Genomic DNA, 140,769 nt, shown 5'->3' with positions numbered 1-140,769 from the left:
CACAATGTGCACATCCACAGCGGACAAGACGACACCAGGTTACAGAACAGGCAACCCCAGGACTCCCCGCCTGGACCCCTCTCACTGAGCCGCAGGGGCCAGCATGGTGAGGGGGACTCTGTGGCATGCAATCCCACGTGGCCATGACTGAGACCCTCTGGACCCCTCAGAGCACTGCGCACAAATTTGGCCTGACATGCTGAGCTCCCCAGGGGCCGCAGTGGGGTTTGCTGGGGAAAGAAGCTTCCCGCCCAGAGTTGAGTCACCTCTGGGGAACACAATCCCCTTCCCATCTGAGCATCATCGGGAGGCACCCAGGCCCGGGCTGGGGCCACATCCTCCGGCAGCCCAGGGCCCATGCTCCCTGCACAGCCCTGCACATTACCGCTCCTGTCCTCACACCACCCTGCGGCTCAGAGAGGGCAGGGGCCTGGCCCAAGGCCACCCTGGTGGGACCAGCTGACCCACACCCAGGCTGCCCTGAAGCTCCCCTAAGCACTGGGCCCAGAGGGCAAGGACCTAAGGGGACCCCTTCTGCCCAGAGGGGGCGGCCAGTCCAGGGGGCCAGGCTTGACCAGGGCAGGCCAGTGTCATGTCACAGGCAGAAGCGACCCCGCCCTGGCCAGAGGTCGGAGTGGAATAACACCGCTGAGCCAGGCCCTCCTGGAGAGGCCCACCGGCTCCCCTAGGACTCCCCGGCCCAAGAGGTGCGCTCTGGCTCAAGGCGTCCGACACACCAGGTGTCTCAACTTCCTCGGTACCACAGTCCCTGTCCCTGGCATGCCCCACTCCTTCCACAGGCTCACCGGACCCCTGCGTTCGCTGCGTCAGGTCGGCCAGGAAGTGCAGGCTAGGACAGCACAGTTCCCAGCTCTCTCGCAGAGCCGGCAGATGGCTACTCCGGCGGGAGGGCACGGCTGCACCTCGCAGGCTCCAAGAAGCCCACGGCAAGGGGCGCGCCTCTTGCCGCCAGGTCCCCGCTGGGAATTCTGCGGAGTTTCGAGAAGGGTGGGGCCCTCTGGGCGCAGGAGGGCGGCGGTGGCGCCTCCAGACCGGCAGTTCGCCAGGAGCGTGGGGGTGGGGATGGCCACCCGCACCAGGCGGTTCCCAGCGGTCCCCTCCGAGCCCCTGCGGTCCCCAGCGCTCCCCAGCGCTCCGCACCGCCAAGTCCGACCACCTCTGGGCAGCGCGCGCTCCTCGACCCCGGGGCCGGGTCCGCCGGCGCCACCACAGAGCCCGGGGGACCGAGGTGCGCGGACCCGGGTCAGTGGGCTCCTCCCAGGCGGACCCCGGCGCGGCCCGGACCCTGACCCTGAGCGGGGGCCGCGCGTGGGCCGCCCCGTCGGTGTCGCTGACGCTGTCCCGCCGCTGTCAGGCCCGCCGGGTCTAGTGGTCCTAAACATTTCACAATTGCGCTACAGAACTGTTGAACTGTTAAGAACCACTGGACCCGGCGCGCGAGCCCTCGGTCCGCCGCGCTGTGGAGAGAGGCCCGCCGCCCGGTGGCCCCGCCTGGCGCCCCGCCGCCCGCCGCAGGCCGCGCGCCCCCCGACGGCCCCGGACGCCGCGACCCGGAGCCGCGCCCGCCGAGCCCCGTGATCCCCGACGTCCCGCCGCGCGTCTCCATGCCCGCCGTCCGCGTGGCCAGCGGTGCGTCGGCTCGGCTGCGGCCAGCGCCGCGGCGCCTTTTAAAGCCAGAGGCCGCCTCCCCCGCCGCCGGAATGCGCCAGCGCAGCGCCGGCCCGACCGGTTCTTCCGGGCCGGGCGGCTCCGGGCCGGTGGGTCGTGCGGCGGGTCGTCCGCGGCCGGGTACCTGCCGGGCGCGCCCGTGCGGGGGTGGTCCTGACTCACAAGCTCGTGCCCCGCCCGGCGCACCTGGCGTCCCCAGGGTCTCGCTCCTGGTCTGGGGGCCACGCCCGGACTGTCTGTCCTGGGACCTGGGCGCCCAGGCTCGCTGCGGGGGGTGGGGGCGTGGCACAGGCCGAGCTGGTGCCCAGGGAGGCCCGGGCTGGGGAACACTCCGTCTGTGGCCGGGGTGAGGGCCTGGGCGGCACTGCCGGTCCCTGCCCCGCTCACTTCAGAGGAAACTTCGTGGGAGGGAGGGAGGGGGGACAAAGAGAAAGTGAAACTAGAGGCTGGGAGAGAACGTGCCCAGCAGGTTCCAGGTCTCCCACCCACTGGCTTCCCAGGGGGTAGGGCGGCCAGCCGGGCCCCCAACTCAGGACCCACACTGGGAGCCCCATCCTGCCCCCTTAACCCCTATGGGGGCCCCAGCCCTGACCCCCCCCCCACACACACACACTGGGCAATAGCCCACTCCCTGCCCCATGCCCTCTGACCTGGCCACCGGGAGATGTTGGGGCTAAGGGGGGAGTAGAGCCCCCCGGAACTGTCCCGGAGCAGGCACATGGGGCCAGTGGGGGTTGGGGGTTCAAACATCAGGAGAGAGAAAGTTTGGAGGGAGGTGGTCCCTGAAGTCCTCAGCCCACCTCTTGAACCACTGGTTGGCTGCATGGGATGGGGTGGCCTGGAGGGTCATCATTATTCACCTAAGTCCAGGGCCTACACATTGGGGAAACTGAGGCTCTGAGAGGGGCAGTGACTTCCTGGAGGTTTCCCAGGGCCGGTGGTGGAGCGGTGCCTCCATACCCTGGTCCACTGGCCTGAGCAGCTAGCTGTGTGTGGGGTCCGGTGCTGGGGCAGGGGCGGGAGTGTGTGATGGTCACAGAGCTGTGTGACCAAGAGGAGCTTGGAAAATTCTCCTCACCACCACCTCACGGGCCAGAAGAACCCCTTCTTCTGTCCCCAATTCTTAGCCCCGGTACAGCGCAGTCCAAGGCAGATCCCTCCCTAGGCACTATCCCCAGCACCAGAGGGGCCTGGTGAGAGGGAAGTGTGACAACTACTTGCAGCAGGAGGTATTGAGGTGTGACCAGAGAGGGAACTACCTGGTGTGAAGGAGACATCTGTAGCTGGGGTGGGGTGGCCCTGGGGGCAGGGCCTGACTGAGAAGCCTGATTTTATGATGGAAAACACTGGGTAAACGTAATAACGGCCTAGGTGAGAGAGAGATTTCCCAGAGATAACCCTGGGATCTCAGTGATTCAAGATGAACCAAAGCCCTACCCAGAGCGAAATTACTGGGTGTGAGCCTGTGGGGGAGTCGGGTCCCTCGGAGACCCTGAGGGGCCTAGGCTGCCTCCCACGTTTGCCCGGCGCTCCCCTGCCAAGCCTCGCCCCCTTGTCTCACGCCACCATGTCTTCTGGGGACACCGCCTTCAAGAGGTGAGGAGGCTGCCCGACCGGTGCCAGGTGCTCATCGCCAGGCCCGCCATGTGCAGCGTGGAATCCTGGGCTCAGACTGGCCTTCCTCTCCTCTGCTGTCAAGGGGGATGAGCCAGGGACCCCCAGGGGCACACGGGACACAATAAGCTACACGTGGCATTGTCATCTGTGGGGCTCTTCCGCCTGACATAGTGTCCTCAGAGCCGAGTGCCAGCCTCGTCCCCTGTGGCTACTCCGTGACTCAGAAAAGCTGCCCTCACCCCAGGCACACAAAATGGCCCTGAGGGACTTCCCAGAGCTTTCTGAGACCTGTGCCCCGTGCAGGAGCTGCTCGCCCGCAGGGCTCCGCACCCCTGTGTGGAAGGGCTCGAGAACAGGGGTCGGCTGCCCAGCCCCGGTGAGAGCACCCTGAATCTGCCCACTGGCAGGAGCCGCCCCTGCCGTCAGTGACCCACTTGGAGTAAGTCCAGCTCAGCACTATTTCCTCCGTGGGACACGCAGGGTGCAGTGGGCGTCTCTCGGCTGGCAGGGTACCATCCCAGGATACAGGGCTCTGTGCTGGCAAGCTGGCACCTGCTCGGGGAGGGCAGTGCCTTGTGGGGTGATAGGAGCGGCTTTCACAACCCAGGCTCCGGGGGACTGGGAGCCCAGCTAACTGCAGAGTGAGCGGTGGTGTCCCCGTCCCTCCAGGGGCACAGGGTGAGCTGCTGTGTGTGAGCCCCAGCGAGGACATGGGGTGCTCCGCGGTGGGCCTCCACTGGGCATTTGTCAGACTGTCCCCGCACCCCTCCTGGCTCTCGAGCCCCTCCTGCCTCCCACCATGCCCCACCCCACTCCTCAGGTGTGGGGCGAAGGCTCCCGAGACCCACCATGCCACACAGTGTCTCTGGCTGTGCAAGGCCGCAGCACACCCGAGACTGGGTGCGAATCTGGAAGGCTGCCAGCCAGGCCTGGGAACCAAGCTGAGAAGCCTCGAGGGGTGGGTGGTCCCGCCCCCCCACCCAGCCCACTTGGGAGAGAGGCCCCAGCTGCGTGGTGGGTGCTGAGGGCAAGGTCTGGGTTCACGCTTTTGCCCAAAATCTACAGGGCACAGGCCCTCAGCCCAAGGGGCAGATGGACAGATGGACAGACAGATGAGAATCTTCATATGGGCAGTTAAAGAGGTGCCAAAGTTCTGGGGGACCTGGAAGGAGGCAGCCCCCACAAAAATGGTTCAGGGGAGGTGGGGGCAGGGAGGCCAAGCGTCACGTGGTGGGTCCTAGCCGGGGGTATGCCCTTGCCACCCTGGACTGCTTGCAGTTGGCAGAGAACTGGCTAGGGGAACAAACACCTGACTTCAGTCCCAGCTGGGGCTCTGACAGCCTGGAGCCGCCCACTGGCCTTGGAGACCACACCCACCTCCAGGCCGGCCTGCCCCGCCCATCTCACACCGCCCAGGCAGGGCCCGCCCCCAGCCTCCCACGCACACGGCACTGGGCAGGTGGCCTGGACCCGCCTGGCTGGAAATGGAGAGTGGGTCAGGGCGTCCGGGCAGACTGGGGCCAGAAGGAACCCTGCTGAAGGGGGGCATGCTGCAGAGACCCCTGTGAAAACCAGGCAGCAGCCGGGAGAGCCCGTGAGGACCTGAGAGAGGGTCCTTGCCAGGAGCGCTACACCAGAGCCGGTGTGGGTGGGGGGCTGCCTGGAGGAGGTGACTTCAAGCTTTAAGAATGAGAAGGATTCGGACAGAGGAGATGGGGCAGAGGTTGTGTGGAGGAGGGACCAGCCCAAGCAGGCAGGGAGACAGGGCGGTGGGGGAAGGGGGACATCTTGGCTTCCCTCGTAGGGTCTGGCTCACACACTCATGCTGCCTGGGGACAGGGTGGCTGGGTGTCCTTCACCCCCAGGGTGCTGAGGTCACCGCCCTTTCAAGCAGAGCCTGGGCCAGACTCCCCACACACATGCCCACAGCGCTGGGACCCCGCAGACCCACTGGAGCAAGGCTTTGGGGACCAAGGGAGGGAGAGTTCCCTGAGAGATTTTATTGTCACTCTGCCCGACAATGGCATTGAGGCTGCATCTTGGAAACAGAAGGAAAGCAGTCCCCACAGCAGGGACACATCTCAGTCAGAGCCATGGGGGTGGGGTGCCTGCGATCCCTCTAGCTGAGTCTAGCAGGTCACAAGCAGGAAGAAATGGCTGATGTCGCAGCAAGACAGCTTCAGGTTAGACAACAGGCAGCACTTCCTGAAACAAGAGGTCTCCTGAGGCCCAAGGTGGACCGACAAGCCCAGGCACTGAAGTGGGACCCAGCCTTTCACTGGTGAGGAACCCAGAGACCTAACACATCCAGCCAGCCTCGAGAACCCTCCAGAGGGCCGGAGGGTGGAGTGAGGGTGGGGCTGTCAGCTGCGGTCTGGCCAGCACAGCCTGGGAAGCAGAAGGGGCACCCAGCCTGGTGAGTCCTGGGGTAGGTGGGTCAGGGTGGGCAGGTTGCACAGGCATCTGAGCACCCTCCAGGCTCAAGGACCTTTTGCCTGTGGCTGGAGCCTTCCAGTACTGTGGTAGGGTGTGTCAAGGGGCAGCTGACAGGACAGAATCCAGTAAGTCTGAGGTGGCCCTTCCTTCAGGAAGCCCTCCCTGACTGCTCCATCTCCCTCCAGCACCTTCACAGTGTGCGCCCGCCCACAGTGGGGGATCTGACCCAAGCTGGGGTCTAGCCATAGGACTGGGAGCAGCCAGCCCTGCCTGGGGGCACCTACCGGACATGGGGCCAGGACATCAGCCCTGCCTGGGGGCACTTACCGGACCTGGGGCCAGGACATCAGCCCCACCCTGGAGACTCTGCAGAAGAGTCACCACTTCTAGGTCCCCAGCCGCTTCTGCCTGCGGGAGGCGTCGGGAAGTTACTGACCAGCAACCTGGCCACTACCCAAACTTCCTCAACCCAGGAGACCCTCCTGGCTCCTCCCGCCCAAACACACAGAACCCCATGTCTCCACTCGCATCCCCACATCTCTGGGGACTAGAAGAACATTACCCCCACCTCGGCCCCAAACGTGAAGTGTGTTCACCAGAGGAGTACGGGCATTTGCCGGAGGGGCAGAGGCTGTCAGGGAGGCCTTCCTGGAGGAGGGGGCAGTGGCCTTGGAGCACTAGTGGCACTCACAACGAGCAGGGCACTGCGCCCGTCATAGCCCGGCTGCCCCAGGTCGGCCCCCGCCTGCCACCACGCCCGCAGACCTTCGCCGTCCGCCTTGGAGGCCAGCCTGGGAGGGGAGCCAAGGAGGGGAGCCATCAGCCTGCTGCGCGCTGGCCCAGGCCCGCTGCCCACCTGCCTGCCGGGGTGCCCGCTGTGTCTCTACAAAGCCAGCCACAAACAGCTGACCCAGCAGCGCTGGGCCCTGGGGCAGGAGTCAGGAGTGGGGCAGCCCAGATCTGGCTCACCCAGTGGGGGTGACCGACTCGGGTCCAGGGTGCGCACACACACACGCACAAGCATGCACACATGGGCGTGCACAGGCGCTCGCACACGCCCGCCTGCGGAGAGCTGCGTGCCAGTTTCACATTTCACAACAGGCTCTCCCTGGGCGGGGCCCCAGAGGCCCATGAAAGTCTGAGGCAGGCCCCAGGTTCAAAGAGGGCGGGGGTGGGGAGAGCCCAGCCAGCGGCATGGGGGGGTCCTGGCCGGGAGAGGGGTCTGGGCCCTCATGCCCTGGACAAGAAGTTTGCAGCGGGCAAAGAGCCCCTCCCGGGCACTTACCAGGGTCCTCCTCCCCCCCGTCGGAGGAGCCCGCCCTGGCTCTGGGAACTGGCAGGGGAGGGGCCCACGCTAGGTGTGCTGGCTGGGGGAGAGAAGCTGCCCCCAAAGCGGCCCTAGTGACCCCATTCCTTGTCAGGAACAGCAGTCCCCAAGGTGGCACTGGCTAATTTCTGGGGTACATCGCACTGAAAGGCACCACCCGTCCCTGAAGGACCCCCCAGACTCCTGCCTCCCCACTAGACCCTGGGAAGGGTTGGCCCAGGGCCCCCCAAATCCAACCAAAAAGCTCCCATGGGACCCAGCTGACCCAGTTTCCCCACCTGTCAGTGAAGCCAACAAGGCCCACCTGGGGTGAAGCCCTGAACCAGTGGCTGTGGGCAGGCCCCAGGTTCAGCCCCAGCCCCTCCCTCCCGGGCCCCACCCCCTCACATCTGCAAGCCCACCTCACCCTGAGAACAGTGGGCAGGGGGCAGGTTAGTCGCAGGATTTGACCCCCAGGGACTGAAGACCAGGGCTGGGGGAGAGGCGGGGCCGGTGGGGTCTCTCTGACCCACCCCACGCGGGCCCCAGGGAGCCCAGGGAGGCTTTGCTGGCACGAGCCGTGGGTGGGGGGCGAGGGGCAGAGCTCGCTCTTCCTGTGAGCGGGTAGCTCAGCCTCCTCGCTCCCAGCCAGCCAGCCACGCTGAGATCCCTGTCCTCACCTGCTCCCCGGGCCTGGGGGCTCTGAGTTTCAGGGACGCACACCCCAGCCACTCCCAGCACCCCAACCCCGCTGCACCGCACAGGCCTCTGCCTCCCGCCTTCTCCACGGCCACCTCCGCTCCTTCCTCCGCCCTCCACCCTGCACCGCCTCAGACCCGCCTGCGGCAGCCCAGGTGGACACAGGAGCTGCTGGTGGGCGTCAGCGGCCCCAAGGGAAGGGGTCCCAGGGGATGCTCTCCACCCAGCCCAATAGGGCCCACACCTCCCTGTGCCTGTCTCCCTAGGCCGGCCGTGGTGGTCACTCAGGGCAACTGTGAGGTCCGTCGTGCTGGGACAGGCTGCCACGCCTTTGAAGCCCCACCCCAGCCAACCACCCCTCCCTGCAGGCCTGGCGTCCCCTCCTGGAGCCCCAGCCCGTGTCCCCAGAAAGGAGACATGCTGTGGTCTCACCTGCACAGCTCCGTCCCAGCATCCTCCAGCTCCTGGGCCGACAGGCAGGCCCCGGCTGCCCGCAGGAGCCCAATGACACTCCGATGCCTGCCGTGGGGAAGGGCACACTGACCGTCGGCCTGGCAGCCTCTGCTCAGACCCTGCAGGGCCTCAGAGCCTGTGCCCGGGGCCAGGAGCCCGCCTGCCCAGACCAGGCCCATGCCCCCCTGTCCAGGGCATCCTGGTTCCACAGGGCTGGGCTGTCAGTCAGCCCTGGCTGAGAGGCTCTCCGTCCGCCCCCCAGGTGTCCCCGGCCTATCATGGGGGCTGCAGCACTTCTGTGAGTAGCTGGGGACAGCCCGCTTTAGAGGACAGCCTCCACACCGAGCTGCCCAGTCCCCCTGCACACCCACCCTGGTGGGTGGGCCTGGGGAGCCCAAGTCAACTGGGCCCAGCTCTGCCCGTGGGGGTGGGGAGGGGATGAGACACGGGGGACAGGGGCCAGGCTGGCACAGAGCGGGGCCCGGAAGTCTGCAGGGGTCCGGAGACCGCACCACCTGAGCCAGCTGGGGCGAGTGGGCCGTTGGGGAGGTGAGGTGGGGGTGGGGTTCAGCAAGGCCAAGTCCGAACTGCCAGCTGCAGTGGGGGACGAAGACACTGGCCACATGCCCACTAACCAACCGCATCCCACACAGTGTCAGGGTAGACCATAAATCCCATGGTCACCTCACCTTTCGGGAGGCTGGGGAGGCGGGTGGGGCCCCAGGCCTTGCTCCCCACCCCACTGCACGAGAGCCCTTCTGGTGGGTGGCCCCTCCCGCGCCATTCCAGGGCACAGCAGGCTGGGTAGGGGATGAGGCTGGGAGACCGGTTTGGGGGGTGTTGAGACAGCCGGGCGGGGGTGAGGGGTGGGACGCGGTGGGGTGAGCTCATGGTGCTACCAGCCCACGCCCCAGGACGCACAGCCTGCAATCTCCAGCCAGATCCCCCGGAGGCGGGGTACACCCAAATAGCCCCTCACCCTCCACCCACCGCTAGGCCTGTTCTGAGGACCCCTGTGCTCACAGGAGCCTGGGAAGGAGGGTGTGACTCCATCACCCTTTCACCAAGGACGATGCTCCCCACCCCGGGGTTCACAGCAGAGGAGGGCACCTAGGGCTTGACCCTGACAGTCAGGTGGTCCAGGCACAAACATCTGCGCCCCTCACCAGGTCACTGGTGAGCACCCCCCAAGCTAACCCGGATCCCGCAGCCTGGTTCCCACCCCACCGCCCAGGGAACTGCTGAGGGGAGGGCGGGGGCTGCTGCAGACCCTGTGCAGGACTGGCTGCCTGTGGGGGCAGGAGGACTTCCCGAGCACGAGGAGCCAAGCGTGGGCCCCGCCCCCGACGCACGTGTCCACACGTGCACGCACACACGCACAGGCCATGGGGCGGGGCCCCGCCCCACCCAGAAGCCTTCTCAGCAAGTTCCGAGCCGGGAGCGACTAGAGCGTGGGCCCCAGTCCACAAACGCTCTGTCCACCTTGTGGCCACTCCCTCCCCAAGTTTGGACTGTCCGTCAGAGATGCCAGGGCCTGGGGGGGCCAAGGAGATGGGCACACCGGCCTCAGGTCCCCACGCCCAGGTCCCCGGCCCCCTCCCGCCGGCCAACCGCAGGGGAGAGTCAGAGCTGGGCAGCTCCGGTTGGTGACCACCAGCTTGTGCATGTTCTATTTCAGCACTGATCCTCACAGCCCCCCGCAAGGTGCAGCCCCCCGACATCTGCATGCGCATCAAGAAGCCCCAGCAGAGGCCTCTGAGTGACCACAGCCTCCAGCCCGGCTGCAGGGCAGGACACACCTTGACCCAGTGTCCTCTGCCCCTCCCTCAGGAGACCTCAGCTCGGCAGACCCCACTGGACACCCCCAAACACACCTCAGGCTGAGACCTTGCCTTTAAGAAGCAGAAGGTGGAGGCAACTTGGAGGACCTCCTCCCACTATTGTGCAGGCTGGGCTGTCCCCCAGGCACCCGTGCCCAGCCCAGGTCTGCACTGTGCAGCCTGCTTGACCCCTGCCCAGCCGAGCGGAGCGAGGGCTCCCTCTCCCCACCCCAGCCCACAGGTGTCCAAGACGATTTGGGAGCAAACATGAGATCCCTTAGACATGTTTGTTTGTTTCTTCTCTTTTTCCCTGGGATCTTTCTGGGCCCAGCTGGAAGGTCGCCCCCTCCAGACAGCCCTCCCCAGGCGGGGGTGGGCAAGGTGCTAGGAGGCAGGTGTCCGAGGCCCCACCCAGCTTTGCCCCGGAAGCTGTGTGACCACAGACGGCAAACCCACCGCCCTCCGGGCAGCTCCATCAGGCCCACCCCGCGTTGCCCCTGCCCAAATGTCCACCACAGCGCCCCGTACCTGCCCCTCACGGCCAGCAGCAGTGAGCTGAGGCCGTCCTCGTCTCGGGAGTTCACGTCCACCCCTCTCTGCAGGAGCAGGGTGACCACCCCAGCGTGGCCCCTCCGAGCGGCCACGTGCAGCGGAGTTTGACCACTGAAGTCCTGCAGGCTCAGGTCCCCGCCCTGGTGTGACACAGGGACACGTCCCCCACTGAGGAAGGGCTGGGCAGGGTCAGGTGGACCACAGGGAAGGGACAGAGAGGGTGGGGTGCACCCTGAGGTGGGGCTCGGCACGGCCACTGTGCCCCCTTAGCTGCAGTGAGGCCCCAAGCTGGCTGCCCAGCCTGGTGGACCAAGGCACGGGGGCATTAGGCCCCAGGGAAAGACCTTCCTGTCCCCCCATGAGCCTGGAATAGCTGAGGCTGGTCCCCAAGGGGTCTAGGGGACTCACCAGCTCTGCAAGGGTCTGCAGGGCCTCCAGGTCCCCGGCATGGGCCGCGGCACAGGCCAGGCTGGGTGTCAGGGCGTCTCGAACAGCATCCGTCTCCTGGGTGGGGGTGGCAGCACCTCAGACCATGCCTTTCTCGGGGGTTCACAGCACACCCTCGGGAGCAAAGCCCAGGTCATGAGGCCACCATCTGGCTGTCCTCACGAGCTGTGATCAGGGCTTGCCACCTGCCTCTGAGACCCATTTCTTGGTGCCTGTACCACCTCCAAGGGTGCAGGGACATAACTGCCACAAGGCACTGGCTTGGGGAGCATGGAGTGTCAGACCCCTCCCTGGGAAGAAGCCTACCCCACACGTTTCCAAAGTCCCCCCAGCGCCGGGAACGTGAGGGCCCTCTAGGAGCTCCCATGAAGGCCAGGGGTCCCAGCAGAGGCCCCGTGGCAGCCCCACACCCACGACCGGGCCGGATTACAAAGCTGCCGCCCACAGTCACCCTAATAACAGGCCACGCACATCCTGGTCTCTCATCTGACCCCCGCCCCAGCGAGCCGTAGCTAACATCACAAAGCTCCCCACGACAGGTCTGTCCCACGGCGGCGGTGCCGAGGGGAAACTGAGGCACGGGGTGTGACCCAGGGCAGCCCTGGGCACAGTGCTGTCTGTCACCTGTCGGCTCCCGTGCCGGGCTGGACACCTCATCCAGAGGCCAGTTGGGTGTGTGATGGGGTGCTGGGGTGCTGGGGGACTAATCTCCCCTGCAGGCCTCATCCCGCCTGAACCCCCACCCTAGACCCCGCGGCACGGCCTGGACTCCTCTGCCCTCCTGGGTCCAGCGGCCTGACGGAGAAGGGGAGCAGGAGCTCGAGGCTGGCGAGGCCGAGGGGCCGGGGCGCTCACCCCATGCAACCCCCGTGCTCAGAGATGGGAGACCCCTGAACAGGTGGCCCTTCCTTCCAGCACCAAGACCCGGGTGCTCCCCCCCTCATGAGGCAGCCTGCAGCCAGGGCCAGGGCCAGTGCTAATGGCCAGCCTGGCACGGCCCCTGGTGCCCCTCTGCGTGACCAGCCATGTTCGGGCCACCACTGACGGGCTTCAAAGGCTCCCCTAGACTGCCCTGGCCCCTCCTCACACCCTGCTCCATGAACCCCCACAAACCCTCCCAGTGAGGCCCTGAACCCAGAACCAGGTGGACCAGCCCGGAACCCAGCCACACCCGGTGGTTTCCTGCTGGTGCCCTGGAATGACAATGGCCGTGGTGGGCACCTGGCACACCCTCGGGACCCGCCCACTGGGAAGTACCTGGCGCAGGCTGAGGAGCTGGGCCACCCGGAGTCCCAGAGTGCCGCTCTGACGGGAGGGCCGGCGCTCCTCGGCCCGGGGCAGCGTCATCTCGCCCCGAAGGTCCCTGACCAGCAGCTGGGGGAGGAGCACAGGAGAGCAGGGTCCTGACTGGCCGCCCAGACCTGCATCGGCCAGGCCACTGGGCGGAGGCTCCATCCTTCAGGCCTGAGCGTGGTCCAGACCAGGTCCCGCAGGCTAGCCCTACCCTGATCCCTACTGGCTCAGGGTCCCCAGGGTCCCCGTGGCCTCTGCCAACCAGAGGGCCTAGGACTGACTGTATCTGAGGCCTGCCTGGGATTGTGGGGAAAGAGAGGCAATCTGGGAGCAGATTGGGGAACCCAGGGAGTGCCAGACCTGAGGCTCCCCAAAAGGTAAAAGGACCAGGGTCAGCAAAGGGTGCCGGAGCCTGGGCCTGAGCGGACCTTTGAACCACAGGGAGGCCCGTATCCCTGCCCCCTTCCCAAACCCAGGCACCCACCCCGGACTGGCCCCACTGCCGGCCGGTGTCACACCCCCAGCGCGGCCCCCAGGATCCCACTGACACGTGGCCCGAGCCTGTGCCCACAGCCTGGGGGTCGCGCACCTCCTTCCTGTCATCCAGGCTCAGCCCAGGCTGGCCCAGCACAAAGGACAGCTTGGCCAGGGCAGCCTCGGACATCATGTCGAAGCCTGGGACGATGCCGGCTCCGGCTGTGGCCTGCGGGGAGGGGCACAGCCATAAATGGGGTGCGGGGTCTCAGCCTGGCTCGCCCTGTGCCCTCAGCCGTCCCCTCCCCGCCCAGGCGTCCCTTCCCCGCCCACCATGCTGGACGCGTAGTCCGAGGTCACAGTGCCCCGCAGACAGTGGGTGCAGTTGAGGATGAGGAGGCCTCGCTCTGCTGCCTCCTGCAGCTCCCGCAGCAGGTCAGCCTTGGTGGGCCCATTCCCAGAGCCGAAGGTCTCCATGACCACGCCCTTCAGGGGAGGCTGCAGGAAGGCCCGGACCTGGGGGGCCGGGAGGGGATGGTGAGGGCCCTTGCTCCCCGCCCCAGCAATGGACCAACGGGCTGTCCTGCCGCTCCCTGGGGGGCCGTGCGCAGGGCAGCGTGGGAGCCCTGAGAGGGACCCCCATCCCTTTCAAGTGTTCGAGGCCCTGGCTGGCGAGGAGAGAACAGAACACCGTGGAGACGGGTCAGAGGAGGCGTGGGGAGTGGGCTGCCCCCCATCCTTCCCGCTGGCATACAGGGGGTGCTCCAAGCAGCCAGTATTTGGGGAAAAGCCTTGCAGCTAAACACACGCAGAGGTCCAGTTCCAAAGCCCACATCACAGGAAAGGTGAGATTGGGCCCCAAAGCCTCGGGGAAGGAGGGGGAAGGGTGCAGGTCCCCCCACCCCATGACACACGCAGGTTACAGGCACAAAGGGTGCTACGCAGTTATTCTCCGTGTGCCTGGGCCTGAGGCCGGCCTCGGGGAGATAGGAAGGGGCGTGCAGAAGGGGACGGGATGGGGAGGCAGGCGGGGCAGAGCCAGGTGGTGCAGGCACTGGGGAGCCATGGGGGGCATGGGAGCTGCAGAGGGCCCACGGGTGGGGGGCCGGGAGGGGGCCCTACCAGGGTGGCCTGGATCCCAGGGTAGAGGCGCAGCAAGCCCACGTCATGCTCCATGCTGCGGTGCACCACCAGCGGGCCCTCCGCTCGGACCTTCCGCACCAGCTCCCGGTTGACTGAGGACAGAGGGGCCGTGCGGGACCGTGAGCCACCTCGGGCCCAGCCCCAGCCCAGCAGCCCTCCAGCCCCTCCATGCTGCCTGGCTCCCTCTGGTGTTCTCAGAGCTTGGACGAGCCTTCGCCCATGCGCCGGGCCCACGGATGCTCTGGCTGTGCCGGGCTCTATGGGCAGCAGGGCACTTGGGGGCCAGAAGGACCCCGGAGCTCACACCCTCGAGGCAGGGGGAGCAGCGCACACACAGGAAGCACACGAGATGGGGCGCAGCGGCAGGGTCCCACGCAGCTTGCGGTGCTGGACCCCAGGAGAAGTCGGGGTGCATTCTCAACACTCGGCCTCACCTGCCCCTTCCTGGGCACCTACCATGCTGCAGCCAAGTGGGTCAGTGAGTGAGTGAGTGAGTGAGTGAATGAGTCTCTGAACCCCCTCACCTTTGGGGAAAGAAAGTCTCCATCTGATTCACCCCAAAGTCTCAGAGGCCTAATGTGTGCCCTGTTCTCCACACCAGGGTGGGTAATGGTGGGTCCCAGCACTGTGGATGGAGGGGGTCAGTGCCCCTTGAGCTCGCTGTGCAGAGGGGCTCCCCAGTAGCTCAGTCTCTCCATAACTGGAAGGCTGCTGCACCTCCAGGACTCGGCTCGGGTGGAGCATGGGGGGCTGGGCAGCAGGTCTGGCCTGTGACCCACAGGAGCCCAGTGCCCAGCACCAGGCCCACCTCAGCCCCTGGGCAGCCTGGATGGGCAGAGGCAGAGATCGGCGACCCACCGGCACCGCCCACTGTCAGAGCCTATCCAAGGTGCCGTAGAGACCTGGTCCTGCCCAGGGAGACGGAGGCCTAGAGAGGGGAGGGGCTTGCCAGGGGTAGCCCAGAGAGTCAGGCCCAGAGGCAGGAGGGGCGGGTTCCTGGTCTCCACCCAGGCTGCCTCCACCCGCACCCTGGGGCGGGGAAGCCTGCTTGCCCCCTGCTGGACCTGCCAGAGCAGTTCACACGTGATAATAAACTGAGAAGCATCCCAGACAGGCTGCTCTCTCAGAGGAGTCGGAGGGGCGGGGCCCTGGGGTGGGCAGCAGGGAGGAGCTGGCCAGGCTGAGGCCAGGAGACCGGGGCTGGGGCATCCGTCAGGCCTCCTTTGACTTGGGTCCCTCTGCCCCAGCTGGGCAAGCAGAAAAGACAGCCCCGGCTGACCCCACGGGGGAGTTATGGCGACAGAAGGTTTACAGAAACGAAGAGGACCCACGCCCCCCACAGATGGCCCACCCCGAGAGCCATGGAACCCAGGACCTCCGCCCATCCAGGGGCTGGCTGTCCCATGACCAGAGGCCAAAGGGAGGAGGGACTGGAGCAGGAGCTTGAGGCCAGGGCTTTCCAAGAGAGGACGAGGGCTCCTGGAGGCCTGGGGTGGGGCGCAGGAGCCTGAGCCACGGGGCGGGTGGGGGGGTAGGGCCAGGCCCCGCCCGCACCAGCGCGGCCTCCTGCAGGGCTCAGTGCTGCATCCCCAGCCCCGTGCCCTTCCTCTGCGGAGGCCTCCAGAGGGCAGTGAGGACACAGAATCCCCCGAGAGGGAGCTCAGCTGGTGGTATCACCCTCCGGCTGCCTTGCTTACACCCTGATAGCCCAGGGGCCCAACAGCCACACCCTGGGTCTGGGCACAGCTCCTTGTTTCTCAGCACCAGCTGCCAAACCGGACAGGCCTGGGCGGGCGGGGCCGGGTTCTCACACCCGCGCGGCACCCCAGCCAGTGGGAAGCAGTCAGGGGATCAGGAGCCTAGGGGCCGAGGGGGCCTCTTCCCTCGGGCCAGCCTCAGCTCTGCACCAGCCAAGCTGCTGGGCCTGGCAGAGCAGGTGCCCGTGGCCTGCCCGGGCTTGGCGAGGCACAGCCAGGGGCCCCCGGATCCTGCAAACGCCTCCACACCTGCCAGCGGGCTTCAGCCCCGGAGGCCCCACTCCTGAGCTCCAGATAAGTCATGACTCTGTCATCACGGGGGAGGACCTTACCCCGAGCCTTCCTTCCTCAGGTGGCCTGGGGTGGCCCACACAGGGCAGGAGGGGCTGAGCCCCACCACCCAGCATGGGCAGGAGAGCACCAGCATATGTGCCGCCGCCTCCAGGAAGCCTCCTGGACTGCTCCAGTCCTCAGCAAGCAGGAGGACCCTCACCTGGCCCCCGAGACCTAGGCATGCTGCACACATAAGAGGTGCCCTGAAGTGTTCTGGGCCTCGCCCCTTGGAAGACACTCAGGGGAACAGGCTGGGTGGACTGGGGCTGGGAGTGTAGGGTCCGAGCACAGGAACGGGCATCAGTGCTCAGGGCCAAGCCAGTGCCTCCCTGTGTGGCCCTGCCCCCTCCACCTCGGTTTCCCACCATGGGGTCTCCTGCCCTGGCTTCCTGGGGCCCAGGACCGACTGCCTGGCAGAGGGACCCAGGCAGCCAGCAGGGCCTGCCCTTCCCTGTGCCTGATCCCACAGCCATGTCCTGACTTGAGACCCAAGGGCTCTGGGGACTTCCAGGGTCACGTGACCAGCCCACGCCTTCACCAGCTAAACCTGAGTCCTCCAGGGGTTCTTCCCTGGCCAGGCTCGGGGCGCTGCCCCTCCAGTCCCCTGCAGGCTCCCCTCGGCCCAGGCAGAGGCCCGTGTGGGCCAGCAGCGCCTCTGCCGTTCGGAGGGCTGGACCCTCCAGTCAGGAGTCCAGCCAGAGAGCCATCGGGGCCCTGTGCATCCCACACACGCAGTCCCCCCCGAGCCAGGGTCCAGGCCCCAAACTCCCCCACAAGAAGACTGGCTCAGCCAGGCCTGGCACCCCCTGCCCTGGGCCCTGCCCAGGGACCCACCGCTGGGGGAGGGTGGGGCTGGGGACAGGTGCTCCAGGGCCTCTGGCTCTGTCAGGAAGTGAAGGGACAGGTCAGGCTTAAGGTTGTTTTACACACCGGGGCCTGGTGGATGGCGAGGCCCCTGGAGAAACCCACGTGTCACAGAAGCATGCGGATGCTTCCGCCTGTCCCGGAGGGGCTGTCGGGGGCTGGGTGGGACTTGGAGCTGGCCATGCCCGCCTCGGGCCCCGAGGGAGTGGGAGACCCCACAGGAGGGCAGATATCGGGGACTCTCCCTGGACCATGAAGGTGGCCCTTAGTAGACAAGGACAGAGCTCGGGGCCCAGAAGCCTAGTTGGAAGCAGCTCCCACGCCCAAAGCAAGGGGTGGGGATACCCCCCTGGGAGAGTCTCAGGACCCATGAACTGCTCGAGACAAGGAGTTCTGGGCCTCCTGCCAGGCCCAGGGGACAGAGAGAGAGGTCCCAGGGACCAAGATGTCTGGCAGAGCCACAGTCACTGAGAAGGACCCCTGGGCTGGGGGCCACATGGCCCAAGAGGACCCACATGGCCCAAGAGGACCCACAAAGGGCAAATACCACAAACCTGCTCCTCCTCTGGATCAACCCTGGCCCGAGCTGGGGTTACTGCAGGAGCCCCCCACCCGACAGCCCAGGCAGCCCACCCTCTCCAAGCGGCCCCCTGGCTCCTCCAGGCCCGGGCAGAGCCGAGCTGTGCGCCCCCCACCCCCACCCGGCTCCCTGGAGGTGCCCCTTGCTGGCCCCATCACACCCGCTTACTTGTGACCTCAGCGCCCAGGACAGCCAAGGGCGGCAGGTTGGGGGAACAGAAGGCGGCGAACCTGCGTGTGTCCACCTTGGTCACCCGGGTACCCCGAAACAGCTGGTTCTGGAAGAACAGGCAGACCTGCAGGGGGGGGCAGCATGAGACGGCTGATCCCTTCTGGGAAGTCCCCTCCCCTGCCCTGTGGGGTGGGGGGGTCATAGCCGATCCCTGCGTCCTACGTGCGGAAAGATTCGGAGGGAAGCCGAGGGAACTACGCGGGATCCACCTGTTTTCGTGGAAACCTACACGTGTAACAGAACCACGTGTGACGGGGAGGAAACCTCGGGCTAGCACGGCCTCTCCGGGAGGGAAATGGGGGCGGCTGTTTCCTTCTGCTTTCTGGTTTTTCATTTCTTCTCTGTGGTGCGTGTGTCACTCACAAGGTGAAGGGCAGCTCTTTGAAACCCGACCCCGCCCACACGCTGGGGAGGGGTACCTCGGGGATCACGTACTGGCCGGCCATGAGCAGGGCCCCCAGCAGGTTCTCCCGGCCGTCGTTCCACAGCTCGTGGATGGGCACCTAGGAGAGGCCGCAGACAGGAGCTGAGGCCCAGCCCGGAGCCCCAGCCGGGTCTGGGAGGGAGGAGGGCTGAGGCAGGCTCGGGTTGGTGGGCACGGGGTCTGGGGGACCTGCTGCAGGAGAACAGCCCCTGCTGATGACACCAGCCCAGCCCCCCCATCCCCTCTGCTCCCCCTGCAGGTCCCCACACTGGGAGGAACTCACAATGGGCCTCCTGCCCACCCACCCAATGACTACACCCCTGCCAGGCCCAGCTCCTTGGTCCAAGGCAGGAGCTGCAGGACTGAGCAAGCAGTTGGGACCCGCCTGGGCCCCCAGCAGCCCCTGTGGCATCAGGAAGGCCTGAGCCTAGAGCCTTGGTCCTCAGCCGCCAGCCAGGGTTACCTGGGCACCGGTGAGGATGACGGTTTTCTGCAGGTTCTCCAGCACAAAGGACAGCACAGAGGCGGCGAAGGCCATGGTGTCGGTGCCGTGGATGACCACGAAGCCGTGGTACTGCTCGTAGTGTCTCTGCGGGAGGGGTGCGCTCAGGCAGGCGGCCCCTCGCCGCCGCTGGCCCCCTCCTGGAAACAGGGCCCGGGCCCCTCCACCACCAGGAAACGGAAAGGCCCAGATGCAGAGTGGGGTGGGGGTCGGCGCCAGCAGGACCCCGGTCATAGAAGGCCCTCTCTGGAGACCAGCGGCTGCCTGGAGTCCCTGCCGCAGGAGGGCCTCCTTCCCTGCCGCCAATGTGAGCCCACGGCGCCATGGGTCTCCCCTAGGCTTCCTGGTAGTATCACCCCCAGGCGATGCCCAGTTAGGACTCCCAAGGACACTGGTCAGTAGGGGATCAGCCAGAACCCAGCTCAGCTCTCCAGAGAGTCCCTCGCTGAGTGGCAGCTGCCCCGGGGCACAGGAGCAGCGTGGGGAGCGAGCTCTTGAGCCTGGAGGGCCAGGCGTAGACACAGCGATGGGCAGGAGGCACAGCCTGTGCTGAGAGCCGGCAGGTGACCTGGGCAGGTGGGCAGGAAGCTGACTGGCAGACTGAGAAAGGGTCCTCCCAGGCACAGCCCTCCCAGGCATGCTGGCCAGCTCTGCAGGAGTGAGGGTGGCTGCAGGGGCATCCTCCAGCCACCACCTCCTGGAGGGCACCACGCCTGAGCCTCGGGTGGTAGCAAGGGGCCCGGTTAGGGAGCCCAGGGGTCCATTATTAAAAGACCAGCAAGCTGGCCAGGGAACTGCAGAGCTGAGCCACAGAGCGGGCTGGGGCGCCATCTGCTGGCGACACAGGGTTCAGCCACAGACAGGGCCACCAGGCTCCAAAGGCCCTTTCTGGGTCCTGTGGGGGCTGGACCCTGCAGCCAGGACATCAGTCGTGCATGCTCAGCAAAGCGCTCAGACACCCCGTGGAGGGAGACTGCCCCCGACAATGGCCGCAGACATGCCCACTGGTAGCTGGTGGCCCCATTCAGGGACATAAGGACCAGGCCCAGTGCGACACACATTGTCCTAGACCCTGACAGTGAAGGGGAGGGGGGCCTGTATGATGAACCTCTGGGGAGCAGGTGAACAGTGGGCCTGGAGGATGGGAGGGCCCTACCCTGGAAAGCCAGGACCAGGGTCACTCAGGATGGGGGTGGGGCAGAGAGGACAGCTGGTGGGGGGCACTCTGGCCGCAGGAAAGGCTGCATGCATGCTCGATGCTGTAAGCCAGGACACCCGCCTCGCAGGGTTCTGCACCCATTTATAGGTCCTAAATCCACTAAGACCAGGGCTGCAGGGTGGGCGCAGGGTGGACAGAGGGGAAAGAGCCGGGTGTGGAGTTTGTCAGGCTGCTGGGAAGATCACACAGCCCGCCCAGGCTACCACCTGGGACAAACCAAGGGTATGAACAAACCAGATCCACTGTCCAGGCACTTTTCCTCTCCCCGGGAAGGACGCGAGCCTCACTGCGCACCCTCCCCGTGCTGGGGGAAAGGGCGGCAGAGCCCCGCAGCGGAGGTGTGACCCGAGGCTGCAGACCCCACCGCAGACCCCAGGCCAGACCCCAGGGCCCTGTGTGCAGGCCTTGCCCAGCCCACTAGCCCCACCTGACTCCACAGTCCCTCCCACACGCTGCAGCCCCAACCAGCTCCACAGCCCCGCCCAGTACTCACAGCCCCGCCCACACTGCAACCCCAACCATCTCCACAGCCCCGCCCAGTACTCACAGCCCCGCCCACACTCTGCAGCCCCCAACCAGCTCCACAGCCCCGCCCACACTCTGCAGCCCCCAACCAGCTCCACAGCCCCGCCCACAGCCCCAGCCGCATCCACATTCCCAGGCTACCTCAATGATCTGGGCAATCTGAACCCACTCAGTGATGGTCATGTCACAGGAGTCGAAGAGGGGTTGGCACTCCATCACGGTGTAGATGATCCTCTGGTCGGGACTGGCTGGCCTGCGGGACGCAGAAGGGCGGCTCCCACTCTGACCCCTCCACCCTCGGCCCCCTGTTCCCCTCTGCTCTGCAGGGCCCCTGCACCTGTGTCCTGGGCTCTGCACATCCACACACTCTCGGCATCCTGAGTACAGGGCCCAGCCTCCCCCGGACCAAGTCCCCAGGAACAGGAGCCCTAGTCTCTGAGAGGGACCCAGGAAGGGTCAGGAAGGGTTGCTCCAGGGCAGAGTGACCTTCCCACCAGCTCTGAGGGAGGCTGGGCCCAGCCTGGATGAGCCAAGGGACAACCTGGGAGGAGAGCAGCCGGCAGGAGGGAGGTCATTGACCAGGAGGGCGACTCCTCACCCTGCCAGCTGTGGAGGGCACCAGGCAGCCTGGACGGAGAGCTGAGAATAGGAACCATTCGGCTTCAGGGGAGAAGGGGCCAGCTGGCCAACCCACCCCACCCCAGCTGGTGGGGGTCTGAGGCTCTCTCAAGAGGGGACTTTGGTCAGTTTAAAGTCATGGAAATGGATATTGGTGATGACCTCTTACAAATGGCTGGCCTGGAATCCCTGAGACCACAGCCAGCTTGATGGCCCTCCCCCAGGACAGCGGGCTGTCGCCCCTGCCCGAGACCCCGAGCGAGCCCACACTCACGGCAGCACCAGGGTGTCCTCTGGAAGGCCACAGGCCCGCGCGTGCTCCTCATCATGGAACATGGGCAGTGTCCTCAAGACAGCGGCCAGGCCCCTCCCGGGGACCAGCACTGCAGGCAGAGGGGCGGGTGTCAGGGGCTGGCTGCCACCACCAGCTCCCACGGCCACTGGCCCTCTTCTGTGTGGGGGCCAGGCCTGGGCGGGGCAGGGACCAGGGCTGGCCCAGGTGAGCGCTGGCCCTCAGGGAAGTCAGAGGCCGGGCCTGCAGCTGCCACAGGACCCCCTCTCCAGGTGAGCCCAACTGAGGCTCAGGGCCTTGGCCATCTCGGTCTTTTTTTCACATGCCGCTCTTCTCCTCCCACACCCACAGACACACTGTTGGCTCTGCCAGGAAGTCCTCTGCCCCTGCCCTTTTCTGACCTCTCAGGTTCTTCGCCCCAGCTCAGGGCACCACCTCCAGGAAGCCCTCCTTGATGTCCAGGCCCTGGTGCCCTTCCCACATGCCCTCCAAAACCCTGGTTCTCTCGCTGGACTGTGTGTGACCCCTCTGGGGTCCAGGCCAGGCCCCATGTCCCAGAAGCATGCCTCTACGGAGGCCCTGGCAGACCTGGTGCTGTGTTCTAAGCAAACCCTCAAAAGTCACAGGTGTGTCTCCTGGAAACAAATGACTCCCCAACACCGGCCTTCTGTCCCACATTGCTCCCTACAAGCACATGACCTTGGGCAGGCGGCTGACTTCTCTGGGCAGTCACCCCTCACCGAGGTTCCGCCGGGCACCTCCCTTGGGCCTGGCTGTGCTGGGCACCCGGACACAGCAGTGAAGACAACGAGCCCCCCCAGCCTGGGCTGAAACACGTAAGACCTTCAGGACCGGGCCTGCTCCCAGCCTTGGGATCTGCGGGGTGTGTCAGTCCCCTCTGCTATGTGACCAAGTACCTAAATTGGGCAGCTTAAATCATCAGCACCGCCCTCTGGGGGCAGGGGGCAGCGTGGCCCGGCTCACGCAGCTATTGACAGAGGCAGTGCCCCTGGAGACCACTGTCCTTGCTGCCTGTGCACCTCCACCACTCTGGGCTTCTCCGGTCGTCCTCCAGGCCTGGCCCCTGGCTCTGTCTTCAAAGCCGGCAGCTCCGTCTGACCTCACTGCCTTTAGGAGCCTGAATGCGTCTGACCTCGCCCCGTCTTCCCCAGGCTAGGGGCCAGGCTCTCTCCTTCCCTGGGGCTCAGCAACTCAGCTCAGGCCCCCAGCCCTCAGCCCAGCGCTCAGGCCCTCGGTAGCCAGCCCCCAAGGCCCCCCTGCCCTGCAGCTCCCCTCGCCCACCAAAGGGTGCGTCAGTGTCCTCTTGGTATGGTCCTGACCGCTTGGCCGCAGGACAGGGCAGTGCCGCCACCTGGAAGGTGCACTCACCAGGGTGCACTGGTGGCCAGTGGAATAGACGGCGGATCCAGCCTGGCTCTGTCTGACCAGCTCCCAGGACACTGTGTGTCACGAGGGGCTGAAGCCCATAAGGGGCCTTTGTCATCTCAACCTTTGTTGATCCGTATTCCTGGAAACAAAGGCTTTGCTCTGTCCACTCTCTCGCTTCCCATAAAGGCACGTTGGTTTGCGTCGCAACAGAACCTACCGTCCAGGCCTGACAATGCACCCTTTTAACTGGAAAATCTTCTAAGTTGGAAACAAAGAAACGTTTCTCTTAGAAAGCTCTCCTGTGGCTACAATAGCTAGTCATTAAGATTCCCTCAGCAAGATCCAAGGACAGAAGTTGGAACAAAAATTAAAGTCTGCTCAGACCATGGCCTATTTCCTTCCCATATGTGAAAATCAGGACGTTGCACATTCAATTGTCGCTCACTGGAAAGGGTCAGTGATGTTTTAAAGGGTAAAGGTAAAAGTCCCCAAAAGGTGGAAACTGTGGAAATTGTGTTGCTTGCAGGACCTTTGCTCAGCCTTCTGTTGAGTGCGGATAAGGACTATCTGGATCGTCCGCAAGGCAATGGATCACCCGGCAGATACCAGACGAGATACCAGACCAGTCCTACTGCAAAGTGGACAATGGGCCAGACAAAGTACATCAGCAGGAACTGCCGGAAGCTAAAAGTAGGGTATATAACTGACACCCCAACCCTGATTCGAGGCTGACCCCTTCTCGGCTCAGCCCGCCTGCACCCGGGCGCATACAATAAAGCCCTTTTGCTCTGCATTGGCCTTGCATTGTGGATGTGACCTCCCGCCGGCTCAGACCTTTTATCTGGTCCCGAAACCCGGGATGTCTGTGAGGATCCCACGTAGGGGGCAACCGCGGGACCCCGAAGTCCTCCGGGCCTCCTGTCGGACTGGGATCGGTCACATCCTCAGCCGGATACCGGACCTCCTACTTTCCTGCCCATCCTGCACCAACACCGGACACTAACTCACGGGTGAGTGTTTTTTTGCCTACTGGTCTGGTTCTCCAGCTGTCCTGTTATCCCCCGTCTGGGACATGAGAGCCAGGTCTCTCGATCACGTCTGTGTGATCGTTCCTCTCGAAATCCAGCGCTGGTCGGGACACGCTCCTCGGGACAGGCTCCCTCAGTCACCATACACCTAGGGACGCCTGGCAGAGGTGAGTTGCACGTCTCTCTGCTCTAGGGGAGGAGCGGGGACGCCTCCTTCTTCCTCTAGTGTATCTGTCAGACCGCTAGGCCACCACATCTCACACCGCGGCATGGGACAACACCCCTAGGCTGTCTCCTAAAACACCTACAGACCCTAGGGCAGGCTCAGGACTTACGTCCCAAGCGACTCATTTTTTACTGCAACACTGAGCGACCGCAGTACAAATGAGACCATGGGTCCCCGGAGCCTGAGAACGGCACCTTCGACATTCTCCCCGACCTAGACAATTTCTGTCGAAGGCGAGGAAAATGGTCTGAGGATCCTCACATCCGGGCCCCTTTGCGCTCAGATCACACCCCTCTTTATGTGATTCTTGCTCCTCCTCCCAAATCTTCCTGCCGCACTCTAACCCTCCGGACCTCGGACCTCGCTCCTGTTTCCTGCTTCGACCCAGCGATCTCCCTCCACCACCTCCTCCCTCAGCCCCCTGGCAGGGCCTCCTCCTCCAGCCTCCTCTGTGGGCCCCCGCCCCACCCTACCGGCACCTCCTACTCCAGCTCCGTCTCTCACACGCGATCCCTATCGGTCCCCTACCTGAATGGCCCCCGAGGGAAGTGGCGGGAACTGAAGGGATTGTCAGAGGTCATGTCCCCTTCTCTCTCTCAGACTTGTCCCAAATAAATAAAAGACTAGGATCCTTTACTGAGGACCCCACCAATTATACTCGGGAATTTGAGTACCCTACCCAGTCCTATGATCTAACCTGGAAGGATATTCATGTTATTCTCTCTTCCACCCTTAATCCGGAAGATAAAAACCGAGTCTTGGGTTGGTGCCCAGGGCCATGCTGATAATCTGAGCCGACAGGCCCCCACTGCCCGGTAGGCCCGAAGCAGTCCCTGGCCAGGACCCCAGGTGGAACTATCAGGACAATGAGGCAGGTAGAAAAGTCAGAGACCACATGGTAATATGTCTCATTGAGGGACTTTAAAAAGCCTCACACAAGGCCGTTAACTATGAAAAGCTGTCTGAAATAATCCGTCCCCTCGAGGCGGTAGGGCGAGGCAGGGCATGGGCCGCGGCCTGCAGTGAAACACCACTACTTGGTGAGGGGGTGCGGAGGAGGGGGGAGCCCCAGGGGCTCTGGCGACCCACTCCCCTAGGGACGGTGCCAGGTGGGGAGCTTGACTGGAATAGCACACCTGTCACTCGGCAATGCAGGTGTCCTAAGGCGATCTCAGGGAGGACAGAAGCCTCCCCTGGAGCAGAAGGGCAAAGGCTCCCTTGATCTTGATTCTCAGTACGAATACAGACCGTGACAGTGGGCACCGCATATAATATCTCTCGCTGTAACCTCACGAGGGGTACCTGCAATCTAACTGCTCACGATGTGTCTAGCCCTGCAATGGGAGTTTGTACGTGCGAGAGCAGAGGGACTTGATGCAATACCCAAAAATCATACCAGGGAAATTGGTCACCATCCAGGGTACAGTTCTGCTGGTGGCACTAGCCCCCCCCCCCCATCATGGTTTAATCATTCAAGCCTTACTGTGGGTCTATCAAACACCTCCCTAGGCCCAAATGGGACTGGACTGCTTTGCGTACCAACAGGAATGATGTTTTTAGGCGCACTAGACATTTCTGCCCCTAGGAGAGGAATTGCTATTCAATGCCTAAACCCAGAAAAACAGGGTGGCTTATGGGCAGAAGGATATGTCACCCCCGCCAATACCTTAATCCACTCCTTCATCCCTAATTCAACCTCATCAAGCCCTGAGCCCAGAAGCCATCATAGGGCAAAAAGGGGAGCCGGACTCCTCACAGCAGAAGTCAGAGCTGCAATCACCACTGTGGCCTCGTGGGAGGAATTACTTATGATGCCATGACAGCAAAAAACGTACCCGCCACCATGGCAAATATAGGTAGAGATACAGGTGAAAATGTCAAGCTTCTTTCAAAATCCCTTGACTCTCTTGCCTGCATGGTAACAGATAATCACACTGCACTAGACTATTTACTGGTCAGAGAAGGAGGTCTATGCATGATAGCAAATACATCTTGTAGCTTCTATGTTAACTCAACTGGCCAGGTCGGGGAGAGGACACAATGAATTCTAGATAATTCCTAGTGGCTAAAGGAATTCAGTCAGGATCACCCAGCCCAGTCTACCTGGACAAGTATAGAGGCAGCCTTGCCTAACCTAACCTAACCTGGCTACTCCCCTTCATGGGGCCCCTAGTAGTAGCCTTCTTACTATTGATGGTTGGACCCTGCCTCTTGCGTCTGATTACTAGGTTTGTACAAATTCGACTGCAAAGTTTAGTCAGCCAGACAGTTGGACAGTTGTTCTAGCACAGGTAAAAGGACCCTGTCACCTCGTTCCTCAAGTTATCTAACAAATTCTTTTAAGGGGTCTATGACCACCCCACACCTGCAGGAAGTACACAAAGAGAAACTTCACCCCTTTTTCCGTTTTATCACCATTATCAGGTGGGAATAAAAGGGCTAGTGAGGTTTTAAAGGGTAAAGGTAAAAGTTCGCAAAAGGCAGAAACTGTGGAAATTGTGTTGCTTGCAGGACCTTTGCTCAGCCTTCTGTTGAGTGCGGATAAGGACTATCTGGATTGTCCGCAAGGCAATGGATCACCCGGCAGATACCAGACGAGATACCAGACCAGTCCTACTGCAAAGTGGACAATGGGCCAGACAAAGTACATCAGCAGGAACTGTCGGAAGCTAAAAGTAGGGTATATAACCGACACCCCAATCCTGATTCGAGGCTGACCCCTTCTCGGCTCAGCCCGCCTGCACCCAGGCGCATACGATAAAGCCATTTTGCTCTGCATTGGCCTTGCATTGTGGATGTGACCTCCCGCCTGCTCAGACCTTTTAGTGACCAATCGAAGTTCTCTCTCATCGATGTGTCTAATTCTCTCTCCCTCTCCGTTCCTCTCTTTCTCTCAAATCAATAAAGAATACATAAATTAATTAATCAATTAATTAATAATAAAAACCAAAGGAAAAAAATATCCTCGGGTGAGGATTAAACAAACAAAACAATTTTTTTTTTTTTCTGGGTGTTGTGATAGTCTTGGCTATATGTGATTTCCCTCATCATTCTAAATCAATACCCATTTTTCACACCTATGTCTGATTTTGTAAATTGTATTATTTTTCTTAACAAAGGCTGCCCAGGCATCAGGCCCTGCAAATCCAGAGCCCACCCTGCCTGGGCCTCGTCCCTGCAGGAACCCAAGTTCTCAGACACACTCCTCTGTAAGGGACAGTTAGCCTCTAGGACACCAGGTCCCCTGGAACCACTTGGAGCTGAGACCATAAACACGGGGACTGTGAGCATGCGGGACCATGTTCAAGAAGGTCTGGGCCCGGGACACAGACACCACATTTCGGTGACAACCGTTGGCTGCCAGGCCCTGCAGCTGCCTCCCAGGCCGCCTGGCACCTTGGGCTGCCTGGCCCAGAAGCTCTGCTCAGCCTGAGGCCGGTGGGGCTGAAGTCTGGGTTCCCTGGCCTCTGATGCTGCCAGCCTGCCGCTAGGGTACTGGCTGTTTTGGGATTCATGATGCCCCTTGACCTGTGACATCTTTGATGAACTCAGGAAAGGAGTAAGCCAAGGGGTGTCCCCAGCTGCCACCTTCCCTGCCCTCCCCTCGCTGTCCTGACCTTTGGCAGGGCTTGGACATGGGGCTGTGTGCCCTGCAGGCCACTGTTTACCAGCAGGCGCAGAAATGCTCTCAGTGGTGACAATCCAAACAGCTTTGCTGTGGCCAGGCCCACTTCCCTCACTGCCCCTCAACTGCCCACTTGAGGGCCCCGCACACGTCAGCGGTGCCAGGTCAGTTAATCATTGACATCGACACCATCCTGATGGGAACCCCAGGGCAGATGGGGCCTGCAGTCCCAAGTTCATCAACCCCCACCACTGAGCTCAAAGGGCAGGAGCTTCCCTGAGGCCCCCAGGCCTGGTCCTGAGTCCCCGCCTCGCTCCTTCCCTGGCCTAGGCGCTGCCCTCCTCTCCGAAGGCAAGAAAGGGTGAACACAGCCTGCGTGTCCCTGAAGACTGAGCACCAGACACACCTCAGCAGGCCTGAGGACCTCCCCAGTGTCCCTCAGGGTCAGGGGCCACACAGCCCTGCACCTGGGTTCCCAGCTGCTCCTCTTCCTGGGGGGCTCAGGGACCAGGTCTCTGGTGTCTTCCTCCTTCGTCCCTGGGTCTTAACCCCTGGGCTTCCTAAAGCCTTCCTGAGTGGGGATGGGTCCGACAGCGGGGTCAGGCGGAGTGGCTAGTTCCTTCTGGAAGGCGCTGCCGGATTCCAGAGGACAACGAGCCCTGCCCCAGGATGAGAGTGCCCTCTGAGACCCCAGGGCTCAGGAGACTGGCGTCCCCTCCGGTCCCCTGCCTCCCCAGGGTGAGGTTGGCTCCCGGGCCTGACAACCCAGCAGCCAGAGCAGGCTCTGAGGGGCCTGAAACTCTGCCCCATGGGCCCCATTTTCTTGTGCTAAGGCCTCTGGTTCACCTTCCAGATATGTGACCTTCGAAGCCTCTTAGGGAAACATAGAGCCACATGGTGTAGACGGGGCTGCGCGTACTGGGAGGGGCTGTGGAGATGATTGGGGCTGCAGTGTGGGCGGGGCTGCGCGTACTGGGCGGGGCTGTGGAGATGGTTGGGGCTGAGTGTGGGCGGGGCTGTGGAGTCAGGTGGGACTAGTGGGCGGCAAGATGGGGACACAACGCCAGCGTCCATCTTGTCCCTGTCACCTGGTCCCTGGGGATAATGTGCTGAGCTCAACAGAACTGCAGGGCAGACAGAATGGACCGAGCCCCAGACGGAGTGGGCAGGCCAGCCTAGAGGTAGCAGTTGCCCTCTGCCCCCAGCCCTCCCAGACCCAGGCTCAGGGCCAGCAAGTCAGGTGCTCACAGCCATGTGGCCCCCAGCAGGCTGCCTTGGTTCAAGGTTGGCAGCTGCTGGTTTAAGGTTGGCCCCCTACGAGATCCAAGCTGAGGGACCAGACCCCACCACAGACCCCAGGACAGACCACAGGCCCTGTGTGCATGCAGCAGCCAGCGAGCTGCCCAGATCGGAGACGTCTGTGGCTGCCCAGGGGGAGCCATCGGCCGGGGTGTGGACAACCCTGCTCCAGGTATCTGAGGTCTTCCAGGACAGGGCTCTACACAGGCCTGAGACCTGGGGCCCAGCACACTGCAGGCCTCAAGAGTGTCTGTGAACTGACCATTGGGTGTGGCTGATGGACTAACAGGGACCGAGGGCCAAGAAGCAGCTGTTGGAGGGCAGAGGGCATGTGAGTAGCTGCTCAGTGGTCAGGGGTTGGGAAGGAGGGAGGAAGGGGCAGGAAGTGGCCCAAGGACTGGCAAGGGCACAGGAGAGTGTCTGTTAGCTTCCGGAGTGGGGTGGGGGCAGGAGCTTAGTTCTGAGGCAGGGCGGAGGCTGTGGCAAAGCCCCTGGAAGGGCTGCTGGGAGCGGGTCCGAGTGGTCGGATGCCCCGGGTGTGACAGGCACCTGGGGTAGCTGGGAGGAACCCTGGGGAGGAAGAAGGTGGCGGAGAAGGACCAGTGCCCATGGGAACGGGACCCCTCAGGGACAGTCAATGTGTGGACAGCAGAAGAGTGGGAAAGAGGTTCAGGAAGGCGGCTGAGGGTTTGCCCTGGCCCGCCTGGGGAGGGGCACCCCCATCACAAAGCCCAGAGGAAGGAGCCTGAGACAGCCCGGCATTCTGGAGGCTCTGCCCACCCCTGCTGGGCTCCAGGCCACCCAGCCTGGGTCCCTCCCTGAAGGCAGCACCCCTGCCCCAGCGACCTATGGACTGGGTGCCCTGGCCTGTAGCCTCACTCCCATACCGAGTAGTCAGTCCTTGCTGACTCTAATCAGGCCAGTGCCACAGAGGCAGAGAAAACAAAATGTCACAAGTCCCAAAGCCACCTGTACATGTCTCGGCAGGTGTCAGAGCCCTCGGGGCCAGGGGCCCAGGCGCTTAGTCAGGCGGGGAATGGCTGGGGAGGTCCCATTACAGCCGCTCAGTGGTCCTAGGGAGGCTTCTCCTCGGGGAAGGGGTGCGACCGGTCTCCGGGAACCACATCCCAGGGATCTAGGGGCCGCCCCGAGGGCGTGCACCACTGATGCGCCCCTCATCCTTGCCCTCCGGTGCAGGCATCTGAGCAGAGAGGGCCCTTTCACGCCGGGGCCCCCGGGGAGGCCGAAAGGCACAGGACCACCGCATCCCACCCCGACCCCGGGGCCACCCTCCCGCGGGTCGCGCACTCACCGCCGTGCTGGCTCCGCATCCCGATGGTGCCCCCGGTGTAGATGGCCAGGAGCCGCCGCTCGGGCCCCACCGCGCGCGCCATGCCGGGCCAGGGGACCACGGGGTCACTGCGGGAGACCCCAGGGGACCTCGGGAACCGGACTGAGGGGAGGCGGAGGAGAGGGCCCAGGAAAGCCCGGGGCGGGCGGGGCCTGCTCGGAGAGGGGCGGGTCCTGTTGGGGGGCCGCGATGCACCCTCCTGGGGGCAGTGCCTCTGGGGACACGCGTGGAGCTGGGTCTGCCCTGAGGGTAAGGGGAGGTAGCAAGGCCGCTTCGGGGAGGGGAAATCTGGGGGCGGGGCCTGCCAAGGCGGGGCGGGGACTGAGCCTCCCTGTTTGACCCCAGTTCCGACTCTGGTAGTGGCCTTGGGTGTTTGCATATCTGTGACAAAGGCGCAAAGACAGTGGGTTGGAGGGCCGTGCGGTGCCCCAGCAGAACCAGCGCTGCTGACCACCCTCGGTGTCCCCTCCTTGGGGCAGCCAGGAGTGAACGAAGACCCCAGCCCGCCCCTGCACCCTGTCTAGAAGGGCCCGAGGGGACCTCCAGGGCGAGAGCCCACGAGGAAAGCGCAGCGCAGGCTCGGTGCGCACGGATTTGGACTCTGCCTCCCTCCCTGGGCGCCAGAACCCGAGGCCGCACCGGCACCCCCTGGGGATCCCCACCTGCTCCGGAGAGCAGTGTGCCTCTGGAGAGGGCCCTTCCGTGTCTGACTTTGAGTCCATGTAAATTACTCTGATACTGGTAATAAAGTAAGTCTCTTCCACACTCGAGCGAGGGAATTCCGTCCAGAGGGGCAGGAGATCTGGGTTAGTTTGCTTGGACATGGCAGGTGGGCGCCGCACCCCGGGCAGCGTCGGTCCTGGAGGCCGGATGTCGGAGGTCAGGGTGCCGCAGCTGTGTCTCCTCCCCGGGCCTCTGTCCTTGGTGCCTGCTCAGCTCTCCCTCTGCATGTGATCCCTGGCGTCTGTGTCCAAATCTCTTCTTATCCGGTCACCAGTGAGCCTGCATTAGGACCCTAGCTAACAGCCCCATTTTAACCTAACCACCTCTTCAAAGGCCTCAGCTCCGAATACAGTCGCACTCGGAGGTGCTGGGGTCAGGACTTCTACCCTGTGACTGTGAGGGGCACACCATCCGGCCCCTGGGAACCCAGTCTGCCCTCTCTGCCCCTCGGCTTCTCCCCAAGAGTCCTGACCTGAGCCTGGGCCCCGACCCCTGGCTGGGGGCAGGTAGCTCCTTCCCACGTGCCACAATCCCCCCTTTGGGGGGCCGTCCCTGAGCCCAGGAGACGGAGGACTCTGGTGCTGTCCTAACAGTGGCCTCCCTCCCAGGGCTGTGTGAGCCCTACCAGGTTTCGCTGTCAGACTGCAAGAGGCAGGCGGGGCATGACTGCCATCTCTGCAGATGCCGGCTGGTCTCCGGGAAGCTGCCACCCGATTCCTGCTCCCTTCCAACCGCATCTCCGCTCACAGCTGCCTGCGCCTTCAGTGTTCTCTGAACCACGTTTCCTGGCTTTGGGCTGGGCAATGATTTGTTGAATGTAGCACCAAAAGCACAGGCAAAATGAGCAAAAATAGGCAAATGGGACTCCATCCGCTTAAAATTCTGTGCGTCGAACACAATCAACTGCATGGAAGAGCAGCCTGTGGAGTCAGGAAACATTTGCAAATCACAGATCTGATAAAGGGGTTTTTTTGTTTGTTTTTGTTTTGTTTTTTTATCCTCACCTGAGGACATTTTTCCATTTTTTGTTCAGGTAGAGTGGGAGGGAGAGAGAGGAACAGGGAGAGAGAGAGAAACATCGATGTGAAAGGGACACATCGAGTGGCTGCCACCCGCACAACCGACCAGGGCCGGGGACAAACTGCAACCGAGGTACGTGCCCTTAGCCGGAACTGAACCCGGGTCTCTCAGGACCGCAGGCCGACGCTCTAACCGCTGAACCAAACCGGCCAGGGCTGATAAAGGGTTCTTACCCAAAATATGTAAGGAGCTCCTACCACTCAACAACAACAAAAAGGTGCAAATAACTAAAAAATTGGGAAAAGATTCAAGCGGGCATTTCTCCAAAGATTATACACAGATGTCCATAGAGGGCATGCAGGAGGCAGCCTGTTTATGTCTCTCTCTCTCTCTCTCTCTCTCTCTCTCTCTCCCTCTCCCTTCCTCTGTCTCTAAAAATCAATAAAAAATATTAAAAAAAAAAAAAAAATTCAGTCCGGCCAGTGTGGCTCAGTGGATTGAGCATCGTCCCATGGACTGAGAGGTCCCTGTTGGATTCCCCCGGCACATGCCCCTGTTGCAGGCTCCATCCCCAGTGAGGGGCGTGTAGGAGGCAGCCGATTGATGTTCCTGTCTCACAGTGATGTTTCTCTCCCTCTAAAAAATCAATAAAAACATTGTTTTAAAAAGTTCAATAAGCATATGAAAGGGTCCTCAATGTTGCTAACCATCAGAGAAATGCAAATCAAAAGCACCAAATAACGTCACCTCATACCTGTTAGGCTGGCTACTAGCAAAAGCCAAAGAAACAAAAACAAAACAGAAAACACCATGTTGAAGAGGGTGTGGAAAATTGGAACCCTGTGTACATAGTGGGCAGGATTATAAATTGGTGAGCCTCTGTGATAAAGAGTGGAGGTTCCTCGATAAAACTGAAGGTGGATCTACCCTACAACCAGCAACCCCACTCCCGGGATGCACCCTGAATAACCGGAAGAGGGTCCCAGGACGTGTTTGCGCACCGGGCTCGCAGCAGCCCTGTCCACGGCAGCCGGGGTGGACGCGCCCGCTGTCCTTGAAGGATGAATGCATAACAGACACGTGCTGCACGTCCACACAATGGAACATTGTTCAGCCTCAAAGAGCCTGTCACATGCTACGCAAGGATGAACCTTGAGGACACTGCTGAGTGAAATAGCAGTTGCAGAAAGACAGACAGACAGCTACTGTGTGATTCTATGTCTGTGAAGGACCTAGCATATTCAAAGTCAATGTGGGAGCCAGGGGCCGGGGAGGGGGAGAGGGAGGCGCTCTTTATTGGGACAGAGTTTCAGATGTGCAAGATGTTCTGGAGATTGTCCAACAACAATGTGAATATACATAACACTAAAGTGGCTACAGTGGCCCTGGCTGGTTTGACTCAGCAGAAGAGCGTTGGCCCAAGGACCGAAGAGTCCCAGGTTCAATTCTGGTCAAGGGCACGTACCTCGGTTGTAGGTTTGGTCCCCGACTGTGCAGGAGACAACCAATCAATGTCTCTCTCTCTCTCTCTCTCTCTCTCTCTCTCTCTCTCTCTCTCTCTCTCTCTCCCCTACCCTCTTTTCCTCCCTCCCATTCTATCTGAAGATACATGGAAAAATATCCTCAGGTGAGGATTAAAAAAAATGGTTAAGATGGTAAATTGTGTTTTTACCACAGTAAAATGAATAGGCAAGATAGACTATGAAAAAAAATGCTCACAAAACAGATCTGGCAGAGGACTTGTATCCTGAATGAACGAAGAACTATACCTCAAGGCTGACTGTGGAGGAGGAAGTGCAGAGGCTGGTGTTGGGGGTGCAGAGACAGGACACCGCCCCCTGCTGGCAGAAAAGCAGCAATAGCAGGAGAGGGCCCCTCCCTGTTGCAGTGTCCCTCCAGTGCCCTCTGCTGGCAGGGCTTGGCACTGCACCCCTGGGAAAGCAGCAAGGTTTGCAGGCTCAGCATGACCAGGGGCCACAGAGAGGGTGGCTTGGGAGAAGACAGGATAAGGCTCCACCTAGCAGGGAGCGAAAGTGGTACAGTCACTTTGGAACATGTGTTAGCCTCATCAAACCACCACTCGCTTGATGACCCGGTAATTCCACCTCTCGGGTATTTCCTCCAAGAGAAATGAAAACATCCGTCTACAAAGACTTGTTCATAGCAGCTTTATTCATATAATGGGCCCAAACTGGAAACAAGTCGAATGCCCATCAGTAGGGGAGAAAAGGCTCAGAAACCTGAGGCTGAGCCAAGGCTGCCTGACATGAAGGATTCCACATCCGTGCCTGTATTCCAGTGGGCCGGGTCCGCCAAGACGGGTCAGCACGTGGGCCCGTGTGTGGAACCCTCACAGAGGCCGCTGCACGGGCGAGTAGGGGCATCAGAATTCACCCAACTAGTACTCAGACCTGTACATACATTAGACCTTGAGCAACTTGAAAGGGAATAAAGAACCCCGGATTTAGAGCTACGTGAAGGAGGAGGACACCTGGGGAGTCATGCTGATGTCTCTTAGTTTTCTGTTTAACCAAAAGTTATTCTACAATTAACGTAATCAACCTGGCTGGTGTAGCTCACTGGTTGAGCTTCGATACATACACCAAAAGGTCACCAGTTCAATTCCCAGTCAGGGCACATGCACAGGTTGTGGGCAGATCCCCAGTGGGGGCATGCAGGAGGCGGCCAGTTGATGTTCTCTCTCATCGATGTTTCTCTCTCCCTCTCTCCCTTCCTCTCTAAAATCAATAAAAGAAAAATATTTTTAAAAAACTGATAACATACAAACCACACTTATGTAATGCTTCTCCAAATTGTTTATAAAAATGCTTCCGCAGCCCTGGCCAGTTTGCTAAGTGGTTAGAGCACCAGCCCACAGACAAGAGTGTCCCAGGTTCGGTTCCTGCTAAGGGCACGTACCTCGGTTGCAGCTTCTCCCCGGCCCCGGTTGGGGTTGTGTGGGTGACAACCAGCCGATGTGTCTCTCTCACATCGATGTTCCCCCCCACCCCAACCCCGCTCTATCTGAAGATAAATGGAAAAATGTCCTCAGGTGAGAATTAAAAAATAATAATAAAAAATAAAATAAAAATGCTTCCGCAAAGTTGGAAGTCCTGTTTTGTCAGTTTCTAACTTTTTCCCCCCACTTATAAAGTATTCCCTACTATTAATAGTTTGAGAGCTAACCCAGGAAAGCTTCCCGCCCTGCTGCAGAGGCAAACCCTGCAGTTCTCAGAGAAATGCGCTAGGTGGCAGCGTGCCCCTGCCAGTTTAAGAGGGAAAGACCACTTCCCAAACTGGAATTGGTTTGCTGAAACTCCAGTATAAGGAGCTCACGCTGAAAGGCGATTTAAGCAAGAAAACGTTATATATGAGATAATATGCAGTTTCTAAGCCCAGGTTTGCAAAAACACACCTCGTCTAAGGTTCCTCTGAAGAATGCCCATCATCTTCCAATACTGCATTACTTGTTTGTAAGGACATTTTTCTATTTTGCTTAAAAACATCTTCTCAAGTCAATGTTCTAATTCCTGCAATACAAAGCGAGTGCAGGGCAAAGCCGGGGCAGGCCGGGTGCTCTCTGCACCACGTCTGCCCACACAGGGAGTGCCACACACAGCCCGTGCTCTGGCTTCCCAGTCCTCCTGCTGCGGGGACTGGTCAGGGGCATCTGTGTTTAGAGCAGAGGGTACTTCACAGTGGGAAGGACAGGCTTGGGGATACTGACCTGAACGCTCGCTCACGACATGGAAACCGGCCAGGCTTCTATGAGGAAGCCTAGGTTTTCGGTGCTGAGCCGGTGCTGTAGTTACTCGGAGTTCAGGGAGATGCCCAGGACCATACCATCAGGCACAATTCCATCTGCCTAGGTCTCTTCTCAGCATTTTTCGTTTTGTTAATCCTCACTCGAGGATATTTTTTCCACTGATTTTTTTAGAGACACATCAATGTGAGAAACACACCAATTGGCTGCCTCCCGCATGACCCTAACTGGGGCTGGGAATCAAACCTGCAACACAGGTCCATGCCCTTGACCAGGAATCTAACCCGAGACCCTTCGGTGGCCAGGCTGGTGCTCTAACCCTGAGCCACGCTGGCCAGGGCTCTTCTCAGCATTTTTAATGCCCCTTCTGCAACCTAGCACTTTGCCAATTAAATATGTATTATTTTATTATTTTTTTAAATCCTCACCCAAGGATACTTTTCCATTTATCTTCAGATAGAGTGAAAGGGGGAGGGAGAGAGAGAAGTTGATGTGAGAGACACATCGACTGGTTGCCTCCTGCAGGACCCCAACCAGGACCGGGACTGAACCACTACTGAGGTAGCTGCCCTTGACCAGAATCAAACCTGCAAGTCTTTGGTCCGCGAGCCAACACTCTAACCATTGAGCAAACCCAGCCAGGGCTGTGTATTCTTTTATTTATTTATTTATTTATATTTTTTCTTGATGTTGGCTTCTCAGAGCTTTTGTATGCATATGTTTTTAAATAAAAAATGGGATCATATAGCATATTTTAGTTTGTGATTTGAAGACATTGTGAACATATTTGCATGCCATTAAATGTTCTTCTGTGCATGGGATTAATGGCTTCATAATACCCCATTGTCTAGCCAATTTATACCAAACTTTGTTTAATCATTTGCTGGTAGCATTTAGTTGACTCCAGTGTTTTATCTTTATAAACAATGTTGAGATGAATGTCCCTGTAATTAAGCCTGTGAATATATCATATTTTTCTTTTTTTCTTTTTAAAAAGTGTATACTGTATCAAACAGGAACTATGTTTGGCTGCTTGTTAACAGACCAAAATAACAGAGGCTTTAGCAAGTGAATTTCTCCCTCACATGGAAGTCTGGAGGTAGGCAGTCAGGACGGACTGGTGGGATGGCCCCATGGTAGAGAGGAACCCAGACTCGGCTACTGCGCGGTGGCTTCCACCTCGAGGTCCTCAGGGTTGGAGATGACTGCTGAAGCTCGTCATTGTGGGACTGGGGGGTTGGTAGATGGAAGATTTGTTACCTAGTGATAATGCATTCTCCCAACCTGGCCAGCCTAGGATCAAAGTGTGCGGGGACAGAGAGGTTTGACTGATAGGAAGACCGCCTTGCTTGCACTGAATGCTTCGTTTGCATGTGAATAAGATAAGGTTTGCATGACAAAGGCTGGAACATCGCCTGGAGTGGATAATGGACTGTAGGCCCAGGCGTGGTTGGGTTTCTTTTTTTTTCCTCATTCGAGGACATTTTTTGTTCAGATAGAGTGGGAGGGAGGGAGGGAGAGAGAGAAACACTGACGTGAAAGGGACACATCGGGTGGCTGCCTCCCACACCATCCACCAGGGCCGGAAAAAAACCGTAACCGAGGTACGTGCCCTTAGGGGGAACTGAACCCGGGTCTCTGTGGACCACAGGCCGATGCTCCAACGGCTGAACCAAACCGGCTAGGGCTGGGTTTGTTATTTTTTAGCTTTAAAGTCTCTTTCCACTGTAAAAAGCGAGAGACAAGGCTAGGCTGTATGGTTTGCAGAGACACCATCTCAAGGAAAATAATTTACATAAGTAAATTATAACCTGGGGAACCAATCTTCAAATAAATGGGACTGTGTCCAAAGATCTGGAGCTTTTGCTCCCTTGCAAAGCTCTTTCTCACTCCAACCAAGGTGCGCTTGTAGTTCATTGCATTGCACCAATCCCAGCAGGCCGAGAGACAGCAGTCATCACGTCTGTTCCAGGAGAGCAGCAGGAGGACGTCTAAAAGCAAAGGGCCCTTACCACATCTCTGTCCAGAAGGCAGAGGCCATCGACAGCGCACCCCCCACACCTTCCTCTGCTCTTACTCCCACCCAGCGGGCTAAAGCACATCAGATGTGTACATGTGTTGGGCAAGGGTTTGCTGATGTGAATGAGTTACCAGGCACATCTCTGCATCTCTTCGTCCCCAGCCGCACGCCTCGTGGAAAGCCCTCTGAGAGGACACCAGCCCCCACTCCTCCTCCAGCTGGCCGTCCTGCTCCTGGATGTCCGTGCCACTCCCAGTGCATCACTGCTCCCTGGACTTGGCACACACGGCACCACTGTCCTCACACAGCAGTCAGAAAGGAGGCCCATGTCCCGCTCTCAACGATGCTGACAGGCTGGTTTCCAAAGAAGCCGAAACACTTGGTTTCACCAGCAAAATAGAAGTACTTTCCCTGCTCCCCTCACCCAATCTGTAACACATGGCACAGCAGTTTCAGCCTCGCCTGTCGGTCTGGACGAGGCTCCAGGCTTCCAGTTCCCTTCCTGTGGAGGAGCTGGGACACTGAAGTGTTTCTCGGCCATCAGGATTTGGTCGTCTGCGGACCATCTAGGCACATTCATTGCCTGTTTTCCTGTTGCTCTTTCCTGAACAATTTTGAAAAGCTTTCTGTAGGGTCTATGTAACATGTTTGTCTTCTGCATCACAAGGACTTCTTCCAATCTACCTGTTGATCAGACACGGTGTCTTGCCAAACAAAGCTGCTAACACGGTCACAGACGCTTGTCTTTTCTCGGACAGCTTCTGCTTTCCCAGTCTACATGAACAGGGCCTCCAACAACTGCAGAATCCTACCCTGGGATTCCAGCTGGAATGGATTCATATGCATGTCACCTGTTTACAGTGGGAAGTCTCCCAAAGTGTACTTTTCTCGTCTCCGTCTCTCAGTGACATCTGTGGGTGGAGGTCCCACACCCTTATTCTCAAACATCCTCACCGCATGTGGAACACGTTCTAGGTTCTTACTGCTGCAGCAGAGAAAGTTCATGACTTCTGCATTTTAGCTTATATTCAGGAGCCTCACCAAGTACTGCTGACTCATGGGGCTTAGGGGCACTGACCAAGCACGCAGCCAGAAATCTGCATGTGGCTTTGACTCCCCCAAAATGTAGCTCAGTATGAGTGGGATGGGTTCTATGACCCCCCGCTCAGAACCTGAGACCTGCGGATGCTTCTACTGGACACAGCGACGTGCAGTACTTGCCAGCAACTGCTGGCTTCTGACCACAGGTGGGAACGAGCACAGGTACTTACTGAAGAAAGCCTGTGTGTCAGTGGACCTGTGTAGTTCAAGCCCATGAGGTTCTAGGTCCGCACGGCTGTGCAGACGAGTCCACATGCAGGCCCAGCCTGGGCCCTTTGAGGCCTGCTGGCAAGGCTGGCCCTTGGCTGGCACCTGGGAGCTCAGGTGTCAGGGCTCCTGCCGTCCTGATAAGGGGGCTCCTTGTGGCTTCCTGTTCATATAGACAACGTGGTCTGTGCCGAACTAGGAGCCCAGAATCTAGGTCCACGCTGGCAGAAGGTCCGATGTCACCAGCCTCCAACAACTCGCTGTGTGACCTCCAGCAAGTGCATGTTCCCCACTTTTGCCCCGAGTCGCTCCCGGCGCTCACTTCTGCACCGCAGCTTCAGGACACAGCTGGGAGGACACCTGCAGTCCGGCCAGTCCTTGTGGAGGGAGGCAGTCGGGTGCGACACTGGCACATGGAGCGGCAGAAAGAGCTCCTGGTCTGGTGTGACTTCCAGTCGCTGGGTAACGATGTGGACGTCCCCGGCCAGCCCGACAACTGACGTGGCTCTCACGTTTCGTTAATTGAGAGAACATTCCCTGTTGATTTCTGGTTTTACTGACTTCTAAGTAGCACGTCTCCCGACACCAAGGTCAGACGGGTCACCACATATGTTCACTGTGACTGCACAGATCTCCCGTGCGGCCTGCGCAGAGGCCCACGAGCCCCCGCCTGAATGACGGTGCATGGGGAACGGGACCAATGGCGTCACTCCTTTCCAAGTCCACCAGTCACAGGTGGCTGTGCGGCACTTGATCTCTGCCTCCAAGGTCACTGGGCCTTTTCCTCTCTCTCTTTGGCTTTGGGGCCAGCCCTAAATCCAGGATGGCGACCTCATCCCCAGATCCCTCATCATACCTGCAAAGCCCTTTCCCAAGCAAGGTCATGTTCACTAGGGCTCAGGGCTTAGGACGTGGGTAGAACTCTTGGGGGAGCACACTCAGCCCACTACACTGGTGCCCCCAAGAACTCTCTTGCTCTGACTTCAGACCTGACTCCCTCGTATCCTTCATTCTCTCTGGCACACACCCGTCTGGCCACCTGCCCCGAGCCCTAGCACCTGTGCAGGGTCCTGAAGGGCAGCCAGAATGGTCTCTGCAAGGGTGGGCCAAGGTATGAGGACCCTGCCCACACCCCTGCGAGCCTGCCAGCCTGCCTGCAGTACACGCCCGGGCCCGGCTTCCCTCGGACTCAGCTCCTGACAGTTCTCCATTCCTCAGGTCTCCTCGGCCATCTGCACCAGGAGGCCCTCCCTGGCTGCAAGAAAACAGTGCCATGCCCCTGCACAGTGCCGTCACAGGGTTGGTGGCCCAAGCATGGCTGACACGTTTCCATGGTTTCACTGGCATGTGGCCCCACTCCTCTGCTCACTCAGTGCTGGTGGTGGCTCTTGAGCTACAACTGCAGGTGGCCGCCAGGAGCAGGGACGCCACGTGGCCCTCACAGAGCGCCCCACTCCACCCTCCACCCCATGGCCAGACGCAGTCACGCGCTTGCGGCACCCATTCCAGCAGCAGTGCCAGGAACAAAGCACCATCCATGGACACCCAATGTGAACACAGAGCCCAAGGACAGGGCAGACTCTACCACACGCCCTCCCAGTCTGCAATGCATACCATGTGCATCTTTTACTAAGCACAGGAGTGACTTTTGAAAAGCACATGAATGAATCAGCCTGGCCAGTTTGGCTCAACGGTTAGAGCGTCGGCCTGCAAACCAGAGAGGCCCAGGTTTGGTTTCTGCTAAGGGCACGTACTTCGGTTGCAGTTTGTCCCCAGCCCCAGTTGGGGTCGTGTGGGTGGCAGCCACTCGATGTGTCTCTGTCACATTGATGTTTCTCTCTCTCTCTTCCTCCTTCTCTCCCTCCAGCTCTATCTGAAGATAAATGCAAAAATATCCTTGGGTGAGGATAAAAAAAAAAAAAAAGAAAAGCACGTGAATGAAGAATTATGCACCCTCCACACCAAAGTGCTACAAGGAAGGGGGTGGGCCAAGCACCCAGCTCGATGCTACAGGACATAACATCACCAGGTCGGGCAGCACGAGAACTGTCCTGGGGGAGAAGGGGCAGGACGACCTGAAGCCTCCAGCCAGGGTGGCAGAGTGAACAGGTGCGTGAGGGGGCGCCAGGCAGAAACACAGCTTAGTGGGAAACACTCAGCAAGACAGGGCAACCCTGAAACCACAGGTGAGAGCTGGGCTGGTTTCCTCGGAGGGCCGGAAGTGAGAACCTGCAGCTGGATCTACGGCCTTTGTTAAACCAGTACTTGGAACTACCTCATCTTTGCGACCATTCTGATTAAGAAATATACCTGGCCAGTTTAGTTCCCCGGTTGGAGCGTCAGCCCACACGGGTTCGATTCCGGTCAAGGGCACGTACCTCGGTTGTGGTTCATCCCTGGCCCTGGTCAGGGTTGTGTGGGAGGCAACCAGTCGATGTGTCTCTCTCACGTTGATGTTTCTCTCTCTCTCTCTCCCTTTCTCTCTCTCTCCCTCCCTCCCACTCTGTCTGAAGATAAATAGAAAAATATCTTCAGGTGAGGATTAAAAAAATAAAAAAGTAAAAAGTAAAAAAGAAATAAAGAAATAGCCCTGGCTGGTTTGGCTCAGTGATTTGAGTGTCAGCCTGTGGACCAAAAAGTCACAGGTTGATTCTAGTTAAGGAAATGTACCTCAGTTGTGGTTTGGTCCCTGGCCCTGGTTGAGATGTGTCTCTCTCACATTGATGTTTCTCTCTCTCTCTCCCACTCCCTCCCTCTCTCCCATCCTATCTGAAGATAAATGGAAAAATATCCTTGGGTAAGGATAAAAAATTTTTTTAAAAAGATGTCTCTAGCCCAGCAGGTGTGGCTCAGTGGACTGAGCATCATCCATGGACTGAGAGGTCCTGGTATGATTCCCCATCAGGGCACATGCCCAGGTTGCGGGCTCGATCCCCAGTTGGGGCGGTGTGCAGGAGGCAGATGACAGATGTTCTCTCTCACACATCAATGTTTCTCTCTCTCTCTGAAAAATAATCAATAAAAACACATTAAAAAGACATCTCTATTCCTTTACCAATTTTATAAATTTGGATTTTTTTAGAATAAAATACATTTCAGAGACCTGATTAAAAACTGTCAGAAACAGCCCTGGCCAGTTTGGCTCAGCGGTTGGAGCGTCGGCCTGCGGTCCAGAGAGACCCGGGTTTGGTTCCCGCTAAGGGCACGTACCTCGGTTGCAGTTTGTCCCCGGCCCTGGATGGTTGTGCAGGTGGCAACCACTCCATGTGTCCCTTTCACGTCAATGTTTCTTTCTCTCTCTCTTCCTCTCTCTCCCTCCCACTCTATCTGAACAAAAAATGGGAAAAAATGTCCTTGGGTGATGATAAAAAAAAACAACTGTCAGAAACAGAAACTTAGTCTAATGCCTTTATTGTCCTAACAGATAACTAGTTGCCAAGTAATCTCTCTGATTTCTGAAATGTGGACTAAGATTTATAACTTAAAACCTAAAATATACAAAACTGAAGTTACTGTTACCAAAATTAGATATGTTCCCTCATGGAAAAAGGAGAAAAGTCCACATTTTGTGGAAAAACCCTCCTGCCTTGTGGTTGGGGGAGGGGCTCGCGCACGGCAGGACAGAACAGAACACTTGGCTGCTGCACTTTACATAAGTTTAGAGCAAAAGAGGAACCTTGTTAAGAACCACCCCCCACCCGACACCTCGCACAGCGATTTTGTTTCTAGAAAAGACCCCGCTTCCCAGTCCTTCCCACAGGAACAGAAAGACCACCGTCCGCCACCACAGAAGAGAAGAGGCGCCCGGATGGAGGCACGCCAGTGCCGTGAGCGGGATCCTGGCACCGCTGGGAGCTGAGCACGATCAGTCTGTGCAGCTGGTACAGGAAGGTGTTCTTCCCCCTGCTGCCCTCTCGGTCCGCCTGCTCCATGACCAGCTTCGGGTCCACCTACAGGGCACAAAAGGACCTGTTACGCTCGGCACTGGGCGTAGAGTAAAACAAGATGAATAAAAAATTACATGCACACACACACATGCAAGGAAGCAGAAAGTATTGCGTTTTCCAGAAAATGTCTATAGAAGGAGTCTCCACTCTCACACACACCCATGGATCTGATCCTGCATCTGCAAATCCCCTTCAACAACATGCACTCCTGACCCAGGAATCCCCGCCCCGCCTCACGTGCAGGCGTGACAGTGACTTCGCTACCGGCACACAAAGGGCACACAAAGCACGTGTGTTTTCCAACACACTGATCAACCCCACATGAGATTCTGCTAAGAGCTGCGCATGCGGAGCCTGCAGGGAGGGGGCTGGGCTGCTGCCCCGGGGCCCTGGTGCTGACAAGGGAAGCGGGTCAAGGGCACACGGAGAAGGCTCATGGCAGACACCAGAAGGGAGAATACCTAACTTGCTGGAGGGCGAGGGACTAGTCAGCTTGCTTGATTTACAAAGACATCCCGGCTCTAGAATTAAAGCTTAAAATTCTTCCCTGGGTTCCTTTCCCTGAAATCACATTCCATTGAATTTTCTAAACCTCACATACAGGAGATGCCAAGGCCTGCCCTGGCCCACAGCTGCCATGGGCTGAAATGTGCCCCCAGGTTCATCTGCCAAGGCCCTGACGTCCGTGAGGCGATACCAGGAGGGCGAGCAGGGCTGGACGGCATCATGAGGGTGGGACCCTTGACAGGTGAGTACCCAGAGAAGAGGAAGGGACCACAGTTGTCCTTGCCACACAGAAGGGGGCCGTCTACAAGCCGAAACAGGTGCCTCACCAGACCCTGACCACGCTGGCACCCTGGTGTCCAACTTCCAGCCTCTCGAACTACAGGAAAGGAACCGTCTTCCGCGTGAGCCACCGTGGACGCAGTGCTGCTGTGACAGCGCGCAGACGGAGACGACAGCCGGTGGACCCTACACGCTGACCCAGACAGTCCTGCCTGTTCTACTCCAGGTCCCAGGGCCTGACCGGGGCCGGACTTCCCCGAGGCACCACCTGGAGTGTCCTCGTTGACCAAAGAAGCCCCTTGCCTGCAGTGCCCCTGCTCTCGGCACCCTCCAGAGGCCGTGCGGAGCCGCCCAGTCCCTCGAGCGGCCTGTCCCCCTGGCGCTGGTGGCCGGCGCTCACACCCGTCCCACTGCTCACTCGCCTGGTTCCACTCGTACGGCTTTTCAGGCCACTTAGGGACGATTCTCTCTCTTGGCTTCAACTGACAGAACAAGCTGAAATTCAAAGAAGAGAATGAAGTCATCCCAGTGTTACGTCATCACTGAAAACACCCCTGTGATTTCTCGAAGGAGAATCAACCCTCGTGCTTCCCCTCAGAACTGCAACCACAGTGAATTTAACAGGTCACAGTGTGCCGAGGTTTGACCAGAGGACATTCTAATCCCAACACTCGGACACAGGCCGCCAAGGCCGACCTACCTCTGCACCCCCTCAATGACGGTGCAGGCTGCCCACAAGTTAGCCCGGGCAATAGAGCTGGCACCTAAGGCCGTGGTGACAGTGGGGACACCACGGGCTCTGATCGGGCTCCGGTCACTCAGCCCCTTCACTTTGTGCACACACACAGACGTGACCTGTGTGCCTTACAGGTACCTTATCTGTGATGTATGCTAAACGTCAACACAAAGTTTATGCAGAAGTATTTTCATGAAGAAAAGTGAGGACAGAAAACTAAAATTAGCCTTTCTCACAACTGCTAAGACAGCTTTGTACACTGAATACCTCCCCTAAAGGGCTCACAGAACTGAGAAAAAGCCACCCAAAATGCGACCAGACCACACCTGCTCATGCATAACTCAAGTCCAGCAGCTCAGGAGCTCTCAGCAAGGAGGAGCCTGCCACCAGCCTGGGAGCCGCATGAGGCGGGAGTGCAGCCTGGGTGTGCTGGCAGCCGATGTACAGGCCTGGGTGTGCTGGCCTGGGAGTGCTGGCCTGGGTGTGCTGGCCTGGGTGTGCAGGCCTGGGAGTACTGGCAGCCGGTGTGCAGGCCTGGGTGTGCTGGCCTGTGTGTGCAGGCCTGGGTGTGCTGGCCTGTGTGTGCTGGCAGCCGGTGTGCAGGCCTGGGTGTGCTGGCCTGTGTGTGCAGGCCTGGGTGTGCTGGCCTGTTGTGTGCTGGCAGCCGGTGTGCAGGCCTGGGAGTACTGGCCTGGGTGTGCTGGCCTGGGTGTGCTGGCCTGGGTGTGCAGGCCTGCGAGTACTGGCAGCCGGTGTGCAGGCCTGGGTGTGCTGGCCTGTGTGTGCTGGCCTGGGTGTGCAGGCCTGGGAGTGTAGGCCTTGGTGTGCTGGCCTGGGTGTGCTGGCCTGGGAGTGCTGGCAGCCAGTATGAAGGCCTGGGTGTGCTGGTCTGTGTGTGCTGGCCTGTGTGTGCAGGCCTGGGAGTGCAGGCCTGGGAGTGCAGGCCTGGGTGTGCTGGCCTGTGTGTGCAGGCCTGGGAGTGCAGGCCTGGGAGTGCAGGCCTGGGAGTGCAGGCCTGGGAGTGCTGGCAGCCGGTGTGCAGGCCTGGGTGTGCTGGCCTGGGTGTGCTGGCCTGGGTGTGCAGGCCAGGGAGTGTTGGCAGCCGGTGTGCAGGCCTGGGAGTGCTGGCAGCCGGTGTGCAGGCCTGGGTGTGCTGGCCTGGGTGTGCTGGCAGCCTGTGTGCTGGCCTGGGTGTGCAGGCCTGGGTGTGCTGGCAGCCAGTGTACAGGCCTGGTTGTGTTGGCCTGGATGTGCTCACCTGGGTGTGCTGGCAGCCAGTGTGCTGGCCTGGGTGTGCAGGCCTGGGTGTGCAGGCCAGGGAGTGTTGGCAGCCAGTGTGCAGGCCTGGGAGTGCTGGCAGCCGGTGTGCAGGCCTGAGTGTGCAGGCTTGGGTGTGCAGGCCTGGGAGTGCTGGCAGCTGGTGTGCAGGCCTGGGAGTGCTGGCCTGGGTGTGCAGGCCTGGGAGTGCTGGCAGCCGGTGTGCAGGCCTGGGTGTGCTGGCAGCCAGTGTACAGGCCTGGTTGTGTTGGCCTGGGTGTGCTCGCCTGGGTGTGCTGGCAGCTAGTGTGCTGGCCTGGGTATGCTGGAAGCCAGTGTGCTGGCCTGGGTGTGCAGGCCTGAGAGTGCTGACAGCCGGTGTGCAGGCCTGGGTGTGCTGGCCTGGGTGTGCTGTCCTGGGTGTGGTGGCAGCCTGTGTGCTGCTCCCACCTTGCCCCAGCCCCTCCCCTACCTCCTCTGCGTCCTCCAGTCCAACCCACTGGTGCCTTGCCCTTGGGATCCGGCTGTGTCTGGCAAAGGGGGTCCAGCCAAGAGTGACAGGAAGGCAGTCAGAATGCTTATCCCTGATCTCCTTCCCCGGGGGAGGCTCCACAGAAAGCTGGTGCCTGTGTCAGACACCTCCCAGATGCCACCTCCAGCCCTGGAGTGCACCTCAGCGATGAGTCAGTCCATCATGCCCCCAATAGCGTGGAGCACGGTCAGACAGCTAGAGAGAGCTGGGGGGAGGGGACACGCCCAGGCCATCGCACTCACCCCAGAAGTTTCTGACGAACGCTATCCTGTAACTGTGAGATTCTTTCTGGCCCGAGACACCTGGAGCCGTTCGGTCCATCACACACTAGCTTGTTAATAGCGGCCCTGAGAATATTAATCTGTAAATAAATAGCAACAGAAATACTCATATGGTTCTGTAACTGAGTTTCAGTCCACATTTAAATCACTCAGACACACTTGGAGTTCATGGCTACCATCAGCACAGCCCTGAGACAATTATTAAAACACAAGTCACACCATTAGAACTTAAGAAACAGTAACAAAAGAAAAAATTAAAAATTGGCAAGAAACGTTCTGTTTAGTGTAAGCCCATGTTTATTTATTTACCCTCACCCAAGGACATTTTTGCATTTATCTTCAGATAGAGCTGGAGGGAGAGAGGAAGGAAGAGAGAGAGAAACATCAATGTGAGAGAGACATAGACTGGCTGCCACCCACACAACCCCAACTGGGGCCGGGGACAAACCACAACTGAGGTATGTGCCCTTAGCGGGAACCGAACCTGGGACTCTGGTCCGCAGGCTGATGCTCTAACCACTGATCACAACCAGCCAGGGCTATAAGCCCATGTTTTAAGCCTCTGTCTCAAACTCAAACCTGGCTAAACTGGGTGGTCCCAGCCTGGTGCCGGGACCGCAGAGGCTCCTCTCTCTGGGGCATCCGGGAGCCCGAGCAGCAGCTCCCCAGGTGTACCACGCCTGTCTGCCAGGAGCCTGCAGAGCTGCCAGCCCTGCACCTGCCCAGCACCCCGCAGGGCAGCTTTGCTCAGGGAAGCCGGCCTTTCCTGCACCCTCACCACTGACCTGTCAGCCCAGAGGTCAGCGCTGCCAGAAGCCCCATGAACAGAACGTGGAGCCGAGCCCAGCTGCTCTCACCTCACTAGTGCGGTTCACACTCACCCCCTTGCCATCCCTTGGGAAGGGCACCTCGATGCCGCGTCCCTTTGTGAACTGCACGCCTGCAGCCAGCAGGCACACTCAGGTGGCCCTTTGCCTGTCAGATCTCTGGGATAAATCCTCAGCAGTGGGCTGCTGGGTCTTGGGGCAGGTGCGTGTTTAACTTTTAAAAGCGTTCTCTTCCAAACTTCCCGTTCTGCCTTCCCACCGGCGATGCACAGAGTGCTCTGCTCCATGTCCTTGCCAGCTGGTCACCGGCAGGTGTCGGGACTCTGGCCATCCTAACAGGTGTGCAGAGGTGTGTCACTGTGGCCTTAACTTGCATTTTAACTTGCATTTTCCTAGTGACATATGATGCTGAGCAACTTTTTACATATCCGCTGCCATCCATGTTTCAATTTAACTGCTTGTTTTATAAACTGAGTGTTAGAGTCCTTTATATATTATGGATAAAAGTCCTTTATCGAATATTTGATTTGTAAATTTCTTATCCTAGTGTGTAGCATATCTTTCTGAATAGACTTTTACAGAGCATAAGATTTTAATTGTGACAAAGTCCAACGTAACAACTTTTTTCACAGATCAAGCTTTTGGTGTCGAATCTAAGAATTCACTGCCAATTCCAAAGTCACACACATTTTGTCCTATATTTACATCTGCGAGTTTATAGTTTAACATTTCATAATTCAACCTATTATCTAAAAAGTATTTTCAAGCCTAAACCTCTCTTTATGTGAAAGAGCAGTCAAGTTAAACCAACAACACAAAATGCAGCACTTGCCCAACAATCCTTGTGGTGGTGGCAGCTGGCGTGGCACAGTTGTGACTGAGCTGCGTGCCTGGGGGGCAGGTGCCAAGCCCTGGCCTGGCCTCAGTGTGCCCCAGAACTCTGCACCCCGATGCTACGTGGTGCCGCGCCCGTCCCGCTGGGACGATGAAGTACTTCCCGGGCCGTGTGCTCACTGCCCCTGGCAGCAGGACTGAGCCCCTGCGGCAAACAGGTCTTGACGGAAGACAGTGTGTGGCCCCCTGACCAGAGCTTCTGTCCCGGAGACTCCTGACCGAGACCAACAGGAAGCCCCGCTGGGCTGAGCGACTGTTTCCGGCCAATGCTCACTCGGTGTACGTCCTGGAGGGTTCTATGTGGCCCACAGAACCAGGCCATGACTACCTTCACCTGCTCCTGGTGGTGGAGGGGTGATGTGTTCACTGTGTGAACTGTTAACAAGCTGGACCGAGATCCGCCAGGAGCCTGGGTCTCCGCTAGCCTGTTTGGTGTCTGCAGAGCTGTCCAGGAATCTGGTCTCGTTAGGTTCAAAAGCCATGTGACCAGGACGGTGAAGGGTTTGGAGTGCATCCTGGCCAAGCTGCAAGGTGAGGCCCTTCCCAAGTCCTCGCTGAGAAGCCAAGGAAGCCGAGGAGGCGGCCAAGCAAACGGCACTGGCAGGAACAGAAGGCCGAGGACTGAGCTAGCGAGGAGCCACCACGCAGCAGCACACGACCACCCGGTGCACGCCCTCCCCCTCCTCCTTGGCACTTTATTAAAAGTCAACATCTAGCCCAGCCAGTTTGACTCAGAAGTTATCGAGCATTGGCCCGCGGACCAATGAGTCCTGGGTTTGATTCTGGCCAAGGGCACGTGCCTTGGATGCGGTTCATCTTGGGCCCCATTTGGGGTCATGTGGGTGGTAACCAATCGATGTGTCCCTCTCACATCAATGTTTCTCTCTCTCTCTCCCCCTCCCACTGAGGATAAATGTAAAAATATCTTCGGGTGAGGATTAAAAAAAAATAGACCCTCAATAAGTATCTGTGGGGATGTTTTAAATGAAGAGAACTCAGCCAGCGGTGCCCTGGAGCCCAGACAAGTGCATCTCACCAGCGCCCTGTCGTCGCTCCCTCCCCATGGTTCGCACCCTCACCCACTTCCTGGGCCTCACAGGGAGCGGAGGCGCGTGCTCTGGAGCAGAGCTACTCGACTCCGCGGTGAAGGATCAGCTGCACAAAGTTTCCAAAGTGCAGCAAACCAAGCTACTCAAACAAGGAGACGTGAAGACCAAACAAAGCCCACAGCACAAGCCCAAACCCCTCATCGGGTTCGCAGGCTGGAAAACCACCAGGTCCACCTGCGCGGCTTCTAAGTGCTGCCCCCACCACAGCACAGGCGTCTGGGCCACAGCTGTCCCGCTGCCCACTGGCTCAGCCAGCCTGCACTGCACCCAGACGGCACGGCAGGGCCTGGCCTGTTTCCTGACATGACCTAGGCCTGCCTCGGGCGGACACGGGACTGACACAGCCGTGCTGGGCTCAATCCATCGCCCAGCAGACCGTGATGGAGACCAGCGGCCTGGCACAGCGGAGCTCGGTCACGGGCAGGGAGGGCCAGGCCTGCGGTAAAGCTCCATGCAGATTCATGCTCCTTGCTGGACGGGGCCACACAGGACGAGAGTGAGCAGGACCTGCGGCCTCACCTCCACGACGTCCTCCACGCTGAACTGAACGTCGAACGCGAGCTCCATGTCGTGCTCCGGCAGGATGGGCGCCCCTGTGGTGGGGTTGCACCCCAAACCACAAAGGACTCCAGTGTAGCACTTCCCGTCCCGGTCAACCCTGAACACGAAGTGTGAGAGAAGGCAGTGATCACACGGGAGCGCCCCAGCTCCGTCCCCCGTGACCCGACCCGTGAGAGCACCCTGAGTGCTCCAGCCCTCGTGCAGCCACTGATCTCAGGCTGGGTCCACGGTTATAAACTAAATGTTCTACCGACCCATCGCTCCGAGTCCTCATTCTCGCTGACTCAGGTGAGCTGGCGCAGGAACCTTTCTATCACATGCAGTTTCCCGCCGCAGAAGTCTCCCGTGGGCCGCGTTCCCAGTGAGACTTCTGGGGAAGAGGCACCCACTTCTCAGTGGTGCTCAGTAAAAGCTTACAGTGTCTGTGCACCCTCCCCTCCCACCATGGACAGCTCACACACAGGTCAGGGTGACCCTGTCCCCACACACTCCCCTCCCCTCCCACCATGGACAGCTCACACACAGGTCAGGGTGACTCTGTCCCCACACACTCCCCTCCCTTCCCACCATGGACAGCTCACACACAGGTCAGGGGTGACCCTGTCCCCACACACTCCCCCCCTCCGAGCACCAGTGCCTGTCCCCATCCCCCATGGTCCGCAGTCTGGGCCTCTCCTCCACCACCCGCGCCTGTCCACACCCCATCTCCTGCGTGCTGACACGTTCCCGTCCCCTCCTGCTTCCTCCACCCATGTCCACAGCGAGGGCCAGCTTTCCAAACAAAGCCGCCAGCTCCCTTCCTCTGGGAGAACTGGCTGCCTCGCGCTGTGGCCACCAGGCCTCCAGCGGGCTCGGCCCAGCGCCCTGCCGGCTCCCGTCCTCTGCAGCAGCTCTCCCGTCCCCGGCAGGCCCCTCTTCAGTGAGTGCAGGCTCCCCCGGCGGGACCGCCCCCCCGCCTGCTGGCCAGGCTCTGTCTCAGCCCATCATGGGTTCAACAGATCGTTATAAAACGAGGAAACACATTAATATTGAATATCTTTGAAAAAATTTTGCTAATGTTCTCTGACTTAACTAAGACCTTCTCCTGTCATCTGAGCTCAGTGAAGTTTTGATGAAATAATCCAGGCAGAGTTATCTTCTTAATCTTAAAGATATGCACACACACACACACACACACACACACACACTTTTTCACTTTAATGAAAATCAGAAAGAGTCCCACTTCACATAAACTCAAAGAAGAGAGACTCAGTATTCAGACTTATAAATTCAGTGCTGACCTCAAGGCCCAGCTGGGGTGACCAGGGAGGCTGTGCCACTGCATCCTACAGGACACCTACTACAACAGGCCACTCTACCAAGGCTAGGAAACATAGCAACTCTATCAAATACAGAGAAACAATCAGAGGGAGGCAGCCAAAATGAAGAGACAAAGAAACATGTCCCAGCCCTGGCCGGTTTTTCTCAGTCGTTAGAGCGTCAGCCTGCGGTCCAGAGAGACCCGGGTTTGGTTCCCACTAAGAGCATGTACCCTGGTTGCAGTTGGTCCCTGGCCCTGGTTGGGTCGTGTGGGTGGCAGCCACTTGATGTGTCCCTTTCACGTCGGTGTTTCTCTCTCTCTCTCTCTTCCACTCTATCTGAACAAAAAATGGAAAAAATGTCCTCAGGTGAGGATAACAAAAAAAAAAAAAAGAAAGAAACAAGTCCCAAATGAAAGAACAAAACAAAACTCCAGGAAGAGAACTAAACATAACAAAGATAAGCAATCTAACAGATGCAGAGTTCAAAACACTTGTATTATAAGGATGTTCAATGAACTTAGTGAGAACATCAAGGAATTTAGTGAGGGCCTCAACAGCATAGAAAAAGACCAGTCAAAAATGAAGGAGGCACTAACTGAAATAAGGAATAATTTACAGAGAATCAACAGTAGAGTAGGTGAAGCCAAGAATCAAACCATCAATGTGGAACATTAAGGAAGCAAAACACACCCAATCAGAACAGCAAAAAGAAAAAAAGAATCCAAAAAAATGAGGACAATATAAGAAGCCCGTGACAACTTCAAGTCTACCAATATTCACATTATGGGGGAGGCAGAAGGAGAAGAGAGAAGGCAAGAACTTGAAACCCTGTTTGAAATAATAATGACAGAAAACTTCCCTAACCTGGTGAAGGAAACAGACATACAAGTCCAGGAAGCAGAGAGAGTCCCAAATAAGATGAACCCCAAGAGGCCCACACCAAGACACATCATCATCAAAATGCAAAAGGTTCAAGACAAAGAGAGAATTTTAAAAGCAGCAAGAGAAAAGCAGTTAGTTACCTACAAGGGAGCTCCCATAAGACTGTCAGCTGATTTCTCAAAAGAAACTTTGCAGGCCAGAAGGGAGTGGTAAGAAATATTCAAAGTGATGAAAAGCAACAACCTATAACCAAAATTACTCTATCCTGCAAAGCTGTCATTTAGAATTGAAGGACATAAAAAAGTTTCCCAGATAAGAAAAAGCTAAAGGGCCCTGGCCAGTTTGGCTCAGCGGTTAGAGCGTCAGCCTGCGGTCCGGAGAGACCCGGGTTCGGTTCCCGCTAAGGGCACGTACTTCGGTTGCAGTTTGTCCTCGGCCCTGGTTGGTCGTGCAGGTGGCAGCCACTCGATGTGTCCCTTCACGTCGATGTTTCTCTCTCTCTCTCCCTTCCTCTCTCTTCCTCCCACTCTATCTGTACAAAAAATGGAAAAATATCCTCGGTTGAGGATAAAAAAAAAAAGAAAAAGCTAAAGGAGTTCATCACCACCAAACCAGTATTATATGAAATATTGATGGGTCTTCTTGAATGAGAAGAAAAACAAAAATATAAACAATAAAATGGCAATAAACATGTATCTATCGACAACTTAATTTACAAACCAAATGAACATGCAGAACAGAAACAGACTCAGAGATACAGAAAAGTTTTTGTTGGCTGCCAAATGGAGGGGGGGGGTTGAAGGAATCAAGAAGTACAAATTGGTGTTAGACTGATGAACCTCAAAAGGAGGGAGGTGAAGGAAGAGATAAATGAAAGAATGTATATGCATATGTACGCATAACCAATGGACACAGACAATACTGTGGGGAAGGCAGGAGGGAGGTGGGAGTAGGGAGGTGGTCAACGGGGGAAATGAAGTATTGTAATACTTTCAACAATGAAGAGAAATTTTTTAAATTACCCCTTCTAAAAAAAAATAATAGATTCAGTGCTGAGTACTTCCTTTACAAACAATCACCGAGTGTTATTTAAACAGTAAGTTCCCCTACATTATTAATAGCATATAACTTATTTCAAGTTACAGAAACCTTTTTAAAACAGAAGCAATGCCCAGGGCTCACAAGACTGAGCCCACCAGCCATTTGTCCAGAGTGAAGGAGGCCACGTGCCTTCCACTGACTGCTCGCCCGATGACCTAGGCTGCTCAGCACGGCCAGTCCTGAAGCGCCCGGCCTGGACAGACCCACGCTAGGGTAGTAACTCTTCGCTTATCTGCTCTAAGTCTTAAATCAATAAAGGCAACCAAAGCATGGGTTCTTTCCTAGAGATTCTAAATACTTATGCGAACCTAGGAAACAGTCACTAAGACCCCAGAAACATTTTACTTCCTTTATAACGCACATTCCTACTCGGACTGAGCACTGCAGATACCTGAGTGCAAGAGCCTGGAGTCCGCAGGGCCGCTGCAGACGGTTCACTCTGCAACGACTCACATGTGGCAGCCAGCTCTGCTGTTTGGAAGGGCTAAGTTTCTCTGGACAATTCTGTTTAGAACAAATACAACCAGCCCTGGCCAATTTGGCTCAGCAGTTAGAGGGGGATCCTTTGGTCCTCGGGTCACCCTCTAACTGCTGAGCCAAATTGGCCAGGGCTGGTTGTATTTGTTCTAAACAGAATTGTCCAGAGAAAAGGACCAAAGGATCCCGGTTCATTTCTTGGTCAAGGGTTGCAGGTTCGATCCCCAGCCCTTGTCAGCGTGGTGAGAGGCAACCAATCAAAATGTCTCTCTCACATTGATGTTTCTCTCCCCCCCCCTTCCACTCCTTCTAAAAATCAGTGGAAAAATATCTTCAGGTGTGCCTTGGCCAGTCTGGCTTAGAGGTTGGAGGATCGGCCTGCGAACCAATGAGTCACAGGCCAATTCCGGTCAAGGGCACATACCTCAACTGCGGTTCATCCCCGGCCCTGGTCAAGTCATGCGGGAGGCAGCCAGTTGGCGTGGCTCTGTCACATTGTTTCTCTCTCTCCCTCCCTCCCACTCTATCTAATAATAAATGGAAAAATATCCTCGGGTGAGGAATAAGAAATACATATATATACATCCTCGGCTGAGGATTAAAAAAAAAGAAGAAATATAACCGATGAAAAACTTCTACTGCAAGCTGATATTCCAGACTTCCCAGATGAGTAAACAAGGAAACCATGTCCCCCAAGGAAACGTCTGACCTTCCCCATTAGAAAGCTCAGCTGCGTGGTCTCCACCCACAAAGTGAGCAGCAGCAGCTGTCAGGACCAACGATGCTCCCAAAGCCTGCTCAGGCTGCCCCATGAAGACTCCCGCTCCCACTCCCTCTCCAGCCCCCACTCTCGCCAGGACTGCTCACTGCTGCCCCCCGGGAAAGCTCTGCAACCTCCCGCTCAGGACCGCATGACGCCCCACCCGCTGCAAGCTCGGCTCACTACCTACCACGAGGCTCCTCACCCCAGCCTCTAGAAGGTCCTGCTGGGTCTGGGTACCAGTAAGAGTGACAATGGGCCGACAGGTCTGCACGAGCCCAGGCACAGAAACGCCAGTGATCACACAAGCTCCTCAGTCCCACCAGCATGGGGGTCACCAGGCAGCAGGTGCATCACAGTAACTGCTTTCTCTACACAAGGAGCGGGAGGCGCCCATCTCCCCGACCCGGCTCTCCTCTCACAGACGCCCTGTACCTGAGCTCCATCACGGGTGCAAACAGCATGCTGAGGAGGGCCGGGAGGCCAGGGATGTGCGGCAGCAGAGAGGTCTCTCTCAGCAGCATGGTGGACCCTGTCAGACAGGTATGCAAGTCACTGTGCAGGTCATTCCCCCAGGCAGCCCCTCCTCTGCTGACCTGGCCCCGCAGACACCCCCAACAGCAAGGTGACCTCTGCTGTCCATTCCCACAGCACCCTGCAGTCAGAGGCCATGTCACAACGCTCAACCGCATGCCACCTCGGGTGACAACTGCTTGGCTCCCTTCCCTCCCTTCCTCCTTGTTAACTACCAGGTCTGTCCAGGACCAAGAGCTTGGACTTGTTCCCTTTTGCAGCCAAGCACAGGGGAGAGAGCGAATGAAGAATGAGGAGCAAGCAGTTGACTTCCACATCCTGTGTGAAAGGAAGGGGCGATGCTCCCTTTCTCAAACAGGCCTCAGCCACTCACTCAGAAAACTGCCCAGAGACGCAGCAACACATGCACCTATCCACACGTTTTGTTCTGGGACAGATGGTGCCAGTGACTGACTGGACAGCAGCAAACCTGGCGAACAGCACCACTCACCAGTCGCGTTGACGGACAGGGAAGCTGCCACCAGCACCCTCTGGTGGAGGTCCTCGGGGCTGTCGCTGATGGCCACAGAGTTGATGCTTTCCTTCTCGATCCACACACGTCTGAAATGAGTCGGCACCCATGCTGTGGGTCTCACCTAGGCCTTGAATGCTCACCCGTGACAGGTCCATTTCAAAGACATGGTCACATGTAAAGGCAGTGACCAACGGGGAAATGTTACTGGTCATGTCATCTGCACCTCCTTTCCCCCTGGACCACGGTCCCTTCACCTGGACTCCTGGAGCTGCCCCCCTTCTCCCTCCCACACCCTCACAAGATGCTGACCACTCCCTGGCATCCAGTATCACCACGTGCTGACAATGCTCCAATCTCTACCCCCTAGACAGTCCCTCTTCCCAACCTGTAGCGGCCACCACTCCGTCCCAGGCAGGTACCCGAGGGAGGGAGGCACGCGCAGAGGAAACCCCATGTGGTCCACCAACCCCCCCCTTCACCTCTCAGCAGAGGCCCTGCACAGCCCAGCTAGGGCGTCCCCCACCCTTCCCCCTCCCACTCCATCCTGTCGATTCCACACCCAGAAGCTCTGGGAAAGCGGTGCTGTCTGTGCCCGTCCCGGATGCAGTGCATCCTCACCGTCCCACCCTGGACCAGGGACCAGCCTCTGGAGAGTGCTCCTTCCCAGGGACCCTGAACCCCTGAACCCCAATGCAGACTGCGAAGTTCTGTAGGTCGCCTGGGGACTGGAGGAAACGTGGGCTCTCAGCCAGCAGGCTGGGCGGGGCTCTGGTTTCCATCAAGTCTCCCAGGGTCGCCTGTGCTGCTGCTCCCAGGCACTGGGAGGCCAGGGTCTACCTTGCAACCAAGTGACACTGTGAAATGCACACAGCAGGGAGCCCACGGGCACCCCGCCTGCCCCTGGCTCCACATTCCTTCTGCTTGCCAGCCGACTCTCCACCCTCCACTCAGTGCAGACTCCCCACGAGGGCTCACCCCTGCACCAGACCATTTCCACCTGGCCTGCACCGCCCCCCCACACACACACCTTGGCCAACTCCTCTGCATCCTTCAGGCCTGGAGTTCTCAGGAAACCTCCAGGTATGGGGTGGCCCTCCTGATGCCGTCACAATGCTCTGTGGCCTGTCAAGTCCCCGTCAACCCACCCTATAACTGCACTCCTCTTGTACACCTTGCACCAGACCCGTAACTTTGGGGAAGACACTGGGTGCGTTCTGTTCACTACTGACCCCCCCCCAACTGCACAGTTCTCAGAACGAAGCAGGCAGTCCCAGGCCTGCCGAATGGTAACAGTGAGAACAACAGAGAACATGGAGTCTTTGACGAGACTCTGACATCTCGCACAGAACGGCCTTCAGGTGCGAGAGGGGCTCCGATTTAGAGCTCAGAGGGAAGGCGGAAGCAGCTAACATGCCCGCACTTCAGAGACAAAGAAGATTCACCTTTTGACAAGCTCTGTAGACACAGGAGCAAAAAACAAACTTCATAGGAAACTTAAGTGAATCGTACCTGAACTTGGATATTCTGGTCAAACTATGACACTTCAGTTCATAAGGGTTAAAAGGCCCATGGAGTGTCACCTGTATACACAGAACAAATAAAACATCACCAAGAAGCAAGATATCACTTAAAAATACACAAGTCAGCTCATGTCAAAAGAAAAAAAAAGGCTACGTGTTAGTGGTCACCCCTTCCTGGAACCTAGCCTCCCTCCTTGCACACCCTGCACACAGCCTTAGGCAAAAGGCACCGCTAGGACCACCCTGGCCCAAGTTGCTTCTCGCTGCAGCAGACCAGCCTGAGGGTGGGCAGGCCGGAGGCCACAGCTCAGGCAGACGTAGGAGGAGCAGCGTCCCTGATAGGACTGGGAGGGGATATCCCAGCTGTCCCCTCCTTCCCCTGATAAACAAGCCAGCTTGCCTTTGGAAAGGTTGGTTTAAAGAAAGGCTAGCCCTGTGAGTGTAGCTCACACTGTGGTTACTGCGTTGGCCCGAGGACCGAAGGGTGGATGGTTCGATTCCTGGTCAAGGGCACATACCTGGGTTGCAGATTCAATCCCAGGCCCCGGTGAGGGTCGTGCAAGAGGCAACCAATCAATGTGTCTCTCTCACATTGATATTTTTCTCTCTCTCTCTCCACCCCTCCATCCTTTACACTCTAAAAAAAATCAATGGAAAAAATATCCTTGGGTGAGGATTAACAACAACAGAGAGACCAGTCCCAGCATTTCCCTACCGCAAACCCCGGTGTTCTCTTATAAAGGCAGCGCCCTGTGAGGCAGGGCCCAGCTCTGAGACTGGGAGCAGGGGCGCGGGTGTCGGCAGCGCAGCGAGGTCAGGCACCTTGTGGCTCGGCGCCCCGAGCTTGCTGGAAGCGAAGCTGTCCAGCAGGACCTGGATCAGGTGCTTCTCCGTGTCCTTCACGGGGGACGGCACACACGTGCCTGTCACAGCCTCCACTGATTTGGAAAAGAGACCCTTGAGAACTTCATGGCTTTGCTGAACGAAAGAAGAAAAGTTCATTTTACTAAAAGAAAAACTGTATTAAAAGCCCTGTATTCCAAACTAATCAGTTTCTTAGGCACGACCTTTCCTTGGCTGATCTCTAGGTGACTCGTGTGTCGGGAGAAAACTGTATCAAACACACTTTAATTCACACGGAAGAAGGAAGACGGGCTCACAAGGGCTCCATCCGTTACCTTCACTCCCCTTCAGCCATCTGAGGACTGAAGGGCGAAACTTTTTTTAAAGCTTTTTGTGCACACGACATTGGCCTCATGGAGAATGTCACCGGGACCTGGAAGTGCTTTCCACAAATGGAAACCAAGTTCAGGCAGCTCTCGGCTCACATCTGTCCACATCTGTCTGCCCAACCCCCACCGGCAGAAATTACAGGATGAGAATCACTGGCAGCTGCCAGGGTGGCCTTTCTGAACCCTCACACCAAGGAAAAGCGCTGCAGAACCGATTTTGAAAACAATGGTTAAAGACACTTTAAATGTTTGAAATGCTTGCAAAAAAATATTTCATTAATTACTTATGCTGGAGAGATAAATCTTGGAATCCATTTAAAAAAAAACTTCCTAATATAGAGAACATCTTCACATCTAATTTCCATTCCAAGAAAAAAAAAAAAAGCTTAATAATAGGACACCAACGAACACCACCCAGCCACCATAGTTTAGTCTGGAAGAAACCTAGCAGACAGAAAACGGTCCCTGTGGTCCTAGCACAGGGGCGCACGTCCCCTCCCAGGGCAAACCTGCCCCACCCGCTCCACGTACCCGGGACTCATAGCACTCCTCCGCCAGCTCCGCATGGCCCTCACTGATGAGCACATCCCTGATGTTGACGAAGTCTTGGAGCCCCGAGGACAGGTACACGTCCACGTGCAGGACGCTGTGCACCACAGAGAAGACCTTGACCAGCAGCGCGTGGCCACTGACCAGGGTGGTGAAGCGCCGGCTGGCCCCACAGCTCCAGTGCTCACCGCACACCAGGGACCGGGCCGAGGGGCGCAGCCTGCAGACCTTGAACTCCAACGCCTGCGGGCAAGGGGCAGGGGTCAGGGCAGCCAGGTCTATAAACAGGCCACAAACTGGCATGAGAAGGGCCCTCCCTGTGTTCCCACCAAGCCCTCATAAACCCACTACACAGCATCTGAGCTGAGTGAAGGCTGCTTGGGGAAGGAACTGCTTTCTCTTTCCAACGACAACGGAAGTGTACAACTTTGTCTTCATCCCAACAGAGGCTGCGGTCAATGTGTCTCCTGCCCACCAAAATGCTGTTTGGTTTCAACATGGCCAGAAACCTTTTGCTAAGTGTAAAATTGCATGTATATGTATATGTATATGTATATGTATATGTATATGTGTATGTATATACATATGCATGTGTATGTGTATATATTTTGTTAGTACTTATCCAAGGATATTTTTCCCATTGATATTTAGAGAGGGTGGAAAGGAGGGGGGAGGAGCAGGAAGAGAAACATGGATGTGAGAGACACACTTATTGGCTGCCTCCCACACGAGCTTGGATTGAGGTCGGGGATCAAACCTGCAACCTAGGTATGTGCACTTGACCAGGAATCAAACCCAAGACCCTTCGGTATACAGACTGACGCTCTAACCACTGAACCACGCCAGCCAGGGCCCATCCACATATTTTAACTCACTCCCAAAACAATACTGGCAAAAACAAAAACCCAACCTTGGCTAGTGTGACAAAACAAGTCCCTCCCGCGTGTGCCTCGGCCCCGTCTGACTTCCAGAACCCTCCAGGCTTCAACATTCACACACAGGGGCCTACCCACCACACCTGAAATGGAAGCTCAAGAAGCTGGCAAGGAATCTCCATTAAAAGATCCAGGTCCACATGAGATTTGTTACCATAGTCCACAAAAAACACCTGGAGGGCAAAGAAAGGGCACATGTGCATCAGTGAGGGGCTGCGCTGTGCCCCGCCCGGTCAGACAAGGTGACCAGTCACCTGCTCTGCTCCACAATGGCAGGACTGAGCTTCGCCCACAGTCCCTGAGGGGGCGACCTTGTTCCAGAACCACTTTTCTGAGTGTAATGGTTTTATATTTAATTTCCACTTAACGTCAGAAAAGACTAAATTGCACCAAGTGTGGCCCGTTCCCCTGGGGTGTTGTCATGGCAACGCGCACCTCAGCAGAACTCCCAGACACATACAGGATCTGCGCCCTGAAGTAGCTCCGCTCGTTGGAGTCGGCAAAAGGCGCCAGGCAGACCAGGTCCGGGTGCGGGTGGACGGCCAAGGGCACCAGCTGCAGACGGTTTATCTCCGCAGTAAGCTTCTTCAGAATTGCTGAGTTCTTCTCATCAATCCTGTACCCCCAAAAGTGCCCCACTTCAACCACCTGGAAGAGGAAGGGAGCAGCAGAGGAGAGGTCTGCACAGATCTGTGGAGACCACCAGCACAAACTGACGGCTGACGCCTACCGCTACCACCCCCCAGACCACACTCCTCGATGCACGAGGACCCACAGGCGTCCAACAGCACACGAGAACAGGTTCCGGGGCCAACCAAGGTGAGGATGTGTGTACCATACCCCACCCTCGGAGGTGCGAGGCCCAAAGCACAATGGGTAGAGGGAGGACTGGGTGCCAGGCTGTCCTACGAAGAGGACCCTGAAGGCAGCCCCACCCCTGCAGCCATCAGACTGCTGTGCCAGGACCACCACCGCCGGGGATCCCCGCTGTGCCAGGACCACCACCGCCGGGGATCCCCACTGCCAAACCAAGTGCAGCTGCAGAGTCACCAAGTATATCTGCACTTCAACTGAAATAGTATTTCATTTATACCCTAAAGAATAATGGTGCCGCCCTGGCCGGTTTGGCTCAGCGGTTAGAGCGTCGGCCTGCGGTCCGGAGAGACCCGGGTTCGGTTCCCGCTAAGGGCACGTACTTAGGTTGTAGTTCGGCCCCGGTTGGTCGTGCGGGTGGCAGCCACTCGATGTGTCCCTTCACATCGATGTTTCTCTCTCTCTCTCCCTTCCTCTCTCTCCCTCCCACTCTATCTGTACAAAAAATGGCAAAATATGCTCGGGTGAGGATAAAAAAAAAAGAATAATGGTGCCGATGCTCATTTTATTAATATAACTGAATTATATAGGCATAAACCATTACACCAATTAATATTTTTACATGTATCTTGTGGCTAAAACTGATTTCTAGTGTTTTATTTTATTTTTTTATTTTTTTATCCTCACCCAAGGACATTTTTCCATTTTTTGTACAGACAGAGTGGGAGGGAGAGAGAGGAAGAGAGAGAGAGAGGGAAACATCGATGTGAAAGGGACACATCGAGTGGCTGCCACCCGCACGACCAACCAGGGCCAGGGACAAACTGCAACCGAGGTACATGCCCTTAGCGGGAACCGAACCCGGGTCTCTCCGGACCGCAGGCGGAGCTCTAACCGCTGAGCCAAACTGGCCAGGGCCCTAGTGTTTTAAATGTACCTAACATTTTAAAAATTCTACTTTGAATCCAGAACAAGTATCTGTGTTTCGCTCTGTGGCCCAGCCACATTCCAATGTAATACCACGCTCACTGACGACGAGGCTCACAACTGTGTGTGGACCACCTTACAGACATGACAACAAGCCCAACAGCTCGCACCTCCGTCACGTCGATCGTTAGGAAGAGGTCTGAAACCACCCGGGATCTGTCCATCGCGTTAAATGACACTTGCACAGGATCCACTGTCTGCTTCTGGAAGTCCACATTCACCCTATTTAAGGTGATTTTTTAAAAAAGACAATAAAAGTCAAGTGTTATAAAAACACACTTACAGATGTGAAGTGCCTGCATGACCAGCCCACTGTCTCTACAAGACAAGGACATGTTAGTGTTAATAAACCACCACGCACAGGTGACAGCTGGATCCCACCTCAAACTCGAGCTTCTGCTGGCTTCCCGGGTGTCCCTGGAGGGTGCACCCACAGCCTCACACTCCCGGGACATGTTCTAAGGATCAGGACACTCACAGAACCTCTATTGTCACAATGTAAATTCTTTTTTTTTATTTTTTAAATTGATTTTTTTTTTTTCAGATAGAGCAGGAGGGAGAGAGAAACATCGACTTGAGAGAGACACATCGAGTGGTTGCCACCCACACGACCCCAACCAGGGCTGGGGACAAACTGCAACCGAGGTACATGCCCTTAGCGGGAACTAAATCCAAGACTCTCTGGTCCGCGGGCCGATGCTCTAACTGCTGAGTCAAACTGGCCAGGGCTAAATTGATTTTAGGGATAGAGGGAGGGAGAGGGAGAGAGAGAGAGAGAGAAACATCAATGAGAGAGAACACTGACTGGCTGCCTCCTGCATGCCCCCCAGTGGGGATCGGGCCCACAACCTGGGCATGTGCCGTGACTGGAAATTGAACTGGTGATCTCTTGGTGCATGGGTCGATGCTCAACCACTGAGCCACAGTGGTCAGGCTAGGTGTAAATTCTAAATCCAGAGCCTGCGGAGTCTCCTAGCTTGTGGTTTTAGAGATGAGTGACTTTGACCTTTAGAAACTACAATGTTATCAGCAAACACACGTGAGATTTTCTGGTAAACCCAAGAATCAGCATGGGCCTGAAAGCATAAGACAGTGACCGCTGAGGTTCAGGGTGTGAAACACAAATCTGGTTAAAATTTCCCTCCTAATGCTTTTATTCTAAAATGACAAAGAATTGTAGCAGATCCTGGTCCAATTCTCTCCCCATTTATTAAATAAAAGGGACTCGGGCCAAGTCACTAGGCAGGACAGGTCTTCTCTGCGTTACAGACCCCACCACACAACAAACTGAGAACCGAGAGACCCACACTGGATGGAGCTCCATGGAACACACTGCCCTCATCAACCCTTTAAGTTCCTCGAGGAATACAAACATTTCAAATAGAAAATGGTAACGGAGAATTCCTGCATGCAGCACTGAGAATATGACCCAAAGGCACTGTGATCTGTTACAAATACTGAAGGGTGATATAATCTTCAAGAGAAGAAAATCCACACGCTTGATGGTAGCTGCCAAGTAGAGAGTGCCACAGTCCAGGCCACCCAGATCCAAGGGCAGCCGCCCCTCCTCCGAAGGGGCGCAGGGAAAGGCCCGCTCCCCAGGGAAGGGCTGGCCTGTGTGGGCAAGCAACCAGGTGCTCCAAGGTACTCCACTCTGTCCGCCGTGTCTGCTGAGAACAGAGAACATCCCACTTTGCTCAGAAAGAGGAAAAAGGAAACTAACCTTAGGCCCAGTCTCTGCTATTTAAACCGAACAGTATGTGCATCCCCGCAGTCCTCTCAGCAACCTGTACGATGGGCACCATGTACCACACGGAGGCGGCTCAGAGGCACAAAGGAAAACAATCCAATTAGAAAATCAGCAGAGCCCGGCCTGTGTGGCTCAGTGGTTGAGGTCGCTGGTTCAATTCCCGGTGAGGGCACATGCCCAGGTTGTGGGCCAAATCCCCAGTGGGGGCATGTAGGAGGTGGCCAATTGATGTTCTCTCTCATAGATGTTTCTCTCTCTCTCTCTCTCTCCCTCTCCCTCTCCCTCTCCCTTCCTCTCTCTCTAAAATCAATAAAGAAAAAGAAAAGAAAATGGGCAGAGGCCCTGGCCAGTTTGGCTCAGCAGTTAGAGTGTCAGCCCGAGGTCACAAGTTCGATTCCGAGTTAAGGACATGTACCTGGGTTGCAGGTTTGTTCCCCGGCCCTGATTGAGCTTGTGCAGAGGCAACCAGTTGATGTGTCTCTCTCACATCAATGTCTCTCTCCCTCCCTCCCTCCCTTCCTCCCTCCCTCCCTCCCACTCAATCTAAGAAGCAATGGAAAAATATCTTTGAATGAGAAAAAAAAATGTTTAAAAAAAATGGGCACAGGACCTGAATGGACGTGTCTCCAAAGGTCAACGGGCGGGTACATGAGGTGCTCAACATGAGCGGGTATCAGGGAACTGCCTGTCAGAATGACATCATCAACAAGACCACACACACATGCTGGCGAGGATGCGGAGAACAGGGACCCTCGCGCACTGCTGGTGGGATTGCAACCGGGCGCGGCTGCTGTGGAAAACAATATGGAGGGTCCTCAAAAACAGAACTAGAGCGATCTCAGGCCCCACTGGAATTCCTCTTCTGGAAATGAAAACACTAACTTGAAACAATATCTGCACCCCATGTTCACAAGAGTCAAGGCACAGAAACAACCTAAGTGTCTGGCAACAAATGGGTGAAGACACTGTGACCTGTTATTCAGCCATACAGACATGAGGAAATCTCATCATTTGTGACATCGGGATGGACATTGGAAGTATTAGGCTAAGTGGGATACGACAGAAAACAAATACCATATGCTGTTACTTGTAAGTGGAATCTAAAACAAAAAACAAACTCGTAGAAAAAGAGATCAGACTTGTGGTCATCAGAGGCAGAGGGTGGGGGAGGGGAAATTGGAGGAAGGTCTCAAAAGATGCCAAGGTCCACTTATAAGACCCTAAGTCCTGGGAACGTGGTGCACAGCAGGTGACTGCACAGATACCGTGGCAAGACCGACAGGACAGGTGTTCAGAGTGAATCCTGAGTTCTCGTCTCGAGGAGACCTGCCGCCTTCCTCCTTTTCTTTGTGTTGTATCTATCTGGGAAGCTGAATGTTGGGTGAACCTCTTGTGCGCACCACTTCACAGTACATGGAAACCAAACCAGCATGCTTACGTCTAAAACGTCCACAGTGATGTATTTTCAATAAAACTGGGGGAAAATATAAAACACCCTGAGGTTCAGAGAGGTTGAGTAATGTGTCTAAGAACACACAGTTAGGAGATGATGGAACCAGTATTCGAAGGCAGCGCTACCTGGCTTCATAGCCAGGGCTTTTAGTGGGAGCTTAAGCAAGGCTAGTCATTTTAAAATACTGGAAATGCCCCGCCTGTATGACTCAGTGGATTGAGCACTGACCCGTGCACCAGGAGGTTGTGGTTCAATTCCTGGTTGCAAGCTCTATCCCCAGTAGGGGATGCACAGGAGGCAGCCGATTGATGTTGCTCTCTCATCAATGTTTCTCTCTCTCTCTCTCTCCCCCTCTCCCTTCTCTCTCTGAAATCAATAAAAACATATTTTATATATATGGAAATGTGGAAGCAGGGGACAGTCTTACACACCTCCCTCAAAAAGTACCTGGTGTTCCTGAGCTTTGAGACAGCCCCTGCTTGCACCCTGCCTTCGATCTCCTCTGCAGAGTGCACGCTGAGCTCCAGGGGGACTTTGAGCTGAGACATCTTCACTGCCATATACACCGCAGGGAGAATCGTAAACCTCTCTGTCGGGTTCCGCGAAAACTCCACAAAGGCTCTGCTCCGCAATGTAAATTAAAAATAAAGTCATCAGGCATCTGGAAGAAAGAACTAAGTGCATATTAGAAATACTCACTCACACCTCTCCTCAAACACCAGTAACTCTTCATTCACTTAAGAGAAATATCCTGGCTGCTGTGGCTCAGTGGCTGAGCATTGACCCATGCACCGAGAGGTTGCCGGTTCAATTCCCAGTCAGGGCACACGCCCAGGTTGTGGGTGGGCCCAATCCCTGTTGCAAGAGGTGGCCGATTGATGTTCTCTCTCATTGATGTTCCTCTCTCTCCCTTTGCCTTCCTCGCTCTCTAAATATTAATTTAAAAAAATTTTTTTTAATCCCTTGGGATCTTGATGAAGCTAGAAAACTAAAGAAAAATTGAGCAAAACAGACAATGCCATTCCGAAAAAAAATAAAAATCATGACAACAGCCCTGGCCAGTATGGGTAAGTGGTTAGAGAATCAGCCCTCAGACCTAAGAGTCTCAGGTTTGATCCCCAGCCCCAGTTGGTTGAGGTTGTGGGAATTGGGGGACAACAGATCGATGTGTCTCTTCACATCGATGTTTCTCTCTCTTTATCTCTCTCCTTATCTCTCTCCCTCCTCCCCTCCCTCCCTTCCACCCTGTCTGAAAATCAATGGAAAAATACCCTCAGGCAAGGATTAACCAAAAATATTAAAAATAAAAAATTACAATAACATCATTAAACTAATATCAAGGATCATTCTATGTAATATGCAGATAGAATTTTCAATCAAGAAATCTTAATTGTCACAATTAGAAAAGAATGGCAGGTTTTTGGTTTCTCTATCTCATCATAAAATAAAACATGGATAAGAGAAAACCACACATATGAGCTGTTAGGGATCTTTGCAATCTCCCTGCAAACACCAAGTGAATCACCCAGAAGAGCTACAGACGCCCCTCTCTCGTCCCACCTTCTGGGGGCCTCAAGCTGCAATGGGCGCCTGCCCACTTCCCTTCAGGGTACGCTGGTCTGTCTGTGAATGTCAAGTGACCTGGGCTGCCTCCTCCCAGGGCCCACCTGAGCATCCACTGGGCCTCTCCCTTAATATCTGTGGAACCAAATTTACCTCCACCCTTCCTCTGGGGGGGACACTGTGCCCTCCACCCCTCCCGCAGGCTCTGCACTAAGGTGGCCCTGCCTGACCCAACATGGTGTCACGTCATTCTCTGCCTTCAAACGCTCCGCGCACCACGGCGGCTCCCAGTGAACCGGCAGGGCCACTGCTCCCAGGCCTGAAATGGAACTGGTGCTGCCGTGACAGAAGCCAGGTAAGCATAACGCCCACGACCCGGTCCCAGGCATGGCTAAGAAACAAATCCCGAACCCAGTCCAGTGGTGACGCCTGTGACCGAAGCTGTGGGACCTTCGTGAGGCCAGCTCGCTGGCCACATCCGCAGAACTTGGCGTGGAGCCAGACCCCCGCGGCAAGCAGATGCACAGCGCTCCAGAGTCTGGCTGTAACCTGTATTCGAATATTCGGGAAAGCTTGGATGCTGAGCTGAGTGTGTGGAGTCAGCAGCGGATGTTCAGGTTAGATTTTTGCCCAGTGGGGTTGAAATATGCCATGTGAGGCATTTACATGCTTAGAAACAAAATCGTAAGAATGAAACGTAAAACATCTGGCAAAATTAATCCCAATGGAAAATGGATTCAATATGTTCAACTTGAATTATTAGATATTAAAGAAAAAAGTGTTTCTCCTCTACTAGATTTACAAATATTTATAAATTAACTAAAACTTATAGAAAACTAGAAAAAAATTCTAATTTTAAAAATTAAAAATCAATTTAAAATTATGAAGTCTCTTGTGTACATAAATATTTCCCCTTGAAAATAAGAACACAGCATGATCCCAAAGAATGTGCTGTTTGTTCCTCATCTGCAATTAAAATAGTCAGATCAGACATCCCTATGTTTGCAGCATCTGTCTTCGAGAACATCTGGAGCACACGTGTTCTCCGTAGCGCGAAACAGACAAACTATTTCAGGGCCTCCTCCTGGCGCACAAAGGGACGTGTTGCTAGTGACTCCCTGTGCAAGTCTATGGGCAGGTGCCAAGCGCACTGTCAGAGTCCTCCAGGCCCTCGATCCCTGGCCAGATGGCTCATTCCTCCAGGGGACCCAGTGAAAGAGAAGGTAAGTTGCTGCTGACAACAGAGAAGCCAAAGCTCCACTCAAGCACCCTGGGTCAAAGCCCACATGAAGTCATCTACGCCCACTCAATGTTCAGAACTGGCTCCTGTAACCATGGAAACATTTATGGTTCTTTCATAACTGCAGCTGACCACAGAACACACGACTTACTTGGCACCATCGAACACGATGGACTTGACTTGGCCACACTGCCTGAAGAGGGACTGGAGCTGCTTGTGGTAGAGGAAGCCATAGGGAGGTGCATGCTTCAACTGCAAAACACAGCACGCACTCAGAGCAGGGCAGCCAAGCCGAGGCCAAGCCACTGCACACGCTCTGGCTCACACACAGCTATTGTCACTAACCACAGATGCTGACTCCACGGACAGGTGTAAACACTAAAGACTTAAATTGTAAGTATGTTTAATAATAAACACATGAGCCCTAGCCGGTTTGGCTCAGCGGTTGGATCATCGGCCTGTGGACCAGAGAGTCCCGGGTTCGGTTCCCGCTAGGAGCGTGTACCAAAAGAAAATAATAATAATAATAATAAACACATGATAAAGGCAAATTCTCCACCTATTAAAACAGCCCAAAAGTCTAGTAAAGAGCCCTGGCCTGTTTGGCTCAAGTAGTTAAGAGTGTCGGCTTGCCAACCAAAGAGTCATGGGTTTGATTCCGGTCAAAGGCACGTACCTCAGTTGCAGTTTGGTCCCCAGCCGTGGTCAGGGTCTTTCAGGAGGCAACCAGTTAATGTATCTCTCCCACATCAATGCTTCTCTCACTCTCTCTCTCCCATTCTATCTGAAGATAAATGGAAAAATATCCTCAGGTGAAGATTTAAGAAAAGAAAGACAGACAGACAGAAAGAGAGAGGTTAAGATTTGCTGGGCGTGGCCAGAAGTAAGCCTGCCTCCCACCAACCCACACAGAGCGCTGCAAGCCCTCTGCCCATGTGCACCCTCCCGCCATCCTGGTGTGAACCAGAAGTCCCTGGTCCTGTGACCGTCCTGTTTATTGAAGGCCCACTCCAGCGCCATGAGGCTGTGGGTCTGAGTGCAAATCTTGACCCGTCAAGTGTCAGGAGGCAGGTTGGGGGGTGGCCCCAGCAGAGAACAGGGACAATGAGTCCCCAGAGTCCCCACTCAGAGCCAGCGTGGGCTCAGGGAGCAGGCACAGAGTGCCCCGCAGAGGGCCTCTCGGACAGTGCTAAGCAGATGCTGGCTCCCTTAGTATTTACAATGCATGCAGCAGGCAGGTAACTGGGGGGCCCAGCATGCATGGTGGGTGCAGGAGCAAACACACCCCTGGTGTCCAGGAGAACATATCAGGAAGGCCAAGGCCTGGCCCACTGAAGATCAACAAGACAGCACCCATGAGATGAGCGTCCTTCCCAAGTGGCCACCATGTCACCGAGCGACGGCTCCTGTCTGAGCCCCTCCACGGTCTCTGTGCTGTGCTCCTCTGTGACCCTCTGTCAGCTCCACGCCTTCCACACTAGTGGTGATGGTAACCATGACACAAAGAGCCCGTGTGCTCACTACACAGGAACCTCCCCAAGCGCGCCACAGCCCTTTTTACTAGGGAAGGCTGGCAATGGAACCAAATGGTCCAGAGAGTCCAGTTCCGAAGCTGTGCATCCTGAGGTTATCGCGGGCTCAGCGGACACAGACAGTCCACAAAAGCTGACCTGGCTCAGCATCTGTGGCTCAGCATCAGATTCACTCCAACGTCACTGGAGTTCAATGCTATTTCCAGGCCACATCTTTTCCTTTTTAAATCCTCACCTAAGGATATTTTTACTTTTTATCTTCAGTGGGAGGGAGACAGAGAGAGAAACATCGATGTGAGAGAGACACATCCAATGGTTGCCACCTGCACGACCCTAACCGGGGCCAGGGATGAACCGATACCGAGGTACATGCCCTGGGCCGAAATTGAACCCAGGACTCTGGTCCACAGGTCGACACTCTAACTGCTGAGCCAAACCGGCCAGGGCCACATCTTCTAGTTTGTAAAGTGGCGTGGGCCCTCAAACATGAGTAGTACTCGGTTCTGTAGACCACAGCATAGACTAGTGCCAGAGGCCAACCAGCTAACAGTCCACTGTGTGTGAAACAAGGCTGTGGACTAACAAACATGCTTCAACTCACGGAGAAGTGCCTTAGCCCCTTCAAAGTGGCGCACAACGGACCCGCATTGGCAGGAGCATACACCTCCCAGGGTCTAAGGCCAGACTGCAGGGAGCAAGCCTGAGGAACAAGTGCCTGCGTTGGGCAGACAAGCCACGACGTTCACATGGGGAGATTCGCTGAGGACTCACACCAACAACAGGGAACCGAGGCGCAGTGCTAGCCACACTGAAATGAGGGCGCCCGGACCCCAGAGGCCCGTGCCGTCCCTGAGGAAGGTGGCCTGCCCCCCACCTACCACAATGGTCGTCTTGGGGTCTTTGCCTGCCAGCTCCCTGACCGCCATCTCCTCGTCCGGCTGTCCGAAAGTGAAGTAGTTCGGATAGAAAGCACCTGCCAACACAACCTGGAAGAGAAACTTATTTTCATGAAGCAACAGCATTACTTTCGAGTTCGTCACATTCTTCCCAGAAGAATATGACAATAATGTAAAATGCAAGTTTTTACAAAAAATGAGACTTTTCACTACTCAAGCAGAAAGTCACAATTCTGATCATTTCACCGTAACAGAAACACACTAAGCGTGATCTTTCCTCAAAGGAGCTTGAGTACTTTGTACGTGAGGGTCAGGAAGGCCGTAACTGGCGTGCAGGTGAGTGGGCGTGACAGGCAGCCCGGCACTTCCAGGGCTGGATGGGGTTCCAGCAGGTGCACTGGTGTCACAGTGCCCCCACCAGGCTCGCCTGTGGAAAGCACTCTGCAGAGGCCCTTCTGCAGTGAAAATGTACCATCTGAAGCACACACTGGCCCTAAAGCAACTGTCATCCACAAGTCACCCCTCTCCCCGCATCACCCCCGAGCCCAGTTCCATCGGCCTCAGCTGACGGGTGGTACGTGCAGACGTCCTCCCCCTGGCCCCTCAGCCACCATCCAGGACCCACTGCCTCTACACAGTCCCTTAAGGTTCAATCTGACCAGTTAGTTCATCAGACCACAGCCTCCAAAGTTAAAATATTTTCAGTGTAAGTAGCTGTACACATTGGGTGATACTATTCTTGAAAGTGAAAACAAACGGCTGTTGTGGCCCTGGTTGGTTTTGCTCAACAGTTAGAGCGTCAGCCCACGGACCAGTGAGTCGTGGGTTCAATTCTGGTCAGAGGCATGTACCTCGGTTGCAATTTGTCCCCGGCCCTGGTTGGGGTCATGCGGGAGGCAGCCACTTAATGTGTCCCTCTCATTCAATGTTTCTTTCTGTCTCTCTCTTCCTCTCTGTCTCTCCCACTCTATCTGAGCGGCAATGGAAAGGGTCCTCAGGCGAGGTTAAAAAGGCTGTCCTGGGCAGTCACACAGCTGTGCTATGGAAACACTGCCCTGGAGATCAGAAGCCAGTCTGGGCCACCAGCTCAGTGGCACGGAGAACCCACACTGCTGTGGCACAATCCGCATCAGGAAGGGGGAGGGAGCACTTCCCCACCACAGGCCCATGGGCAGACAGACAGATGGACGCGCACCTGCAGGATGAACCGCTGCTTGTATGTGTACTCCTGGTCCAGAACAGGCCGCCGGGAGCCAACACTCATGTTGAACTGCGAGATTCTGCTCTTCAGCTCTTCATACAGTTCGGCCACCTAAGGCAAACACAGTGACATGTGGCGTCTCCAAGCACTTGCGCACTCAGAACAGTGACAACGCCAGCGCACTGTGGGGAGAGCACCAATCCTCCTGGTGGAGGCACTGCTGCGCTCACAGCCGTCTTAGGAAAGGATAATAGGGAATGGAAGTGATGCTCAGTACAACATGGACAAAAAATGCCAGGGCACAAACTTCCTATAAATCGTGATCCCAATGTCCGAACACACATGTGTACGTGCCAAACCCTGCAAACATACAACCGCAATCGACTGCAGGTATGGAAAGAGCAGGTGACCGTGACCATGACCATGTCCTCTGTTTTAAGTCTTTTAAAAGCTTCCAAAACCGCCCTGGCTGGTTTGGCTCAGCGGTTAGAGCGTTGGCCTGCGGTCCAGAGAGACCCGGGTTCGGTTCCCACTAGGGGCACGTACCTCCGTTGCAGTTTGTCCCCGGCCCTGGTTGGGTCAGGGCCGTGAGGGAGGCAACCACTCAATGTGTCCCTTTCATGTCAATGTTTCTCTCTCTCACTCTTTCTCTCTCTCTCCCTCCCACTCTATCTGAACAAAAAATGGAAAAATGTCCTCGAATGAGGATTAAAAAAAAAAAACAACTTCCAAAACCTCCACCATGACTGTGCACTGCTTTTGTGATTAAAAACACGCTGAGTGCCCAGCCTGTGTGGCTCAGTAGCTGAGCGTCGACCCATGTACCAGGAAGTCACTGGTTCGATTCCAGGTCAAGGCACATGCCCAGGTTGTGGGCCCAATCCCCAGTGGGGGGCATGCAGGAGGCGACCAATCAATGTTCTCCCTTATCGGTGTTTCTATCTCTCTTTCCCTCTCGCTTCCTGTCTCTCTAAAATCAATAAAGAAAAATTATTTTTAAAAAACACACATGACCCTGGCCGGTTTGGCTCAGCGGTTGGAGCGTCAACCTGCGTTACAGAGAGTCCCGGGTTCGGTTCCCGCTAAGGGCATGTACCTCGGTTGCAGTTTGTCCCCGGCCCTGGTTGGTCGTGCGGGTGGCAGCCACTCGATGTGTCCCTTCACATCGATGTTTCTCTCTCTCTCTCTTCCTCTCTCTCCCTCCCACTCTATCTGAACCAAAAAAAAAAAAAACACACACGGAGTGACCCCACAGTCAATTCCTCTGAACAAAAACATCTCTTTGCAATAAAACTGTTTCACACCAAACTTCAAACTTCAAATGTACACACCTGAGAACACATACCTTCCAGGTGCCTCTGAGCTAATCATAAATGAAGTTACCACAAAGTTACTTCAATACTTTACAGAAAGTAAAACCACACAAACCACAAGAGGAACCATACTGCAGAAAAACAGCTAGAGGACTAGACAGAAAGCTGAGGAGGAACAGCAGCCTGGGAGGTGGGAAGGCCGAGCCCACCGCACGTAGCACTGCATTTCGGTTACTGAACTCCTTCTCATACCGCTGCAGTCACAGTAACCTAATTAGAAATCAATTTAAAAGTATGCAAGTCGCCCAGCCAGTGTGGCTCAGTGGACTGAGCATCGTCCCATGGACTGAGAGGTCTCAGTTCGATTCCCAGTCAGGGCACATGCCCAGTTTGTGGGCTCGATCCCCAGTAGGGGTGTGCAGGAGGCGGCCAATCAATGTTTCTCTTTCACGTCGATGTTTCTATCTCTCCCTTCCTCTCTATCTAGGAAAAATAAAATCAATAAAAACAAAACAAAAATAAAATGATGTAAGTCACTTCTCTGGCCCAATAAAATAAAATCAGAAATTCACAACAAAATACCTAAAAATAGTTCTTTCTCCCTGGAAATTCAAATAGTCTCTTAAACAAATTCTGCGTGGAGGAGGAAACCGACATGTACGGATGGTGATCCCCCGCATCACAAACCAACGTGACGCAGCCTTGACTGTGCACAGAAATATTCACAGCTTCACATTAGAAATACCTAAAATATGAGTGAATTAAATACTCATCTCAAGAAGACTAAAATAATAAATCCAGAAACATGAATTAATAAAAACGCAAAAATAGCCCTGGCCGGTTTGTCTCAGCGTTTAGAGCATCGGCCTGCGGTCCAGAGAGACCTGGGTTCAGTTCCCGCTAAGGGCATGTACCTCGGTTGCAGTTTGTCCCCGGCCCTGGTTGGGTAGTGCGGGAGGCAGTCACTCGTGTCCCTTTCACGTCGATGTTTCTCTCTCTCTCTTCTTCTCTCTCCCCCCCTCTATATGAACAAAAAAAAAAACATGGAGAAATGTCCTCAGGTGAGGATTAAAAAAAGCAAAAATAAACCAATTAAAACCTTCCACCTCTCCCCTTCCCCAAAAAAACTTACACAGTAAAATCAAACCAAGAGTAAGTTCTCTGAAAATACAAAAACAGCTAAGCAGCTTATACTGCAGCAGGCATCAATTCAGCTGGCCTGGTTGTCTACCACCTGCACATTCCAAACACAGGTGTGGCGCCTGGGACCGAACCTCTAAGCCCTTGGAGTATCCTGCCCCATCAGAGCGTCTGTGTTTAGCTGAGGCCTAGGGCAAAACAGCGTATGTCACTTATGTATGCTGGGGCCTTGGGGCACGCAGTCTCAATGTGACCTCTGGAAGAGCTAAAAACTAAGTAACTAAGACAAGCCATGTAGGCACTCCCTGCCTACCTAACCAACCCGCAATAAAACCCGGGTCACCAAGGCTGGGTGAGCCACCCTGGCTGGCAGCACTTGGGCCTGGGGTCACACGTCACTGCTGGGAGAACCAAGCATGTCCACAAGACTTCCTTGGGAGACGACATGGGAACCTTGCACCTGGTCTCTTCTGACTCCTCCCCTTGGGCCTGTTACCTCTGCTGACTTTATTCGGTATCCTCTAGCTGTAACAAACCACAACCAGGTGTGTAACAGCTGTTCTAGCCAATCGATGAACCCTAGGTGGTCTTGGGGACACCTCCCAGCACACAATCTAATCAAGAAACAAAGAACACAAGCGCCCGACATTCAGAATGAGAAAGAAGATGCTATTGCTTTTGAAATGATAAGACTATTACTTATAATTGTATGTAATTGCATTATGTTATATAAACATACACGATTGAATAGCTATTTGTGAATTATATAAAGCATGTATGTTATTTTACACAAACATATATCACAAACACACATACACATTCCACTGAAGTTGGAAACAGGATTACTTCTGGGAACACTCATTACCACCTTGTGGATTACAACTTACCTCTCGGATTCTCTTGATTTGAATGTAATTTAACCGTCCCCAGTCGAGTTCATCCTTTAAATACATAAAAGCATAACACTCAATATTAATGTAGCAAATTAGAGCTAATTTGGCTACTATAATACACACATCTCATCCAAAACTATACACCAAAAAGAATACAGAGCAACAAGAAAAACACGACTGAGTAGCTCACAGTTACATGAGGCTGCATCTAGGCATGGCAAATACAAACACACACACAGACCCACCAACATTCCTTTTAACCTAATCAGTTTAGAAGAATAAAACCTAATAAAAAAAGGGGGGGCGGGGGAGCTAACAGGCTGAGTTCTGTCAAGCCCATTGTTTAAAGACAGTGAAGAAACAGCTTCAGGTTCTCAGAGTGGAGCCGGGGGCCAGTAGCATCCCCACAGGTACTGAGCACCCCAGCGGGAGAGGCTCCGGGAACCCTCAGAAGGGTCACTACTGCCCTGGGGAAGTGCCCATGGCTAATGCAGGCCTGTCGGCGCTCTGCAGAAGGAAGGCTGTGTCTGTGAATGGCCTGCGGCCATCAGAGGACACTGCAGTGACCTCCGCTCAGGCTCCCAGGTCTCACAGGCCTCTCAGGCTGCGCTACAGCGTGGGGGGAGCCTCCTGACCCCGCGGCCGGCTACAGAGACCTACCTTTGGATGCCGCAGCTCCCCTCTTTGTCTGCAGGACTGCCAAGTCTGAAAAGGAATGACCCCGAGTTTCAAAATACTTGACTGGTTACTCGAATTTTTTTCTCAAAGTCCATCTTCAACAGAGTTGAACCACAGAAAATTTACAAACTTAATTTTTCAATGAAATTGGACTCGCACTCCCACCCACTTCTTGTAGCACAGCTTATCTGTAACACTGGACATCACAGCCCTGGCCACACTTGGACGGGGAAGGGGCAGGGCGTGACAATGCACGGCGTGCGGCAGCTCCCCCAGCCCGCATGTGCACTCACTTTAAACGCCTGGACCAGGGCGATGCAGTCACTTTTACTGTTGCCAGAGAAAAACACTTTGTTCCTATGAACAAATAACAGTGTCATTTGATGCCAGTAAAAACAAAGTGGCTTTTAAAAATATGAATGTTAAATACCTGTATCCATCAAGATGTTGCCTAAAAGGCATTGCAAAAAAATTCTTCAAGGACAGCGCTGCCGCTGGAGAAACAGGGAGGGTAAGAAGGGAGGGCAAGAAGCGAGCGCAGCCTTCCGGCCCCGCGCTCCTCCACCTTCTCCCTCACCTATGATGAGACATTCTTCCAGACACCCAAACACATGTCCCAGGACGATGAGTTTGCCAAGCTGCTGGTTGACAGGAAGCTGGGCTAACACTCTTCCTAAGAAGGTCAATTCACCATCGTGGGGGTTCTCGTCTTCCTTCTGTCCACTAACAGCAAGTGCACCAACCTTTGTAAATAAATCAGCACCATGAGCAACCTAACTTATTCTTTTTCCTTAAGGCAGGGAGTTTCAAACATGAAATGAAGACCAAACTTGGTGAATAAAGGATCTAAAAGACATCTACGTCAACATGGGAAAGACTGACGCTACCAAAAATATTTTTAATTTGCTTTTTGAAACTCAGAACATATTTATTATTATTATTATTTTTTTTTTTTTATCCTCACTCGAGGACATTTTTCCATTTTTTGTTCAGGTAGAGTGGGAGGGAGAGAGAGGAACAGAGAGAGAGAGAGAGAAACATCGACGTGAAAGGAACACATCGAGTGGCTGCCACCCGCAGGACCTACCAGGGCCGGGGACAAACTGCAACCCAGGTACGTGCCCTTAGCGGGAACCGAACCCGGGTCTCTCAGGACCACAGGACGACGCTCTACCGCTGAGCCAAACTGGCCAGGGCATATTTTTAGAGAGGATGACAACACTCAAGGCCAGTCCTGCAGATGTCTTCATAACTCAACTGAACAACAGAGCCTACACAATACTAACCCAAGATCCCACTAGCACGTCATGCTGGTCATTCACCACGAAACATATTAATTGCACAGAAAAAACTCTCTTAACTTGACAAGTATTTCATAGAAACCCAAGCAGGTATCAAAATAAAGCTAAACCACCAGAGGCACCGCCCACCTGGAGGGTGGAGCCCCAACAAAGAGCAGGTACACAGGGTGCATCTGCACTGAGGCCCTGGCTGCAAGTAGCAAAAGCAGAGCCTGAGTCAGGGGTGATGTCCAAGAGCCCAAAGCAGGCAGGGAAGAGCTTCCAGCCTTCCAGCTGGGAAAAGAGGAGGAGGAGGAGGAGGAGGGAAGGGGAGAGGGGGAGGGGGAGGGGGAGGACCAGAGGTGTGAGCAGGCAGTGGAGAGACCTGCCCAGAAACCCGTAAAGGCAGCCTTCAGACACACACCCAGCTCCCTTCAGACACACACCCAGCTCAGCCTTTACAAGACGAACGTTCACTCGCCATCTGGCATTAATATCTTCAATGTTAGCATAAAGACATATTTAATAATAACCACTCAATATTGTCAATGCTTTTTTTTTTTAATCCTTACCCAAGAACATTTTTCCATTTTTTGTTCGGATAGAATGGGAGGGGGAGAGAGAGAGAGAGAGAGAGAAACATCGACGTGAAAGGGATACAAGTGGTTGCCACTGCATGACCCAGCCTGGGCTGGGACAAACTGCAACCAAAGTACATGTCCCCAGCGGGAACCGAACCGGGGTCTCTCTGGACCGTGGGCCGACACTCTAACCGCTGAGCCAAACCGGCCAGAGCATGTCAATGCTGTCTTATCTCAGAACTTCTGGACACTGTGAGGGAGAATGGGAACAGGATGCGGGAGGGTGTTGGGGATGAGGGATGGAGATGTGGGTGGGGTTGGGGAGGGGTGGGCAGGGGAGAGAGATGCAGTTCTGGCAAGACAGCTGACAGCTTATATAAACACGCGTGGAATCTGAAGTCTATGATCAGTCATTACACATGCTTTTTATAAGCAAACACTGATTATTTACAACAAAATACCTTCAAGACACCCACATTCTGAAACTGATCAGAGAAGTCTCCACTTCCCCCCACTAGCAGACACGCACAGACCTACCTCCTTTAGCAGGAGCACCGTGCGTTCGATGTCACTCAGGCTGGGGGGGGACAGGGCCGTCGCTAGCAGAGCTCTGGGCTCCCCCATGTCGAGTAACTTCACTTTCAATATGGTGCTTCCCAATGGACAGCGCTGACGGGAACAGAACTTCCATTTAGACTAAGAAAGTGACTCATCGATTCACCTAGTTACAGGCCTAATGCTCTAGAGAGAGAGCTGAGAAGGGAGGAGAAAAGCAAGGAGAAAGAACAGATGAGAAAGACAAAAGGGAAGAAAAAGGAAGAGGGAGAAGCAGGACAGGAGGGGGAAGGGAGGGAGAGGAAAAAGGGGGAGAAAGAGAGGTAACCAAGAGAAAGGGGACAGAGCGACAGGAGGGGAAGAGGACAGGGATGAGGAGAGGAAGGCCAGTCCCACGACAGGGAGGGAGAGCTGAGCGCTCAGACCCGGCCCTCCCACACAGACGATGTGAAGTGAAGACACTTCACAACTGTCTACAGAAAAATGAACTTTGCAATTGATCAAGCATATTACCAACATCTCCGGAATGACATTGTCAGGGATGGCGTTGTCCCAGAAATCCCTGTGTATCAGGCGGTAACAGTAGCCCTTAGACACGCGTCCAGCTCGGCCTTCACAGAAGAAACAGTCAAAGGCCATTTGGCATTAATTGCATCAATATTAGCAGAAAGACATGCTTAGGAATAACCATTTAATATTAATTTAAGAAAGGCCTCTGCTATCTAGCAGACCCAATCATAAGAACCTTGGACCACGTTAGTGCTCGAAGTCCTCTCTACACAGAGAGGAACAAGTATAGAATCCATTGTGTTTCTGAAAAAAGCATTGGCCCCCACACACTGGAAATCAACACACTATGAATACCACACATTTCCTGTGGGGCATAGTTCATGCCAGCAAAAAAAGAGGTCACCAAACAAAGGGAACTGCTGTTCTCTTGGGAAATGGCTTTCCCTATGGTCTTCTGTCACCCTAACACCTCCTCAAAGGCACCTCCAAGACAGCTGCTGCACAGCAGACAAGTGATCACACGCAGAGCTCAGGACCAGCCTGCGGGGATCACCACAGAACAGCTATCCTAGGGAGATTGTGTGGTTTGTGGAGCAGAAACACCTCTACCCTGACACATAAAATCTCCTGAGAAGAGAGAGGGAGAGGATGGGGCTGCCCTAATCAATACCAGCCTTTGAAAAACGAGACAGGAGCCAGGCAGGTGCTCTTATTCCACAAGTGTGGAGTCAGGAGGTCAGTGGAAAATCCAGACCCCTGCCCACTCCCTTGCACCCCAACTCTTCCCCGGTAGCTCCCCCAACCAAGAGGCTGGGTGGAGTCTCCAGACCTCCACCCCTACCCCTCTTTATCTGCAAATGACAAGGTTGTCTAAGTAGGAAAACCCAAGGTAATGACCAAACAAAACCAAAACAACTCCTAGAGCAAATCAGTGAGTTCAGCAAAGCCACAGAATACCAGATCAACACACAGAATCCACAAGGTGTTTATGTAGTATTGAACATGTAAAACCAAAAAAAAATGCAACACCATTTATAATCACGCTGAACACAAATGCTCACCTGACAACACCTGCAGGGTGTGCTAACAGAAACTGCTCAGGGACCAGGTGGCTATGCAGACACACACACGCGCGCACGCACGGTACGCTCCACCAATGTGCGTACAGCATGGGTCTTCGCAGATACGCACACGCTTACTCTAAAACCTATGTGGAAAGGCCAAGTACAACAGCTAAAACACGTGGGAATGAAGAGCAGACCGGAGGAATCAGGGTGTTCCATGCTGAGAAGTCCTAAGTAATCAGGTAGTGTGGTCGGGGGGAGGGAAGACACAGTTCACTGGGACACACAGAACCCAGACAGAACCATACGAGCTCACCCCAGTGATCTCAGAGGTGCTCAGACGTTCAGTGAAAGGGGACAGTGGGGCCAGAAGTGGACATCCACAGGTGAAGAAATGAACCTTGACCCAAAACACCCACCTTGCACAACACTTAATTGCAGTGGATCACGGATGTTAAATGCAAAACACGAAGCTATGAAACGGAGAGCTACACACAGGAAAGCCTCTGCGGCCGAGGGCTTGGGCAAGGGCTCTTCCCATGATGCCAAAAACTGATCCCCACGAGGGACAGCAGTCCGCTCTCTGTGCAAGGCCCTGTGACCAGGATGAAAGGACAAACCACACCACGGAGGGGAGAAAAGATGTGCACGCGACACTGGAATGACGACAGTCTCTAAGTTACACAAAGCTCTCAAAACTCACCAGTAACAATACAAGCAATCCGAAGACACATGCACCCTCCACTGAAGAGGTGCAGGTGGAAAATAACAAGAAAAACACGTACCCTAAGCAGCCATTAGGACACGCACTGCAGAGCAGTGAGACGTCACTGTGCACCCTTTAGAATGGCAAGGGGGTGGGGGAGGTGGAAGAAAGTAAGGGGGATAAATGCTGAGGGAAGAAGACTTGACTTGGGTGGTGAACACACAATATACAGATGTATTATAGAAACGTACATCTGAAACCTACATAGTTTTCTTTACCAATGTCACCCCAGTTAACAAAGAAGACCATGGCTGCAGCAAGTGCTGGCAGGGACAGCGGGAAATGGGTCACACTCACTGCTGACAGGCATTGGAATGGCACGGCCAGCACACGCAAGTAGCTGGCAGCATCCTGTACACTAAACACAGACTCACATGTGACCAGCAAGTGCACTCCTGGACTGGGGATCCCTGAGTGACACTTCCGTCCACTCAAAACATAATACTCAGTGGCTGCATCTGACCACAGGTGCTAAGCTACAGAAACCACTCACACGTGCAATGCTCTTCTTCTCCGCCACGAAAAGGGAGGGACTACTGGTATGTGCAGCGACTTGGATCTTGACTAAGGACATGACAACAAAGAAGAAAGCCAGTCTCAAGAGGGTGCATACTACATGACCCTCAAAGGCACAAAACGACAGCTGTGAAGACCAGATCAGTGGCTGGCAGAGAGCAACAGGCAGCACCAGGCAGTCCCTTCTGGGCATGGAGCCGCCAGCCCCCTGGCTGCAGTGGTGGGTACAGGAATGTACACATGGGTGCACCGAGCCACACAGAAACACGTGGGAGTGCAGCGAGACCGTGGCTCCTGGCTGTGCCGCACTCCTTACGTGAGATGTGGCTGCTGACATGCTGGGAAAAGGCCCGAGGGACTCTGGGTACTATTTCTACAACTTCCTGTATGAGAACATTTTTCTAACTAGAGACTTTGAACATACAAAAATGCAAAGTTTAAAACTCCATTAATCTCAATACTGACCCAAAGATAATCACTTTTAACATTTTTGTATATTTATTTCTAGTCATTTTTTAAGCATATCTTTTTTTTTCAGGGGATTTCCAGTGGGGGAGGTTAAACACAGTGAGATGATTAACTTGAACTTTTCATCTACCTTTGTAACAACACACAGCTCGACATGAGGTTTTCCAAAGTGATGAGGGGCTCAGGACCTTGCTTCACGACTACCTAACATGCTCTCTGAACCCCTCTCTGGTGAGTCCTGTGGAGAAGTTGGGCTGACTCCAGGGCTCCGGGTCCAGCCCCACCCCTGGGCAGTGACCCAGGCAGGTGGCTCCTCCTCTGTGCAGCGCTGTAGCTCCACTCCGCGGTGTGAACAAGGCAACTTCACTCTTGGGGCGGCCACTGCCCACTCCCCAAAGGCTAGGAAAGCACAGCGCCTCTCAGTCCACACCAAGAGCGCTGCCCCCTGGAGCCAGGCCCCCGAGGAGGTCACAACTACAACTGCACTGTGGCCAATACCCTAGACACATGACCGCACCTCCACCGCCGCAGGGACACATGTGCACGTCTCAGCAAAAAGGGAACCTGCGCAGCTGGTTCAGGAAAACACCCCTAGAGAGAGCAACACTCGCAGAGAAGTCAAAGGATGACTACCAAACACTAACAAAGCGATGCCCGTGCTTCCAGAACCACTGGCCAGAGCTTGTAGATTCACTAAGGACAGCACGGCGGGGACAGGACGCATCCATGTGTGTGCACAGAGACTCGCCTGGATTGATGGCCAAGAGGAGGGGCACAGTGCCGAGTCTTACAATGTGAGATGTTGTTGCTCAAATCTTAAAACTGGTTGCGATAAACCAGGAGTGGGGAGCATTCTGCCCTCAGGCATGTGAGGCCCACAAAATCAATACCAGCTAACATCACACACCTCACCAAGTTAGCCTAACCAAATATAGCAGGTTAATTTTTTTAAAATAAGTGTTTATTGATTTTTTTTTTTTAGAAAGAGAGGAAAGGAGAGAGAGAGAAACATCAATTGACTGCCTCCTGCATATCCTCTACTGGGGATCGAGCCCACAGCCCAGGCATGTGCCCTGACTGGGAATTGAACCAGGACCTCTCAGTCTGTGGGACAACACTCAATCCACTGAGCCACACTGGCTGGCTAGCAGGCTAATTTTTAAGTTGATAATTTTGTATGGCCCGAGAGTGATGTCATAAATATCCTGGCCTGAGAGTGATGTCATAAATATCCCAATGGCCCTTGGCAGAAACAAGGTTCCCCACCCATGCAAAGGAAGGAAGGATCTGATAAGAGTAAACACACAGGAAACACATTCGAAGATGACACACGAGTGAGTGTGTGCTGAGGCATCAAGCTTACCTTTCCTCTGGTTACAACTGGTTTTTGAGGCCCAACTCAGGCGCAGACTCTGATAATTCGTGTCTTCATCACAAACTAGAGTTCTAGTCAAACAAAAATCTATAACTGTCATCCAAAAAGAGGAATGTAAACACAATGCGGACAAGAAATGAGCGTGTAACAGCCACAGTGCACAGTGACAAACGAGATGCAGCCCCGAGGTCTGGGAATGTACTGCCCAGGCCAGGCGCTGTGCTCATGCTCTCTCTTCCAAGGACCCGGGGCCGGGGGGAGTTCTTTGGGCCTAAAGGACAGATCCGTGCAGAACCCGACATGTCACAGGCTAAGCCCATCTGGGCTGCACCCAAGAGCCCGTGGTCCCTGGGGGGCAGGGCCCCTAGGGGGTGGCCAGTACCGGCCTGTGGGATTTGAATCTGGGGCTGGGGTGGAGGGGCGGGCAGGCAGGGCAAGCTGCTTGGCCTCTCTGTGCTTCAGTGTCCTCATCTGTAAACCCAGGTGACAGATCCCCCGAAATTCTTCTTGGACAGACCCTCCCATCTTGGCTACAGCAGGGTGTCTACAGCAGGGTGCCGTGGGCTCTCCTGCACCCTCACATTGCACCTGGGGGGCCTCCCACTAGTTAACGACCAGCAGCCCACCAGCCACGTCAGCTCCCTCCCCGACCACCACAACTCCTCCTCCTCCAGTCAATGTCAAGCATCCCTCTCGAATCCAGAGCTACAGGAGCCCTGCAATCTGTCCATGTGAGGACCCACGGCCTGCCCCTCACTGTGTCCCCATAGGACCACACTGCCCTCCTGCCCAGAGCACAGGCCCCAGTCCACGCATCAGTCTGTCCTTGCCCAGCACCCGAGCCCCTGCACCCTTTACATTTGTGCCCCGCACAGATCAGTGACAGCTGTCCACACACACCACAAACTGCAAGTGGCCAGAGACAGACACCGTAAACTAGCCAGCAGGCTGCCTGTCCCTTCACCTCCTGGTCACCAGCCTCGACTGGCCCACAGAGAGACACCCCCCCAAGTCTACACCCTGTGCCTCTTTTTAGGGAACCATTTTATGGCTTCTCCTGACACCGTCTCCCTCCTCACTCTCTCAGCGATGACTGTGTGCCTCATCTCCAAGGAAGCAGAGGCCATCAGAGCCCCTCAAAGCCCTGCTTTTCACCAGCCAGCCTCCCCCGTAATCAGAAGTACACCCCGCGCTCTCTATCTTGGCCCGGTCCCTTTCACAGCCAAGAGCTCTCAGCACCATCCCCAGGACTGCTGCCCTCACCCAACAAAAAAGTGCTGGGTCTCCTGCCAGGACACAAGTTCTCTCCCTAGCCCACTGCCCTCGGCCATAGCCCCATCTCTCTGCTCCCTTCACAAGAGTGTCTGCCTGGCCTCCCTGTCTGCACCCCTCTTCCACCCGCTCCTCTGCCCACCTTGAGCCCATTCTTTGCAGGCTCTGCCTCCGATAAAACTGCTTGTCAAGGTCCCTAACAACGTCCCTATGGCTGAGTCCCTCCGCCATTCTCAGCTGTCGGCCTTGACCTGTCATCAGCAGGTGTCTGCTCACCGACCTCAAAGGCTTTCTGACGGGGTGTCCAGGCCCCACAGGCTGCCCCAGGTATCTCCTCCTTATTTGCCCTCTGTGGCCACCCAACTTGCCCCTCCGCCCCATGCCCAGGCTCACACAGGCAACTGCTTCCTCCAGGTCCTGCCGCACCTGCCCTCCAGTCTCTACCATGGCCTCGGCCCCCACTTTCAGCTGAGGTCGCAAGGGCCCAGAGTCACGCTCGAGTCCCTCAAAGTCCTGCATCTTTCGCCTCAGCAACGCCTTTCAAATCTGCCCAAAACTGGCCACTGTTTCTGCCTCCTGCGTCCATGTCCCCTTCGGGACCGTCCACCTCTCCCGGCTGAGTGTGCCCGCTCATCTACCTCCTCTCCTGTGCCTCAGGGTCTGGTCCCCAAGAGACTCTGATAGGTGACCATCAGTTACGTCACCCCTAGACTCAGAATTCTCCAATAGTCCCCCATCTCCACAGTAAAGGCCTAAGGTTTTTATTTTTTCAGATTATTAACAAACCTGAAAAGTTTTATTTCTGTTCCTAATATCCCTGGCCACACTGCCTCACCTTCCTCTCATCGTTACCCACTCACAGCGGTCTTCGTCTCACTCGCTGTCTTCCCAATCCCACCCCTGGCTACTGCTCCTCCCCAGCACCCAGACCATCCCCGGCACAGGACAAGGCCACCGCCCCTTGTCCGAACGTCCTGGCCACACCGCCTTCCTGCTGCTCCTCAGACCCACCCCTGCACCAGAACCAGCATGGCCTCTGCTCATGCTCCCACGAGCCCAGGGAGACAACCCACACAGCGCAGCTCAGGAGGAGAGCGAGGGGGCTTACCATACTTGACGTCTGGGACGGTGACAGAGCTCTCTGCAATGTTGGTGGACAGAATAATCTATCAAACATCAAGGAAAGACTGACGTTCTTAACCAGACACTGGAAATCACTAGGCAAAGTTAAAAAACTCAAAACTCAGATTATTTAAGAGCTTCTTAATGTACATACAGGATCCAAATGTAAAATTCGTCATTTCCCATTTTATCCACATCACACTTGATCAAAGGTCCTGGGGCGGGGGGTGTGGAGGAGTCAGTGCAGTGCGGCCTCAACAGCGAACCTGCCGGGACCCTAGCTCTGCTCCACAGGTAGGACCTCGGGCCAGTCACTTACCTGGTTTTTCTCTTATATGAAATGGAGAAAAGAGTCACACCTACCCTCACGGCTGCTGTGAAGACCACACAAGTTAATAAATGGAAAATGCTCAGACCTGCCCCTGGTGTGAGTGAGGGGTCAGTAGACAGCAGCTATTTTTGTTGGACACCTGCCTCGTGTCGGGCATGGATGTGCCACAATGTAAGTGCAGGCAATTCACCTTCCTAACTCTGAAACACAAATATTACTGCCCCGATCTTCAAAGTATAACTCAGTCACACAACTACAGGTGAAAGACCCAAGTCACCTGCCCAATTCCACATGTGCGGAACCCTACACATCTGTGTAGTACTACTTCCTCCCCAGGAGGTCCCTCTCAGGGGCGAAAGATGGGAGCTGCTGGAACCCAGGGAAGGCTGCAGCTGTAGTGGCCCTGGGTTCCAGCAGGTCGAGGCTGCCCTGGAGGCTCAGAACTCCCCTGGTCAAGGGCCCCAGACCGCAGCAGCTGGCTCCAGAAGGGCTGTGATGGGACAACCCCACCCTCCACACAAGCTAAGACTGAATACATCCTCATAAACCAGGAGGGTTCTCACCACAGTCGCCAGAGCAGTGCCAGGGACACCAGAATAGTCCCAGCTTTGAGAAATGACAAAGGAAATAAAAAACCCTAGCAAACTAGTGTCGAAATCAAAGACAAAATGAAACAAGGCCTGGCTCATCAGGCAGGCGTTCGTTTAGGTGACTAACACCAGCTGCAGCACACGGGGCCCCTCAGGGGGACCACCGGCGTCCTCCCCAGCGGTCCAACCCTACCTTTCTGTATCCAGGGACTGGGCTCAGGAACACGTTGTTCTGCTCCTCCAGTGTCACGCTCGAGTGCAGGGGATAGACCTGCAGCCTAGGAAACCGATGAGTGCAACAAAATGAACAACTCTTCACTGAGATCAAACTATTTAAGGCAGAAACAATACAATTGCTTATAAGAATTAGCAATATCATTTAAACACACCTTTTTTGAATCATGTTTGTGAGAAGTTCATGCATATAGTTTATTTCACTCAGACCTAGAGAAGAAAAAAGGGGAGGTAAAGAAAAACACTTGTATTTATTGCTAAAAACCAACCTTTAAATTAAGATGACATCTTTTCCAAAGAAGGCCCTACCGCCTCATTTGATTTGCTCTTCACCCTCTCCACCTAAGCATCTGGGATGACAAGTGAAAAGGTACAACAACACAGAGTACTAGACTTCGAAAGGTGAAAACCTCTGTATTCCTCTCGGTTTCCTTTCTGCAGCAGTGGCTGCCCGTGACGGCTGGCCACGTGAGTCAGTTTACATTGTTTTCCCACTGATTTTCTTAATTTCCTACAACAAGCATGAAATAGTCGTTACAACCAAAAAATAATCGTTAAAAAGTATTAAATGTTATCACTATAAAATAGTATTACTATTAAGTATTAAAATATTTAAAAAGATGAGAGACCGAGAGGATACCGCAAATGACGGAGAAACAGCGGTGACGTAGCCCAGAAGCTGGAAGAGGGCAGGGACAGACTCCCGCAGAGCCTGGAGGGAACGCAGCCTGCGGGTGCGGGACTGTGACCAGTGCTGCCAGCATGCCAGCACGTGAAGGTGCATTTGTTATTTCAGGCCTGCACAGCTGAGCCAGGCACTTTGTTACAGTGGCCCTAGAAAACTAATCCAGAAGCCTTCACGCAAGGCCAATTAATAAAATAAGAGTATGTGAAACCTGAGCTCTCATAAACACACAAAAGGAAGACAAACTATCAAGGATCACTTATAAACAGATGACTCAGGCTATGTGTATCAGTTACGAGGAACTGATGCCCTATCAGGCGTTCCACTAGCGCCTCCATGGCTCCACTTTGGTCACCTTTCTCCTTAACAGGCCTTTTGCACCGAGATTTGGTATCTCTTGGGGCAAATGCAATTCCACCCCACTACCCACTGGTGGTGCTCCCTGGATACAACACTGACGCACAGCCAGCAAAGCAAATGAGCCAGAGCTTCCAGCTCAAAGCTGGGCTGCAGATTGGGTCTCCACTGCCTCCAGGAGTCACGTGCTCTGCACAGCGCCTTCACAACAAGACTGAATACTGTCACCATGTTCCATCAAGCTGCTCCACCTCATTAAAAATCAAACACATCATTTTGAAAAAGTACAATTTAACAAAAATTAATCTTTTGGGGTATTTTAAGAGTATTTTCTGAAATACTCGGAAAGAAACTCAAGGACTAACATGATGACTCTCACAGTATTACAATAATACCACTATGACTTAATAATATTTAATGTTATTATCCTAAGCAAAACAAGCCAATCAGAGAAAGACTAATATCACTTATTTGTGGAATATAATGAACAAAACAAACTGATGAACAAAATAGACTCAGAGACATAGAAGTAGGGTACCAACTGACAAACCTCAGAAGGGGGGCTGGGGGAGGGAAGGAAGAGATAAAACACACAACTTATATGCAGGTATGCGTAACCATCGACATAGACAACAATGCTGGGGAAAGGTGTGGGGGTGGGATCGGGAGGAGGGGGTCAATGGGGGAAAAAGGAGAAACATTTGTAACAAAAGTAAATTAATAAAAAAATAAAAAAATAAAAATAGTATTTAATGTTACCAAACAAGCTTTATTAGAGACTAATGACAATTACCTCAAATTTATAACCACATACAGGCTTAACAAAGCAAATTTAACAAAGTCTAGTATCTTATTGAAAATTTTGAAGGGGTAAGACTGCCTCCAAAAAATTAAACTCTTCATTATCAATCTTGTAAGCGACACAAAGGTTACAATAACTAGCAAAACTGAAAATTCCAACTGTTCACATTCTCAGGTTTAGAAAGAATAAGCCCAAATGGAGAACACCGTTTCTCACTACAAGTGCTAGACACGCATGAGCCTCTGCGCAGGCACTCCAAGTCGGGGTCCGAGCTGACACTCACCGGGCAGAAACACCAGCACACTGCTCCGCTCCCACACGAACTGCGTGCCCGACCAGCTCTTGTTCCTGTTGGAAACGTGAGGTGTGCAGATGTTAACCCAGGTGAAGACAGCGCTGCTTCTCCAGAATCCTAGCACTGCAGAGCACACAGTGCAGCCTTCTCCCACGTAAGGGAATGCAGCGTCCCAAGGATGGCTCCCAAGACCCCAGGCTTACTGGGGACCCCAAACCTCTTTGTTCCCATTATTTTCTCCTAAAAACCATCTGTAAAAGTTTTCCTTGAAAATTAGTTATTGTGCCCTGGCTGGTTTGGTTCAGCAGTTAGAGCGTCGGCCTGCGGTCCGAAGAGACCCGGGTTCAGTTCCCGCTAAGGGCGTGTGCCTCGGTTGCAGTTTGTCCCCGGCCCTGGTCGGTCGTGCGGGTGGCAGCCATGCCATGTGTTCCTTTCACGTCGATGTTTCTCTCTCTCTCTCTCTCTGTTCCTCTCTCTCCCTCCCACTCTACCTGAACAAAAAAATGGGAAAATGTCCTCAGGTGAGGATTAAAAAAAAAAAAAAAGAAAATTAGTTATTGTAATCCAGAACCTCAAATACAAAACATTTAAAATTAATTCTATGCCCTGGGTGGGTAGCTCAGTTGGTTAGAGCGTCACCCCGATACACCAAGGTTGCAGGTTCAATCCCCGTTAGGGCACATACAGGAGTCATCCAATGAATGCAGAAACAAGTGGAACAACAAATCAATGTCTCTCTCTCTTTTCCTCTTCCTCCTTTCTCTGTCTAAAATCAATTTAAAACTGTCTTTAAAATAAACTCTAAGGAGTCCCAACTATTATTAGGAAGCCCTTTCACAGAATAAGGCCTCAAATCATACCCTTCTGCCACCCCCACCCCTCCAGGTTCCTGCCACTATATTACTTTGTGTGAAATGAGGAGCCTTCCTCTGCAAACTTGCAACCCCACCCACCTGGTTATTTGAAAAGATAAACAAAATTGATCCCGATCTACTGCAGAGAAAAACTAGGTGAAAAGCCTGGAACAGTTTGTGCCCAAAAGAAAGAAAATGTTGTGTGTCATCCTGGCTGGTTTGGCTCAGCGGTTGGAGCATCGGCCTGAGGTCCAGAGAGACCCGGGTTCGGTTCCCGCTAAGGGCATGTACCTCGGTTGCAGTTTGTCCCCGGCCCTGGTTGGGTCGTGCGGGTGGCAGCCACTTGATGTGTCCCTTCACATCAATGTTTCTCTCTCTCTCTCTCTCTCTATCTTCCTCTCTCCCCCTCACACTCTATCTGAACAAAAAATGGAAAAATGTCCTTGGTGAGGATAAAAAAAAACAGAGCTGAGAAGCATTCAGCTGAAGGGAGTTGGAGGGGTGCCTAGAGTGAGGCCCCTCGTCCTAGGTCTGTCCAGGAGGGATGTGGGACAGTGAGTAACTACGCACGCCAGTCTGTCTACCTTTCACCACTGGTGACGGCAAGAAGGGACACTGGGGCGTGTGCATCTCCATGGGCACAGGAGGTGAGATCCGCAGGCAGTGAGCACAGTGAAGGCTCAGAATGCAGCACCCTAGTTTCAAAACTACACTGACCACCACTTACAACCTAAAACTGCTAAGGAAGAGGTGCTTCGGTTGGACCCCAGGAGACTTGGCGTTGGGAGCCCACCTCTGCGAGAGAGAGACCGTGGGGACAGCACAGCGGGGTCTGGAAAACGGTCCTCAGGCTGCGCTTTCCAGCTTTCAAACCTGTCAGTCCCAAGATCACACATGGCATGGTCTTCACTAATTTCAAGTGGGAATTTCCAGTAAAATATTGCAAGATACTAACTTTATTTTTAAATCTATAGAGTGACTACTAAAAAAGTTTCTACAGCTAAATCTTAACATCATAAAGTTTCAAACTGAGCGACCCAAGTTTTAACACCCTACACGTCCAGCATGTGGCCAGCTGAGGGTCTCTTACCCACTCTCTTTCATGTCCATGTCGTCAAACATCTGGACGAGGGAGACGGCGACTTCGTACATATCCTTGGTGATCACAGGCTCCTCCAGGACATGGGGAGGAAGCTGAAACCAGAGGGGACACCGGGACACCATGTGAGTGACTGGGCGGCACTGCCTTCAGTGCATCACTGGGATGAACACCCCAGAGAGGTCACAGCGTTTGCAGCCAGTGTCAGAGCATGGGCAAAGTGTCACACACAACTCACGCACTGACATACAGGACACCCGGCGAGGGTCAGAGTCCAGGCACAGAAGTGCCGGCAGGAAACCGGTTTGAAAACAGAACACACTGCTCCGAGTGTCTCTGGGGCCCGGGAGCGGAGGCCCAGAGTCAGTGCTATCATCTCCCGCCACTTCCAGGGGCCCAAGACATCCACCTCATCACATGCAGGAAGTAGTCCTTAAAAATCAAAAGTCCTGCCCTGGCCGGTTTTGCCCAGTGGTTAGAGCATCGGCCTGCGGTCCGGAGAGACCCGGGTTCAGTTCCCGCTAAGGGCGCGTACCTTGGTTGCAGTTTGTCCCCGGCCCTGGTTGGTTGTGCGGGTGGCAACCACTCGATGCGTCCCTTTCGCATCGATGTTTCTCTCTCTCTCTGTTCCTCTCTCTCCCTCCCACTCTACCTGAACAAAAAATGGAAAAATGTCCTCGGGTGAGAATGATTGAAAAAAAAAAAAAAAATCAAAAGTCCCAGGAAAAGGGAATGCCCCACATACCGGTCAATTTACAATGATAACGCCTCTGCTCTGGCTGGTTTGGCTTAGCGATTAGAGCGTCGGCCCGCAGACCAGAGTCGTGGGTTTGATTCCAGTCAAGGGCACATACGTTTCTAGATTGCAGTTGGATCCCCAGCCCTGGTCAAGGTCTTGCAGAAGGCAGCCAATTGATGTGTCTCTCTCAAATAGATGGTTCTCTCTCTCTTTCTCCCTCCCACTCTATCAGAAGATAAATAGAAAAATATCCTCGGGTGAGGATTAAAAAAAAAATCACAATAGCTCTGGTCAGTTTGGCTCAGTGGTTAGAGCGTTGGCCTGCGGTCCAGAGAGGCCCGGGTTCGGTTCCCGCTAAGGGCATGTACCTCAGTTGTAGTTTGTTCCTGGCCCCAGTTGGGGTTGTGTGGGTGGTAACCAATCGATGTGTCTCTCTCACATCGCTGTCTCCCTCCCACTCTATCTCAAGATAAATGCAAAAATGTCCTTAGGTGAGAATAAATTTTTTAAAAATCACAATAATAACACCTCTGCATCGTAGTGTGTTGCCCGGGTTTAGGGTCACTGTCACTAAAGCAGACGAAGCCCAGGTCCCTGGGGATGGCCCTCAGGCACCTCTCAGGACATGACTTGACCAGAGGCAGCCCCGCAGCAAGGTAACAGCTGCGCTCTGAGCTGACAGTGGTCATGGCTGAGACCACCACTGAGCAAGTGTCTCGCCAGAACTTCCATAAAATCTATTTTACAGCTGTTCTGAAGTTTTTCCAAGAAAACTTTGTTTAATCTTACTTACCAAGTAATGTGTGTGATACCGCATTTGATTTTGTCAAGGACACCTCAAAAGAACCCTTCAAGGGATGAGAAGTTTCCACAGATGCAAACTGGTTTTCAACTTTTATGTAACAGTTAATTAGGTCAGCTAATATTCAAATAATGCGTTTTTCATTTTTCTTACAGTTCTACTAGTATATAATAAATGACTTCTGCCAAGCTGGTGTGGCTCAGTGGCTGGGCATGGACCCATCCACCAAGAGGTCCCAGTTCAATTCCCGGTCAGGGCACATGCCCAGGTTGTGGGCCCGATCCCCAGTGGGGGGCACGCAGGAGGCGACCAATCGATGTTCTCTCTCATTGATGTTTCTCTCTCCCTCTCCCTTCCTCTCTTTCTAAAATCAATAAAGAAAAAAAATTTTAACTGACTTTTATTTAGTGAATACTTTTAAAGGAGCATGTCTAATAAGTCCACTTTTGAAGGTCAACCTTTACCTTAAATAATTTTACACTTTATCCAAACAATTATATTTACCATAACACATTATACAAAAAATAAATAGAAAAAGATCGTTTTCGCAAACTCCAATCATGGCATTCAAACCCTTCTAGAATTGTTTGGGGGCTTTTCTAAGGGTTTTGACAATGAAAAAAGTTGAAAGCAAAGCAGGCAGAGGACTCTTCAGAGAACACTGGAAGCACAGACGGAGCTGGTGCCAGAGGACCAGGAGGGCCGTGGGACCCAAGGGCAGCATGACTTTCAGTGGCATGCAAGGGGCCAATGGTGTGGCCCTTACAGAGGTCAGGCAAGTTCATGTTCAGGGCAGACAGCTGTGGACATAGTGGGGTCACCGGCTGAAGTGAAGCACGGGGACAAGGAGCGAGGAGCACAGGGTGGAGAGGGCGTCGACGCTGGGGGCTGAGACAAAGTCTGGGAAAGCTACGGGAAGCACAGGACTACGAGGGTGCTTCTAGAGATGAAACAGGAAGCTCTGTTTGGACGTGGACAAGAGGAGTGTGCGTGGAGAGAAGTCCAGGCTCTCGGGTGGAGGCGGGAGACGGAACCGCGGGAGAGGCGGCTACGTCTCCTGGTAACAGCAGACAGGGCGCCTGGGCAAGGTGACTGGGGCAGTGAGAACAATGACAAAGGGGGTTCTGATCAAGGTCCTCTGACGTGACACACTCTGTATGACACTCTTTTTGTAAGGCTTAAAACTAGTACGTGGTTAAGTGTAGAACATTCATTCCCTGAATATTTCCTGACCACCTATCAGGTACCAATGACAGGACACTTTCTCTAGCCTGCTGATCACGACCCACGGGCCCAGGTGGCGAATGCCCAGGCCTGGCCCAACCCCACACACATCCACAGCGGTCGTGTGAAAGTCTGGGAGTCAGACACACAGCACAAAAGAAACGTCAGCAAGAAGCAGGGAGACTGGCTCGTGGAGAAGACTGGAGGACTCACTCACTCTTCCAAAGCAGGTCACAAGTACAAACTGTCCACTGCCCTCGGCACCGAGGACTCAGTTCCAGAGGACAGTGAGAGGACACACCCAGGTGGTGTGGGAAGTGGAGGGAGGGGTCAGCCCAACAGTGCCAGTGAGGAACATGCTGGTAAAGGATGAGACAAAGGCATGCACACCTGGAACCCCTCCCCAAACCCAGAACCCCACTGTACTCCAGAGGAAAGTCTCAGGCCAGTCGCAAGAGGGACACCCTACAGAGCCGCCCAGCAGTCTGTCCGTCCCACAGAGCCGCCGAGCCGTATGTCCGTCCCACAGAGCCCCCGAGCGGTCCGTCCGTCCCACAGAGCCGCCAGCGGTATGTCCGTCCCACAGAGCCGCCAGCGGTATGTCCGTCCCACAGAGCCCCCGAGCGGTCCGTCCGTCCCACAGAGCCGCCGAGCGGTCCGTCCGTCCCACAGAGCCGCCAGCGGTCCGTCCGTCCCACAGAGCCGCCAGCGGTCCGTCCGTCCCACAGAGCCGTCGAGCGGTCCGTCCGTCCCACAGAGCCGCCGAGCGGTATGTCCGTCCCACAGAGCCGCCGAGCGGTCCGTCCGTCCCACAGAGCCGCCGAGCGGTCCGTCCGTCCCACAGAGCCGCCGAGCGGTCCGTCCGTCCCACAGAGCCGCCGAGCGGTCCGTCCGTCCCACAGAGCCACCAAGTGGTCCGTCCGTCCTACAGAACAGCCGAGTGGTCCTCCTGAAACAGGCGCAGTCACCTGAAGTGAAAGAAGCGTGAGAACGCTCCAGCCCTGGGGCCTCCGGAGCCCGGATGACTGAGCGCATGTGGGTGCTGGACGGTGGGAGGGTGCAGGGGGCCCCAGCACGGTCCGGAGGAAGTGCAGAGCAGTGGCGGCACCACCTGAGCGAGCACCCCCGCCTGGCGTTTCCGTGCGTGTCGGCTGGAGGACCTCGGTGATGCGCCGGTAAATCTGCACTACTAAATCCTTCCAATTCTTCTGTTCTTTTGAAGTGTCATTTTAAAAGTTGAAATCAACCCTACATTTTCACGGCATCACTGGCCTCACCCTGACGCAACCCGACAAACCTCCCCATGTCAGGTGAAGCCTAGCCAGCCGCCTGCCGGAGCAGAGGCAGCTGCTCACGCTGACATCACTACCGGCGTCGATGCAGTTCAGACCCCAGCAGCCCAGCGCCCCTTCCAGGACTTGCCCTGGAGAACCTGTGCCCTGGCTCACCGCAGAGCGCAGCACGTGCTCCAGGTCACCGAGGTAGTACTCTTCAATCGAGTGGGGTTGCCCGGCCACCTCAAACACGTATGCAGGGTTCATCTTGTTCTGGACAGGAACGGCAAAGTAATCCGCAAACTCCCTGCAGTTGATGGTGGCCGACATGAGGATGACCTGCAGAGTGAGCACCAGGAAGAGAGCGGATGAGACGGTAAGGGTGGAAAAGAACTGCTCTGCGAATTCCGGCTTGTCTGCTGCTTTAACAACTTCTGAGACTTTATTAGAACACACTGCTTTAATCTAGTGTGAGACAGCTTAGTTCAGTTTAAAGAATTCCCAGAGGACCTATCCTGTGTGATTCAGTGGTTAGAGTGTTGGCCCAAGAACCAAAGGGTCTCGGGTTCGATTCCTAATCAAGGGCACATACCTAGGTTGCAGGTTCCATCTCTGGCTGGGGTCATGCAGGAGGCAACCAATATATTGGTGTATTTTTTTGTTGTTGTTTTATCCTCACCCGAGGATATTTTTCCCATGTATCTTCAGATAGAGTGGCGGGGAGGGCAGAGAGAGAGAAATCGACTGGTTGCCTCCCGCATCGACCCGATCAGGGTCAGGGACAAACCACAACCAAGGCACGAGCCCTTGAACAGAATCGAACCCGCAACTCATTAGTCTGCAGGCCAACACTCTAACCGCTGAGCTAAATTGGCCAGGGCTACATCGATGTTTTCTTTTTATTCTTTTTCTTTCTTGATTTTAGAGAGAGAGGAAGGGAGGGGAGAGAGAGAGAGAAACATCGATGAGAAAGAACGTCAACTGGCTGCCTCCTACATGCCCCCCACTGGGGATTGGGCCCACAACCTGGGCATGTGCCCTGACCGGGAACCAAACCCACGACTCTTGGTGCAGGGTCGACGCTCAACCACTGAGCCACACCGGCCAGGCTACATGGATGATGTTTTTCTCTCTCTCTCCTCCTCTTCCCTCCCTTTCCATTTTATCTAAAAGTCAATGGAAAAGTATCCTCCGGTGAGGATTAACAAAATAAATAAATATAAAAAGTAAGAAGAAAGGAATTTCTGAGTGTTTCAAAAAACTGATTACAAAACCATCTAGAATTTGAATTCTAATTTCCTGGCCCAATTACATACACCCTATAAAGGTTCTCATTCAGAAAACACTCTGCTCCATATATTCTCAAACTACCATGAAGATGCTGACGCTGAACAGCCATCTCCTGCTGCTCATAAAGCAAGCACAGGGTCCCTGCCACCAGTCAGCAGGGCAGTGACTGAAAATCTACGGCACTCTTAATTCTCTTTACTACTGAAAACTAGAAAAAAAAATCAGGTCATTATCTTAGAGCAAAAACGGTCTTAGAACAACAATCAAATGCTCCAATTTGTTGAACAATCTTTAATGTCACCTTTAAGTTAAAATTCCAAAAGGAACATAATGGCCAAATGCTCTCATTTCAGTGACCTCAAGCAGAAAGACAACGCCCTGCTAACATCGAGTTCTGTTTACTAGTCCCACCAGAGGAGAACACCCCAGGTAGACGGTCCCCACCTTGGGGTGGGAGAGAAGTGTTTCCCTAGATGAACAAACAGATGAAACACTTGCAGACAGAACACTGATTTAGACACACTTGATTTCCATGGACAGCAGGTCTTTCCGCAGCCCCTTCCCAAACGACGAACAGCCCAGTTACTGCTACCCTTTATCAAGTGGTTTCCCAAGGCCTCTGGTTAGCAACGCTAGCGGACCTATGTCTAGGCTGCATAATATTAAAACCTTCACAGTTGTGGCCTAGTCCACGCCTCCCTTTCTGTTCAGATAAGGTATAAACAATATCTACCACCCCCAGGAACTTTCAGTTAATTCGTAACTGAAACCCTAAAACAGCAGTGTGCCTCACAGTTCTCAGCCTTCCGTGTGCTCTGGTGCTATTTTCAGAACAGAGACTGCAGGCGCAGTCACAGACCTTTAAACTGTGGTGCTCACTCAACCGGAATCGAAGCTCTAATACCCAGCATTTCATTATAGTCATTTATCATTAGGTCGTTTTTTACAGGCTGGAGAAAAAGCTTTACAATTAATACAACAGAATAACCAAAATGTATTTCAAACTCTGACCCTAAGAGCACTCCCCCTAGCCAGCTTGCCAGCAAGATCTGGACTCCACATGGCAATGGGTTTTAAGAGTCACTGCTTAGCCCTGGCCGGTTTGTCTCAGCAGTCAGAGCGTCGGCCTACAGTCCAGAGAGACCCGGGTTCGGTTCCCACTAAGGGCATGTACCTCGGTTGCAGTTTGTCCCTGGCCCTGGTTGGATGGTGTGGGTGGCGGCCACTCGATGTGTCCCTTTCACGTCGATGTTTCTCTCTCTCTCTCTCTCTCCCCCTCCCACTCTATCTGAACAAAAGCTTATGTGAAAATAAAGAGAAACAAAAATAACAGCCCTGACCAATTTGGCTCCTCAGTTGGAGCATCAGCTTGAATTCAATTCCGGTCAGAGGGCAGATGCCTGGATTTCGGATTCGGTCCCCGGCCCCGGTGGGGGTCATGCGGGAGGTGGCCAATCAATATGTGTCTCTCTCACATCAATGTTTCTCTCTCTCTCTCTCTCTCTTTCTCTCTCTCTCTCTCCCCCCTCCCTTCCACTCAATGGAAAAATATCCTCAGATGAGGATTAATAAAAACAAAAACTAAATAACAAATCTTAATCTTAAATATTTGTTACTCATGAAATCAAATTTACCTTCACAAAACGTGAATTTGTTCTTAAAAGTTTGCGGACTACCAACAGCAGGAAATCCATTTCTTCGGTTCGCTCATGTACCTACAAAATAAGAAAGGGGCTCCCCTACATGGCACCGGCAGCACTGCACTCACGGCATAGCTGAATGAACAAGGAAGAGTTGCTGGTGGCGAGTCAGCTCTCTGCTGAGTGCGCTTCCTCGAGGGACTGGTGTCACTCCTGGGGTCAGTCCTGGCTAAACGGAAGCAAAGACCATGGACCCACAAACCAGAGAGCCTAAAAGAGGTTGTGTGAGTCCTGTCCCCCAGCGGTTCTCTTTGGGACCCTACTGGCACTTGGGGAGAGTGATGTTTAGCATCCTTGGCCCTGCCCACTCAATGCTAACAGTGCCCTGGGTGTGACTGTGACAACCAAAATCATCCCCACCAGCCCCAGCACAGAGAACCACTGGGCCAAGCTCACACCTCTGCAGGTCACAGGTCACACTGTCACTTCAGCAAGTGCTGGCAGGGCGGAAGCTGCGCCCAGGCAGCGGTGCCCGCTGACAGGACATGTCCTGTGACTTGAGGACTGCAGATCCGACGATGGGAGGGCTGGTCCTGGACAGGCCGGTCAGGAGAGCTGCAGGGCGCTGGGACAGCGCTGCTTCGTGGCCCTCCTCACAGAGGCCTTCCTGTCTGGGCCAACCCAAGGACGAGCGCCACCCCGGCCATCCCACACCAGAGCCAGCTGACAGCACAGGGCCAGGACACGGGGCTATTTTCCTATCAGTCAGGACACCTGGACACACAAGGGGACAGTAAGATTCCACTGTGGGACATTCTCTGCCAAAGTGGAGAGATAAGCTGCTGCGTGTGAAAGCAGGTCTCTTCTCCGCGGTGTGACAGCCCAGGTGACTGAGTCTGGGACAGTCATCCCACGTCCTACCACCTTCCTGAGTCCCGTGAAGCAGAAGTGTAGGGAAGAGGTACAGAGGAAAGAAACACCAGCCGCCAGGTGGCACGTAAGGGTCACGTATCAAGGCTGGAATTCCTAACCCTTATTTCATCACCCAGCGACTCCAGAGCACGTCCTCAGCACAGGCGTCCTGTTCTTACCTGCGAGGGAAGAAGCTGCTCATCGCTGACTGCCCAGAGGGAGGCCTCTCCTCGTGTGCAGGCCCCACGACCCCCACATTCTGGTTCCTACTCCACACAACCCGGCTTGTCCCCGGGACTCCCGCTGCCCTGAAGACCCCACTCGGGCCCACCCCAGCTCCTCCTGTGAGCCAGCGAGGACCGCGAGCACCCACCTCGTCGATGAAGATGTGCGTGAAGGCCACCAGACTCTTGGCACTGACGATCTTCTGAAGCAGGACCCCCGTTGTCATGTAGATTAGCCTGGTGTCCTCTGTGGCTACTTTCTCCAGCCCTACCTAAATGTGGGGAGGGAAGGGGGAAGGAGAAAGTCTCAGGCTTAAATGACTGCATTTAACTCCCAAGCAAGGCCATGTTCATTTTCTCATGGAGGTAAGATTACAGGTCACTAAAACACAGGGTTCAAAGTAAAGCTAAAGTTTGGTTGATTTTTTCCTTTTTGGGTGGGAGCCTGGCTTGTCTAGTCATACCGGTTCTATCACTTTTACATTAAGACAACTGTGAATGAAGACATCTACATATAAGAATAAAATTAAAAGGTTAAAATTGTAAATGCCATGAGTGTAAAATTGTAAAAGCCTGCGAATTCTCACTTCTTCTCTATTCAACTGGAAAAAAATAAAGTTATTTTCAAGAAATTCAGAATTTTGCCCTGGCCAGTTTGGCTCAGCAGTTAGAGCGTCGGCCCACGGACCAGGGAGTCCTGGGTTTGGTTCCCGCTAGGGGCACATACCTCGGTTGCAGTTTGTCCCCAGCTCCGGTTGGGGTCGTGTGGGTGGCAACCACTCAATGTGTCTCTCTCACATCGATATTTCTCTCTCTCTCTCTCTCTTTCCCTCCCTCTCTCCCTCCCACTCTATCTGAAGATAGATGCAAAAATGTCCTCGAGTGAGGATAAAAAATTTTAAAAATTTTTAAAAATTCAGAGTTTCATTCTTGTTTTAATTATGCCATAGTTCTGCTCTATATGCAATTGAGTCGCTTCCATTTCCAGCAGGACATAACTGGATCTGGATAAAACGTGAACAGGAAAGGGGTCCTCTCCGGGTCCAGCTCACCTGGTAGCCCACCAGGCCCCCCAGAGTCCAGGCGCGCTCCCTGCTGATCCACCTGGCCATGCTGCTGGCCCCGATCTTCCGCGGCTGGGTGACCGCGATGTGGCAGTAGGTGGAGCGCTGGATGCAGTGGTCTAAGATGTACTGCGGCAGCTGAGTGCTCTTGCCGCTGCCCGTGGCACCGTGGATGATTACCACAGAATTACTTTCTATCAAAGAAATAACCTAGAATTGAAAAAAACAGCTTTCAAACTTGCCACAAAATTAACAATACAAAGTATTAACTGTGAACCAAAAGCTTTCTCTTGGGAAGACTTTCAGGATTTATTTTCCTCTCATCTTTAAAAGTTAAGTTAATGCATATATGAGTAACCAATGGACATAGACAACAAAGCTGGGGATGGGGTGTGGGGGTTGGGAGGAGGATGTCAATGGGGGGGGAGGAGAAACATCTGTAATAAAAATAAATTAATAAAAATTATTTTTAAAAAATAAATAAAAGTTAATAACCACCTAAATACCACAAAGGAAAGCAAAAAGGTTAAACATTTGCTACATTTAAAACCCTCTCGACCATGATGGACAGCAACAGTTAGGCTCCGGCAAACCAGGCTGGTTCAGCTGTCTGCATCTTCATCTAGAAAAATGAAAAACTGAACTGGGGTTTCTACAGCTCGGGCTCAGTCTAGATTTCCATTATTCTAAAGTTTTAAAATAATTCTACTGAGAAACATGAAGTTCTAGTGAGAAAAACACGAAGACACACTGTTACACTCAAGTGGTTTTAAAATTCCATGTCAAACTCCTCAGACACGTTTAAACAGCTCGGTTCTGCTGTCCGGCTGCAGGCAGCAGGGGCATTGCCTCCACGGCCACCAGCGCCCTGCGCCACCCTGGACGTCTATAAGCGCTGCGGCCAGGGACACCACTCAATGTGCATACTGGCCTCAACACTAATCAAGATCTCCTCTACTAACATTGTGTGATCCACTCTAAAACAAAATAAAAATTAAATTCAGAAAATTTAGTTCTATCTGTAACTGCTTCTTCCACTAGTATAGTAAATAAAGTTTCCAATAGGCTTATTTTTACCCATTTTAATAACATGTAACTCATTTAGGAAGTGCCTGTAAATGCTGCTCTTCTGGCCCAGCATTGCTCAAAAAGGTACCTCGGTGACAGATCAAGTCAGTCACCAGGCAGAAGGGCACTCAGGGCAGAAGCAGGAAGAAAGCTCAGTGGGACGCTGGGGGACTGGGTGCCTTACTTGCTTTCTAAGGGAACAGAATAGTGAGTTTTCTGTAAGATGCTCTCCAGGAGGGTGAGCACATATTTACTCAGACCTACTTCAGAGAAAAGACTAGACAACAAACCAAATGTTAGAAGACCAGCTCGGGATGCTGAACAAATTAAGCACAGCCCCCTGACCTGGTGGTCACACAAACTGCCACCTGCTGACCACCTGGACACATCCTCCACTGCTCCAGAGCCTCATACATGCCAGGGCCTCGACACTTTCAGACTATAAACCAAAAGCGTCAGGTCTCAGCATTTATTCATACATCATGACAAGAATACTCTTACCTCTTCCTTACATCGATTTATAGGCAAATCGGGATATTTGTAAGTTGTCTCTGGGATGCATGTGACATTGCTTAATTTAGCCAAAGGTGGCCTTGGACCTGGATTCAGACAAAGCGAACAAATACAATGTTACTTTTTCTCTGAAAAAAAAATAAGGCAAACAACCCAATATCATTTCTAATCTATATATACACCATATTTACACACACACACACACACACACACAAATACAAAAAGACGTATTCTACAAGCTAACACAGTTAGCAGGTAATCTACAAAGGCCCTGGTCCCCAGTATTCATAGTTCACAGCAGGGGGGCATTGTCCCGTCCTCTCATCACAGCCCTCAACATTATAAACGCAGTACTATCTTCAAAGACATGAGACCTGTAAAGCATAGTACTCGTCATTTGAAAATGGTACTCAAAGGGTTAGCTTAGAGCCAAAGCGGCCAGGACTCAAAGGGTTAGCTTAAAGAACAAACATTTATTAGAGACTTCAATAGAACGCACCATTTTGTTAAGTATTCGTGTTCAATCCTTGCTACTAAAATAAATTGCTAGCAGACAACCAAAGACAACTTATGAAGCACAGGTAGCCTGAAAGGGGCAGCCTCACTCCAGTCAAGACTCATGACTCTCGCTCGACCTGTCTCACTCACTCACTCACCGTCCTCCTAGATGTTCCCCCTGTAATTCTGGACCTCTGGAAACCACTTGACAAGTTGACACAGCATCAAGATTCATGGTATATGAACTTCCAAAATAAACTCTGCGGCCTCCCTGTCTTGCCCACGTTCAGGCCCAAGCTCAGTCCCCTCCCCAGATGTCTGTCCCTGGCCCACCTGGCCTTTCCCCCAGCCCTTCCTCCCTCTGTCCCCATATCGCCTCCCTCCACCTTGCCATCGTCCCCTCCCACCTGATGTGCACGCACCCAAGCTCTTTTTTGTTTCCCTATTTTTTTTCTCTATATGTATTTGCAGTTTATTAATTGGGCTGATAACATATAACTAAAATATGGCTCCTTGCCTATATTTGAATCAGGGTGTGCAGACTTGTTCTGAACTTTAAAGAGAAGAGAAAAGAGCTAGAGCTGTCACAACCTCGCAAAGCAAAAGCAGCTCCTCTGTGGATGTATTCTTTTGGGGCCAGCAGGGGCCCCTGACTTCGGGGCCGCCCTACACATCCTGCCCTGTAGCTTTCTAACCCGCTCAGCCTCACTGCTGATGCCCAACTCTCCACAACCAGCACCTTCTTCCATTATCACACACTTTCCTTCCGTTCCTCCTCTCCGCTGGTAAGATGTCACTGCTGCCCTTCCGTCCTCCCACTGGTGAACCTCCTCCCAGGGCTGTTCCAGAAGCAATCTCAGCTACAGTCCTTAAAGCCAACCACCCTACCTTCAAACCACAGAGTTGGAGTAAAATCCCACGTGTGAACACTTGCTAACTTACACTGGGCTCCTACGTGTCATTCAATTATCTGGAACTCTGAATGGAGGCTGGATATCCAGACCAGCCCACAAATGCAAGAACGAAGATGATATTTACATAAACAGGGAAACACACACACCTTCCCATTCTTGATGCTGGCAGTGTCTCAATCAGTAACACCCTTTTCACATACTATATGGAAAGGTCGAGAATCCACATGGCCCCATGAATGAGGGCATAGGGAGGGAAGGGTTCCTGGGCCGGACTCTGCTGGAAATTGGGGCACAGGCAAGTGTGGGGGACAAAGCGGGAGTGAGGAGCTCAGGGAGGTGCTCTTCAAAGGGGAGAGAAGCTGACAGAGAGTCTTAGAAAGACAAAAAGGCAGCAGCTGTATTTCTGCTAAGACCTGAAGCCCTGGTCCAATGCTGCTGCCCCCTGGCAACATGGATGGGACTTAGAAGCCCTGACTGCGGGCACAGAAGCCCTAACTGTGCTGCCTAAACCACGGCCCTTCCCCTGCGCATCACACAAAGGCAAGCTGACGTTTCCAGGTCACTGGCTGAAGCAGACCCGGCACAGACTAAGCCTGCCTCCATGTCCAGCGCCAGAGGGAGGACAGGGAACCAGAGGGTGTTCGCAGCTGTGCAGTCTCTCATCTGGGCGTCAGCAACGAACCAAAGGTAGGTGACAGGGAAAGCATCATGGCTACATTCTCAAGGAAAAGACAATGGATAATTTAATGCAAATCAAATTACAGAAGGCAAAGTAGTCCCAAAGCGACATGAGAAGTCCCTCAACCTCAAAAAGAGCTGTTCAGTGTTCAGTCTTTATCCTGGGTTACTAACATTAAAATACTTTACATGAACTGGAAAAATCTGGTAACCATAAAACACATTAGTTTTTATTCACGAAGCTACCCCACTATGAAATCTAACAAAAAAATTCAGTGGTTAGGGTTTCCAAACAGGATGTGATGGATTTTAACTGGAGAACATGTTAACGTTTCTCATCTTAAAATCTAGACACTATACATTTTAGAAAATAAACTCAACTCCTGCATTACCGATTTAACCGTGAAATTAAATCTTCAAAATAAGTATCTACATTTCACTTTCTCCAAGTATGGAATGGTATGCTGAAGACAAAATTAAAAAACTAGAATGAGCCCTGGCCGAGTTGGCTCAGCGGCTGGACTCTCTGCGGACCAGAGAGTCCCGGGTTCGGTTCCCGCTAGGGGCACGTACCAAAAAAAAAAAAAAAAGCCTAGAATGATGCCTTGGCTGGTTTTGCTCAGCGGTTAGAGCATCAGCCCCCGAACCAATGAGTGGCGGGTTTGATTTTGGTCAGGGGCACGTGCCTCAGTTGTGGTTCATCCCCAGTCCTGGTTGGGATCGTTTGGGAGGCAACCAGTCAATGTGTCCCTCTCACGTCAATGTTTCTCTCTCTTTTGCCCTCTCTTCTCTCTCTCCCTCCCCCTCTATCTGAACAAAAATGGTAAAATATCCTCAGGTGAGGAATAAAAAAAAAAAAACTAGAATGTTTCCCCTTTCAGTCCTTACACAGGTGGGGTGAACGTATAGTTGTGAGTATGCAAATCAGTTTGTTCTTGTATTCTTATTTATTATTGCATTATTTGTATTACACCTGTAAACATACTTTTGCCCACCTCTGTATATTCCATGTTAACTATTCTCTTAAAACCGAAAGAATTACAAGCACTAAAAAGAACCGAATTAAGGTAGGTACCACTGTGGCATTTAATCACAACTTACACACAGCCTCAGGACAAAGGCAAACAGAATCCGAAAGCAGGGGCCCACTGCTTGGTTCGAACTCTCAGAAAATGCTACTAAATCTCAGTTTTAAAAAATAATTTAGCCCTGGCCAGTTTGGCTCAGCGGTTGAAGCGTCGGCCTGCGGTACAGAGAGACCCGGGTTCGGTTCCCACTAGGGGCACATACCTCGGTTGCAGTTTGTCCCCGGCCCTAGTTGGTCATGCGGGTGGCAGCCACTCAATGTGTCCCTTCACATCGATGTTTCTCTCGCTCTCTCTTCCTCTCTCTCCCTCCCGCTCTATCTGAACAAAAAATGGAAAAATGTCCTCGGGTGAGGATAAAAATAAATAAATAATTAATTTACCATTTTAAAAAATATGTATTGACTGATTTCTAGAGAGAAAGGGAGGGAGAGAAAAAGAAAAGGAGCCCTGGCCGGTTTGGCTCAGCGGTTGGAGCGTCCGCCTGCGGTCTGGAGAGACCCGGGTTGGGTTCCCGCTAAGGGCATGTACCTCGGTTGCAGTTTGTCCCCGGCCCTGGTTGGTCCTGCGGGTAGCAGCCACTCGATGTGTCCCTTTCACATTGATGTTTCCCTCTCTCTCTCTTCCTTTCTCTCCCTCCCACTCTATCTGTACAAAAAATGGAAAAATGTCCTCGGGTGAGGATAAAAAAAAAAAGAAAGGGAGAGAAGGAGGTATAAAGAGAGAGAGATACACAGAGAGAGACAAGAAATTAGTTGCTCCACTTAATTTTTTTTCCTTTATTGATTTTAAAGAGAGAGAGCAAGGGAGAGGGAGAGAGAGAGAAACGTCAATGAGCGAGAACACTGACTGGCTGCCTCGTGCATGCCCCCACTAGGGATTGGGCCGGAAACCTGGGCATGTGCCCTGACCAGGAATCAAACCAGTGACCTCTTGGTGCATAGGTCGATGCTCAACCACTGTGTTACTCCATTTATTTATACATTTGTTGGTTGCTTCTTTTACGTGCCCTGACTGAGGATCACACCTGCAACCCTGGCATAGGGGCACAATGCTCAAACTAACTGAGTTACCCAGCTGTGGCCCCAGGCCCCCAAAATGATTTACCTTTAACTACGTAAAATGATTCTATTATAATGTACAGAAATGCAATGCATGTGTGTTCTTGGATTTCTATTTAGAAATAATTTTAAAAACACTTAGAGAGCCTGGCCAGTGTGGCTTAGTGGTTGGGCATTGACCCATGCACCAAGAATTCACCCTTTCAATTCCCAGTCAGGGCACATGCCCAGGTTGTGGGCCCAATTCCCAGTGAGGGGCATGCAGAAGGTGGCCAATCGATGGTCTCTCTCACGAATGTTTCTATCTCTCTTTTCCTCTCCCTTCCTCTCTCTCTAAAAAAAGATCAATTAAAAAAAAATTTTAAACAGAAAAATAATACCTGTATCACACCAAAGTTAAATACTCCAAGTACGTAACTGGATATAAGAAAACGCTTCCGCTGATACTTGTGGTGCAGGACTGGACTCAGAGGCAGCGAGCAGCTTCATCTCAGGGTTCTGACGTACACACACACACACACACACACACACACGTGCGTGCACATGCGCACCTCACCTCTCCTATTCAGGGCAGCACAACAGGGGGCAGCACCTCCGTGCCTCCCACAGCCTTCTCTGTCACGTCCATGGGTCGCACAGCACCAAGTTCTGTCGGTCTGTCCCATAACTGCTCCCACCTCCCTGCCATTAGTCAGCTCATCGCATTCCATCTCCCCTCCTGAATCCTCCTCAGGTCCCACTCTGGCCCCTCCAGCCCAGTCCCTCCTATACAACCAGAGTGGTTCTTCTCAACACAATCTAATCATCTGACACTCCCCTGCTCCCTTCACACTCATCCCAGGAAAGACACAGAACCCTGAATAGCTTCCTGCTGCTCTGATAACCAGAGTTCTTAGCTGTGGCCCCAGGCCTGTTCCCAGCCAGGGCTCCGCCTCACCCAGCCTCGCCCAGTACAGCAATCAGGTTCCTGTGACCACTATAACAAATGACCACAAGCTCATGGCTTAAAACAACATGCATTTCTTCTTATGGTTCTGGAAGTCAGGGGTCCAACCTCCATCTCCCTGGGCTAAGATCAAGATCAAGATGCTGGCATGGCTGGTTCCTTCTGGAGGCCATGGGAGGAGTCCGTTCCAGATCTGCCCAGCTTCTGGAAGCTGCCGGCACTCTGTGGCCCCGGGCCTCTCTCTCACATCACGCTAGCCCATGGCTTCACTGTCACCTATCCTGCTGCTGACTCTTACCCTCCTGCCTTCCTCTTCCAAGAGCCCTGGGCACACTGGGCCCACGTGGACAAGCCTCCCCACCTCAAGCACCTTAACTTGATCAGAGCTGCAACATCCCTTTACCATGTAAGGTAGCAGTTATAATCTCTGGGGATTCAGACGTGGGCCTCTCTGGGGTGCCTATACTGCCCCTGCCTGACCCACCCATGCCCACTCCAGAGTCCCCAGCGATAAGGTTGTCCTCCAGGGCTGGAGCCCAGGCTTCCTCCCATCACACGGGCTCTGCACACATTCCCCCTCCCCTTGATCCCCATGCTGCCAGGGTAACTTCTACTCCTCCTCCAGCTCTAAGCTTTCCTGAGACCCTAGCTGAAGTCAGAAACCCTTGTCTGAGGCCCCCATAGACTGCCTTTCCGATGTTCTCCGAGACCATGTGTTTGTATAACTACAGAGTAGACAGTCATCTCTGTAAGAGACCAGGCCTTTACTTAGCATATTCCCGTTGCATCACAGTCCCGGGCACACGCCGTGATCAACACTGTCACAGAATGAATCCTCCAGGTGCAGGCAAAGCTGTGATTTATGGGACTTCCTTGTGAAAAGCTGCACATGGATCAAGATGCCAAGGATCAAGGAAGATAACAACAGTTTCAAACGTGAACCCAAATCAAGTCCATAGAGTGGACTTGTGGTCACAGGCGTTCATTAGCAGCCAGGCTTCTTCTCCAGTGGGACTCTGCAGGGCACTGCACAGGTGCTCCAGGGTCTCAGGGCTGCACACTGGGTGTGCCCAGGGCCAGTGGACGTGGGTGCAGCCAGAGCATCACAGCACAATCATCTGGACCCAACACGCCCCCAGATGGGCATACCAGACGACGTCTCTACAACACACGAGGCCCCTTCCTGCTGCACTGAAGCTGTGCTCCTCCGCTCTTCGGGGAAACCGCCAGCCCTCAGGCCGCTGAGGCTACCCTTCCCACAGGGGAGAGGGTGCGATCAACCTTCTCATCGGCACAGCTAATCCCTTCCTCAGTGCAGAAACACCGCTCGAACGCACGCGTTTCCACTACCACTCTGGTAACAACGTGCTGGGTTGTTCTGACACACGATCCTCCCGAGGGCAACTAAAGATGCTAGATAGAACACACAAACATCACCTTACAAGGACCAAAGGGCTGAGGAGACACCAGGCCAAAGTCTACAAGAAGGCCGGCGAGGCAACAGTGAACGACAAGAAGCTGAATCAAGTGACAAGTGAAAACTGCAAAGTGAAAGGGACAGCAAGCTCTGAAGAGCTGTGCTCTTGTGGGGGAAAGGCATTAAGAAGGACCTTTTGGCCCTGGCCGGTTTGGCTCAGCGGGTAAAGCGTCGGCCTGCGGTCCGGAGAGACCCGGGTTCGGTTCCCGCTAAGGGCAAGTACCTCGGTTGCAGTTTGTCCCCAGCCCTGGTTGGTCGTGCGGGTGGCAGTCACTCCATGTGTCCCTTTCACGTCGATGTTTCTCTCTCTCTCTCTCTTCCTCTCTCTCCCTCCCACTCTATCTGTACAAAAAATGGAAAAATGTCCTCAGGTGATGAAAAAAAAAAAAAAAAAAGAAGGACCTTTTGCCTTTTATTTTATATGCTTACGCAGTGTTTAAATTTTTACTTTTTTTATTATTATTATTATTTTGCATTTATCTTCAGATAGAGCGGGAGGGAGAGAGGGAGGAACAGAGAGAGAGAAACATCAATGTGAAGGAGACACATCGAGTGATTGGTACCCACACGACCCCAACCAGGGCTGGGGACAAACTGCAACCGAGGTACGTGCCCTTAGCGAGAACCAAACCCGGGTCTCTCCGGTCCTCTGGCCAACAACACTCTAACTGCTGAGCTAAACCGGCCAGGGCAAAATTTTGTTTTAGTATGTTTATTTTTTAACTATAGAATTTTTAAATAAATTTCTAATTAACAGCAAGGTAAAGAACAGACTATGAACTATATTTATTGATTTATTGATTTATTAATCCTCACCCGAGAATATTTTGCCATTTATCTTCAGGCAGAGAGGGGGAGGGGAGGAGGGGGGAGGGGGAAGAGAGAGAAAGAGACGTCGATGTGAAAGACACACGAACTGGTTGCCTCCCGCACGACACCAACCGAGACAAATTGCAACTGAGGTATGTGCCCTTGACTGGAATCGAACCCACAACTCACTGGTCCATGGGCCGATGCTCTAACCACTGAGCAACCCCACCAGGGCACGAATTATATTTAAAAGAGAAAAAAAAATGATAAGTTTAGCCCCCCAAATCCCAAATTAACAAGCATTATGAATTCTTTATTGACCAAATTACTACATTTCTTAGACTTTTAAGAATTTAATGTTTTAGGAGACTTGACTTGGGGTGGTGAACACACAATATACAGATGATGTATTATAGAACTGTACACTGAAACCTATATAATTTTACTAATAATATCACCCCAATAAATTCAATTTAGAAAAAAGAATCTGTTTTAATGTGTGAACAGCTCACGCACCCTGTTTTGCCAGTTAATGATAGTTACCTGGCCCACTGGCTGAATGGTCCCTGCCCTGCATATCAAATTCTCGTGCTTCGAGTTGTCTGTACGTGTTAATATACTCCAGTTCTGCACTCCTCTGGCTAAGTGACCTGCAAAGAATATCGAAAGTGAGTATACTGCTTCCAGGATCCCCATGTGCCAGAGGAATTTTCAAATACTTTTACATTAAGTCACAGAAGAAATGCAAATAGCCAATAAATGAGTAAAAAATACACTCAAATTCACAGTCATTTACCAAGTAGATGCAAATTAAAATGATGAGAAGCCATTCTTTCATCCTTCAAATTGGCAAAAAAAAAAATGCTTAAAGCTTACAGGGAGGGTGGCAAATGGGTCTCACATGTCCTCTGAAGGGGGAAAACTGCCGGGGTCTGTTAGAACCAACACCTGCCCCTCAGCGTCTTCCTCGGAGGTACTGCACATGCAGGCTGGAGGCGGTGCCAAGGTGGGCGTGCACGCCCGGTCCATTCAGCTAATGCTGACCATCAGCAGCAGGTGCAAAGCGCTGTCTCCCGGAGGCACAGCCGTGAACAAAGTAAACCTTGGCACTCAGGGACCTGTCCTCCCAGGGAAGGAGACACAACACACCTACAAAACACTCATTCATGACAGGGAGGGTCTCAGGGATTCCAGGGAGGAAGGCTGCCTTTCCATCTACCTGTGATGGTTAAAACAGAGGGACCAGATAAGCTACGGCACACTCTTCCCTAATCCTTATCACTTTTAAAAAATGCCATATGGGGCTATACTCGGACTAATAGATATGAATGTCCAACCCAGCCCTGGTCAGTGTGACTCAACTGGATGAGTGTTGTCCTGTGCACCAGAAGGTTGTGGATTTGATTCCAAGTCTGGACACATGCCCAGGTTGTGGGTTCAATTCCTGGTCAGGGTGTGTGCAGAGGAGGCAGCTAATCAATGTTTCTCTCTCTCTCCCCGCTTCTTTCCTCTCCAAAATCAAATTTTTCAAAAACATCCAAAACATTCCATAAGAAAAGACAACTGCACTGTGACATGCAAACTATGTATCATCGCAAGTAATTCGGTTTTTAATTAATTAATGAGCAATGTCTAACTTGAATGCATTGCTATCCGAGAAAAGACGATTCACATGCTAAAATGTGAGGCTGACTTTAATAAAATGCTATCTATCTGCATTAAAGTCGCCTTCTGATTTATACGAATGCTCTCTGAGCATTCTTTTGGTTACTATTTCCTGGTATTTACTCATTAGTTCACTCAACAAAGCCACGGGAAGGGCTGACTCCAGGCCAGGCACTGTCCTGAGACAGCTGCTCTCGCGGAGCCTGCAGTCTCGCTGCAGGATGAGAAGTGAAGCTTAGGGTGTTAGTGACAGGACCCCAGAGAAAATGCAGCCAGCAGAAGAGAGGGGCAAGGAGAGATGCAATGTTAACAGGGTGATATGGTGACATTTAAGCAAAGGTCAGAAGAAAAAAATGAGAAAGGCCATGCAGGTCTGTACAGGAACACAGGTGAAGAAGGGACAGAGCGGTACAGCGAGTGTCGGGCAGTGAGGCCTGGCTGGGACAAAAGACCTGCTCTGGGCAGAGCAAGAGGAGCCAGGCAGGAAGGGGTGAGGCAAGACTGCAGAGAGCCTCAAGCAGAAACCCCATATTTGTTCCGCACCCAACATGTTTCCGAGATTTTACCATTTCCGAAACAAACATAAAAATTACAGCAATCAGCCCTGGCAGGTTTGGCTCAGTGGTTAGAGCATCGGCCTGCGGTCCAGAGAGACCCGGGTTCAGTTCCCGCTAAGGGCACGTAACTCGGTTGCAGTTTGTCCCCGGCCCTGGTTGGGTCATGCAGGTGGCAACCACTCGATGTGTCCCTTTCACATCGATGTTTCTCTCTCTATCTCTTCCTCTCTCTCCCTCTCTCTCCTTCCCACTCTATCTGAACAAAAAATGGAAAAATGTCCTCGGGTGAGGATAAAAAAATAAAAAAAATTACAGCAATCAAAGGAGGTCACTGAGAGGAAACGGAAGGGCTCAGCATCCTGCAGTAGGAAGCCTGGCAGGGCAGCGTGTCAGGATAACTTCTCCAGGCACCAGGCAAACGGGACGTGAACACCTTCCTGCTGAAGGTAGTGAAGCCCTACCCTGTGAGCCATGGGAGCTGGCGACAGCCACACACACCTCTGTGTCACGCACGGCATGACACACAGGTCTAACGTGAACCATGTCTATTCTTCACAGTTCATTTGGAGAAAAAGGCACCGTGCAAATATCTACCAGAACTGGCGAGCGGGAGGCCCTGTCCAGTCCTTAGCAGACACGCCCCTGAACCGAAAAGCAGCACCATGAGGCCCATCCACGCCAGCGTGCTCCCAGACAGGAGGTGAGTTTCTACCATGAATTATATGTTCTCACAGCTCTATTTTCTCCTGACCTTAATCTATTACTGCCCTCGCACCATGTTTTAACAGGATTACAAAGTGAATTTTACAGCTACCTACTTAGTGCCTATAACGTCCTCCAGCACTGTAACCCGCTTTCGTACACAAAGGAGCACTACTCAGAAGGAAAAACAAGTACAGGTCACTTACTAAACAGTTCACGCACGACTGACCGCAGCCTTCTTCGCCTGTTTTACTCAATTATAAGGAGCTTTCTCAGAATGTGTATTTTCCAAACAGTCAAGTCTGATCTATCTTTCTTGCTTTCATTACAGAGGACAGTGACCTGGCTTCTAAATGGCCTCAAAGTTCAGCTGAAGAATCAAAGCAACATGGTTATTTTTAGAGCTCTAGAGGCACAAAAATACAGCGCTAAACTGTGACCTGCGGCGACACACAGCAGGCGACGCACAGGCGGCCCTGCGCTGGGAGCACATCTGCCTGCGGTGTTAGCCCCGCATGTCTCCACCCCCACATCTGAACGCACGGAGCACGGAACCAGCAGCTGCCAGCATCTCTCCCCATGGCTGGGTGACATTCAAAAGGCAGACATTATATAATTTGTGAGATTCAGTAGTAAGTTATTTTTGTCATTTCTTCTAGCTTGCTTACCAGGTGAATTAATGAGCATTCTCTCCACATGAAGATTTCACAACCTCGTTCCTAACATAGAAAGTTATTTATTTCAAATGCAGTTTCAGTGGTAAATACGGGGGCTGGTTCCTGCAGCAGGGGACAGCCAGGAGAAGCAGACCTGCCTGAGTGAAACGCGCCTCATCACCAATTCACGCAACATCACCACATCGGACCCACACTTACCAGGTACGCTTTAAACCTTGTCTGCCCAAAACCTGAGTAAAAGTAGGTTTCTGGATAGCACTTTACTGTACTTTCATATTTTAAAGCCTCCTAAGAACTTTTAATAGCAAGTGTTAAGTGCTACTTTCAGAATATGTCCAGTCTGCAGATTATCTGTAACTTTGTATATTTCATTTCTGCTTAGCTACATAAAAATATTTTCAAAGCTTGGTTTTTGGCACTGACCTACTTAGAAACTGAAGGACTTTAATCCATGTTCTAATCTTACTTTGACCTGTATATCTAACCACTAGGAAATTCATTCACTTTTCTGGCAAATTTATTATAGAGACAAATATTTGCTCATCACAACTATAACATTGGATACAAATAAACAAGTGCAAACATTTCCACAGGGCTAAAAATGCCACTTTTTGGCTGGATGAAATGGCCAAAACACTCCGCCTACAAACCCCCACACCGCCCTGGCTCGGATGCGGTGGCCAAGACGCTGCTCCGGGAGCTGCACTGGCACCTGGAGGAGCGAGAGGCGCTGCTGCAAGAGATCGGCAGTGAGCAAAGAGGGAGGGAAGCGGGCGTGGAGTACCCCCGGCGGAGAACCTACCAGAATCCCCACACCACCATCCCAGCTACTGAGCAAAGGCGACTTGAAGCTCTGTGCTCGCGAGTGCAGCCCTGCCAAACAGGAACCATTCTCAGCAGGTAAATTCCTCCTTTCTTCTTGGTGATACCTGTGCTGTCAGTCTAAGTACCTCACGTGTTCAGACCAGAAACTGTCCTCTATACCATAAATTCTTTCATCACATATATCAAATTCCCAGCACCAAAATGCCTAACGAGAAGCTGGGCAGAAAAATCTATTGATGTTTTCCCGGCTGGGAAATAATTTTAAATCACATTCAAAACTCTTTACCAGACATATAATACTAAGCAATGTGCAGACCAGTCCCAAGGCGGGGACCGCTGCACGGCCTCCTTACATACTGCACTTTGGAGACAAAGGGAAATGGCAAAAGATACTGAACTGAAGACTGTTCACTGTTTTCCCTCTAGATTTCGAGAAGTTTTGGCAGAAAACAATGTGCTGCCCTGGGAAATCATCTACATCTTCAAGCAAGTTCTGGAAGACGCCCTGGCTAGCCCTGAGAAAGGTGGGCAGCCGGGGCGCCCCAATCACCCTACTTGCCCAGAGGACAGTGTCCAGAGTTCAGACAAGGATGAGATTCCCACCGTTTCCAGTTACGTGGACAGAAACACGGAGCACAGGCTCCCTGCAATCTCGCGCAGGACGTGGAACCTGCCGCATTACTACCCTTCCAGTGAAGGTGCTGGCAGCCGGAGGCGTTTCTAGGCCCACCTGGTGTCGGATGCTGGGTGCTCAGAATAAGAAAGGTGATGTGACTCCACACTTCTCTGTTGCCTGTGGATGTGTCCTATGTTTTAGACAGTGTTCCTTTCTCAACCTCTAAAAATGCAATGTTTCTTAAAAACTAAAGTGTTTCCTAAATATTTTGAAAAACATGTTTGAAATATTTTCTTATACCTCAAAATATCTCACAGGAACTAAGGCATTTATTTAGTAGGAAGTTTGATAACCTTGACTCCGATTCTGAGAGGATGCTGCACCAGAACAAAGTAAATGGCGCGAACCCTCCCTCCTGACACTGCCTCCCTCCAGGGCATGCTCCCGGCATGGCACAGGGGGAGACCCTGAGAGGAGACCCAAGGGGAGACCCCAGAGGCAGGAAAAACGGGCAGTGTGAAGATAAAGCTGCATCCTAACACATTCGTTTCCAATCTCAACTAAAGTAAGGGGAAGTATGGAAACACTGCTCTGTGTTCTATCAGTAAGGTTCAACATCAGCAGCTGCTCCTCTCAAAGAAAGCAATCCTGATGTATACTTGACACCAATATTATGTTTATTTAAAATAGCAAAATAGCACTGGCCAGTGTAGCTCAGTGGACGGAGCATCATCCCAGGGACTGAGAGATTCTGGTTCGATTCCAGGTCAGGGTACATACTGGGGTTGAGGGCTCGACCCCCAGTGGGGGGCATGCAGGAGGCAGCCGACTGATGTATCTTTCTCATATCGATGTTTCTATCTCTCTCTCCTTTCCTCTAAAAAATCAATAAAAACATATTTTAAACAGAATTTGGATTTTGTCTATGAAGTCCAGGACTAGAACTGATGACCTCACCCCATGTATCAGGACATACACACAATGAAGAGGCCCCAAACACTTCATTCTCCCCCCCAAGGCACCTCAACCAGCCCGTAACAACAGAAGTGACAGCCACAGCACTCCGAGAGGGCCACCCTCCCACTCAGCCAGGGAGAAGGTCACTTCTTAAGTAACTCCCATCAAAGAGCTTGCAGTGACTAAAGAAACTGTGGACAGCTGAACCCCACGTCTCTCTAAGTCCCCACAATACAGTCGATCAACTCTAACCCAGACTTAAAAGCAGGTGGAAAACACTGAGTTTTGGAATTCTTTCTGAGTTTCTATTTCTCTTAGTTTAAGCAATAACCTAATGAGCACGTTTCCTCTGACAGTGTTGGTATATTTAATTTAAAACTATAGCTGTTTCTAGAAAAACCTATAAATCAAATAGACATTTAACAAAAATAACTTCCTGAATATTAACAGATCTACACTTTTATACCTTGGACTGTTTCCAGTACCTGAAGCTGGCAGAGGAGGAGGGTGAAAATGTAAGGGGAACCACATGGAAGCTTCAGGTGTATCACAGAGAGGAAGCACCGGCACGGCTGTCAGCAGCAGCGAGGGCACAGCACGGAGTAAACACACCAACTGGGCAAGAGCATCCTGCAAGCTCACACACAGCGAGCTCTCAAAAGCCAGCACCGTTAACCAGCCCAGCCCAGCATTCCACAGGCCAGGCACTGTGCTAAGTACCGTATGTACACTGTCTTTTAATCCTACCTTGAAAGTAGGCCACACTATTCCCATGTGACAGGTGAGCAAAGAGCCTCAGCCCTGCTCAGTGGTCGAACTCCAGACTCACAGGAGTCAGGCCCAGACAGACTGCCTCAAACCCCAATGTGGCCTCTGAGCTCCACAGGAAAGACAGCCATACCTGACACCTCCTCCTGGATGCCCTCAGGCAACTTCAAATCAACGTGCTCGGACCAGACATAGAGTTCTGTTTTCTAAAAGGATAAATAAAGCCCTGGCCGTTTGGTTAGAGCACTGTGCCCACCACTCTCCACCCCACTGAAGAGTTGCAGGTTTGATCCTGCCCTGGGAGGCAACAAATCAATGTGTCTCTCTCACATCGACATTTCTCTCCCCACTCCCTCCACTCTCTCTAAAAAAATCAATAGAAAAATATCCTTGGGTGGGCATTGACCAAAAAAAGACACAGGAAACATGCTGATGTGACTGGAGAGCAGAGGTGGGATCAGCAGGAGGCGGGCAGTGTCAGGGGGAGGGCTGCCGCCATGAGCCTTGATGAGTCTGCATTTCAATAACCCCCCCAAAGTCATACCTGGGCTCAGGTATGAATGTTTACTCAAGAATTTGTTCCCTCAACAAGTAAACTGGCACCTACCTCACACCAGGTATTCTTCTAGGTGCTAGAATAAATTACTGGGGCAAGGAGGGGAAGCCAGGAGACCACACATAAATTTTATAAAAAGCTTGTGTAAAACCAGGCCAGAGAGATAGAAACATCAATGTGAGAGAGACACATCGATTGGTTGCCTCCCACACAACCCAGAACATGGCCGGGGATTGAACCTTCAACCCAGGTACATGCCCTTGACCAGGAATTGAACCTGCAGCCCTTCAGTGAACAGGCCAATATTCCAATCACTGAGCCACACTGGCCAGGGCTAATTTTTTTTTTTTTTTTGTATCAATTGCGCGCGCGCGCACACACACACACACACACACACACCCCTCAGGGAAATCAGCTGGGGCCAGAGGAGCAAGGCAGATTTTACTATTCAATCAAGGCAGGAACAGATGAGGAAGCCACTCTCATCAATTCTAGAATAAGGACCCTGCATGTCAGAAGCACTCGATAAGCAGGACCTACTAAGGCAGTTCATTCACCCTAACAGATATGCGAGTTCCCACCATATGCTAGGTGCGGCACTGAGAGCTGGAGATCCAGGGGTAACCTGTACTCTCAAGAAGTTCTAAGGTAGGAAAACAACACATGAAGCAAGTTCATCAGAGCATGAGAGATGCATGTGCAAAACACTAAGCAAGAGCTGTCCCCTCAGTGGCTCGCTCCCTCGGTGCCCCTCTGACCCTTCCAGCTGTCCCTCAGTCTCCTCTGCTCATCCCGTCTGCTCGACCTCTAAACATTCAAGAGCTCCAGGCCTGGGTCCCTGGATCTCTCCTCGCTGCATTCACCCACCAGGATCTACCACACCGAATCTGGCTGACCTCGTCTAATGGGTGTCCAAGCCTTAAGCTCCCCAACATGTAGCTCCACACAGACTTCTTTACTCAGCGCTGGGCTGCCCACACTGACTCCTGGTATTCTGCCACACACCAGTCCCCCTGCAGTCCTGTCCTTCACAGTGGATGGCAGCACCTCCCGGTTGCTAAGCCAGAACCTTGGTGTCACCCATCACTGCTGCCTCACTCACATTCTGTATCTGATCCAACTACGAAGTCCTTGTCTCTGTCTTAGGAAAACATCCCAAATTCCACCTTTGCTTACCACCCACACTGCTACCATCCTGGTCCAAGCCCCTGTCCTATCTCTTGCTTGAATGATGTATTGGTGAGGGTCTCCAGGTAGACAGAACCAATAGGATATGTGTGTACATACTGAGAGAGATCGATTTACTTCCAGAAATTCGCTCACACAATGGTAGAGGTGGAAGTCCAGAATCTGCAGGTGGGCTGGCAGGCTGCTAACCCAGGAAAGAGTTGCATTGGGGTCTAGAGGAGTCTAATGACCTCCGGGAGGTCAGGTATTCAGATGATTGCAGGAGGCTACCCACATTATGGAAGGTAATCTACATTACTCAAAATATACCAACTAAAATGTTAATCTCATTCAAAAATACCTTCACAGAAACATCCAGAATATGTGACCAAATATCTGGGCACCATGGAGCAACTAAGTTGAGATGCAAAGTTGATATCACAGGTGTTATCAATAGCGTTCTCTCTGACCTCCCATTTCTGTCTAGGGCCCTCTTTAGTATATTCCACACAGCAGTGCCTCTGTTAGAGCCAGAGTCACATCACATCACAGCTCTGCTCACAATCCCAGTGCCCCCAACAGCTTCTGGCTGCCTCGGATGACCAGCGGAGTGCTCACTGGGAGTGAAGACAACTCCTGATGCAGCTCAGCTACCTCTGACCCCTTCTACTGTCTCCCTCTCTGACCCTCCACTCCAGCTGCAGAAATGGTACAGAAGGGACACTCAAATACTTTAATTCACAGGAAAGTCACCTAATAAACTAAACCTGCTAGAGTCTAAACAAAAAGGTTTTGAAACCATGGACTCTCCCTCCCCCTTTCTCTCTCTCTAAAAAAATAAGAAAGAAAATAAAGAAAAAAAAATTTTAATAAAAGTGATGCTTTCAGTTCTCCAAGTCTAGGGAGCGAGTAAGAGTAGGGGGCAGTACAGAGGGTAGCCTATGGGATCATTCAGCAGTGGAATTCTATGGAACAAAGCGTATAAAACAAAAACAAAACGACCACTCTAAAGCTGCAAAAGGGTCACTCTGTCCCCTCCCTGCCTCCAGGAAACAAATTTACCAAGAGTCCAAGTTGCACGTGACTCTGCAAAGGCCTGAAACATGCCAGGAGAACCTGACGCACCAGATCAGATAGAGCGACATGCAAGATCAACTTAACAAAATTAACAAAAACCACTCTCTCAACGGTAAAGGGTGTTGAACTTGCCGGGAAGGGCCTGGCAGAGATGCTGATACTCCAAGCTAGAGGTGCTTCCACACTGGCCTTCAAAGAGGAAGCAGGTGAGTCTACTCACCAGATCTAGGTCTTCTGAAAACAGAAGGCATCTTTTTGCCTTTTTATTTCCACCAAAATCACATGAACAGACAGCAGTTATTTAAGTCAAAGAACAGTGGGAGGCAGGCAGAGCATTAATACAATCGAACAAAGGTCCTACATTCACACTCCTTGGTATTTACCCAATTGCACTGAAAACTTTTGACCCCACAAAAACCTGCACGTGGACGCTTACAGAAGCTTTATTCATAGTTGCCAAAACATGGAAGGCACCAACATGGGACATTATTGAGCACTTAAAGAAAAATGAGCTATTAGGTCAGGATGGAGGAACATTAAAAGGCTACATTCCTATGATTCCAACTATAAGACATTCTGGAACACGCAAAACAATAGAGATATTTTAAAAGATCAGTGGTGTCTGACCGGTGTGGCTCAATGGTTGAGCATCGACCCATGCACCAAGAGGTTGCCGGTTTGATTCTTGGTCAGGAAACATGCCCAAGTTGTGGGCCAAATCCTCAGTGGGGAGCATGCAGGAGGCAGCCAATTGATGTTCTCTGTCATCGATGTTTCTCTCTCTCTCTCTCTCCTTCTCACTTCCTCTCTCTCTAAAATAAAGGGAAAAAAAATTTTAAAAAAAAGATCAGTGGTTACCAGGGAGGGAGTGGGGGAGGGCAGAGCAGAGGAGACTTGAAGACAGTGAAACCACTCTATACAATACTAATGGTGGACACATGTCCTTGCACATCTCTCCAAACCTGCACCAGAGTGAACCTTCATCTTAACTATGGACTCTAATTATTAAGAACACATCGCACCGGTTCATCACTTGCAACAAGTGTAGCGCACTAAAGCAAAATGTTAACAATAGGGAAATGCTGGGGGGTAGGGGGGAGGTGCACAGTCGTCTGTGCTCAATTTTTACCTAAAAAACTGCTCTAAAAAAATAGTGTACTAATAAAAAACTATAACTCTGTTTCTGGTAGGGAAAGATTAGCCTGATGTAGGTGGCGGGATGAGGCTCGTCTGTGGCCACCTCGCTTTGGGACAGCAGGAACCACAGCGGGGGGGGGGGGGGGAGCAGGGACCAGCCAATGGGGCCCAAGTCCTCGTTCATCGTTCAGGCCCCGCACCCACCCTCAGCCTCGCCTGGCCTCCTACCTCCCAGACTCCACCTGCTGCGCCTGCGCCTGCGCCTGCGCTTGGGCCGGGGTGGCGGGGTGAGCACCAGAGGCCTCGTCCCGGCACTGGGCCTCATCTCTGGCCGCCTCCGCAGGGATGGCGGGTGGCAAGCCCAGCAGCTCCACATCAGTCACGGTCTTGCCGATGGTGAACCAGTCATTGATCTGGTCGACGGTGAGCTTGCGCAGCATGTTCGCGGCGAAGCCTCGGCACCACCTCAACTGACCGATGGAGCGGCAGGCGGGAACTGAGGATGACGACGGCGGGAATGAGACTCAGCGTCGACGCGCCTGTAGCCCCGCCCTGCTCCAGGCCCTCCAATCAGAGTGCGCCAGCGCCCGCACGACCTGGGCCTCCTGCAATCCACCCTTCCTCACGGCGCTAGGCCTGCTGGGAACTTGGCTGGCCCCAGCCGACCCAGAGACCTGGGCCTTCAAAGGCCTCTGGGCTCACAGCTCCATAGCCTCCTCTTCAGTGCCAGTGCACAGTCTGCGTAATTTGACCCACAGGGCCTCTCAGCCCCCCTGGAGAGTTAAGGCGTCAAGGGACCCGGATGTGCAAGACCAGGCTCTCTCACTGATGGTTACAACGCGAGGCCTCACGCCCAGGAGACACACCGTTTATTGCGCACCTGCTGTGTCCCTGGCCCAGTGCAGGGCTGTGGAGTACCGCGGAGATGGAGCCCAGGGTAGGGAGACAGAAAGCAAACCAGGGAGGGGACTTATGGTTGTCTTGTCGAGATAAAGATGTGGCTGTGAAACTGGGACACCTTGCACCTAATTTGGGGGAGAAGGGCAAGGAGAAGGTCAGCGAAGGCTTCTTGGGGACGATGACAACTACATGATAACCAGGCACGAATCGGACGGAAGAGGACTCGGAGAGGGGGCTCACAGGGGGGAAGGGAAGACGTGGGTGACGGCCTGAAGGCAGGCAGCCCTGATGGCCATTGATCTGGAAGAAGCTATGTGGGGTCAGAGTACGAATAAACTGAGTTCATTTTGCTCCTTTCCAAAGCTGTATCTCAGGTGCACTATCCTGCCCACAATCTTACCCACAGCTGGACAGCTGGTGAGATAAACAGATTTGGAAGTTGTCAGCAAGTGGAAGGTGATTAAAACCCCGGAGCCACTGACATGGTCCAGGCCATTCTACACTCTACACGGGTGAAGGAAGTTGGAGGACAGAACCCTAGGAAACAGCCTGAAGGAAGAGGCAGAGGGAAAATCCAGCAAAGGCATACAAAGGAAGGAAGCTGTCAAGGAAAATCAGGAGAGTGTCATGACTGCCCACCCACCATCATATGTCAGCACCGGGTGCAGTGTCTGACACCGTAGGGGCTCTCGGGAAAGAGCGGTAAGAAAGAAGACATACAGGGTATCAAGAGCATGGCACTGAGCCCTGGCCAGTTTGCTCAGCGGTTAGCACATCGGCCTGCGGACCAGAGAGTCCCAGGTTCAGTTCCCACTAAGGGCACATACCTCGGTTGCAGTTTGTCCCCGGTCCCAGTTGGGGTTGTGTGGATGGCAGCCTGTTGATGTGTCTCTCTCACGTCGATGTTTCTCTCTCTCTCTCTTACCCCCTCTCTCCCTCCTGCTCTATCTGAATGCAAAAATGTCCTCGGATGAGGATTTAAAAAAAAAAAAAAAGAGCGTGGCATTGACCAACAACAGTGTGAACTCCAATCCATTAAGAACTGGAACATGCCCTCCAAAATGCCCAAATAAGAGGTCCACTTGAGAAAGTGCAGCAGAAGTCAGACTAGGTGTCTCACCAAAAAAAAAAAGTCCAGCATGGTACTGTTACCAGACGGGCACCTGTCCCTAAGCGGGTCTGCCAAGGGCCCGCCAGTAGTGTGTGGGTTCTAGACTTGGTGAAGGAAAAACTTCACAACATGGGTCCAAGTGAGTATGAGGGTACATTTATTAAAGCTGGAGACAGCAAGGCAAGGAAGGGCTTAGAACAGAAGAAGCAATAGGAGAAACTGCTGTTGTAGGTGGGGCTGCTGTCAGTTCACTGGGAAGTCAGGATGAAAGGGGGCCTTGGAGAAGTTTCAGGGGTTAGCCCAGGGTGAGCTGCCACTGACCATTGCTCCCCTGGTTGCAAGTCTGTGGGGTCCTTTGGAGTTTAGGGGGAAGAGGAGGGGAGAGGAAATGGCACAGGCATGTTCCCCAGAGGGAGAGCTCACGCTGGGAGAGTTTCATCTCTCTCAAGTAGGTAGGAGTTTTCCGGGAGCTCTCAGGAGGTTTCAGCAAAATATTCATTAGTTTTCCAAGTATAGTTCCCCAGGGACGTGGTGTCTACTGATTGGTCAGCGTCAGAGCAGGGGAGTCATTATTGCAGCTGGCCCTGGCATCGCCCACCTCATTTTGCTGCTTTTCTGGGCCTGGAGCTAAAATACAACTGAGGCCTAGATATTACCTCCAAGGAGTTGACCTTCTGTATCTGGCTGTAAATTGCTCCGCCAGTTTGTTCAGCTATCTATCTCAGCTTCCCCATTCTACTTGCCGAGGAATTTTTCTAGCTTCTAACTATCCTGCCTCTGTACTGAGCTGGGAGTCCCAGGTCCAAATCCTGGCCACACCACTAACTTATATTATGAGCTCTGGGCCTTTTATTCTGACTATTCCAAATACTGCAGCCTCCAACAGTTGCCCCTGACACATGATTTTTGGCCGGGGCTAAAGAACTTGTTTTTCAATATGTAGGAAAAATGTAATTGGAGAGTCACTGAGACTTCAGTATGTCACTGAGCACTGATTGGAAAATAGTGCAACTTCATACTTCATGAGAAGTCTAGCACATGTTCTAAATTTCACAAACTACACTGAAACCAAGCAACTCTGGAACTCACCAACTTTTGTGTTGGTATGTTACTGTTCCCACATCCTTTGTTGATGACACAATGAATGTTTTTAAGTAGAGGTTGCTCTTTTTCTGAAGAGGGTTCATGTCACACATTTTCTTGAGAGCTCTGTCTAGGTTCTTTGATGCTTTGGGGCTGCTATCTCCTTCAGTCCCTCAAGTTTTGAGTTTTTAACTACAGTTTAAGGCCAGTAGGTTGATGATTCTTCAGTTTGGAAATTTCTTCTCATTTAACTGCCATTTTCTTGACTGAACACTAGTTAACATTCTGTGTTGTCACAGACTGAATGGCTTTGAGCTCCCTTCCTTTGTGTTCAGTAGGTCTTGGTTCTCCAAACCCCAGCTCATCTTGCATTCCTGTCTAAAGTTCAGAGTTAAGCCCTGGCAGAGTAGCTCTGTTAGTTAGAGTGTCATCCCAATACACCAAGGTTGCAGGTTCGATCCCCACTCGGCACACACAAGAATCAACCAATGAATGCATAAATAACTGGGAAAATAAACTGATGCCGCTCTCTCTCACTCGCTCTCTCTCCCTTCCTCTCTCTCTCTCTAGAAATCAATAAAATAAATATTTTTAAATAAAAAGTTCAGAATTAAAAAGAGACAGCTTGACAGTTCTCAGTAGGCTTGGAGACATCTAGGCCAGAGCAGGTGGGAAGGCTGCGGAAGACCTGTGGGCCTTGGAGGTTTTGCATATTTGCATTCCAAAACAATGTGATCCGTACACCCAGAGGAAAACAGCTGACAGCAATTACAAGCGCAGTTGCTGCCGTGAAGCCGCTCTCTCCCACAAGCAGGCAAAGCCAAGTTCAAGGTGCCTTCGTGTCTTTGCACAAATGCAGCATCTGTGCTTTGAATAAATCTGCTGGGGTGGCCCTTCCTTTAAACATTGTTTTCTTTGAAGAGTGTTGGATTTGCAACTAAAAACATTCAAAATCTGTTGATCTCAAGTCCAGTTTGAAGTTCAAAAGCTTTGTCTTGAAATAGCTTACGACGATGCTCTTCAAGTTTCCCCTAAATGTGTGTCCTCCTCAGCAGTTTTCTAACTCATAAGTCTAAAACATTCTTTTTCTAAGACAGTGGTTCTCAAACCTGGTCCTTGTCTCAGGATTCCTTTACAGTCTTAAAAACAATTGTCCTTGCCCTAGCCATTGTGGCTCAGTTGGAGCATCTTTCCCTGTACGGAAAACTCACAGGTTTGATTCCCAGTCAGGGCACGTGCCTGGGTTGTGGGTTTGGTCCCAGCTGGGGCGCTCACGGGAGGCAACTGATTGATGTTTCTCTCACACTGATCTCTCTCTCTCTCTCAAACTTCCTCTCCCTCTAAAAGCAGTACAACATATCCTTGGATGAGGATTAAAAATAAAAATAATTGGCCCTGGCTATGTGGCTCAGTTGGTTGGAACGTTGTCCCATACACCAAAAGGTTGTAGGCTCAATCCCAGGTCAGGGTACATACGGGAGGCAGCTGATTGATGTTTCTCTCTCCCTTCCTCTGTCTCTAAATGATCAATGGAAACATATCTTCAGGTGAGGATTAAAAATAATAATAATAGCCCTGGCCAGTCTGGCTCGTTTCTCTCTCCCTTCCTCTGTCTCTAAATGATCAATGGAAACATATCTTCAGGTGAGGATTAAAAATAATAATAATAGCCCTGGCCAGTCTGGCTCAGCAGTGGGAGCGTCAGCCCACAGACCAAAGAGTCATGGGTTCAATTCTGGTCAAGGGCATGTACCTCAGTTTTGGTTCGGTCCCCGGCTCTGGTCAGGGTCATGCAGGAGGCAACCAAAGGATATGTCTCTCTCACATTGATGTTTCTCTCTCTCTCTCACTCTCTCTCTTCCTCCCACTCTCTCTCAGGCCTTTTGAAGAGAAATGGGAAAATATCCTCAGGTAAGGGTTTAATAAATAAATAAATACATACATACATACATAAATAACCGAAGACCCTAGAGAGCTTTTATGTACCTTCTAATTCCTTTTAAAATAATAAAACCTTGTGATGTTAAATGAATATTTTTATGAAAAGTAACTAAAAATGTATTATTTTTCTGTGTGAGGAGAGGGACATGTTTACATTGTCAGAAATCTCTTAATGTCTGCCTTACTGGAAGACAGCTATATTCTCACACCTGTGTCTGTATTCATGCTGTTGTGACATCACAAGTCCCATAGCCTCTGGAAAATTCCATCATAACTTGTGAGAGAATTATAGTGAAAAAGAAATTTCACTTCTTACTATTATTATGAAAATAGTTTTGACCCCTCGGTGTGTGGGGGGGGGCTTGGAAACCCCAAACCATACTTTAAGAACCACTACCCTAAAATGGCAAGCCTTTTAAGTTTTGCATGCAGCTGCTTTTGATTCTATGCTTTCTTCTCTACGAAGCAGGACCATGTTCATTGATCTTCCTTCCCACATCCTTCCCTCTGAGCTCATTTTCTTCTGCCTGAATAATGAACTTGACTTTTCTTTTTTCCCTGCAGAGCCGCTGGTGATTATTCCCTCAGTCTTAGTTTGTCTGAAATGTCATTTCACCGTATTCACTGAATGTTAATTTCCTGATGCACTGAATTCTAGATTGGCTGTTCATTTTTTAATTTTTTTCTTTATTGATTTTAGAGAGAGAGGAAGGGAGGAGAGAGAGAAAGAAATATCGATGACAGAGAACATCAATTGGCCGCCTCCTGCATGCCCCCCACTGGGGATCGGGCCCACAACTTGGGCATGTGCCCTGACCGGAAATCGAACCAACAACCTCTTTGGTGTATGTGTCGACGCTCAACCACTGAGCAACACCGGCCAGGCTAGATTGGCAGTTATTTTAACATTTCTTTCTCTCTGTCTTCTTTAAGTTTTCTGTAGTTTCTAGGTATTAATTTACTTTCCTTTACCTGCCTGCTCAGTTTCCATAAGGCTTTTTGAACCTGTGGTGTGACTTTTTTTGTGTCATCACTTTTTGAAAATTCTCAGCCATTTTCTAATATTTCTGCCCCATCTCTCATTTTCTTCTAAGACTCCAATTACAAATCTGGTGGACTTCCTTGCTATATCCTCTCTCTGAATTCCTTTTGTCTCTGTGTTTCTGGTTTCTTCTAAGCTGTCTTCCAATTAACTAAGTCTTCAACTATCTGTTGCTAAACACATCTAATTTCTCTTTGGCTCTTTTTCAAATCAGGTAAGTGGGCTTTTTTGCTTGCTTGTTTGTTTCATTTGTTATAAGTTTCTGCTGAAATTTTCAGTCGTTTTTATTGCACATGGTGATCATGGTCGTTTTTAAAGCCTGTGTGTTAGGTCCAGTATCTGGAACCCCTGTGGAAGCCTTTATATTGGCTTTAGTAATATAAAGAATTACTATGCACAGAATCCAATGCATAAATATACGCAGAGCAAAAAGGTGGACAATACAAAGAGAAATGGCAAGAAAACAGCTGAGATGGGAGACTCAACTTATCAGGCTTTAACTTTAGCAAGTAAAGATGGTTCACTTTTGCAGGGCCGGTGTGGCTCAGTGAATTGGACTGAGATACCGGTTCGATTCCCAGTAATGGCACGTGCCCAGGTTACGGGCTCCATCCCCAGTAGGGGGCGTGCAGCCAATCAATATTTCTCCCATGGATGTTCCTCTCTCTCCCTTCTCTCTCTAAAAATCAATAAAAACATTGTGGGGGGGGGAAGATGGTTGCTTTTTCAGGTTGACCAAGTCGTCTGCTTTGTCCAGGCCCTTCCCGGTTTCAGCACTGTAAGTCCCCAGTCCGGGACAAATCCGGTTGGTTTATCACTGTATTATGACGCCATCAAAGTTCCTTCCCCTCCGCTTGGCCTCCTAGCCTGCAGCAATCGGGACGGCCGCTGGGGGCGCTCTGGTGCGCAGGCGCGTCCTGAGAAGCGCTCGGGCTCTGGGGCGCCGCCGCTCCTTCCGCCTTCCCGGCGGGCCCTGCGCGGCGCCTGCGCATTCAGTGACCTTTCCCTGTATTTGGCTGTGCGGGTCGGGTTGGCTTGAGCCGTTGGTCCTGCGGCGAGGTGAGTGGGGGAACCGGGGTCGGATGCCTGACGCGGGGCAGCCGAGACAGTGGGGGACGGGGCGGTGGCCAGCGGAGGCCCGGGCCGGATGTGTCCGCGGAGGGAGCCGGCGGCGAGCGGGACCCTCCCCAGGCCCCCCGCAGCCCCACCGCTGACCTTGGGGCCCCACCCCTCCCCCTGCCTGTGTGCTTTCCGGTCCCGGCCCCCGAAACTGGAGGAGGCGGCCCAGCGGTTAGGGTTAGTGGGAGGCCACCGCCTTCCTCCCCCTTCGGTGAGCGCCCGCGGCCGGCTGGAGTTCGACCACCGAGCCCGTGTCCTGGCCAAGAACCTGCCCCGCGTGTGGCACCTTCTGCTCCGCGTCCTTCCGCCCCCCGCCCCGACACGCTGGTCTCCAGGCCGCACTGTGCGGGTGCTGTGGGAGAGGGGAAGCGGTATTGTGGGGGCTCAGTGGCTCAGGCGCTTCTCGGGTGCGGTCGGGGAGCGCTTTGCTGCTCACTTGTCAAAGCCTTTGCAGACTGGCTCGGACACGGTGACACCCTTTGACCTCTGAGTGGGACGGGCCGCACAGAGCTGGGAGAAGCGGGTGAACAGGTGGACTCAGGCAGGGAAAGGAGGGAGCCTCGCGTTATCAGATTTGAGACCACGTCACTTGTCCAGCCAAGATGGGCGACTTTGGTCCGAAGGAAAGCCAGGGAGGGGAAGGCAAGGATTGCGGGATACCGGTCGCAGTCCGTGGGAAGGGTAGGTGAGAAACGGTGTTGGGGCACCTGGGCCCTGTTGCTGGGCGCACAGTGATCACGATTCGGGTTTCCTGGTGGAAGATCAGGGAAGATGAGGAGAAGCACAGTTCTGCCTAACCAGAGTGACAGGTGGAAGGAAGTCGGAGTGGGGATGAGGCTGCATCACCAAAGAAGTAAAGTATAGTTTTCAAGTGAAACAGAAGGACTGGGTCTCTGATTCCTGACAGTGGTTTGAATGTAGGCGATAGACCAGATGTTACAAAGCCTTTTTCCCCCTTCGGGAATCAAACCCGCAGCCTTTTTGGTGTATGGATGGACACTCCAACCAGCTGAGCCACCCTGCCAGGGCTGCTACAAAGCTTGTTAAAATGAAAGTGAGGGTGTCTCACTTAGAGTCTGTAGTAAGTTATAAACATCGAAAACATTACTTTGAGACCTGCACATAAAAGTGAACAGTGGCCCTGACCAGTTTGGCTCAGCGGTTAGAGCATTGGCCCGTGGACCAAAGAGACCCGGGTTCGACTCCAGCCAAGGGCTTGTGCCCTGGTTGCGGTTCTTCCCTGCCAGGTTGGAGTCATACCGGGAGGCAACCAACCTATGTCTTTCCCACATCGATATTTCTTTCTCTCTTCCTCCCCCTCCCCCTCCTGCTCTATCTGAAGATAAATGGGAAAATATCCTTGGGTGAGGATTTTTTTAAAAAGTGAACTGTGTAAGTTCAGAAATTGATGGCTTTTACCAATCAAATCCAATAATTAAATATTTTTGTTCATGAAATAACTGATGTCATAATTGCAACTCTTAGGAAGTGGCCTTGTCCTCTTAAGCTGTCTGCTTTGTATTTAGCAATAGATTTCAAGACTGAGGTGCATGTAAAACATCGTGACTGTAGTTAATAACAGTGTACTAAATAGTATAATTGAAACGTACGCTTTAAATATCTTACAATTTTGCCTGGCTGGTGTGGCTCAGTGGATGATAATCGACCCATGCACCAAGAGGCTGCCTGTTCAATTCCCGATCAGGGCACATGCCCAGGACGTGGGCCCAATCCCCAGTGGGGGGCATGCAGGAGGCGGCCAATTGATGTTCTCTCTCATCGATGTTTCTATCTCTCTCTCCCTTTCTCTTTCTCTCTCTCTCAAACCAATAAAGAAAAAATAAATAAATAAATGTCTTACAATTTTATATGTCAGTTAAACCTCAACGCAGCTGAAATTTAAAAAGAAAGAAAGCACTGATATACTGCTGATCACTGTATGCCCGAGCCTGGGTGTTAGTCTCACAGGAAATCACTGTCCCATGACATGTTCTTTTTCAGCTTTAAATGCCAACAGTTCTTTTTTTTTTTTTTTTTCATCCTCACCCGAGGATATTTCTCCATTTTTTTGTTCTGGTAGAGTGGGAGGGAGAGAGAGAGAGACATCAATGTGAAAGGGACACATCGAGTGGCTGCCACCTGCACGACCAACCAGGGCCGGGGACAAACTGCAACCGAGGTACACGCCCTTAGCAGGAACCGAACCCAAGTCTCTCTGGACCGCAGGCCGACGCTCTAACCGCTGAGCAAAACCGGCCAGGGCGAAATGCCAGTAGTTCTTAGCATGATGGAGCAAACATACTAGTTCTCTTTTTTTTTTTTTTTTGGTACGTGCCCCTAGCAGAACCAAACCCAGGACTCTCTGGTCCACAGGCCAACACTCAAACCACTGAGCCAAACCGGCCAGGGCGTAGTTCTCAATTTTAAAGGTGTTAAAAGTGCTGTGTGACTTGGGGCACGCCATTAGTGGAAGGCAGCCCTTGGGGGGACATTGGATGACACTGCAGGATGACACAGGCTTGAGGAATGAGAGGTGACTGGGTGCTGCATTGGCCAAGGTCGGGGCATTGGGGGGAGAATGCAGCTCAGAGCAGGAGCTCCTGTTCGGGGGAGAGGGGAGCACAACTGGCATCAGAGAAGATCTCTGATGAGTAGTTGTGGGAAATAGAGTGAACTTAATGAATAGATGGAAATCTCTTGCTAGTTCGGTTTGAAACTATGATCATATTAATATTATCACTCCATTCCTTTCCAGATGTTTCAGAGCCTCGTTAAAAATGTTTGGGTCCCCATGAAGCCCTACTACACCCAGGTTTACCAGGAGATCTGGGTAGGAATGGGGCTGATGAGCGTCATCATTTACAAAATCAGGAGTGCTGGTAAGTTTCTTCATGCTTGATCCATTAGAGATCAGGAAGAGAATTACTTTCAAAAGGAATTGCAGTTCATGTTGTAAAGGACTGTGATTCTTATCTAGGAATGGCCATCAGAACTCCAGAGGGCCTCCGTTAAAGTGTGGGAGCACACATCAGCCACGAGATGTGTGGGGACCATTGGAGAAATTTGAATAAGACCTGGATGTCAGGGAATTGTGAATTTTCTTAGGTGTGACAGTGGCATTTTGAATGCATAGGAGGTAGCCTTAGTTTTCTTTCTGAGTGTTTGAAATATTTTCATACTACAAGTTATGGCTCGGTAACCATTTGGTTCTCAGTGGAGCAGAGATGGGGCCCAATCATGAATTAATAAACGATTGGTTAAAAAGAGGAAAGGAAAAAACTTTAAATGCAAGACTGGCGTTTAGGGTGCGGTAGGGAGTCGAGCCCTACAAATGCGGGAGGACTGTTTAACCGCTCATAGAGCGTCTGTGGTAGGGGTTTTACCATCTCTTGGCCATGACACATAGTAGCTCCTGTTTTCTGGCAGCTTCCTTTATCAGCTTGACCCAAACTGAACTTTCCAGCCAAATGCTGATTTCCACTGTGGATCGACTAAATGCTATTTGTAAAGCATTGATATAACCAACTTTTCTTTCTTTTAATTTCAGATAAAAGAGCTAAAGCAAAAGGTGAGATTCTTGCTTTTTAAGTGGGTGGGGAATGAAAACACCATGAGACCGATCGAGGACAGGGTATATCAATGCCCTGAATTGACGCTGACACACGGTTCAGTAAATGTAGATGAGATAGGGATGCTCCCAAACGTGAAGTTCTGCTTGTGGTCTGAATGTTAAAACCATTGCTCACCCCAGAGCCAAGAGAAACTCCTGTTTGTAGGCATGATAGAAAATGGATTAATTGGGCAGCTGATGCCACCAGTAGGGAAGCTGGTTAGCTGCACGAGCACACCGCCCTGTCACTGTGTTTGAGGGGAGCACCACGGGAATTTAGGCCCTGGTGCTGGATGGGTCTTCACTTTGCTTCCCAAGGGACAGTGAAACTAGTCATTTGTGCCCTGCGCATCTAGGCTGTTCCTGACCTTTGTGGAGGAGACATTTCCCCGCCCCTTCACCTGTGCACCTGCAGCTGAGCTGCGTGCACACCCATCGACCGCACAAACCCTCAGGCTCCCTGGGAGGTCCATGTAGAAACGGCCCTCCGTGCTTCTCCATACCACTGAACATTGTTGACACTTTCTGCCTTGTGAGTGCTTACACTGTAAACTGCGTTCTGCTTGCTCTTCCTGAACTGTGTTTGTGTTGTGCTTCTTTCAAAAGCCCCGCGTCCTGCATCTGCCCACGGTCATCACTGATCAGCCGAACCTGCAGTGTACCACGGTGGCCTAGCTGTAAATCCCAGCTCTTTTAGACGGGAACATGGGACACACTGTATATTGTAGAAGTACCGTTTCCTTGCTGGCATGAATAAATGTATCTGTAAGACACCATGACCTGCTCGGTGTTCTCCCTTCACCCCCGTGTGCTCGTCGGACCCCGAGTGGATCGTTGTAACACAGCAGGTGCAGACTCACTGAGCCGGTCGTCCTTATGAAGACCAAGGAAATGAAGAGGCAACATCTCGGTTATCGTAGGAGTTGGGGTCAGAGCTAACACTCACAGGTCCGATGTTCAGTCTCAATAAATATGTGTTACACAGGTGATTCTCCTACTCCTGTGACCTCTGAGCCTCTGTTTTCTCTTGGAAAGTGGAGGTGATGATATGTAAGTTCTAGCCGTTATTGTGAGGACAATAAGAGAAGGTGTGGGAAAGCACTATATTGCAACTAAAATTCTTCCGAAATAAGGTCACCTTAGATCACATGGTGGGTGGGATTCTAAACTCTAGATTTCATCAGGAACTCATGTATAAGGCAAAGTACACAATATTTAAAAAGTCTTGATGTTTCTAGTTTGGTAAATATCGAATACTGCATAATATTTTTCTCTAAAGCAATGACCAAAACCCCTAGAAATGCATTTTAAAAAACAGTTCTAGCCCTGGCCGGTTTGGCTCAGCGGTTAGAGCGTCCACCTGCAGTCCGGAGAGACCCGGGTTCGGATCCCGCTAAGGGCGCGTACCTCGGTTGCAGTTTGTCCCCGGCCCTGGTTGGTCGTGCGGGTGGCAGCCACTCGATGTGTCCCTTTCACATCGATGTTTCCCTCTCTCTCTTCCTCTCTCTCCCTCCTACTCTATCTGTACAAAAAATGGAAAAATGTCCTTGGATGAGGATTAAAAAAATAATAATAAAAAATAAATTAAAAAAAAACAGTTCTATAGCAGTAAGCTTGGGGTAGCAGTGAGTCTAATTTGAAATCTGGTTCTTTGCAGGTAAGTAGTGATTGGCTGTGGGACATAGATGGTGGCCCGTGTCCTGGTCTCTGGCTGTGTTTCTTTTGTTTTTCTCTGTCTCCAGCATGTAGTGTCAGGTCTGACCCAGGGTCGGTGCCCCACAAATGACTGCCACTTCCTGTGCCTCCATTTCTTCCGTAAATGGGTCAAATGTACCTTATCAGACTTCCTGACTGCCTGCTGCTGGCTCCAGGAGGAGTGGCCCGAAAGCACTGGCCAGCCCCAGTAAGCGGAATCCCATCCCCTTTTCTCCCTAAGTGCTTGGCCTCCAGGCGTAAATTGCCGCTGTGGTTCAAAAGACCCACCTGGGCCCCCTGTTCTCATCCTGAGCTGGCATCAGAATAATATGAGGGGCTGTGAACAGGACGGCTGGGCTCCAGTCTTGCCCACTGTTGGTCTAAGTTCCCAAGACATGCTGACGCTCAGGGCCACTTGAAAAACAACTGATGAGCCCTGGCCAGTTTGGCTCAGCGGTTAGAGTGTTTGTCCGTTGACCGGAGAGTCCCAGGTTCCGTTCCCACTAGTAGTACCTCGGTTGCAGTTTGTCCTGGGCCCTGGTTGGGGTCCTGTGGGCGGCAACTACTCAATGTGTCTCACATCAATGTTTCTCTATTCCTCCCTCTCTCCCTCCTGCTCTATCTGAAAATAAAATGCAAAGATGTCCCCAGCTGAGGATAAAAAAAAAAAAAGACCACTGATGATACAAAGAACAGCATGGACGGGGCTTGTGCACCACTGCACCATCCACCACAGTCCCTGGGGCACCCAACACACTAGGTCCACTTCGGGGTAACTTCTGAGAACCAAGCAAGGTGGAGCTGCAGGCCCATGTACAGAGGAGGGGACAGGCCAGTGCTGGGCTAGGACTCGGACTCCGGAAGCCTGAACCCTTCTGGAGGGAGAAGGTGAGGACCAAGGGAGCAGCAGCCCTACACAGGGACAGAAGGGCTGGTGTGCAGGCCCTGGTGTCTGTTCCCTTATTACCTGTGGTTCCTTCAGTCATAACCACCTGGGTAAGTAAAACTATTACACACGCCTGTCCGCCACTGAACCCGTTGTCCGTGCTCGCCGTGTGCGGGGCAGGCCGAGGGCACTAAGCCAGGTGGAGGACCCTCGGAAAGGCTGGCTGGTAGGCAGATGCCTGGCCCAGTGCCGATTTGAGGTAGTGACAGGGCAACTGGAGGATGTCTGAGACAAACGCCACCCACCCCCCAACTTCAGCCAATGACCAGATCTGAAAGGAGCAAAGCGGGTGCCCTGCGACACCAACCAGTTCCTGTCCTCTGACCATCTCACACTTCCTCTTCCTCCTCCCGACACTTCACTCTCGTTCTTCACTCCAATTCCCTGACCATTTCCACTCCCCCTCCTCACACTCCCCTCCTCACGCCCCCCCTCCTCACACTCCCAGCTCCTTGGGCTTTGGGTACAACTGCCTTGTCCTGGGACGGCCTGCAGGGGGAGCCAGAGTGTGCCCCAAGCTGATTGTCAGGCAGCCTCCTGAGGGAGGGGACAGCCTGACCTGGTGACTGCCTGGAACTGCAGGGTGCTGGCATAGGGTCTGTTCAAAGCATTTGGGGGTGCTGAGGGATGCAAGGCCTTTACAGCAGCATGGCAGTCCCTCTACCACCTGCAGGACAGCAGCCCCTGGCCTGGGTGTCCAAGCCGGCTCTTTGTCCTGAAACCCACACTTCCTCCCCTCCTCTCGGAGGACCTGAGAGGCAAAGCAAAGAGAACACAGCCGCGCATCTAAGAGGTAACTTTAAACAACGTGCTTTAGCCCTGGCCGGTTCGGCTCAGCGGTTAGAGCGCCAGTCCACGGACCGGAGAATTTTGGGTTCGATTCCCACTAGGGGTACGTACCTCGGTTGCAGTTTGTCCCCGGCCCTGGTTGGGGTCGTGTGGGTGGCAACCACTCCATGTGTCTCTCTCACATCGATGTTTCTCTCTCTCTCTTCCTCCCTCTCTCCCTCCTGCTCTATCTGAAGCTAGATGCAAAAATGTCCTCAGGTGAGGATAAAAAAAAGAAAAAAATAAACAATGTACTTTAACTTGGCTTCAAGGGAGCCTTCTCATGCCCCAACTGGAGACCCTGGAGGGTGTGCCTTGCAGCACCCTCAGTGGGGTGGTGTTTCTGGAGCCTACAGGTTGCAGGTGCCCAGGCCAGGCGCCTGTCTGCATGTATCCACTTGACCTGCCCCCCAGCCTGTGAAGTCCTATGGCACCTGTTTCACAGATGAGAAGAGGAGGCCCAGACAAGATAATTGGCTGACACTAGAGGATAACTAGCTGGTGACAAACAAACTGACTTGAGTCAAGGCCAAAATTTGGTCACCTGCTCTAGGATGGGGCCCACGCGCATTGCACACGGGCTGTGGCAGTGAGGAGCGCAGTCCCTGTTTCGGAGCTGAGTCTAGAGGACTGGCTGTGAACCTGTCCCCACAGTGCTGGCAGCACACGCCACAGGGGAGTCTGCGCCTGTTGCCCTTGGGATACTCCCCCAATTTGCCACCCACCCACGAATCGGGCCACCACCCCTGCCCTTGCCAGCACCTCCATCAGGTGGCTCTGGAACATACGATGGACCTAGCAGTGCCCTGAAGTATCCAGGAGACTGGCAGGAGGCGTGCCACCACCCCACCAAGGGCCGCCCGGGGACGGCCTCACGCTGTGCACAAGGGCAGGACCGGGCGCAGGCACTGCTGGGAGGGTGGGCTGTCTCTCCTTTGACAGGGCAGAAAGGAGCCTCGTGTTCGCAGCTCCTTCCACGCCTGAACCGAGGAGCTTTCCCAGTGAGACCAGCACCAAGGCCTCCCATGCACCACCCAGGCCTGAGAGGTGACAACATTCACCCCGTGTGTGGAGGCAACCCTGGCCACGGAGCCTCTGCCCACCATCTGAGGCAATGTCCCCCAGTCCTGGGCATCCCCCCCAAACAAGACCCCCTCCCACAGGACAGCTCTGCCCCACCTGCAGGAAGGAAGCCAGCTGGGGCTCCCAGCACAGACCCTTCCGGACCCCGAGCACCTGCCAGCCAGTGTAGTCAGGGCCGCAGCAGCCAGTGCCGGGCAGGGCCCAGGGCCTGTGCTTTCAGGAGCCCTCCAGGGTTCTGATCACCGCCAAGTGCAAGGCCCGGAAGAGCCTGCCCTTCCAGGAAGCCTGGAGCAAGCCTTGCGCCAAGCAGTGCATCAGCCCTGGGCCGCGAGCCTTCGAAGAGAAACCGCTCCCTCCGTCGCACTTCACCAGGAAACCACCTCCGAACCGGCCACGTGCCTTCGCCTGCCCCTGACGGAGGCTGGGAGCCTTCAAGGAGCCCCACCCCCACATGCTTGCGGTCACAGCAGGGAGCCTGGGTTGTGTCAACTCCCCTCGAGCCTCCATGTCCACCAGCAGGCTGGCCTTGCCCTTTGACTTCCAGCCCTGCTGAAGCTGGGCATGGAGCTGGGCGTCAGGGGTCCTGCCTTCCTGCCCGGTGCCATTCCCTCTCTCCAGGAAACAGACCCTCTTCCAATCCCTACTGGTGGGCAAATGAAAAGGTAACTAGTATCAGCACTAACCAGAACACCCCTATGGCCCTCTCCCCTGGCTGTCCCTGCAGTCACCAGGCCCCTGGCACAGGAGGGTCACTTTCTTTAGGAGCCAGGCTTCTCGGCACCCGCCTCCCACCTGCCTGCCAACCAACAGCCAGGTCCCAGCATCCCAGCCTGTGAGCCAGTGCGCGGTGGCCTGTTTGCCAGAATATGGACCTTTGACCCACACTAGGTGCCCCACACAGAGCCACCCTGTCTTGTGCATGTGACGCCCGGACTCCGCTGCTGCCCCCCTGTTTCCCGGCTCTGCCTGTGAACCGAGGCAGGTGGGAAGAAGAGTGTACCCCAGTTCCACAGACGCCCACCCCGCGGTTCTACTCCGCCCGCCTGTCCTCTCACCCCGACCCAGGCAGGACTGAGGGTCCCCACGGAACCTGAGGAAGGCAAGGGGGTGCTGGCCTCCCAGGGCCCAGAGCTGGTCTGAGAGATGGAGGTTCTCTGCCCACCTCAGGGCCTCTGACCTCCCCTGCCGGCGCTCCTCTCCCTGGTGCCTGCCCCTCTGTCCCTGCCCCACTCTGCCCTCCCCCCTGTCCTGACGACGTGGGAGACCCCACGGCTCCCCCTTACCCTCCCACAGGCACCTCTCCTCCTCCACCCCTGGTCTGAATACCCGAGGGGACAGCGATGGGTCCAGCTTGCTGTTTGCAGCCGGCTGTGGGCGTGACCAGCCTCGGGCCCGGAGTCCACCCTTGGCCCGTCTGCATGACCAGTGGGGACTGTGGGACTGGCTTTCCTTCACAACAGCTCTGGTCAGATCATGCCACCATGGAAATCCCACCTGAGGTTTCCATGTCGGTTTGCAAAGCCCCAAGCTGGCGACGTTTTATCTCAACTTTCAAGGTGGACACATCATGTCTGTCAGTCCAGCGAGCCTGACCTGAAACGGCAGGTGGGTGTGTGTGAGCTGGGCCCCGGTGCCCCCTCCCCCAACAGGAGCCCCAGAACTCATGTTCTCTCAAAGGGGAAACTGAACAGACAGGTTTGTCACCTCACAGAGGAAAACAACTCTCTGAGCCTCCAGTTTCACTGTTCACGAAGTCAAGGGTTCACCTGTCAACTCGTCAACTCGGCGGTTCCTCGGGGAGGGCTGAGCCTGGCTCCCAGGACACTGGGTTCCAGGGGCAAACTTGGGTCCCAGTGACAGCAGCACCCTGCTTCTTCTTGACCGACAAGGGGGTGGTTGATAAACACACGCCTGGTGGGCTGGTGGTGGGAACGCCTTTATTCCAGGAAATTAGTTCAAGAGAGCTTGGTGGCCTGGATCAAGTCGCCTGTTAAATAGTAACTTACACCCCATATTACATTCGCGTCCGGGAATAAATATCCAGGGGAAGTGTTTATTTTAACGGGTGAACAAAGCATCCTTTGTTGCTGACTCTGCCTGAGCCAGGCTCTCCTTTGATAGGAACGGGCTGGCATGGTCCCCTGGGAACCTGCAGCCCTGCAGTTGACCAGTTAACCACTTTTCTGCGTGGGTTTATTTTGCAGGGGTCTTTGCTCTCCCTGGAGCACAGGACTGACAACTGTCAGCACCCCTCCAGACAGCTGTGAGGAAGCTGCCACTGCCTCTCAGACCCCCAGGCCACCAAGGGTGGGATGTGTCTCCACATGGGGTGTCTCTCCTCCTCTGCAGTGAAGGTGGCCTGTGGGAGCCCCGGTGTGTCCTGCCCTCTCTGGGGTCTCAACCTGTCTCCCAGGTCCTCCTGGAGGTGGCACCACAGGTCTGCCAGCTCTGGGTCCCAGCCTGGATGACAATTAAATTCCTGGGTGTGAGACTCTGGCACTTACTTGTACCAAAGAAAAGAGGAAAAAACACTTCCTTGGGTTGATCAAAGCATTCTAGGAAGAAGGAACTGGGTAAAGTCCAGCGGAAACGAGCTGGGCACCGGCTGATCACTGATACGGGGACAGGGAGGTTCAGGGTCAATCCGTCCCTCTGTGCAGTTCGATGGGTGGACTGTTAGCGACGTTTGACACAGTGGAAGTTTAAATGATCCCCAAGAGACGGTGCTCTGCGGCCAGGTGGAGAACTCCCCACGGGACTCGAGGCCTGGGCTGCTGGCCGGGGCTGCACCCAGAGAATCAGCCGCGGTCAGCACTACCTCGTGGCTTCTGTCTGACCCCAGGGACACGCAGGAAGTAGGTGTGAAGGTCCCCACTGCACAGGTTACGAAGCCTGGAGGGCCAGAGGGAGCCTGTCCAGGTGCACAGCCAGCACAGCGGGGGCCTGCAGACCAAGCCCAAGGCCCTGTGGGGTAGGACGCTCCGCAGGGACCCTTTGTGACAGGGAAGTAGAACCTGCTGGCATTGGTGCCCTTTAGCTGCCAGGGAAAGTGGCCTCGTGAATAAGTCGGTGACCTCCAAGGAGACGGGCACAAAGTGGCCAGGTGGGGCGCAGCCCTGGGGAAACCAGGCCAAGGACGCTGTGCAGGCACTAGTGCCAGGAACACACGCCCTGGCCACACCCTCCCCACCCCACCCCACCCCAGTTCTGCCCTAGCCTCTCAGCTAAAGCCTGAGAGGTGTGTGAGCTGAGACTGGCCCATCTGGGGATAATGAGGCCAGGCCCAAGACTGGTAGGTGCCCCTAAGCTTGGGGTGACTTGGTGACTTCCGGCCAGCCCATGGACAGGCCAGCAGTGAGTCAGGAGGAAGCAGTGAGGGAGGAGGCTGGAGTCCACTTCCCCTGTGCTTCCTCCTCCTCGGGAAGCTGCCGAGTAGGGCCTTCTGGGGCTCGCAGCAGCTTAGATACACCCTCAGCACACCCAGATGGCCTGGCTTTACGGCTGTGCCTTACCCTGACCCACGTCCTAGGACATGGATGTCCAGCAGAGGCTACCCGGAGCTGGTGTCACAGTGAGAACTGTGGGAAGCGGCAGGACCTGGCCCTGCACCTGGGCCCACCAAGGTTCAGGGAAGTCGGGGGCCTAGAGGAGGGACAGCATGTGGCTGGACAGTACCTGTCTAATTCCTCAGCATCTGGCCAGAGCATTTGGTATCACGCCCCAACTACAGCCCAACCACCAAGACCCAGAGCCCTGATTTCCTCCCTCTGGCATCTGGACTCTGGCCTTGGTCCCCCTCCACCTGCCACTTGTTCTTCATGCCCCATACTCACGAGTCATGCCTGCCGGGCTCAGTCCCCACCAGACCCTGCCCCTCACAGGGGAGGCCGGAACCCAGGTGAGTCACATGACCGCTCTGAGCCTCAACTTCCTCGTCTATAAAATGGGCCTGTCGTGACCACCTGCAGGTCATAAGGTAGAGTCTACATCCTGATAGGGCATGATTCCAAGCTGTAGTTTGCTTAAGGGGAAAGCAATTTACAGGATGATACATACAGAGTGGCACCACTTGAGTTTAAACACAGCGCGCGCGCACACACACACACACACACTCTGGTTTCTCTTCAGATCACATAAATCTTTCACCTTTTTGTTTTTTCTTTTCTTTTTTAAAAACACACACACAGGCACGAAACTCCGACTGCGAGATTATAGAGGCACGTGCCCATATGTCAATAACGTACAGGGAAAAGTCTGACATACACACCAAAACAGGCAAGGTTACAGGGGATTGATCAAGATAGGCTTGGATTTTACTGGTAATCCTTTAATTTTTATGAGTCTGTGATCAAGAATTACTGTATTATTTCAAATAAATAAAATTTTAAATTGCACCCTTCTTGCAAGGGCGTGGGAGAGTTACACTCTAAGAGCCGAATGGGGCCCCGCCCTCCTGTCCCTGCTCCCCTCCACCTCTCATCACCCCATCCAGGTCATTCATTCACTCAACAAAACACAGGCTGCCACCTCCTCCATGCTGGCCTCGGGCTGAACTCTGGGTCAGAGGTGGGCAGACGCTGCTGCAGGCTGGACCTGAAGGGGAACTTAACACCCAACCTGGCTTCAACAAGCATTTCCTAAATGTTTGAAGGTGCCAGAAAAGTCCAGCAATAGTGTTCATGCCAAACACCCATGTATGTTTTTTCAAAAGAGAAAATTGGTCAGCCCAAAAATGACTTAACCAAACAGAAGAATGCACAGCAAAACTAAAGGAGGCCAGCGAACCTGGCTCCCAGCACATGAAGGAGCAGGAAACGGATCACTTGGACTCCCCTGTCAGGTGCTCCCAACTCAAGACTCTCCCGACGTCCCCACCCCAACCGCCCCGGGCATGCACCCAGTGCTGAAGGCAGCACCCACCTGCGTTCCGCACTGCTCTCCCTTCTCAGCACCCAGACCCTTTCTGATGCACTTTGCCAATTTCTCCTCTGGCCCAAACGCCAGGTGTCTCTGAGTGACCCAGCGTGCCTGCAATCTACCGTATTCCTGGAGCATGTTTGGCAAACACAGAAGACCCTCTCTGGGCTAGACCCTGGGGTGCAGCATCCAGACATAAACCAGGTTCCCAGCTCACCTCAGGGGCTCTGGGAGTTCCCCAGATCCGGCCTGAGAGAGAGGTGTGGGACAGCCTCGGTGGAATGTTGTCCCCAGGAGGGCACCAGGAAAGACAAGTACTGAGGTCAACCTCCCCAGAGGGCACACCTACTGCCTGGTGACCGCTGGGCTCTGGGAGCCTCTGCTCCCTGAAGGGCAGCAGCATCCTGTCCACAGAGCCAGGGCCCGGAGAGCCTAGGTGGGCAGGGAGCCGAGGGCAGGGGACGGCTGGGAATGGCCCCGGGAGGAAGCTGTCCTGGCAGGCAGGAGGGGAGCAAGCAAGGGCAGGGGGAGTACACAGACCAGGGTCTTGGATCCGACATGGGTCCTAGCTAAGGCCTGGCCAGGAAGAGGAAGTGCAGGAGCTAGGATAAGGTTGGAGAGCCCAGCACTCCTGGGCTGACCCCACCCCGTGCGGGATGCTCCCCGGAGTCACGTGGACATTCGGGCCTCTGAGATTCCCTCTGACTGGTCTGGGGGAGGCATGGCTTTCGGGCAGGCAGTGGGGCCCCTCGTCACCACCCAGTGAGGTGCTGCTCGTCGATGTTTCCTCGGGACACTGGCCAGGGAGTGGCGGCCTATGCGAGCCAGGCCAGGGTCCCTCTCAAAGGTGCACATTCTTTTTTTTTTTAATCCTCACTCAAGGACATTTTTTCCATTTTTTGTTCAGATAGAGTGGGAGGGAGAGAGAGGAAGAGAGAGAGAAACATCAATGTGAAAGGGACACATCGAGTGGCTGCCACCTGCACGACCCAACCAGGGCCGGGGACAAACTGTAACCGAGGTACGTGCCCTTAGCGGGAACCGAACCCGGGTCTCTCTGGACCTCAGGTCAACGCTCTAATCACTGAGCCAAACCGGCCAGGGCAAAGGTGCACATTCTTAACTTATGCCACCAGCCTGTGATCACAGCCAGCGTTCACAGACCCAGGCTCCACGCCACATCCGTTCATCCCCCCAGCAGCTCATGAGGCAAGATGGTCATCAAACCCATTTTCTAGGTGAGGAACTGAGGCTCAGAGAGGGTAAGTAACCCATCCAAGGGCACACAGCTAGTGTGCTGCAGAACCAAGATTCAGATCTGGGCAGTGAGGCCAGAATGTCAGCTCTTAGCACCAAGCTGTGCCACTCACCTCACAGCACTATCAGAAGGGATGGTCAGGCTCCCAGCCTCTGGCCACCGCTGACCTCACAGCCACTGACCCGCCTGTCTGACCCTGCTGCCTGGGGGGCAGTAAGATGAGCTGGAGACAATGAGGGCTTCTGTTGTCGGATAACTCCAGGTTCAAATCAAATTCAGCCACTTAATAATGAGTGACTTATACAGGCGAACTTTGCCCCCCAGGCCTCAGTTTCCT

General features: G+C 53.7%; 4 protein-coding genes across 5 annotated transcripts; 2 read left to right on the top strand and 2 right to left on the bottom strand.

The window, feature by feature from the left end:
* Positions 1–5,980: 5,980 nt before the first annotated feature.
* On the bottom strand, positions 5,981–30,235 carry ASPG (asparaginase). Its single transcript, XM_036251527.1, has 16 exons — positions 30,154–30,235; positions 21,257–21,365; positions 20,506–20,617; positions 18,582–18,707; positions 18,114–18,197; positions 17,632–17,758; positions 13,909–14,021; positions 13,120–13,302; positions 12,902–13,015; positions 12,277–12,393; positions 10,981–11,076; positions 10,549–10,712; positions 8,180–8,266; positions 6,434–6,533; positions 6,070–6,150; positions 5,981–6,022 (listed from the first exon to the last, which is right to left on the bottom strand). Exons 1-16 carry the CDS (start codon positions 30,233–30,235, stop codon positions 5,981–5,983), a joined length of 1,737 nt encoding a protein of 578 aa, XP_036107420.1.
* A 12,490-nt stretch (positions 30,236–42,725) lies between these two features.
* TDRD9 (tudor domain containing 9) lies at positions 42,726–112,626 on the bottom strand. The gene is made up of 36 exons (XM_036244917.1): positions 112,599–112,626; positions 108,739–108,845; positions 100,715–100,812; positions 99,134–99,355; positions 98,231–98,353; positions 96,940–97,020; positions 94,190–94,354; positions 89,968–90,071; positions 88,012–88,076; positions 86,040–86,094; positions 85,844–85,928; positions 84,716–84,773; positions 82,324–82,428; positions 78,150–78,247; positions 77,619–77,750; positions 75,798–75,963; positions 75,651–75,714; positions 75,514–75,577; positions 75,203–75,247; positions 74,537–74,590; positions 71,191–71,307; positions 69,978–70,085; positions 67,719–67,819; positions 65,212–65,385; positions 61,672–61,783; positions 60,197–60,409; positions 59,845–59,934; positions 58,809–59,069; positions 57,868–58,023; positions 57,035–57,105; positions 55,502–55,611; positions 54,913–55,009; positions 49,915–50,053; positions 46,527–46,645; positions 44,182–44,254; positions 42,726–42,976 (listed from the first exon to the last, which is right to left on the bottom strand). The coding sequence occupies exons 1-36, from the start codon at positions 112,616–112,618 to the stop codon at positions 42,752–42,754; spliced, it is 4,077 nt and encodes a 1,358-aa protein (XP_036100810.1). The 5' UTR covers positions 112,619–112,626; the 3' UTR covers positions 42,726–42,751.
* Positions 111,053–113,955, top strand: RD3L (retinal degeneration 3 like). Of its 2 annotated transcripts, none has more exons than XM_036244930.1 (4): positions 111,053–111,117; positions 111,451–111,997; positions 112,390–112,696; positions 113,048–113,955. In XM_036244930.1, the coding sequence occupies exons 3-4, from the start codon at positions 112,398–112,400 to the stop codon at positions 113,343–113,345; spliced, it is 597 nt and encodes a 198-aa protein (XP_036100823.1). In that variant the 5' UTR covers positions 111,053–111,117; positions 111,451–111,997; positions 112,390–112,397; the 3' UTR covers positions 113,346–113,955. The 2 variants fall into 2 exon arrangements, with proteins under 2 accessions (XP_036100823.1, XP_036100830.1); XM_036244937.1 differs by lacking the exon at positions 111,053–111,117 and having other exon boundaries at positions 111,287–111,751; positions 111,871–111,997.
* An 11,971-nt stretch (positions 113,956–125,926) lies between these two features.
* ATP5MPL (ATP synthase membrane subunit 6.8PL) lies at positions 125,927–130,481 on the top strand. The gene is made up of 4 exons (XM_036270469.1): positions 125,927–126,035; positions 128,851–128,974; positions 129,643–129,663; positions 130,312–130,481. Exons 2-4 carry the CDS (start codon positions 128,851–128,853, stop codon positions 130,344–130,346), a joined length of 180 nt encoding a protein of 59 aa, XP_036126362.1. The 5' UTR covers positions 125,927–126,035; the 3' UTR covers positions 130,347–130,481.
* Positions 130,482–140,769: the final 10,288 nt, after the last annotated feature.

This window comes from Molossus molossus, unplaced genomic scaffold (genome assembly GCF_014108415.1).
Source record: "Molossus molossus isolate mMolMol1 unplaced genomic scaffold, mMolMol1.p scaffold_m16_p_1, whole genome shotgun sequence".
Lineage (NCBI taxonomy): Eukaryota > Metazoa > Chordata > Mammalia > Chiroptera > Molossidae > Molossus > Molossus molossus.
Note: the sequence above shows the minus strand (reverse complement) of the source record. Positions and strands in the feature narration are given on the sequence as shown.

Bases quoted from the DNA above. Each gene is read 5' to 3' on its own strand.
- ASPG (XM_036251527.1), bottom strand. From the start codon at position 30,235: ATGGCGCGCGCGGTGGGGCCCGAGCGGCGGCTCCTGGCCATCTACACC. The intron at 6,151-6,433 runs GTGAGTGCCACT...CGCCTCCCGCAG, and splicing joins GGCGCAGTGCCCTGCTCGTT to GCAGAAGCGGCTGGGGACCT. The intron at 6,023-6,069 runs GTAAGTGCCCCC...CATGTCCGGTAG, and splicing joins ATGTCCTGGCCCCAGGTCCG to GTGCCCCCAGGCAGGGCTGG.
- ATP5MPL (XM_036270469.1), top strand. From the start codon at position 128,851: ATGTTTCAGAGCCTCGTTAAAAATGTTTGGGTCCCCATGAAGCCCTAC. The intron at 128,975-129,642 runs GTAAGTTTCTTC...TTTTAATTTCAG, and splicing joins TTACAAAATCAGGAGTGCTG to ATAAAAGAGCTAAAGCAAAA. The intron at 129,664-130,311 runs GTGAGATTCTTG...TTCTTTCAAAAG, and splicing joins TAAAAGAGCTAAAGCAAAAG to CCCCGCGTCCTGCATCTGCC.
- TDRD9 (XM_036244917.1), bottom strand. From the start codon at position 112,618: ATGGTGGTGTGGGGATTCTG. The intron at 100,813-108,738 runs GTAACTATCATT...GTCTGAATCCAG, and splicing joins CCATTCAGCCAGTGGGCCAG to GTCCAAGGCCACCTTTGGCT. The intron at 78,248-82,323 runs GTAAGCTTGATG...TCTTCTGTGAAG, and splicing joins CAGTTGTAACCAGAGGAAAG to GCCGAGCTGGACGCGTGTCT.
- RD3L (XM_036244930.1), top strand. From the start codon at position 112,398: ATGCCACTTTTTGGCTGGATGAAATGGCCAAAACACTCCGCCTACAAA. The intron at 112,697-113,047 runs GTAAATTCCTCC...TTTTCCCTCTAG, and splicing joins ACAGGAACCATTCTCAGCAG to ATTTCGAGAAGTTTTGGCAG.